At 38.2% G+C, this 120,823-nt stretch overlaps 2 protein-coding genes and 3 long non-coding RNA genes across 22 annotated transcripts; 3 read left to right on the top strand and 2 right to left on the bottom strand.

The window, feature by feature from the left end:
• Positions 1–2,281: 2,281 nt before the first annotated feature.
• LOC118490331 lies at positions 2,282–3,002 on the bottom strand. The gene is made up of 3 exons (XR_004889262.1): positions 2,947–3,002; positions 2,489–2,848; positions 2,282–2,338 (listed from the first exon to the last, which is right to left on the bottom strand). It is a non-coding gene; the product is annotated as an uncharacterized LOC118490331 (long non-coding RNA).
• Positions 3,003–23,641: 20,639 nt separating this feature from the next.
• On the top strand, positions 23,642–24,400 carry LOC118490384 (uncharacterized protein Mb2253c-like). The gene is made up of 2 exons (XM_035987993.1): positions 23,642–24,266; positions 24,312–24,400. Exons 1-2 carry the CDS (start codon positions 23,642–23,644, stop codon positions 24,398–24,400), a joined length of 714 nt encoding a protein of 237 aa, XP_035843886.1.
• Positions 24,401–35,416: 11,016 nt separating this feature from the next.
• Positions 35,417–38,352, top strand: LOC118490329. 5 transcript variants are annotated; one of them, XR_004889258.1, is made up of 9 exons: positions 35,417–35,592; positions 35,703–35,781; positions 36,214–36,281; positions 36,423–36,512; positions 36,596–36,622; positions 37,267–37,328; positions 37,731–37,799; positions 37,906–37,966; positions 38,254–38,352. It is a non-coding gene; the product is annotated as an uncharacterized LOC118490329 (long non-coding RNA). The 5 variants fall into 5 exon arrangements; XR_004889257.1 differs by lacking the exon at positions 36,596–36,622; XR_004889259.1 differs by lacking the exon at positions 36,596–36,622 and having other exon boundaries at positions 37,878–37,966.
• A 342-nt stretch (positions 38,353–38,694) lies between these two features.
• On the top strand, positions 38,695–43,835 carry LOC118490328. 13 transcript variants are annotated; one of them, XR_004889254.1, is made up of 10 exons: positions 38,695–38,775; positions 38,938–39,080; positions 39,199–39,284; positions 40,153–40,224; positions 40,543–40,708; positions 40,841–41,038; positions 42,070–42,095; positions 42,272–42,959; positions 43,042–43,206; positions 43,440–43,835. It is a non-coding gene; the product is annotated as an uncharacterized LOC118490328 (long non-coding RNA). The 13 variants fall into 13 exon arrangements; XR_004889247.1 differs by having other exon boundaries at positions 39,847–40,224; XR_004889256.1 differs by lacking the exon at positions 40,153–40,224.
• A 22,872-nt stretch (positions 43,836–66,707) lies between these two features.
• LOC110929037 lies at positions 66,708–104,323 on the bottom strand. 2 transcript variants are annotated; one of them, XM_022172135.2, is made up of 6 exons: positions 103,249–104,323; positions 86,208–86,261; positions 84,130–84,216; positions 69,164–70,126; positions 68,024–68,914; positions 66,708–67,814 (listed from the first exon to the last, which is right to left on the bottom strand). In XM_022172135.2, the coding sequence occupies exons 1-6, from the start codon at positions 104,179–104,181 to the stop codon at positions 66,906–66,908; spliced, it is 3,837 nt and encodes a 1,278-aa protein (XP_022027827.1). In that variant the 5' UTR covers positions 104,182–104,323; the 3' UTR covers positions 66,708–66,905. The 2 variants fall into 2 exon arrangements, with proteins under 2 accessions (XP_022027827.1, XP_022027828.1); XM_022172136.2 differs by lacking the exon at positions 103,249–104,323 and adding an exon at positions 86,374–91,320.
• Positions 104,324–120,823: the final 16,500 nt, after the last annotated feature.

Here is a 120,823-nt window from a genome sequence, read left to right as displayed (position 1 = left end):
CAAATCTGTGGATCCCTTGCCAGAACATCTCATAAAACCCTTGATCTGCTCATCAAACGGATCTGGTGATAGATTCAAACGGATCTGGTGATAGATCTCATGAAACCCTAGATCGCCGAGAAGAGAGAGAAGAGAGAGAGAAGAGAGAGAGAAGATCTGATGTTGTTTTGTGAGATGTGTGAGCATTGAGAGAGAAAGCATATGGTGATCCGTGTGTAGTCAAATGGACGGTCCCGATCTTGATCCGTGTGAGAAAGTTTAACAATTGGACGGCAGATGTATACCCTTGTAAAGGGTAAAAGGGTTTGTGTTTTCTTGTGCCTTAACAGTTGTACATTGTGCATTAAGTGTTTTTTCAACACCTTGTTCAATTACCATTTTTTTAACTTTATCACACGGATCAGACATGTACTTTTAGATCTGTGAATCTGTGATAATACTTTTACAACTGGAAGACTCAGACATGTAATTGAGAGATGAACACAACTACGGGTAAAGCCATGGCTGCAACACACGGTTGCAAAGTGAGAACTATGCAACCTGGATATTGCCCCGCCAAGATGCTACTCGGATCTTCTATGTACCCTCAAAATACAATCATCATCACAGTCTATTGTGTTATGTAACCCCGCTTTAAAGCATGATGTACAAGAGTATTTTTCCACTAAACTTAAACAACCTTTAAAGCATGATGTACAGCTGTTTTAAGCACAAGAAACACATATGTAACCTCACAGGCTCAGCTTATGCATCATAGCCTTAACAGTTTCAGTTCAGACATATTAAGAACACAAGCTCAACTTATGCATCATAGAGACGACAGGCTCAGCTTATGCATCATAGCCTCACAGGCTCAGCTTATGCATCATAGAACACTTGGGAAACATCCAAGCCATCTAGGTCGTATAACTTAGGACCTTAGTCCGACAACCATCAAACTCTGCCATCTGTCCGGCCCTTAGAAACACCTTTGTCTTACTAATCTGCATTTGACATATAAACAAACAAGTAAACATTAAAAAAATTAAAAAGGTAAATCCTAACTAAAACATCGGATGTAGGAAATAACCGCATCTACTAACAAATCCACATCAAGATTAAAGATAAATCAACATTTAGAACCTAACCTGAGTCGATTCATCACAAAACACATGCGAAAATCCTTCGTAAACCTCAGATTTTCACAAAACCATGACACTTATCAGTCCCAAAAATGAAGGAAAAGATCAAAATATAACAGAACAAAGTAAAATCAAAACTACAAAAACAATTTATCCTTTCACTATCCCAAAAAATGAAAAAATATATCAAAACATCCCACAGAACAAACTAAAATAAAAAGTACATAACAATCTATCTTTTCACTATTCCATATCTAAAATTGACCTAACTATCATAATTTTCATTGAACTACAACACTTATCATCCCCAAAAATGACCTAAATATCATAATTATCACAAAACCATGACACATATCAGTCCCAAAAATGAAGGAAAAGATCAAAATATAACAGAACAAAGTAAAATCAAAACTACAAAAACAATTTATCCTTTCACTATCCCGAAAAATGAAAAAATATATCAAAACATCCCACAGAACAAACTAAAATAAAAAGTACATAACAATCTATCTTTTCACTATTCCATATCTAAAATTGACCTAACTATCATAATTTTCATTGAACTACAACACTTATCATCCCCAAAAAATGACCTAAATATCATAATTATCACACAACCATGACACTTATCAGTCCCAAAAATGAAGGAAAAGATCAAAATATAACAGAACAAAGTAAAATCAAAACTACAAAAACAATTTATCCTTTCACTATGTCATATTTGAAAGAACTTACAACAATGCAAGAGGGAGATGTGAAAAGCCGACAAAAATTTTAAAACCTTGATGTGAGAGCCGAGAAACAACGCAAAATCCGAATGCAAAGAGTTGATATATTCTGAAATCGAAGTAAATAGAAGTTGTTAAGTTGATGTTTTGAAAGTAGGATTATTCAACTGAGATAAACTTACAATTTCAGTTGAGTGTAGTTGAGAGTTTGTAAAGTGTGAGTAGAGTGTAGATATCTCTGGATTATTTATAGAGACTGAAGCAAGCAGTGCTGTCTTTCAAACAGTGTATGGAAGAGTGTTGATATATTATAGAGACTGCAGCAAGCAAGCTGTCTTTCACACAAAAGTAAAGTGTTGCTTTTTCCTGTAGATTGTACTTCCCTGCTTTTGGCATCCCTTTTTGTGAGATGTGTGAGCATTGAGAGAGAAAGCATATGGTTATCCGTGTGAAGTCAAATGGACGGTCCCGATCTTGATCCCTTTTTGTCTGTAGCATAAGTCAAATGGGTTAAGATCAGTTAAAAAACAAAAAGCATAAAAATAACAAAACACATCATAAAACACAAAATATAGTCAAGTTTATATTCTCTCAGTAGCATAGCATGTTAAAAATTAATATTCAAGGCTTAGAAATTACCAAAAAAAGAGCGAAAAACCGACTGAATTCGAATCTCAGCCCATTCTTGACACTAATGCTCCGTTAGTTCTCGCAAAGTCAACCATCATAAAAAGAAATCAAGTATTAGTAAAGATTTGATATTAGTTATAACCAGTACACTATTAACTTAAAAAAAAAGAAAAGAAAATTGATGAATGGTGATAAACTTTACTTTACCTCTGCTTGAGTGAGCATGAGACCACTAAGTGAGGGAACATTCTGCATATGAAGCCCCCATCGATTCGAATGAAGCAGCGTTCAGCGTCGCCAAAGCCAATTCCGAGACTCTCCAAGCAGATACACTTTCTCCGGCAGCCAGAAGATCGGAGTGAGCTTGTTCTGTAATAATAGTGATCGTGACAGTCGTTAACCAAAGGTATAACTAATTAAATTCAGATCCTAAAAAAAGGTTTCCTTACGAGTTGCGAGTGACATACCTGAGTCGATTCATCACAAAACACATGCGAAAATCCTTCGTAAACCTCAGATTTCGTCCTTCGAACATCCGTCAACCGCTTCACCTGAAAAGTAAGAATCACAAAAGAACATGGTAAGATATATAACACTCATTGCAACTTATCAGAACATCAAACGGATCCCTTGTTCAAATCTGTGGATACCTTGCCAGATAAAGCTTGTGATACATCTCATGAAACCCTAGATCTGCTCATCGAGCATCCCACAGAACAAACTAAAATCAAAAATACATTACAATCTATCTTCTCACTATTCCATATCTAAATGACCTAAATATCATAATTATCACAAAACCATGATACTTATCAGTCCCAAAAATGAAGGAAAAGATCAAAATATAACAGAACAAAGTAAAATCAAAACTACAAAAACAATTTATCCTTTCACTATGTCATATCTGAAATTAAGCTAACTATCATCACCAAAAATACAAATTCAAATATAACAAAACTTTCAACCTAATTTGAAATAAGCGCATCTACTAACAAATCTACATCAAGATTAAAGATAAGAATCACAAAAGAACATGGTAAGATATATAACACTCATTGCAACTTATCAGAACATCAAACGGATCCCTTGTTCAAATCTGTGGATCCCTTGCCAGATAAAGCTTGTGATACATCTCATGAAACCCTAGATCTGCTCATCGAGCATCCCACAGAACAAACTAAAATCAAAAATACATTACAATCTATCTTTTCACTATTCCATATCTAAATGACCTAAATATCATAATTATCACACAACCATGACACTTATCAGTCCCAAAAATGAAGGAAAAGATCAAAATATAACAGAACAAAGTAAAATCAAAACTACAAAAACAATTTATCCTTTCACTATGTCATATCTGAAATTAAGCTAACTATCATCACCAAAAATACAAATTCAAATATCACAAAACTTTCAACCTAATTTGAAATAACCGCATCTACTAAAAAAATCTACATCAAGATTAAAGATAAATCAACATTTAGAACCTAACCTGAGTCGATTCATCACAAAACACATGAGAAAATCCTTCGTAAACCTCAGATTTCGTCCTTCGAACATCCGTCAACCGCTTCACCTGAAAAGTAAGAATCACAAAAGAACATGGTAAGATATCTACTAACAAATCTACATCAAGATTAAAGATAAAGCAACTTATCAGAACATCAAACGGATCCCTTGTTCAAATCTGTGGATCCCTTGCCAGATAAAACGGATCCCTTGTTCAAATCTGTGGATCCCTTGCCAGAACATCTCATGAAACCCTTGATCTGCTCATCAAACGGATCTGGTGATAGATTCAAACGGATCTGGTGATAGATCTCATGAAACCCTAGATCGCCGAGAAGAGAGAGAAGAGAGAGAGAAGAGAGAGAGAAGATCTGATGTTGTTTTGTGAGATGTGTGAGCATTGAGAGAGAAAGCATATGGTGATCCGTGTGAAGTCAAATGGACGGTCCCGATCTTGATCCGTGTGAGAAAGTTTAACAATTGGACGGCAGATGTATACCCTTGTAAAGGGTAAAAGGGTTTGTGTTTTCTTGTGCCTTAACAGTTGTACATTGTGCATTAAGTGTTTTTTCAACACCTTGTTCAATTACCATCTTGTCCTTCACATATGTTTATTAAAGTAGTATAGATATATGATATTTTTGGACACATAAGTTAAATATATTTTTTTTCCTAAGTGGGACTTAAAATATATTACTCGGAATCACAATAATACATGTATAAATACCCCATCCTTGGGAAGGAAATACGAAATATTGTTTAACGATTATTCCATAATAAAATATAATTTAAAGTTAAGATAATTATTTTAACTAATAATTCTAACTTGGAATAATACTCGGAAACTTAAGAGTCGTAACTCAAAAGATATTAAACCCTAAGCCAAGGCACGGCCCATTAGTCTAATAAGCATTAGTACATGTAGGTCGTCGCGTAGCAGACAAAGTTTGGGTTGACGATTTGATTCAGAGGACGCAGTACTGTGAGTTCATGTCCCCCTTATCTCTTAACTGTATTCATTTTTATACTTCGGGGGTGAAATGCATGTTACAATTATTACAGACATTTTTATGCATGGTATGGTTAGCTTAAGGAGGGTTTACTACTTAGATCATGTTAGTAGTGGGTAAAACACTTAAGGCCATTAATCCTCGTCGTAGGACCGAGGGACATGAGTGATAGATCTATTTGGGTGTAGCGAGCCCACACCCATGAGGCCGGGGCGGCCCATAGAGGTGACTATGTCTTCCAGCCGGAAGCCCGGTACAACTTTGCTAGGTTTGAGTACTTCCTGCACCATTTCACACAAACCAGGGGCTTTGCAACCCATTGGTGATCTCTTTTTCCTTATTGCTACATACCAGGGACTTTTATACATACTTTAAAGGTTTATACATACTCACATACACATGAACTCGCTCAACTTTTTGTTGATTTTTCAAACTACATGTATTTCAGGAAATTAGTGGATCTGGCGAAGTATGCGTTGTGTCAAGCTGCGTAGTGAATAACGATGTCATCCAGGTTTAGGAGGTGTAACCCTTACCTGGACGGGTTACATGTCTTTAAACCACATTTTATTTAAGTCTTTTGTTGTATCATGTGAACATGCTTTAATCTTGTCATGGTTGTAACTTGTTTTATGTGTTGACATTTTTAACAATAACGTTGTGTTATCTTTAAACTTAATGAATGGATGAACATCATGTGTTTTATTTTCATATAACATTGTTATGATTGTTGCTATGGTATTAAGAAGTCACACCAATTATACCCACGCTTCCGCAAAAGCCAGGGTATGACACCTTGTGTCCAATATAGTCTGGAAATGTGTCAAAAACGAATGATACGTGTTCCAAATTCGTTTCGTGAGTCGCGGAACAATTAGGGGATCCCCCTTGAGTTTTAGGGGGCCCCTGTTACCGGTTTTTTCCGTTTTTCCATTTCGGGTCGCACTCTACTAGTTCATTACCAGCAGCCAAGAAAGATGGCGTGTAACGATTGCATTAACTTGAATCCTAGTCGATTGTGGTCATGGGGGTTTTAATTCAGTAGTGGTGGTATTGTATAAGCTTCTGTTTGGGGTTTTAAAAGTTAGGGGATTGTAATGTTTAGATGGTGGGAGAGGTTCATGGTGTCTGGTGGCGACTGTAATGTTTAATGTTTAGATGAAGGGGTTCTAGTAGTAGTGGTGGCAAGTAGTGGTGGGTGGCGGATGGGAGGGAGAGAGTGGTAACGAAGACAAAGAGAGGGGGTGTTTAATTATGGTTTTTTATTTGTAATATATTTTTTGAATAAATGGATAAAATGACTAAATTCCCCAAGTATAACCGAGAATGTTAACCGTGTTAGTTTTAAAGGCCATGCGATGCAAAGTTTTTAAACGTAAAAGATGATCCTTTTCAATTTAGAAAGTAAAGGATATCTACTGAAATTTGGTAGAAACATACATGACGAAAAGTGCAATTTACCCTATATTTTAAATTGTTATTGCAAACATTATTACTAAATTATTTTCCCTATATTAATTAGCAAGTTTCTTGCAAGACTCAATTTTACTGTTCAATTTTGTTTTCATTCTATTGGTCCACCTATTCAAATTTCTTTCACCCATTTGTCAAACACTGTTATTTCTTATTTTTTATTGCTTTTAATTAATTGGTCAATCTCTTCATCTCCTTCCCCTCCCCTCTCTCTCTCCTGATACAACCACCATTAATAAGTTATAATGAGGTGGTGTTGGAACAAGCCAACGACGATGGCCACGCCAGTAGTGTGACGACGGCAATTCCATTTCTCAGGCCAAGACGTTGGTGTGTTGGTGTGGCGGCGGTAGCGTGATTATGTGGATGGCGAAGTCGGAGAGGAGAGAAGTCCGATTCCAAGTGGCGGTGGTGATGGTTTCAGTGGTTGTAGGGAGATTGTTTTTACAGAGAATGTAGAGAGAGAGAAACAGGGTAATGGCGTTTAGGTCGGAACCGAGGTGGTCATTCACGGTTGTGTGGTGATGGTGTTGTGTGATGATGACAGTCAGGTGGTGGTGGGGTAGTGATGGTGGTGAAGAGATCGCGTCACAGTGGCGAGATGGTGGAGCTGGCAGACGGTGGTATGAGATAATAGAGCTGTGGTGGTGGTGGTGCTAAGGTGGCGTGGCGGTGTTTTGCTGGCATTTGTAGAGAAAGTGTGAATGTTAGAGAGAGGCTGATATGCGCTGACATTTTTCATTTTTTGATGATGGTATTTGTATTTGTAGAATAACATACAACACATGGTTTTAGCCTTGATTTTGTAAGTGTCTTAGTTATTATTATAATTAATTTTGAAAGAACTAGAAATGTTGTACCTATACCATAATATTATTTATTATATATGTGATAAATAAATATGTACCGGTGAAAGATAAGAGAATTGTTACTTTTAAGATATTTAAAAGATTTTTTGCGGGTCACCGGAGCGAAAACGGAACCACCGGGAAGCGACATGGGTCAACCGGAAGCAAGGAATGAGAAAAACAGAAAACCAAACATTCAAGCACCATCGCCGACGCCCATAGGGGCCGTCGCCGACGGTATATGCATATGCCCGTAGCCAAAAGTTCTCCGTAGACAGGAAGTTAGGCCGTCGGCCAAAAGTGAACAAGCAAGCACCGTCGCCGACGGGGCTTCAGGCCGTCGGCGACGGCTCGTCGATTGTGGAAACGCGCAGATTTTGGTTTGGGGGTTATGTTTGATTATGATTGGTTCTTGGAGAATCAATACGGGAGTTACAACTTGTTTTGAGTTTGAAAGACATCTTTGGAGCCATTATTCATTCATCCTTCATCACCACTTCATCTCCAATCCATAATCCATCCTCTCAACAACCAAATCACCATCCGAATCAAAACCCTAGTTCATCACTATCACAACCATTCTTCCACCATCAATCCATCCATCACCACCAACCATTCCTAAACCCTAATCATTCCACCATCCATCCTCAAGCCCCAAGATGATCCAATTGAACTCTTGTGCATCCGTTGATCGTACCGTTTACACCATGAGCGGCTAGTTTCTTGGAGGTTTCACCCCGGTGTAGGTTATTGTAAGTCTAGGGTTTGAACAATGTTTTAGTTTGATTTTGTGACAACTTGAATTGTATTTGAATTGATTGATAATTGTCTTGCATTTGAACTATATTTGCGAATTGTCGAGTGAGTAATGAAATTTGACTTTGCGAAATAAGTTTGTGCAATTATGCCTTGTCATTCAAAAGGTTTTATTTGTCCGAAGTAACGAAGTGCATTGTAGTCCGTGTATGCGTTGATAACAATTGGCACCTAAGCTTTGATGATAGAAATCCGTTAATAACATATTCAAGTGAATTAAATCTAAAACGTGTAGGAACCCTAGGATTGCAATAACCGAACCGGGTGTGAACCTTGTTTTCTCTATTTTGTCAAAACCTTTATTTACATCATTGCAATTGTTTGTTTTTAGTTTTCATAATTCACATTCTCAATTTAATCAAAAATACATAAAAACATATCTTGGCAAGCTTCATAAAAGTGACATTTTCTACAGTTCATTCAAGGTCCATTCGCAAACCACATACTCTTCGTGGTTCGACCCCTTGCTACCACTAGCTATTTGTTAAGGGTAATTAGGGTATATAAATATTATCTTTGACCGGAGCGCGACACTCCGATCAAATTTTGGCGCCGCTGCCGGGGAGTGCGTGCGCTTTGTGTTTGGATATTGTTTGAAGTTGTGTGATTAACTGTTTAATGTGTTTTGCTTTCTTTTTGTATTGTCTTTTTCCTTGTTACGCGGGGTGTGTTACTTGTGCAGGTTACAGGTAGTGCATGCGTACACGAAATTCCGGGAGGACTTCACCTCTAGTTTACGAACCGGAAATTGAAAGACTCGCAAGAAGAAACTTAGCAAGCCGGTTAGAAGCAACTCTTGCTTCTAATCAAACCAACCGTACACCACCACTCACACCGACCATTGAAACCGATTCAATGGCGAACCACAATTCCAACCAAGAATTTAACCCAAACCAAAACCTCCACCCAAATCAATTCCAAACCCGAGGAACCTTTTTCCCCGCTCAAGAGCTACCGGGTGGTAACACCAATGCAAGACCACCCACTCCACCTTTCCGAAACCAAAACACCAACAACACCCAACGAACACCTCAGCAACAACCTATTCACCGACAAGCATCGTTGCCTATTAACCTTGATGATCGGAATGTCAACTCCGATCGAAGAGGTAACCGTGATCACGGCAATCCCGTGAACGAAGACCCATTCTTCAACATTGACGATTTAAGGAATGCAATTCCCGATGACGAACCGTATAGTGTTCCCGGTTATCAATCGCCGGAACACGTGAGCATTCATACGGAAAATTCGGACGACGGGGGTTATTATGATGATCGAGCCAATGATGATGAAGATTGGGGTTACTTGAATAGGGGAAACGTATATAATGCTCGAAGGTATGATGATGAGGAGTTTGGGTCTCAAAACGCCAACTACGTTGGGGAAGAGGAATATGGTTATGGAGGTGGAAGAAATGAGGGTTATGGGAACAACCGTCAACCACAAAACAACAACCGACGAAACCGGAATGAAGGGTTTTACAACAACAACAATAACAACAACAATGTAAACCCTAACCGGATTCCTCGTTTTGTGGGAGGTGGTAACCCGAGAGATAATCGAAGAGAGGAGCGAAGGGATGAAAGACGGGATAATCGGAGACAAGTCGATCAAGAAGTCAACGGGCCACAACGTCATCAACAACCTCCACGGGGAGTCAATGACCGTTTCCGACCGATAGTGACCGAAAACAATTCTCCAATAGTATGTGAAAGGAGGATGTTTGATTGTAAACCTCATTACATCAATATCCTTCCTCATTTCAACGGAAGGTCTAACGATGAGCCGTACAACCATTTGACGGAGTTCTCATCCATTTGTGACACTATTGGAGGACACAATTTCGCATTAGAGGAAGTGAAGCTTCGCCTATTCCAGTTTTCATTGAAAGATAAGGCAAAGCAGTGGTTCTTTACACTTCCGCCCAATAGTATTCGAACTTGGGAACAAATGCAACAAGCATTTTTGGATGAATACTATTCCATGGCCAAGACCGATGATGCTAGGGATGAAATTCGGTCATTTCGTCAACTTTCAAGTGAGCCGTTACATGAAGCATTCACCCGATTCAAAGAGCTAATGAGGAGATGCCCACATCACCAAATAGAAAAATGGGAACTGGTGAAATGTTTCGTACGGGGCTTGGATGATGCGACGTGGAATCGGCTTGAGACGACAAGCAATGGTACCCTTTTGAGCAACCATGAGGATGACGATTGGGAATTTTTGGAGAGGATGAGCAAACGGTCCAAGCAAAAAGAATCGGCCGATAGAGCAAAAAGGCATCCAGTTTCCCGATCACTTCCCGATCTTGATTCCAAGGATCGGATTTCCTCCTTAGAACGGGAGATAGCTCAATTGAAAAAAAAGAAAGAGGTGAACGCGGTTCAATTCGAAGTATGTGAGGATTGTGGTGATATTGGACATAGCACCGAGCAATGTTCAATGGGTTCGAGTGGTTACCCCGAAGAAGTCAATCAAGTGTATGGAGATAGGAAGCAATATGACATGAACTCCAACACTTACCATCCGGGTTTGAGAAATCACCCCAACTTTCGGTATGGTAATGCTTCAAATCAAATGAACCCGAATTTCCAAGCGGGTAATCAAGGGGGAAGCGGGTCATCATACCAAAACCGCCAAGGTGGTAACCAAGGAGGCTACCAACGAAATTACAATCAAGGGTACCAAGGTGGATACCAAAAGAATTACAACAACCAAGGCGGTAACGGAGGTGGGTCAAACAACCAAACCGGTGGCAATGACTTGAATACAAAGATGGATGTGATGCTCTCGATGATGCAAGAATCCAAGAAGGAGAATGAGATTCGAGACAAAGCACATGAGGCATTAGCAAAGCAAGTGGGCCAACTAGCGGAAGAAGTAGCCCAAATCAAGGGAGGCACGGGAAAGCTTCCGAGTGACACCACCGTAAACCCTAAGCATCAAGGGTCGAATTCAAGGAACACACGTGAGGTACCAATTAATAAAGTTACTTTACGTAGTGGTAGAGTTGTTGATAATGGTGTCAAAACACCACCACCCCAATTTGTTGAAGGGGTGGTGGAAGATGCTAGTGATGATGAGCTTGAGGATGGCCAAACGGGTCAAAACAAAAACGATTTGAAAAAGAATAATGTTACTCCCGTTGTGGCCATCCCCGTCCCCAAGGCTAAGGAAAAGGGTGTGGAGGTTAATACCGCCCCTTATCCCGAAGCATTGAAGGGACCGACGAAAAAGGTTGTAAACAAAAGAGGTCCACAACAAGAAGAGTTGTTGGAAATTTTCAAACAAGTAAAAATCAATTTACCTCTTTTGGATGCAATCAAACAAGTACCGTCTTATGCTAAGTACTTGAAAGATTTGTGTACCCAAAAACGCACTCACAAATTTCCAAAGAAATTAGATTTAACCGAAAATGTGAGTTCGATCCTTTCGGGTACACTTCCACCTAAGCCCCAAGATCCGGGTGCGCCTATCATTTCAATTCAAGTGGGCGATTTTAAAATCAACCGGGTACTTCTAGATCTTGGTGCTAGTGTAAGCATCCTACCGGGTAGTTTATATGACCAATATGAGTTTGGTCCACTTCAATCGTCAAACACCACCGTGGTGTTAGCCGATTTGACACCTAAACTACCCCGTGGAGTTGTTTCGGATGTGATAGTGAAAATCGAGGATTTTTACTATCCGGTGGACTTTCTTGTACTTGATTATGTGGCCAAGGACCCAACCAAGCAACCTACGGTGATTTTGGGTCGACCGTTCTTAGCAACTGCAAATGCTCAAATTGATTGCAGAACGGAGACGGTTGACATGACATTTGGAAACCGGAGGTTGAGGTTGCATGTTTTTTCCGGACTTATGAACCCTCCAGTTGATGATGAATGCTTTATGGCAGACATTGTTGACACGTGCATACCTCTTTGCGACACAGTCGTTTATGGGGAAAACACAATGGAGGATTGTTATGTGTTTGACAGGTCACAGGTGGAGGTGGAACGAAGCATGGACGAGGAAGTGAGGAGTTTAGAGGTGCTTGCGGTTAGAGAAGGAAAACCGACATGGACGCACCAAGTCGAGAGCTTACCGGAGAGCATTGATACTAAATTGAAGCCGTCTTTAGTGGAGCCTCCGGAAGTTGAATTGAAAGCATTGCCAAAGCATCTCAAATATGCTTATGTTGGAGAGGGCAATACTCTCCCGGTTATCATTGCATCCAACTTAACCGGAGAGCAAGAGAAAAAGTTTATGGAGGTGTTGGTCACCAATCGGGCGGCGATTGGATGGACCATTGCGGATTTGAAAGGTATTAGTCCCTCGGTGGTGATGCACAAAATCATCACGGAGGAGAATGTGACTCCCGTTAGAGATGCGCAAAGACGGTTAAATCCAAACATGCGGGAGGTCGTGAAGAAAGAGGTGTTGAAGTGGCTTGATGCGGGTATCATTTACCCGATCTCGGATAGCCAATGGGTAAGCCCAACACAAACGGTTCCCAAGAAAGCCGGCATACAAGTCGTCAAAAATGACGCAGGTGAAGAGGTAGCTACCCGGCCGGTAACCGGGTGGCGAATTTGTATTGATTATAGGAAGTTGAATACCGCAACTTCCAAAGATCATTTTCCTTTACCGTTTATTGATCAAATTGTTGAGAAATTATCGGGCAAAAATTTTATTGCTTCCTAGATGGTTATTCTGGTTATAACCAAATTGCCATCCATCCGGAAGATCAAGCAAAGACTACCTTTACATGTCCTTACGGTACCTTCGCATTTAGGCGGATGCCGTTTGGATTATGTAATGCTCCCGCCACCTTTCAAAGGTGCATGATGAGTATCTTCTCCGATATGGTGGGAGAGTCTTTAGAAATCTTCATGGATGATTTCTCAATTTTTGGATCATCGTTTGAGACTTGTTTGGACCAACTAGATAGAGTGTTAAAAAGATGTGTTGAAACTAGTTTGGTCCTAAGTTGGGAAAAGAGCCATTTTATGGTTCAAGAGGGAATTGTGTTGGGGCACGTGGTGTCAAGTCGTGGGATAGAGGTTGATCGTGCTAAGGTACAAGTTATATCTACTCTACCTTATCCCACGACCGTTAAAGGTGTTAGGTCGTTTTTAGGTCATGCGGGATTTTATAGGAGGTTTATAAAAGGGTTTAGTGATATTACAAAACCCCTATGTAATCTCTTGTTAAAAGACCGAGACTTTAATTTTGACAAACAGTGTGAAAATGCCTTTAATGTGTTGAAATAGAAATTGGTTGAAGCCCCAATCTTGCAATCACCAAATTGGTCATTACCATTTGAAATTATGTGTGATGCAAGCGACTATGCGGTTGGGGCCGTGTTGGGTCAACGGGTAGACAAAAAGCCGGTTGCCATTTACTACGCAAGTAAGACTCTCTCGGATGCACAACTTAACTATACGACAACTGAGAAAGAGCTACTTGCGGTAGTTTATGCATTAGATAAATTCCGGGCTTACATATGGGGTAGCAAAGTTATTATCTATTCTGACCACAGTGCTGTCAGGTACCTCATGGAGAAAAAGGATGCTAAGCCGCGGTTGATTCGATGGGTACTCCTATTACAAGAGTTTGATTTGGAGATTCGAGATAAGAAAGGGAGTGAGAATGTGGTCGCGGACCATTTGTCTCGGTTGAGTGTAGAGGATTCTTCCCGTGAAGAAATTAATGAGACTTTTCCAGATGAGCACATTTTAAAAGTTGGCATATTACCATGGTATGCTAATATTGTCAACTATTTGGTTACAGGTGACTTGCCGGCTCATTGGGATAGAAGGAAGAGGTTGCATTTCCTGTCTCAAATCAAGTACTACACGTTGGAAGAACCGGACTTATTCAAGATTTGTCCGGATCAAGTCGTTCGAAGATGCATACCCGACGAGGAGATTCCTAGCGTCTTGATGCACTTGCATTCATTTGCTTGTGGGGGCCATTTTAGTGGTCACAAAACAGGGCACAAAGTGCTAAATAACGGTCTTTATTGGCCGACTATTTTTAAGGATGCTTTTCATTTCGCTAAAAACTGTGTTGAGTGTCAAAAGTTGGGGAGTATCTCAAAAAGGGATGAAATGCCCATGCAACCGATCCTTATTGTAGATATTTTCGATGTATGGGGGATCGATTTCATGGGCCCATTCCCTAATTCACATGGTAATTTATACATTTTGGTGGCGGTCGATTATGTATCCAAATGGGTCGAAGCGATTGCCACCAAAACGAATGACCATACCGTTGTTTGCAATTTTGTTCAAACGAATATAATTTCTCGATTTGGGGTTCCCCGAGTAATCATTAGTGATGGGGGATCTCATTTCAAGAACTTTAATTTTGGCAAACTCTTGAAACGGTATGGTGTTGACCATCGAATTGCTACTCCCTACCACCCACAAACAAGCGGTCAAGTTGAGGTTTCCAATAGGCAAATAAAAGAAATTTTGCAAAAGACCGTTCGACCCGACCGAAAGGATTGGTCAACAAAGTTGAATGATGCTTTATGGGCCTATAGAACGGCTCATAAAACACCTATTGGAACTACTCCTTGTCGCTTAGTTTATGGGCGAAATTGCCATTTACCAGTTGAACTTGTGCATCGTGCTTGGTGGGCTATAAAAGAGGTTAACATGAAATATGACGATGCAGGAAAGGAGCGAAAGTTGAAGCTTTGTGAGTTGGAGGAGCTTAGGGAAGAAGCGTACGAGTGTGCTTCAAAGTACAAGGATGACATGAAGAGAGCACATGACGCGAAGTTGAAGCCAAAAGAGTTTGAAGTGGGTCAAAAGGTTTGGCTCTACAATTCGAGGCTTAAGTACTTTCCCGGAAAGCTCAAGAGCAAGTGGATGGGCCCGTATGTGATTACACGGGTCGGGAAACTTGGCGATGTCACAATCAAGGACCCGAAGGATGGGTCGAAGCAAACGGTTAACGGTCACCGCCTTAAACCATTCCTTGATGGTAATGAAGAGAAAAAGGATGCAAATGTGGAGTTGGTATGTTTCTTGGGAAGCGTACCAACATATGAGGTAAATTAAAAGGACCGGTAACACGTTTTGTAAAGTTTTGTATACTTATTAAATTGTTTGCGTAATTGGATGTGAATCGTTTCCGGGTCATACTAACCTTTCTTGATTGTGTGAAGTTCGGGCACTCCAAACGGGTCATGAAGATACAAGGTATGTTTTAGACTTGATTTGGTGCATTGAGGACAATACACGACTTTTTGGAGGGTGGTAGGGCCGTTAACGGTTATTTGTTTAGGAATTTTAACTCATAAAAACTCACAAAAAGATTTTTATTAATTTTTTGGAATTTTTAGTGTACATAGCCCTTTAATAAAAGTAAATAAAAATTATTTAAAAAAAAAATGTTTGAAAAATTAAAAAATGAAATATATAGAAGCCGTCGCCGACGGCATGTCCTCCCGTCGCCCACGGTTCCTGCATTTTTCCGTCGCCCAAAATTGTCCGTAGACAGGGACTTAGGCCGTCGCCACCAAGTCAACAAACACACACCGTCGCCGACGGTGGGTCTGTCCGTCGCCGACGGTCCCTGGGTGCTCAGCCGACGCTGGTTCGTGGTTTAAGCTCATACTCGCACTAAAACCCTTTAGAGGGTATCCAAACTTGACCCGAGACCTCTTTTTACCACACATAGGACCCATACACCTTATCTAATGCCCCAAAACATTCAGTAACCTCCATCAATTCTGCATTCACGTTTCTTTCTCTCTCTCATACCTCTCTTCTTCCCCAACCAAACTCTAGAAACCCTAAACCTTCTCTTCTTCATAACTCTCTCAATTCTCCACCAAATCGCGTGATTCTTGAGTCCATCTTGAGTGATTTTCAGAGAAGAACAAAACCCCCATAACCAATTCCATCAATTCTTGCTTGATTGTAAGATTTCTGGACGTGTGTGTTAGGGTTCTTGAAGAGTGTTCATCCAAGTTCTTGTCTTTACACTTTTCTTTGGTTATTCTTGTCATTCTTCACTAAAGGTATGAACTTTCCCTCTCTTTATGCATGATTTTCATATTTTGTTGTGATTTCTTCCGAAATTTTAGACTTATTGTTTAAGAGTAGGTTGTTTATCACAATGTAGGATGTGTAAGCATAAATTCAAGGGTGTTTACGTGATTTGGGTGGGATTTGAGCATGCTTCGCTTTAGTGATGTGATTACACTAAGATTTTGGCATGATTGAACATAATAGTGATGTTGAACATTGTTAAACCATGATTCTCTATTGAAAAAAATCTTAGGAATAACCGTGTTAGTCAATATGGATGATAAAATGAGCGACTTTGAAAGTTTAAAAAGGCGATTTTACATCTCAAATTGGATTAAAAGTTCAACATCACATATCATGTTCAAAGTTTGAGATTGTTGAAGGTTAGAATATACTAATTGTTGTTATCTTTGTCTTATGATTGTAGCCATGTTACGTGGGAGCAAGAAGGCAAAAACTTCTGGTCAAGGGTCATCTTCAGGAGCCGGTTCAGGCTCTGGGGTTTACCAAAGGAAATGGGAACAACTTAGTAATGTAGAAGAAGGCGATGGTCAACTTGAAAGACAAGATTGGGCTTGGGAAGAGGCGAAGAATAGTGGGTCGGCTTCGAAATGGAAGGAAGAGAAAACAAAGGCTCTTTCTAGATACAAGAACAAGAAGTTGGAAGCCAAGATGTGGAAGATGAAAATGGTTACGGGCATTTCGAAACCCGTACCTGACAGGGCGGTTTGTGAACGTACGGTGGATATCGAAGAGTTTAGGAAGATTGGGATAGTGCAGAGGTTCGAGAAACTCGGTTGGGAGCGAGTGATTGATTGGTGTGATGACATTACTAATCGGGTATACTTGGCGGCAGTTTGTGAGTGGCTATCCACTCTTCGTTTTGAACATTCCGATAGACCAGCCCATATGTGGAAGTTGATTGGAAACATTGGGAAAAATCAAATGGTGATGTCCTTCGAGCATATGAATGCTATAGCGAGGTTTGACTCGCTTGGGGTCGATGCATACGATTATTATGGGTATGATCAGTTTTTGGATAACAAGAGGAATGATGCTGACCCAGTGACTCTCTTGGAGGATACATTACCCGGTTCTGGGGGTTCAGGTAATGCAAGGGCAGATTTGTCTATGATGGGAAAAATATTGCAAGGTATCTCGTTGGAGAACATCATGGTACGGTTTGGAGACCGTGGGACGGTGAAGGCACCCGACTGTCGGGTGGTGCGTGCATTATTATATGGGACGCCCAAGCTCTCGTGGCGCCAAATTGTTATGATTAACACATGGGATACACGGGAATCATTTAAACGTAAAATGATTCCTTACCCAAGATTGATCAGCGCCATGATTCTCCAACAAAACGCATTACCTCAAGACTCACTATGGGTATCCAAACCCATTGATCAATTCAACTTTGCCTCTATGAGGCGACATTGGAATATAACCGTGAAATCCTTTGGGCATTTGTACACGGTTGAAGACGGCCAAGGGGATAGCTATCGGTTCAACGAGGAGGAGGTTGATGAAGAAGGTGAGGAAGAAGGGGGCGATGAGGAGATGCCCGATGTTGAGGAGGACATTGATCCTTCCGGTCCACGGGGACCGAGGCGTAGGTACCGAAAAAAGCATAGGGAAATCTCTGCTAATGTGGCAGATTTTGTGAATCAAAGACAAACACCGTCATATCGGTTGTGGAACCGTGCGGATCAAGGGATCTACGACAATGTGTCGGCATGTATTGGTGAAGCAAGAGAGTACCATGCTAGTCGGAAAGAATGGAAAGAGGCGCAATGGGCGTACTCTCAACAACAATGGGGTTTTCAATCATCTTTCCGCGAGAGGGTGGAAAAACAGTTGGAGGAACAGCAACTGCAACATGCGTTACAACAATCTCAAATGGAACGCATGATACAGTTGCAAGAAGAGGAAAGGGCCCACAGACAAGCGTGGGAGGAAGAGGATGCTAGACGCCGGAATGCACAGGCAGAGTTGGACCAACGCCGATGGGGGGCGTTGGCTTTCTCCAATCAGATGGCAATCAACAATTTCAAGGTACTCCATGACCAAGAACGCCATCAACGAGATTATCAAGCCGGGCTTCCATACGCTGAACATTCGGGGTGGACTAATTACCCCAACCTTCCTCATCCGCGAGGGCCAGCCGATCCAATCCCTCACTGGCCCGAAGCAGTTGGCTCGAGTTTTGTTCCCATGCCATACCAACCGCCACCCCAACAAGAGTCAAGCCCGTTGGATAACTATAGGGATATGCTTGAGGCCCTTACTGGTTATCCGTACCAGCCGAACCCGCCCGTGAACCCCAATGAGAGATATCAGCGGTAGAGGCAAGGTACGTTTTTTGTTGTTGTTGTTGTATATTATTAGTTTAGTTTCATTTTTTTTCTCATTTTGATTATTTAAATTATTGCCTAGTAAATGAACTTTGTGGGTGTGTTCCCTATATAACCCTCACGAGACCGACTCGTCCTCCCGAGCTATCGGGAGGTTTAAAGGGCTTGTTGCATACGCTAAATGCAACCGTGATTCCTACGAAAGTGAGTTAGGATTGTTATTGTTGTAAATTATTTTTCCACATAAAGTTAAAGGTACAATAATGTATGGCTTGGTGATAATTTCATAAAAGTGGTAGAACTAGGTAACTAACAAGTTTTGATGGTTGTGAGAAGCATGCTTCTACACGAGGGTTAAGATTTGTAGGTACGCTATGTTCGTGAGACGACCGCTTGATTGAAAAGATGAAGAGCACATGAGGAACTAATGAAAAACCAGGTGCATACGTTTCTTTTTACCTTTGATTTTTTTGTTAGCAAATAAGTGGATTGTATTTTGTATTCTATTTTCCGGGGTGTAATTTTGGGGAGGTTAGCCGTGTCACATCCCTTGTGCTTTACAAACTCTAGTTCTTACATATTGAGGACAATATGTACCTCAAGTGTGGGGATGGGGGAGTAGTAAAAATTTTCGATTTTGACCCGTTCATTTAAATACTACACATTGAGGACAATGTTTACCTCAAGTGTGGGGATGGGGGAAAATTTCAAAAATTTTTTTCAAAAATGTCTTGTTTTCAAAGCAACCTCAAAATCACAAGTAATCAAGTCAACGAGGGATGTCACAAACCATTTGGTCTTTTGTCATGGTCAATTTCAAATTAATAAGCATGTCGGGTATTTAGTGGGTGGTTATTTGAGAATAATTCGCCTAAGGAACTAGCAATGTATGCATATCACATATCATACCCTTATACGTGAGGTTTGAGCCTTTCTACATCATAGATTCACATTTACATGTTTCTTTGTTGAGTGGGCCATTAGTTGCGTATTGTAGAACTTGCAACTTTTGATACATTCGAGACTATAGACCGAATACAAGCACGAGAATGATTAAGGCATTAGGTAAACCTTTTTCTTTTACACCATTTGCTTACCTTTACCCAAATGAATCCCCTAGTCGCCCACTTTGAGAGTAAACCTTTCATTTGACAACCCACTTAGCCCATAACCATAAGCCTTTTATTTTTAAACCCGTGTGATGAAAATTCGATTATAGGATCTTAAGTTTGTATAGTTTTGATTCATTTGTATTAAAAAAAATATATTTTTTTTTTCAGAAAATGTTGCGAAAAAAAAAAAAAAAAAAAAAAAAACATTGAGAAAAACACAAAAAGATGTGCTAGTAGTTTATTGAATAAAAGGCGAAAGTTTTTGCCCATGTTGGATGTTTATAGTTTGCTTTTACTTAGGATAGTCTGTTGTAATAAAATTCGAATTTTTCATCACCATAGCCACTTAAAAATATCCTATTCCTACCCTTCGCCTAGCCCTGTTACAACCCATCAAAGACCTTTTGACTTGTGCTTAGTATTTCTGTTCGATAGTGGAGAATGATTGAGTTGCAAGCCTATGCGGGTACGTGTTCTATTTGGTTTTGAGCGATTAATTGTTGAAAAGCTAACACATTACACATGTTAGCAAACTTTAAGCCGAGTGGAGAGCACATTGTGAGGGATATGCATGAGTTGTTAGTTTTACGGGCGGGTTAATCTTGGGTAACCATTTGTGTATCTAAAGCACGTTACCATTAAATACATTGAATATTGTAAAGAGTTTGAACTTTAGCATGACATTAGACCTTAACCTTTGTCTCGGGAATGGGATGTATGTTCGTTGTTCGACCCACGTGAAAGTGAAAAACAGATTTGCTTGAGGACAAGCAAAAGACAAGTGTGGGGATGTGATACGTGGGTGAAAACCGGTGCTTGTAATTGTTTAATTTGATGTTTTTACACAAGTTTTAGTTTCGAATTGCCTACTCTTGATTAGATTTGTGTTTTGCATGTTTAAGGGAGTTTAAGGAGCTTTTCGGGAGCTTTACGGGTCACCGGAGCGAAAACGGAACCACCGGGAAGCGACATGGGTCAACCGGAAGCAAGGAATGAGAAAAACAGAAAACCAAACATTCAAGCACCGTCGCCGACGCCCATAGGGGCCGTCGCCGACGGTATATGCATATGCCCGTAGCCAAAAGTTCTCCGTAGACAGGAAGTTAGGCCGTCGGCCAAAAGTGAACAAGCAAGCACCGTCGCCGACGGGGCTTCAGGCCGTCGGCGACGGCTCGTCGATTGTGGAAACGCGCAGATTTTGGTTTGGGGGTTATGTTTGATTATGATTGGTTCTTGGAGAATCAATACGGGAGTTACAACTTGTTTTGAGTTTGAAAGACATCTTTGGAGCCATTATTCATTCATCCTTCATCACCACTTCATCTCCAATCCATAATCCATCCTCTCAACAACCAAATCACCATCCGAATCAAAACCCTAGTTCATCACTATCACAACCATTCTTCCACCATCAATCCATCCATCACCACCAACCATTCCTAAACCCTAATCATTCCACCATCCATCCTCAAGCCCCAAGATGATCCAATTGAAGTCTTGTGCATCCGTTGATCGTACCGTTTACACCATGAGCGGCTAGTTTCTTGGAGGTTTCACCCCGGTGTAGGTTATTGTAAGTCTAGGGTTTGAACAATGTTTTAGTTTGATTTTGTGACAACTTGAATTGTATTTGAATTGATTGATAATTGTCTTGCATTTGAACTATATTTGTGAATTGTCGAGTGAGTAATGAAATTTGACTTTGCGAAATAAGTTTGTGCAATTATGCCTTGTCATTCAAAAGGTTTTATTTGTCCGAAGTAACGAAGTGCATTGTAGTCCGTGTATGCGTTGATAACAATTGGCACCTAAGCTTTGATGATAGAAATCCGTTAATAACATATTCAAGTGAATTAAATCTAAAACGTGTAGGAACCCTAGGATTGCAATAACCGAACTGGGTGTGAACCTTGTTTTCTCTATTTTGTCAAAACCTTTATTTACATCATTGCAATTGTTTGTTTTTAGTTTTCATAATTCACATTCTCAATTTAATCAAAAATACATAAAAACATATCTTGGCAAGCTTCATAAAAGTGACATTTTCTACAGTTCATTCAAGGTCCATTCGCAAACCACATACTCTTCGTGGTTCGACCCCTTGCTACCACTAGCTATTTGTTAAGGGTAATTAGGGTATATAAATATTATCTTTGACCGGAGCGCGACACTCCGATCAGGTTGCTTAGATGATTCGAGAGACTTCCATTGGCTTCATATGTGGTTACGATGATCTTCTCCTCTTTCTCTTCGCAGAATCCAATAATAGAGACTAGATTTGTATGCTTGAGATCAGAAAGCAATGAAACTTCAGTCAAAAACTCAAAGTCTCCTAGGCCATGTTTGCAGTCTAACCTCCGGGCAACAATATTGATCAAGTTCCCAGACCGCATGAGTTGTCCTTTGTATGATGGTCCAAATCGGCTGTGTCTGATGATGTTACCCCACACCTCCCGATACGACGTACTTCTCGGACGAGAGTCCCAAGGCAATTTTAAAATGAATACATTTGTCCCCCACTCTGCCATCGGTTTCCCAACTGAGACGGGGGTTGCGATAATCTATGCCCGCAGAGAGGTTATGTCCACGGACGAGCTACGTCCGACAAAGACGGCAAGGCTTACCCCCAACACCCAACCGGAGAAATGGGTTCTTAATGCAAGACACCCAGAGCGAACGGTCACGTTGGGACATGCCTTGTCCAACAACATCAGAGCGCACCTAAAGCAACTCCTCTTCCGTGATGAAGATATTTTCGCATGGACACCCGCTGACATGACAGGGGTGCCACGCGAAGTCGTGCAATATTTCTTGAATAACTTTCCAGGTATCAAGTCAGTGATCCAAGGCCAACGCCACCTTGGATCCGCAAAGAACGAGGCGATGTACGAGCAGGTCAAAGAACTGCTCTCCGCAGGCATCCTGTGGGAAGTCAAATACCAGACTTGGTTATCCAACCCAGTCATGGTACAAAAACCAGCCGGGGGCTGGCGCATGTGCGTCGATTATAAAGATCTCAACAAAGCCTGCCCCAAAGATTGTTACGCACTTCCCGAGATCGACGAGAAAGTCGATAACCTCGCCCCGTTTCGATGGAAGTGCTTTCTCGATTGTTACAAAGGCTATCACCAAGTGTAGATGGCAATCGAGAACGAAGATAAAACGGCATTCCGCACACCTACCGTGAATTACTGTTATACAAAAATGTCGTTTGGGTTGCGCAATGCAGGCACAACTTATCAAAAGTTGATGAATGACACTTTTGGGGATCAAATCACCCAAAATGTCGAAATCTACATGGACGACCTAGTCGTCATGAGCATGGAGGGGGATACCATGCTCAATGATATCGAAAGAACATTCCAAACTCTGCGCGGCATCAATATGAAGCTCAACCCAGGGAAATGCTCGTTTGGAATGGAAGAAGGCAAGTTCCTTGGATTCATCGTCACCAAAGATGGATTTAAGGTAAACCCAGAAAAGGTTAAGGCGATCGAGCGTATGCCATCGCCTTCCACAATGAAAGATATGCAACGACTAGCCGGCCGGCTAGCAGCGCTAAACAGATTTTTAGCCAATCATACAGCTAAATCTTATCCTTTCATCAAGACTCTGCGGAACTACTTAAAAAAGGAACAATTCCAGTGGATCGCAGTGGCTGAAAACGCTTTCCGGGAGATGAAAGAGTGTTTGATCCAACTCCCAAGTCTAATCACACCACGCAAGAAAGAACCACTTATCTTATACCTATGCGCCGCAGACAATGCGGTGGGTGCGGTACTCATAGTGGAGCGAGAGGGAGTTCAAACACCCATCTACTATATCAGCAAAATGCTCAATAACCTAGAGACAAGGTACTCGATCATGGAGATGTTGGTACTCGCACTGGTGCACGCATCGAGACGGTTACGACGTTACTTTACAAATCACGTTATCACCGTGTTAACCAACTACATGATCGGGCTGATCCTCACCAAGCCCGAAATCCCTGGGAGATTAGCAAAATGGCCATTGAACTGGGTGTGCACACATTTATCTATAAACCGCGCCCCGCGATCAAAGGCCAAGTTCTAGCTGATTTTGTTGCCGAGGTACCGGCAAATCGCATCCAAGAATGCGAACAAGAACAAAACCCTACACCACCACCATCCTCATCGGATATCTGGGCACTATACACCGATGGTGCATCCAATGAGGACAGTGCAGGTGAAGGTCTGCGACTCGTAAGCCCCGATGGCCAAGAGCTCACCTATGCAATTCGCCGCGATTTCAAAAGCACAAACAACGAGGCAGAGTATGAGGCCCTACTGGCAGGGTTGCGTCTGGCAGTCAAACTCGGGGTCCAACATTTGGAGGCACACGTCGACTCACTACTAGTTGCAGGGCAAGTGCGTGGCGACTATACCATAAAGGGGGATATCATGATCCTCTACCTTGAACAAGCCCTACAACTGAAATCAAAGTTCACTTCCTTCAATATCCTCCATATCAACAGGACTGAAAACAAACCCGCGGATGCATTTTTGAAACTCGCATCCACCAGCTTCCAACAACTGGCAAAGGAGATATGCTTTGAAATTCTGCAAAATCCCTCAGTACCCCTCAGCCAAGTCAATGTCATCCAGTACGGTACAACATCCTGGATGACACCAATCATTGCATACTTGCAATCAGGTCTTACTCCCGAAAGTAAAGCAGAGGCACGCAAGTTGCAATACAAAGCGTGCCATTATCAGATGGGAGACAGTATTTTATACCGCTAATTATACATAGGGCCACTTCTACGATGCGTTGACCCCAAGATGCCACGTATCTAATCAGAGAGATACACGAAGGAATATGTGGCATACAGGCAGGCCCACGCATGGGGGTGGCCAAAATCATGAATGTTGGGTACTACTGGCCCGACATGCACCTAGACGCGGTCAAAGTCTTGCGCAAGTGTTTTAATTGTCAGCGGCACACTCCCAAAACCTTGCGCCCCAAGAACAACCTGATCCCCCTCACCACCGCATGGCCATGGGCAATCGATGTGGTGGGACCTTTCCCAGACGCACCAGGTGCGATCAAATTTATCATAGTGGCTGTTGACTATTTCATAAAATGGGTAGAGGCAAAATCGCTCGCCTCTACCACCGCTATGATAACAAGGAAATTTGTTTAGGAACATATCATATGCCGTTTCGGTCTACCAATGTGCATCGTTACCGACAACCGGACCAACTTCGCTGCCAAAGACTTTCAAAACTGGCTAAAGGAACTAAACATTGAACACATATTCTCCTTAGTGGCGCATCCGCAAGGAAATGGCTAAGTCGAGAGTATCAATAAAAGTTTAGTCAAAGGCATAAAGGCAAGGTTGGGAACGGCCAGACGCGGCTGGGTCGATGAACTCCCTAGTATCCTATGGGCTCATAGGACTAGCCCAAAGACAAGTCACGGTGAGACACCCTTCAGCCTGGTCTATGGCTCTGAGGCGGTGATTCCCGCTGAAATAGGTCTCCTTTCACCCCGATTGTTGGCTATCAACAAGATTGACAACAGCGATGAACGCAGGCTTGACTTGGACCTCCTAGAAGAAAGGCGTGAAAACACAGCAATCAACGAGACCAAGTACAAAACCAAACTTGAGAAGTACTACAATGTACGCGTTTGCGTCTGTACCTTCAACCCAGGAGACTACGTCCTTCGCGACAATGAGGCGTCTAACGCAGAACGCCCAGGGAAACTTGCCCCCAAGTGGGAAGGACCCTACCTCATCCAAGAGGTCCTGGGCAAAGGCACATATAAACTACAACCATTAGAAGGCGAACCTATCGCACACACATCGAATGCACAGCAGCTTCGACACTGTTACATGTAAGCCATGTTTTACATTTTCCATGTAAGTTATCGGGCTGCAGGCCATTTGCAAATAAATAAATGAACGATTCAATGCAATATTGTTTGTTTCTTTCTATTACAAATGTGTGTTCCACTTCGTGGTATCTACAAAAACAGATTGGCAAAATCTTCATTCGCGATACCCACACAAAGGGGTAACCACATACAAATATTGTAATAGGCCAACAATGGCAAAACATCAATGTCTATCCGGCTGGATTCGCACATACGGTTTTTACAAAACCTACACAATTCCTAAACCCTAATGGGAGAAAAAACAGGAATTGACTAATACTCACACGACAAAGGTGTAGAGTATACTCAACTGCGCTTTACAGCCAACAAAGTTATCCATAAACTTGCATGTCACCTAGACATGCAAATGGCAAACAATGACTTAGTATTATTTACATGTGCCTGAAACATTGGCCTTAAATAAACACTATTTCAACTACGCTCACACAAAGAGTAAATGTTCTTTACTTATGAACTTTGAGCCGCACATACTTGCATATCACCTAGATATGCAAAAGGCAAATTCAGACTTAATGTTATTCACAAAAACATTAACTCACACATGTTCAAAAACGCAAGTAGTGAGAAGAGTTGTACAAATCGAACGAAAGGGTTAAACTTTATATATTCCAAAATATTTCTACACCATTGCGGTGCAGAAGAAGTTTACAATCAGTTCTCCTCGAGGAACATTTACATTAAAAAGAAAAGTCAAAAAGGGCACGCAGGCCAACCTAATCTTCTTTTGTACCACTGGTACCCGCATCACCCTTTGCGCCACCAGCGGTCTCCTCCTCCTCTTCAGGATCAGCATACAACAACCGCAAAGGGTCCACATAATCTTCCGCCTCCAAGCATTTATCAATATCATCAATGGCATAAATGGACGAGCTGTTGTATACGTTAATAGCCGCAACGCACCGAGCCTCAGTATCTACACCATGGAACCCAGATCTTTCATCAGAAAACTTGCTCTGTTAGAAATAGTTCACATGATTAAGGCATTCGTTGTACCCAGCCTTGAACCCCGACTCCTGCGCACGCTCCTTAAGCACATTAACAACAGCTGTGTTCTCAGGTGTGTCAAGAATGGTTCCAATAATCTAGAAAACACAAGTAACGAGGTTAAACAAAGGTAAACCTAACTATAACAAAGGCACCGGATACTTACATGCCCGATACCATGGTTACGCATCCAGTCACGGTCTGCCTTAAGCTGATCCAAGGAAGACATCAGGCTATCTCTAGCCTCAGCAGCCTCCCTCGCCCACGCTTCAGCTTCAGCCGCGCGAGCAGTGATATCCTCAAGAATAGTCACTCGGTTCTACACTTCAGCCTTTCAACAGCAAAGAAAATACAAGTACAAGAAGGCAATCAGTTATACTTTTAAAAGAAAAGGAAGCAGACTCAAGTAGAATCGCGGTTCATACCTTAAGATCCGCTTCTTCAAGAGCCTTGGCACTGCGTGCGTCCGCCTCTTTTGCCTCCTTAGCAGCCGCTTTGGTTGCGGCCTTTTCCTTTACCAAGGCAGCATTCGCCGCCTTCAGATTGGTCACTTCCTGATGAACATGGAAAAGTTTTTCATTTTCTCGAGCGCAAGCTTCTCTCCAACCCTTGCGCTCATCAGAAAGCAACTTAGAAAGAGTACGAACCTATTTAAGGCTAGCTGTCGCGGCCCAAGCTTCAGTCTGTTTGTGCTTCTCAAAAGCAACCTTCTCTCTTTCAAGTTGCCCGCACCCTCCCGAACAGCCCTAGCCATCGCCTCAGCCTCAGCCCGCAGGCGAGCGGTTTCCTCCTCCTTGCGGCCTAGAACCTTGCACTCTTCCATAATAGCACTCGCCATTATGGAACTCCCAACAAGCATGGAGGAGAGTTGATTTATCCGGTTCCCACGGGGAAAACCACGGGCCCGAAGAACCTCAAACGGGGTGCACAAACCACTCAAGATATCCCTACAAGCGTAGGGATCATTCGAAATATCATCCCCTTGCATAACGCTCCAAGGGGGACGACGGTAGTTCACACCCCGGTTTTCCGTATAAGTACGGTAATAGAACTCCAATTCAGACTCACCAGGATGAATGGACGGTTCTCCAGAGCCCGTACCCGTAGCACTAGAACCAGATGTTTTTTCAGCAATGGTGGAATTTGGCTTCTCAGCTTCAGGATACTTTGGTTTCCCACCCCCCTCAACATCAAGATCACGCGGCTCAATCAAATTGTCAGATGAATCCACCGTATCAAAGATGGTTTGAACCGCGGTTTTCTTCCCAGCATCCTTCGCTTGCGCAGAGGGTGCGGTAACTACTTCGATAGAAGGGCTTCTCCGGAACTCCTTATTCGCTCCCAAGTCCGCACCTGCGTCCCGCGGAGGAGAAGAACGAGCCTCAAAGAAGGAGAAAGTCTCCTCAAGCGATTCTACAACAAAGCAAAAACAACTATAAATTACAAGTTATAAATGACAAACACTTGTAAACAAATGGTCAAACTTACCGGTCACTTTCGCAGGCTTTGGCTGCGAGACAGCAGCTGTTCGAGTCGTTTTCAACCTCGGACGTTTCCACTCACCGGCACCAGCGGCTTCTACCTTCCGTTTCTTCTTCTCATCAGCTGGTTTGGAACCCGTAGAGGATCCACCTTCAGCCGCACCACCACCTGGAACACCCAAACCCTCAAGGGTGTTAGACACTACCACGTAATCGGTGTATCTGTGTAAACGAGTACGAGAGATACCTGCCGCCTGCGGCACCAAAGGAGGAACAACAGTCGGATCATGCGTTTGCTTCTTGCAAAACCGCACGCCTTTGTCCACCTGCTTTTTGGGAACACCCTTCGCATCAGGGTCTCCCAAAGCCCCAAGATCACATGCGTTTCAATCATCAACAAGCAAATCAGCAAGGCCAACTTCTTTACAAAGCCAGTAAGGAAATTAGCTACTATACCTTTGCCTAGCAGCAGTGGTGCCTCCATCGCCTCGCGATCGGGGATACGGAAGTTGTCGCGAATGGTGAAGTTAAAACCTTCTTCACCATCCGCACACGCAAGCACCTCAACCTTGCCCTTGAAGTCCGGGTCAAATATTCTCCAAAGGGCAGCATCCTCTGATAAGTACATTTACAAAATTCAATAACAAAGACAAGGAAGTAAGAAACCGGACAAGAAGAAAGGTACTTACCACCACTTTTCTCCCGCACAACGGGCCTTGCTTTCATACTCATCCTAGTGAGCATCATCCGCAGCACCCACAACTGCGTGTTGGTCAGTTTCTTAAACCCAATGATCCGCAACCTTGGGAACCAGTCCACCGTATCAGCCTTGGGGACAGCAATGGTCTCCACTATGATCGAATCGGTCACATTCCGAAAAGTCAACTTGGTAGTGACCGCAGCAGCCTTAATGTAGAAGAATTTCGTCTTCCACTTTGTAATACCCTTGGGAAGGACCATCAGCTTCGGGCTACCATGTCGTTGACCGAAAGAGAAGAAACCAGTGTGCACGGTCAACTGATAAAACCACCGGAAGTCTCCGACGGTGGGTTCCATACCAAGAGCACGAAAAGTGTACTCAAAGTTTCGAACCCGAATTATCCCGAACGGGCTCAGTTGAGAAATATGAATTTTGTACCACTCTAAAATCTCAGCAACAAACACAGTCAACGGCAGTCGGAGATTACAATCACCGAAATAATCTGCCCACATAGTGACATATCCCGCCGGAGCATCGGCGCCGGTGTCACCCTCTTGTGGGTAAACAAACCCATACTCTTGAGGAATCTGAACATCGGTCATTAGATTATCGAACTGAGCCTTTGTCCACTTCAGCACCGGTAAACCTCCACAAGGAACATCACCCTCCTCCTCCTCCGCTACTGCCGGTGACGACGGGTCAGGGTTTTCACCCTCAGCAGAATGTGGGTTCGATGGTTCAGCCATCACAAAGAAGAAAACAAGTGTAGAACGAGTTTAAAAACTCAGAAACCTCACCGAAAAAACAAAGGATTGATCGGAGAAGACGAAGGTTTTTTAACTTCTCTCACCGAAAATTTTTTGAATTTTCGAACAAGTGAGGGGAAACCCCAAACGGTTTCCCCTTTTATACTCACCTCAATTAATGCGAAACAGTAACCGAAACGTCGTGTGGAAAAGGAACGAACCATGTGACGACACATGTACAGCGACGGTTCCGCTGACGGTTACCACGCACGAGTAGCCGCCCACGCGCCTGACAATAGAGACTTTTACACTCCTGCTACAGTGCAGTGATTACCTCGGGCAGTGCAAACGTCCTTTTGTTTCAGCACATATCAGGCAAATCTCACCAACTTCCACCAACTCGAACGTGCAATCTACAACGTTTACAAAAGCTACAAATGAAGATAACTCTCATGTATGCGGCATGCGGTTTTTTATGGTTTCTCAAACCATAACCTAGACCGCATGTCGTTTTTTACACTCCCTCAAAAAATAGGAAAAATATATTTACACTATGTAAAGGGGAATAACCTATATCCTCATATACCCACGAGCCCGTACAGGTGTGTCAGATACTCAGAACCAGCGTTGTTCTTTGGACTGCGAAAACCGCTTCTCAGGAACAGCAAAACCGCATTACCTTGATGTTCTTCAAGCTTCAAATCCCTCGTGTCCAGTTCACAACCACAGAGGGGACGCAAAAAGCTTCTCCCAAGGGAAAAGGATAAGTATGATGCGCGCATCAGCAACCCTGTCTCCTGATCCTTCAAGAGCCGCATCAAAGAGAACCCCTCTTTTAAGGCGAGTCTTCTGTTACAAACCGCAGACACTCACGAGTAGCTGTGGCGGAACGCAACTCCGCGAACGGCAGCTACGAAAGAGCCACAACTAAGCCATCACACGGTTGAGCAAAGCTACTTCAAGGAAAACTGCCTTCCAGCTAAGCATGAAGGAAAGTGGCTACAGAACGAATGCAGACGAGTTTCACCCAGATTCCCAATTATCTAAGGTGATCTCCCTGAGCAACAAGCCAAGCAACAGTGGTAACGAGTCTGCTTATGACCTTGTTTGCCCACCTATGAGCCGCATAGAATAAACAATGGTGGGCATAACCATGCCTATGCCCATGTTTATTTGACCATTATCCAGATTCACATTGCTCGACCAAACACGGCCAACAATGACGCAAGTACCCCACATTATTCGACCAAACATGGCCAACAATGCAAAGGAATGAGGTAACCGCAAAGGGACGTGCGGTTACTTGAGAGCTAAACTGGAAGAACATGAACACCCCACAAAATAGGGATCATTATTGCGTGTCCAGTTGATAAACATAAAGCGAGAGCAAGGCACTTACAGCATTGCATCCGCTACCGCAGAGGTTACAACTAGAGTTGCGGCCACTCACTTCTTCAGTCACAGTCTCAAAGGTTGGTTCAACACACCAACAGGTGGCAACCAACCCTGATGGCATCAGAAAAAGGTAGACCATACTACCGGATCAAAATCCTCGGCTGAGAATTCCGCATCAGACGGAACTTGCTCACCAAGAGACGTCACACGACTCTACTGGATCCCCAATTTGATTTACTTGAAGCAGGAGCCATCAGCATGGCCTAGAATCTTCTCCAAAGTCCAAACTACCTTCTTGACACCATAGTCCAGTATTCCTCCCACATGCAACTTGCATAAGGAAGCAACACTAGACTGGGGGGACTTGAAGAGGTATAGTTCCAGATCTCGCACCAGCATGGCTGCGAGTGACCATTACCCTTATCAAAAGACCCCCACCAGCAAGAACTTATCTGTGTCCGTGCGGGCACGCGCGAACACAGCAGTCGAATCCAATCGGTTAAGCGATAGGAAGAAGACTTACCTTGTGAATGAAAATGGATGTACGCATAACGATGCGGCTTAGCACCGCGTCCTATGAACACTTACATCACGACAAGGGATCTGGGCAACAGCAACAGTCGCCACAAGTGGCGATGTGGCCTGGCACCACATCCCGCAGTCTTCGCCAGAGTGAGAACGCGGAAACAACAGCAGTTACCGCATGCAGCGATGCGGCGCCGGCGCGACACCGCATCCTGCCCACGAGGCACGTGGGACTGACACCACAGAGCAAGTGGCACCAATGACAGTCGCCTGTCAGCCCATACGTAAGCAACAGACTGAAACCGCAGTAGGACGTGGCTTCAGCACCACAGCCGACAGGCCTGACACACCTGCATAAGGGCGACGCGTCGTCAGTCTGTCCACTCAACCACTCTCCTTCACTCCTCGGCTATAAATACCCATCCTAAACCAAGTTTGAGGTATTTCTTCACAACTCTCTCACTACTACTACTATCACACACTTTGCTTCACAAGCAAATTACTGATTCTCACGCCGGAGAGTGGTAACAAGGAGCACCCCCCACCCATTCCTCCTTGTTACGAGTCACGGTGTGTTTTCCTTGGGGAGGAGACAGCCCAGCTGACGGTCCAGCCACCGATCCTCGGAAAGTAGGGATTAACCCAATTTGACGAGACTAGTGAATTAACCTCTCTTGGTTAACCACTGTTTCATCAAGGGCCAACGTTCTCGTTGGTCATGGCTGGCTCTTTCCAGGCCACCTCTCCTAGCCTCGTTGGTCACAGCCATGTTGGTCACGCACGTTGGTCACGGCCACGTTGGTCACGACTCGCTCTCTCCAGGCCATCACTCCGAGTTCTGATACCAATGTTACATACCAAATGAGAGAACTCAACCTAAAAGACTAGTTTGGTGGCTGAGAAAACCCATTTGGTATATAAACCACACATTGGTTGCCCATACACCGGATGTCGGTGGGAAAAGTCACATACCTTGCAATGGTATTAGTCCATAACATACATTCTCTATCATTTGTAACCCATTATTTTAGCACTCCTTTATACTTGATAACAAAGAAAACATTGAGCATGTTACGAATCACACTTGAAAACGTAGTAAAGGCCACCAACAACTTTCATGATGATAACATCATCCGGTGCGATGGATTTAGTATTACATATAAAGGAGAACTCTTGCGTTTTGGAAAGAAGATGAAGATTTCTGCATGGAGGTTTGATTGTAAGCACAAGGAGGGTGGCCTCCAGTTCTTTAAGGAATATTCAGTGTTTTCTAATCTTAAGCATACAAATCTAGTTTCTATCATTGGGTTTTGTGACAAGAAATATGAGAAGATCATCATAACTACGCTTGAGGCCAATTGAAGTCTTAGGCGGTATCTAAACAATCTGAACCTCACATTGATGCAAAGATTGAGGAGATGTGTAGGCGTTGTGCGCGCGTTGAGTTACCTCGGATACGAAGAGGGGCGTGATTCTGCTATCATACATTCTAACATCAATTGTGACGCAATTTTATTGGATGATAACTAGGAAGCTAAGTTATCCGATTTTGAAATTTCCACCATACACTTAATAAACTGTAAGGACCAAGTGTGACTTTGTGAACACGCAAAAACAATGAAGTATATGGACCCGTCATTTGAAAGACAAGAGGTTTGACCCACAAGTCTGACATCTATTCATTCGGCGTTGTTTTATTTGAAAGATTGTGCGGGGGAAAGCATTTATTGAGAAGGAGAATAATAGGTCTCTAGTTTCATTGGCCAAATATGATTATGAGAATAATATATGCCCTAAAGGGTATAATCCATCCTAATCTATGGAATCAAATGTCCCCACGGTTACTTAATTAGGAATACATAGAAGTAGCATACTTTTGCTTTAGTGGCGAGCAAACACACCATCGAGATATGCTCTACATTGTGACTAAACTTGAGAAAGCATTGGAACTTCAGTTGGCTCGTGAAAATATCATAAGACCGTTTTTCCTATCTTGTTAGGTTTTTTTTTTTTTTTTCTATAGCATAGAAATTTCCATTTGGTTTCTATTACTTTATTTCCTATTCTACTTAAAAGTAGGTTTAAAATAGGATGGTAGAAATATTCCAAAGCGGATGGAGAAACCCGAACATTGAGGATGCATGGGTAATAGAACTGGCCATCAGATATAGAAATTAATTTTATTTTTGTGGTTTCCCTATGAGTATGGTATTTTAGATGATATAGTTTTAAGTTGGTCTTTGAAAATTGTATACTCAGCGGTAATCCTTTGAATGTTGGTTTCCAGTATTATATATTTTTGTCTATGGCTTTATAGCCTAGTGACATTTTAGGAGTGGGATAAGACTTTGGGATCAATACGTTCTGGGTTTGATCACCACAAATGGGGTTTTCCCATATTTATTGGGTTTCCTTCTAAATTGGTGTATAGGAATTATGCCTAGTGGAGATGGATATAATCGAATGATTCCGCTCATGGCACAAAGATACTACAGTGGTCCGTCAGTGATCCAAATTTGCCGTTAAAAAAAAAGTATTATATATTTTTAATTATCATTTCACCCTTTGTTAGAAAATAAAAAAGAAAATTATTCTGTTGTTCTTCAAAACCAAATATGGACGCTTATGAGAAAACCTAAATTGATTTTTATTTGCATAACCCTAATTCTTAATACATCAACATGTCACTCATTGGTTTTTAAAGAACCCAGATTCTTGAAAATTTATGGATGTGGTCATGCCCCTCATAGTCTCTATGACCCTCTACGTTAGCGCAAGGTCACTCACTTCTAATCCATCATTCAAAACCGTTACCTTAATAGTGTGGTCATGACCCAAACCACTATTCACTTATTTTAATTTATTTTTGTGAAAAAGGAAAAGGAAATGTTGAAAAAGAAAAGGAGGCCCATGGTTGGAATGGTTTAATCCATGCCAACCAAGATAGATGAGGCAAGGAGGTTGTCTAACAATTCATTAATGGTCCTATATGACGATTGATGACCTAACCATAATCCCCACACCATTTAGCCTAAGACTAAAGGGTATGGTTCGGCTCATCCCCACGGGGATGAGCCTCCACATAGGCGGCTCGTGGGGGATGAGCCTCATGAAGGATGGAGGGGGATGGAGGATGGGGCCCCACCTCATTATTTTATAATTTCCTATGTTTTAATTTAATAACCTAAGTTAATAAAAACTTTATAAAATTTAAAAAATACAACATAAAACAACATAAATAATTTCATTTCATAGCATAAAAAAATTACATTTCCTAAAAAAAAAATTACTGAAAAATAAAAATAAAAAATTACGTTTCCTAAAAAAAAAAATACCGAAAATAAAAATTAAAAAAAAACCTCCGACGTCCATTTTTTTTTCACCTCTTCCTTCATCCTCCGATAAACCTCGCGTTCATCCTACGGAACCGAGTCGAGATCCAACCTCATAATCCTAAAATCTTCCGCTCGAGCATAGTCGGACGACACGGTTTTCTTGTGAGTATACTTTTCGGCCGCGAACTCTTTGAACGAACGGAATTTATTTAAAATGAAAATGATTTTTTTTAATTAAAAATGCCGTTATCAAACGGCTAGTTTTCAAAGGGATTGGATCGGCGGACCCGGCTGTGGGTCGCCGGGTGTGACGGGCCGAGCCCCAGGGGGCGGTGTGGGGGTCCGGCGCCGGGCCTAGCCGGGCATCAGCCGGCCCCCATACCTTCTAGTCTAAGAACACCGCTTCTTATGGTTATCTATATATATTAATAAAGGAGATGATTTGGGCTATTTGTCCTTGGATGGTGTAGCCAAATTGATGATGTGGCAACCATTGGTTTAGTGAAGTTTGATTTTGGGAGGGAATTAATGTAATTCTTTATCAACAAACCAAGTTTCACAAAACACAAACCAAATCACAAGTTGGACGCGGGATCCGGAAACAACTGGGTCGGACTTTGAGTCACCTGATGATCCAAACGGATCCTTTATGTATACATCTTTTTCATTCTTTTCCATTCCCCATTCACTGTTCACTCTGGAAACCCTAGCGCCTCCTTTAACATTCTATGAAGATCGAAGAGTTTCACAGTCACGAAACCCTAGCCCTCATTATCTTCCCTGTTTTTGATTTAAATGAAAACCCTATATCGCTCATCCTCCTCTGCTGATTCTCTAATACATCGTCCATATAATCTCTATCCTCTGAAGGTATGGTATGGTTCAGTTTAGGGTTTTTTTCTTTCTTGTGATACTTCACTTCTTATTGTTGTTTTTGGGAAATTAGATGCTAACTGATTCTAATTCAATCTTTCGTTCAGTTCTTATTATTGTGTCCCAGTTATAAAGATCCAGTTTCAAGATATGAAGCTTCATGAATATTCAGTCTCAAATCTTCAGGTAATAACTTTTTTTTTTTTGATTTGGGATATTAGTTATTGTATGATTAAGCTCATTAACAATCTATCTAATTATTACAACATTGACTTCCACCATGTGTCCTACTCTTCCCTAAATATAATTCTTTGATTTTTTTCACCAATGAATTAGGTCGTACAACTCAATTTGAGGTTTTCATATGAAAATCTTTTTTAGTTTCTTCTTCTATATTGTTTTTGTGTTTGTTTTGATTTTTTGCTTAAATATGGATAACGAGATTTGGATATTGTGCAATCACTTTGTTTGTGTTGAACCTGTTTTTGTTCATTTTGTTTGTTGTTAACAAATTGACAACCATTAGAGTAATGGGGATCCAATAATTCGGTTAAAAAAGTTTATAACAATGGTGAAGATTTTCGTCATTGATGCTTCGATTGTGGTTATTGATGTCAGGTAATACTTTTTCTTCGTGATGGAAAGCTGGTGTTTACATTTGACCGACGTTCGTTCAGCAGCTACCGGTATGTTTTGATTATTAATGTTTGTTATCGCCTATCTTTAGTGTATTTGTTTATGTTATTTGACCATGGATGTTTTAGGGATTCATAAGCTATTTTGATATATTATAGCAATAATTATCCATATTGATGTCTTCTATGTAGATTGTAGACTGATTCAACCTTCGTGAAACCCAAAAATTTTTTGTCTCTTGATTCCAGTTTTCACTAACGCACATGTACTATCAATTTCAGGTAAAAAATTAATATTGTATTCATCTTTTTAATCGATACTTTGGATTTATATGATACATCATTGTTATGATTCTTAATAGCAGAAGTGAACGCTAATGATGATGAGTTAGGTCAGTTATTGGTTTCTCAAGCAGATAAGATAGCCCTAATGTATTGATGGATATAGATTTATTTTTGTGTGTGTTTGTGTATTTACTGATCAAAATTTTGCAAATTGGTTGATGTTTTTACAGATTCTTTACAGAGATCTTAGCCAAACTTGAAATTCTAAACATAGAAAACTCGATTTCGCCATTTTTAAAATCTGACCAACTTGATGTCAGAAGATTTTCAAGAAATATAAAGTAGTTTCTTTCAATTGTTAGAAGACTAAAAATTAGGTTCTACTCTGTTCTGGCTCCATGAGGTTTTTGAATTTCATCGTTCAATCCACAACATTTTCACGGGTTCTTTTATCCCTCTGTTCTTATATGTTATTGTCTATATATTCATAAAGTAGTTTCTTTCAGTTGTGGTTTCATAGTTAAAAATTGTATTTGTTATTTGATGGTTTATGCTTTTTATCATATGCATCTTCAATCCAGCAATCCTAAAAGTAGTAAATTTACTCAAAATGTTCAACTTTGTCTTGATTGGGATCTCTTAGTTTGAGATGCTATTTGAATTAAACTTTTTTTTTGTCATGTGATTTATACCATGAATACCAAGTCTCATTTTGATTTATATTTTTTTTTTTTTGGCAAATTTTCTATAGGTTTTCTTTGCGGTTTACTTCCTCCAATTCGTTCAGGCGTTTTGAGAATATGTCCAGTTAATGTATGAATTAGTTTTCATACATGTTTACAGTTTTAGTGCTTTCTACATGTTCTAAAAGTAGTTATATATATATATTTTTAGATATCAAGGAGTATCAACATATTTATTGCTTACTCTGGTTCGGCTCTTTGGTTCACGCTCAATATTGTTTTTAAGTTAAAATGAATTTGTTTTATACAAGTATGTTTAAGTTGATTTTGAGAAGTCATACTATCAAAAATCAACTTTATTCTTTTTCAAACATGAATCTTACCATCTTTGTTTATCCTAAGGCCACAAGTTAGATTTTGGTTTTTTATATTCTCTCATACGATTACATTTTCTCTCATATATCAATTACATTTTTAAATGAATTCGATGCATGCATATATTTTATTACTTTTGGAAAATTTTAACTTTCAGGTGTATACGTTTGGTCCTACATTCAGGGCAGAAAATTCTAACACATTTAGACATTTAGCTGAATTCTGGGTATTCTTTCAGTGTTCTTACATTACAGAACTAAAGAATAAGCTTTTTGGTTTTTAATTTTGGTTTTATATTATGAAGATGATTGAACCTGAGCTTGCATTTGCAGACCTGAATGATGACATGGCATGTGCCACTGCCTATCTTACTTCATTGACCCTTGATTATTGGTAGATTATCTTATAGCCCCTCTGTTCTAATAAAAGGTTCTGTCTTATATGAATTTGTTCAAAAAGATATTATAAAAATCAGGTCTTTGATATCCAAATATATTGACTGATTATCAGATAGAGAAAGTCATAGTTTGAAGCTATTTTTGGCGAGCTTTGAATTTTCGATACTTTTTTTTTACACATTTTAAAGTTGCCAAATACTTTTGACTTTTGAGAGTCAACCAGTTAGTCTTTAAAAATTGTAGGAATGCGCTTTTAATTGTATGCTGAATATATTGTTATAGGTGAAATGGGGATGTGAATTGCGAAGTGAGCATGAACTTTATATAACTGAGGAGGCTTTTAATGGATGTCCTGTCATTATAATAGACTACCCTAAGGCATGATTTCTCATCTCTTTCACCTACTATGTGAATATTAAAACTGTTACCGAGTGATTTGGTCCGCCGTCATTACTTGGCTGAAAGCTTTTAGCTCCAACAAGTTTCGCTAATATAACCTTTCTTCTCATTTTTGTTTAGTACAAGTTCAATCTATAATCTGTATTTCAATATTGTATCATGTATCTACTTCAGATACAGATATTGACGCGCTGAAATCAACACTAAAAAGTTGATGCTGGAAGTTGTACATAAGAACTAATCATTCTGCTTTCCTCTCATAGTTGTTCTATTATCATGGTAAATGATACAAAACATTCTTTTAATCAAAGATTTGTTTATTTGCAGACCGGAAGATCTTCGTGGACCATTTGGAGAGTTTGGACCCCTGAAGGATGTTTACTTACCGCTTGACTATTATACTGGGTGAGTTAATGATCTTTAGCAGTCTAAGAACATTTTACCTCTTATTCCTCTTTCTAAAATCAACGGTCATGTTGTTGAGTTTAGGTACATAAATGCAAGAATATAGCTTTGTTTTTTTAATAAATATATATTTTCTAATTTATTGTTACTTTATTTTATCAGCGCGGACCAGTATGGTAGCCGTTGCATTCAACAGAAACTTGAAACCACTACTAGCGAGGATAAAAAACATGTTTTTTCAAGAGATTTTCCCTCATGCTCTTACTTTGATGACCGATGTCTTTGGAAATTATGTGATTCGGAAGGTGTTGTCAACAACTTATCTTTTATTATGTAACCGTCACATAAAAATTATGCCTTTTTTTGCAACTATAAAAAATTTTAACTGCTCTCTGTTTTAATTTTTCGAGCATTGAATGCCAGCTCAGCGAAGAGAATTGGCTGGAAAGCTGTTGGGCCATGTTTTGTCCCTTAGTCTTCAAATGTACGGCTGCCGAGTTATACAGAAGGTAATAATATGTTGCACATGTGTTATCTAATTTAGTGATTTTACCTACATTATTATGTATATGTGGTTGTAAAATTCACATTATTATGTTAGTTGATTTGCATATGGTATATTAGGGGTGATGATGGTCATGTTAGGTTGGTTTTTACAAAATTTTGGGATAATTATAGTTTCTAAGACGACAAACATGTTTTTGGTGGATCATGTTAGGTTGGTTTGTAAAACTGTTTCTTGTCATATGGAGATGATTTCCGTATTTTTATTGTGAAAAAAAAATCTACAGAGTTGAATAGAGATTTAGAAGACACTGTCGCATAAACCTGGATTTAGCATGTATTTAGGTATATCCACCACATGTTAGAATCTGAATTTCAGTGTGTTATATATCCACCTATAATCGGAGGTCAATGTGTATGCAGTAAAGTGGCTTAATCTGAGTAGTCATGAATGGAGGTATAATCACAATCAGGGGCGGAACTACAAGAGGGTCGGGGGGTCAGTTGACCCTCCGGCGAGCAAAATTTTCAATTTATCAGAGTACTTAACGATTTTTTTTTGTATAGTTGACCCCGTGGACTGTCTCGCGTAAAGCATTAAAATTAAAAGAAAAAATTAGAGATTTTAAAAGATTTTCCGGCTGGTGAACGATGGTCCGGTGGCGGCGAGTGGTGGTCCGACGGTGGCAAGCGGTGTTGGTCCGCTGGATTGTAAGTATTTGAGAAATTGAATGAAGAAGTCTGAGACACGTGATATTTGGTATATTATAAATGGGCTTTAGAGTCAATCTGGGTTTTTTGTAAAATGATGAGTTTAGCCCAAAATAAAACCTAATTTTTTAATGATACATGTATTGTTTTCTACACTGGTAGAAGATGAAATCAAGAGATGGCGCCCAAAGGTCGTGGGTTGAAGCCGATCGATCTACCTTGCCACACCTCAATGTATGTATGATACTGTTTCTTTGAATATGTTCTCTATAAGTCTTTGGTTCTTCATATAGAGTTTGTTGTTCTCCCTCCCATGTTTATATAGATGGTCCAATGCCACTTATTGCGAACCATATAGACATTTTAGATTATAACTGTTGTAATTGTTGCCACTATGTCAGTTGATCACATGTTGGTTGTCTATAGGATGGTGCATGTAACTAACCTTCTGATCAAACTTTTTTATATATTTACAAATATTTATTCCTATATCATAATGATCTATTCCATGGGTTTTTAACTGTTTATACTGTTTATACTGGTATCATGTAGAAGTTCTTTCCTACTATTTGATGATGCTGAAGGAAAATGCATTGGAGTTCAAGATTCGGACGAGAAAGATTGGCTTTCAATGTCAGTACTCGGCCAAATAATACCAACAAGATGTACTTCCTGGAAAGTTTTGAGCCTTATGTTTGATCAATGAAGTTGGCTGAAGGTGATACACGTAACTGAATTTTGTAAGATGTAGTTTCTATTTGACCGTATTTCAAGGTCTACTTATTATTTTTATGTTTAGATTTTATGTTTCTATCCTTATATCATAATCACATATACTATCTTCTTTCAGTAACTTTCTGTAAGTTGGAACCTGATCGAGGGGAGAAATGCTTTGAAGCACCCAAGGCACTAAAAAGACTTTAATGGCTTCTTTCGGGCTCATTTGGGTCATCTTGCTACAATGAGTGTGCCCTCCAAGGACGAAAGGTCGGAGTGGTTAATCTTGGCCAAATGATGCTCATCGATGGGACGAAATAGATTGCAAGAGGTATCTTCTTGATTTTTTTTAATTGCTTTCTAAATTTGTTTGAGGTGGGTTGTAATTTGAACATTTTCTGATGCATGAGAGTTAAAATATTTGGATTTTTCCTTAAGTGGATTGGCTTAGTGTATGCACGCCAACTTTTTGTGTATTTTCTTAAGTGTTTTATATATGTATTTCTTTGATGGATTCGATTACAACTTACACACCAACTGTTTAGTTGTTGAATAAAGCATGATTGTTATGATTTTGGCCTTTCATGTATTGGATTATAACATGTACACCAACTGTTTGTGTTTATGCATCAATGAAAATTTTGTTTTTTATTAAGCATTTAGTGTGTGTTGGATATACCAGTTCTTTAGTATTTCTTTCTGGGTTTTTTTTGATACCTATTAGTTTAAGTTCAGACTCATTAAGGCCCAAAAAAAGAGCTGAGGGAGGCTGTGTACATAAGACTTCTCATAAGACAAACGTTGATGTTAAGTGCATTTATGGTGATTACACGTTGTGTACAACCTATGCATTTATCAAGTCATATTACACCTTGATTGGTTCTGGTCCTCTTACATAATCTAAACCATTAAAGTAATCTTATTTAACCCAATTGGTATATAATAAGGGTATCGAACACCCATGTTTTATAAGATGTCAATTCAATTAAATGGTCATTTGACTTATTCTTTTATTTTAAATGTTGGTAGCAAAGGGTTAACAAGTGGAGGGGTACATCAGAACTGGGAATACTTTAGTATAAAGGGAATGATTTTTGTGGGATCAACAATTTATTAATAAAATGTGATTTGTTGTTGTCATAAATAGCATGTCGTCGGTTGAAAATTTTATAACACTGACATGTTGTCATTAGTTGTTGTTGGTTGAAAGTTCAAAATGACAACGGTTGATTTGACTAACTATTGTAATAATAACAAACGGCCAGAGAATGCATGTTATAACATCCAGCTATCTTTTTTTGTGTCTTCTTTTCCGTATGCGCTGGATGCTCTATGCTAATGGTTTTTGAATCTATGTTTCAGGGATTTAGATGGCATCATCTGCTCAGGTATGTATGAAATATGTTATGTGTTTGTTTTGTTGTTTATTTTAGTTGTATCGTTGCTGCTGTGTCAGTTTATTTGGTAAGTTTTCAGTTAGTTAGAACCTTAATAGGATTAGCATTTGTGTTATGTCGACCTCACAAAAAAGACTTTAATGAACCTAACGATGCGTTTGCTTCAGGTGTTGAACGCCAGTCCTCTGCATTGCATCATACTTCTCATCATTTTTCCACTCTTCTCATTTTCAAGCAATGCTTTACCCAACACCCCCACCTGTGACTGACTGGAATACGTTATAGGGATTCCCTGGCAGCCACTCCGGTCAAGAAGTTGCTGGCATCTCTAAGCTGAAATCCTACCTTAATAAGTTCAGATACATCACTAACAATAACAATAACAGTAACAATCAGCCCACCAGCTACAACAAATTCAACGATTACTTTGATGACGCGCTTGAACATGGCATAAAAATTTACCAAAATACTTCAACTTAAACACCACAGGCATACTCAACAGCTCAACGGTTAACTAGATGGTTAAACCGAGATGCGGAGTGCCTGACATTGTTAATGGAACGGCGCTCATGTACGAGCATTCTTACGCAACGATTGATCCTGAAATTCCGGAAGCGAGAAATTTCACTTACGCTTTCGATCCGAAAAATAAACTTTCCAATGAGAGCAAGCGAGTTTTCGCTAACGCATTCAAGCAGCGGTCGAATTGGTCTCAATTAAAGTTTATAGAATCCAATACCTACTCCACTGTTGATACTAACCAACCCAGAAAAGAGCTGTGTGAATTGCAAGCCTAATCCAACTATAGAACAATATTGAACGACAAAGTTATTCAAAAGAGTCATTTTGTCAAAGGTTAGCTGACTTCCTTTTCATTTTCTTTTATTATATAGATATAGATTAATGAAGTTCGTTGAATATTGTGTTACATATGTAGGTATGGGGCGGCGTATGGGACGACGGAGAGTGGCGTTGGATGGCATCGATGGGAGTGATGAGGCCTGAGTTGGTAACGAAGTTGATTGTTCAAGTTGTTATAGTTGTTATAGCTGGAGCGTTGGGTATTTACCGTCTGATTATTGTTATGATTCTTCATCGCTTGGTATTTATTTCTTTAAATCCATATTCACACTTCATTCATTTCATCCTTTGATTGTATATGTTATTCTTTGATTAATCTATATTTTACAGAGATTTCACATATTTGCATGTTAGTTTCAACCGATTTTTCTTACTTTTGGGCATTATTGTTAATATTAGAAACCCTAATGTATATGTTTGTAGGTATATGTTAAAATGAATTCAACAGTCGATGCTGTTTGTTTCGTTGTGCAGAAGTTGGTGTACAGAATGACTATGTGCGTGACGAAAATGTTCATGATGCCTATGTCGAGCTGATGTTTGTCTCTGGTTTGTGTAAAACGCTTATCATTAATTTAAATTTATTTGAGGCTGATTCATTTAATTGCAAATTCCAGGATTAAGTTATACCTTTGATGCTTAAATCCAATGATTTGTATGTTTTTTATTAGGGCTTATATTGACCATATAAGTAGAGGCCTATTAATATGAAGGAACTTGAGATCATTGAACACGTTGGGCTTGATTCCGTTGTATTCTTCAGGATTTATATCCATTCAATGTGTACCTTAATTCTTCTCTTTTTCATATGGGTTTGTATTTATTTGCTCGAATAAATCACGGTTGATCTTATTGTTAATATTTTTTATTCTTTGGTAAAATATTCATGATTGGCTGTTAATTTGTTGAGCAAGATTGTTAATACAAAGATTTTATTGTTTTTTTACTTGCTACAATTGGGAACTACCATTGAGCAAAGGTTTTGAAAGGTGGATTTTTAATTTTTATTTTCTTTGATTTGACATGGGATTTTGATAATTTGACTGAATATATCATAACTTGAGCTTTACTAATGTACAGTTAAAATTGGGGATTTTACCAATATACAACTTGATTGCAAAGTTAATTAACAAATAAAGTTGAATAATTAAGTTAAGATATAAGAGTTGGATCCAGATCAAGTGCAAAATTAGATACAGATATATGAAGGTAGTTATAGGATTAACGGATTAAAGAGATATAGATATATGAAGGTAGTTATAGGATTAACGGATTCAAGAGATATAGATATATGAAGGTAGTTATAGGATTAACGGATTGGTTCTATTTGAAGTTGTGTGGATTAATACTTTAAAATTTAAGTGGTAGTTGATTTTTGCCCCCCACCCCCATATATATATATATATATATATATATATATATATATATATATATTGCATTTTATATTTAATCTTTGAAGTATTATATGTTGCATACAACTAAAATGTGGACTAAATGTTGATGTGTATTCTCAATTTAAAAAAATCATATTTTTTTGAAAGATTTTTAAAGAAATGTGTGATTTTGGTTGATAGGTCGAAACAGGAGTATGCTCCATGAATGGTATTATTAGTAGTATGATTGATGATAGGTTAGGCTGGTTGGTTAATGGGTCAAAACGAGAGTGATGAATGGTCTTACTAATTAATATACCTTATTCGTCACACATTTTGCATTTTTTATACTATATATATATAGACACACACACAATGGTGTTTAATAAAATTTAAATGTCCGACCCGTGAGTATTCACGGGTTATAACCTAGTTCTTATATATATCAATTCACATAGTCCATTTGCGTCAGGAGTGTTTTTTACTTTTGCTTTTTCCCACTGAAGTTTGTTCATTAACAATTGACGTAGAGGCTTATATCATGTAGACAGTTGTATCTTTTTTACTCTTTTACTCTGCAAACAGCCCAACACCACATCGATTACTGCACCACAACCGAGATTCTTTGCAGAAAAACCACCACCACCGCCAACCAAAGTTCTTTGCCAAAATATGGGTTTTTGTTTTTCCGATCGCCGATCAAAGTTCTAATCATGTCTCTAGCTTCGCCGTCACCGGTAACGGTCTTTCTTTGACTAGATTGTCGGACAACTAGCTTACCTAGGATTGTTTCATGAAGTTTCAAAGAGAGAGAAGGTGGTTTGATGATGTTTCCATCGTGTGGTTGGTGTAAGTAATGAAGCACAACATACTGACGATGATGCACAATTTTTGTTTAATGTCACCGGAAAATAAGCGATGAAGCACGATTCTAACATCAGAAGACGGTGGCAATGGTGGGTTGAGGATAGCATAAGGTTCCGTTTAACGCCGGCGGCATCTTGCGATGATCCAGGAATTCTGATCACTTGGTTGCATATGTGTGTCAGAACGGATCTGTGGTGGTGTTGAAGACGGGTAGAGAGAGAGAGTGGAGACAATGGCCGTTGCCCACTGTCGGAAAACCGTTGACAAAACGTACCCTGATGGCCGGAAACACCTTGAGAAGTCGCCGCTGTGGTGGTGGTGGTGGTATTGTAGTCGTTATGAGAAAGAGATGGCACACAGAGAGTGAGAAAAAGTTTTAGAGAGATACTCTGTACCCATGGTTTTCTATATCTTCACTATCATAATAATTTAAATTTACCTATTTAAAAATTTATCAATAAAAGATAACGTAAGAGGAGTCTGAGCTAGACTTACTCCAAGTTGGTTGAAAATACATGGATGACATTCACTTGTGAACTATTTCGTTTTAAACCAACACTATTAAATATAAAATCCAGGCAACCTTGTAAATATGATTGTAGCATTTTTAAATAATGTAAGAAACATGTATAATCTTTTAGTGTTACAGAGTAGGGATGAGCTCGGTATCAACAGGTACCAGAGGTACCGGAACCGAAATTACCGGTACCGAAAATACCTAAAAGTAAATACTGGTACCGAATATACCAGGTACGGCAAGGTTCGGTACCGTTACCGTACCAGACGTTATCGAAAATCTCAAAAGTCGGTACCGATTTGATATCGAAAATATACCTGGTTCGGTAAATTCGATACCGATACTGGCACTGGATATCATTTGCTCATCTCTATTATAGAGTTCACTATATAAAGCAAAACACAATGTGTCGTGTGTGATGTGTCTACATTGCTGGTATGAGAGAGTGTAAGCTTAAATTTTGCAATTATCATAACAAACTAATTAAGAGTAAATTACTTTTTCTATATTTTAGTGATTTTAACCAATTAAGTCTAAAATCAAAAACTTTTTTTAGGTGTATGGTTGTTTCTGGTTTTTTTTTTTTTTCTTTCTTTTTTTTTTTTTTTTTTTTGTGTGTGTGTTAACGTATACCGCAGATTTGTTTAAAAACATAGTTGTATTCAAAATCAAGTATTTTTTTTTTGCATCATAGGCTATAACGGCAATGTTAGCGTGACGACACACAACCGCTTATGAGTAAACATCCTTGCCGGTATTTTGCCATAATGAAAACGATATTGGTGTTCGCCTTTATGTTTTTCGACAAAGCAAACCGATAATGACCAAACTCCACCCACTTGCGTGGAAAAACGATCACACACACTCTCGCCTCGAAGCGCGGGGGTAAACATCTAGTTCAAGATATGACAGAAACATCAAGCCCCGGCCCGATGGACACCTGTTGCCGGGAAGGGGTGAGTGGAATCAGGGGGTCCTACCATCTATGACGACATGAGGTGGCGCACATTTATTTATTTTTATGGCTATTATATGCAATAACAAAATTTTACTAAAATATAGGATTTGGATTCCTTTTATATGCTTGGGCCTTATCTATTACTGGGTAACTATATAAGGTTTATGGGCTTGGAAAAACAAGTTGGGATGGCCCATTTGTGTAGGCTCAACTGTAATACGTTGATGGTTAACAAGGGCACACGAAACACACCGGAACATAGAAGCAGTGTCGGTGTAATACTCGCTTTAATTTGGTTCAGGTTTGGTCTCTGAGTTTAGTTCACTTTTACCTGTAACACCCTGAATTTTTTTGAAACCATGTAGTATTAAGTACCAAATTATTTTTGTATTAGATTTTGAAACAGGTTTAATAAACTATAATCTTAATCAATGTTATGGAATTTTTATTGTATAGATATTATCTTCTGTTACGTCTTCCTCGCGATAATACCGATAATATCATTAAAAGATTTACTAGCCATCTATGCCATTTAGTGGTGCATACCGTTTAAATGTAAACCAAAATATGGGAGATTTTGCAAACTTAGAATACATGTATCGAAACCCTATATTTATATATGATGCCTACTCGTTTTGAAAACACAACTCACCTGATTGTTATCCCACTCTAAATCGCCTCCTATTCTGTTCATTACCACCTCGGCTACAAGTTTTCCGGCAAAGATCGACGGCATCGATCAGAGGTAATTTTTATACCAACCTACTCGTCCCTTCTACCAGATTAAAAGCACTATGTTTTTTTTCATTGTTCATAACCCTTTTTATGGTAACACGAATTTTGGTTTTGAATATGAAGGGGTGTTTTGTATTTTTTTACGAAAAAGACGACTAATATTAAGTTCATTTTTCTTAGCTTCTCTTTGGCCTTCACTCTAAATCCACCATTCATTTGTTTGTTTAATAATTATTAAAATCATTTTCTTTTACTATATAAATCATTATTTATTTAAACACTGAAGTTTATGAATTTATTTCCAAGTCAGTTTACATAATGTATTTTATTTTATCGTTCTCGTTTGTATGTGCCTGTTAACTTAACTAAATGAGTTATAAAATGTTTTTATTTTTTTGTTTTTGAAGGCCAAAAACATCACGCACCTTATTTATTAGAAATTAAGTTGTCACAGTAATTGTAGGATTTGCAAACATTTATTCAACTTGCGTGGGTTATTTACAGTCTTGCCATCGCAACCAAGGTATGGACTCTAAACAACTTATGTGTACGGATTTGGATTTCCGCAACCTTGCTGTCCGAAATTTAAAATCGTTTTTATATGTTTTTTTTATCTCCAAGATTATGTGATAATATATATGTATGACATCGTAAATGCTATTGTATATAATATAATTGTTTATAGATATATGTTGTATTATTAATATCGCCGAAAGGTAACAACCGATATACCGCACCGAAACGTGACCACTGATTTACCGAATTACCGAATGTGTTACCGAAGGTGTTACCGAACGTGCTAACGAACGTTTTACTGAACGTGCTACCGAATGTGAATTACCGTATGTGTTACTAAATGTATATACGAAAGTGCTATATTAATATAGATATATTGTTAAGTTTTTTTTTATTCTATAGTTGTTGTCCCACTGAGTAAAAATACTCAGGCGTGCATATGTCTTTTATGTACGTTAGGTTACAGGTTTTTTTTTTTTTTTTTTTTTTTTGGAAGATCTAGAAGTGGCTCAAGCGATATAAGACTCACAGGATTTTTATAGAAATTAACGTTGATTTGTAATGTTTTATATTTTATTGTAAAATGTAATGTTTATTTTTATTAGTGGAATTTTGTTTGTGATCTGATTACCGTTATTGTGACACGTCAGCCCTAGTCGGGCGGGGTGTTACATACCACTTCAGTTCGTAAATAAATCTTAAAATAAATTACCACTTCAGTTCATAAATAAATCTTAAAATAAATCTTTTGTATCTGTGTCTATAGGGTTTTTTTGTTGCTATTTTCATCAAAATGGCAAAATGTGTTAGAAATTTTTGTTAACCACTCCCTTTTTTGTCTTTTTCCTCATTTAATTTTGAAGGGTATAATTGTCATTTCAACTCTGTTTTATTTTGATTAATATAATATATAATACAAACCTAGCCTACCCCACCCCACCACAACCCCTCTCAATCTTTCCCCCTCCTTCTCTCTCTCTCTCTCTCTCTCTCTCTCTCTCTCTCTCTCTCTCTCTCTCTCTCTCTCTCTCTCTCTCGGTGAATGAGAACTCAAGCCTTCGCCGACGCCACGTCTTTCATTTCTTTTTGAACAGATTTCCGGTGGCCAACTATCTCTTTACACTTCAACCCCATCTCGCTGGCTTAACCAAACCAATCCCCTTGTCGAATGACCAAATTCACCGCCACCTATCTCATTTTTGACCGACAACCATGACCACCATCTCCGTAAATCGAGTGGTAGTGGGTGGCCATGGTGGTGGTACCAAACCATTAAACCTGCAAGTCGATCTTCTATTGAACTCCACACCTTTTAATCTGCAATTTGATAGGAAACCCTAAACTTTTAAATCTGCTTGAGAGTGAGACTTTGAGGGTTTAAAAAACGGCTAGACGGGTTTTAGGTCTAAACGGGTTGCACGTGGTCGACGTGTTTTGTGTGGAGTCAATGGTGGCAGACGGATTTCCAATATAAACTGGGGTAGTGGTGGTCAACGGAGGACAGTGGTGTCGACGGGTAGAGAGAGGTTATGGTGGAAGGTTTCGGTTTAGATGTGGTTGTTGGCTCATGTGATCCTTCCTTGAAGAACAGATGATACAAAGCCAAACTGGTTCTGCAACAACTGATCCTAATAATAGTGCTTTGAGCTCCTTTTACCTCCAATGGTAGTGGCACTGAAAAATTGATGATTCTCTAAAGTCTTTTGATTTGCAAAGATTGTTATATGCAATGCTCTGTTGGATGTAAAGGCTATTGAAGACCAATCATCTGCTGAAGTCAAAGAACTGGTAAAGTCAAAGGCCTGATCAACCTTAAATGGAAAGTACTGCCCAGTCTTCATCAGTGGTTGAGCATCATCAGCGGATAGCATTCATCAGTGTTTAGTTAATGTCACGGCCCCCGACCCGTACCCCGGTTCGGGAGCCGCGAGGCAGATAACAGTGGTACCTGTGTTTATTAATTGGCAGCGAAAATCTCATCAGGACTGGGTGTCAGGAAAATAACATTAGAGTTTTAAAACACCGAATTATTTTATTTCATAACCGTGGGGTAAACCCCGTATTTACAGGAAAAGAATTTCCCTGGGGAAAATCCTTTATTTACAGAAAACACGTTTTATTTCTAATTTACTGAGCCACTTATTTAAGCTTAAGTGCTTCACGGCACTTTTCCTTTCTTCACAGTAAATCACCTGAAACGTATTTTAAAAAGATTTGGTCAGCGAAATATACTAGCGAGTGCATCAATTTGTACAAAAGACACATTGTTATAATATACAGTATCAAGAGCGATTACAATGTTTATATCAACCAATTACCCTATATCTGCATTTGTCACTCGACCGGATCTGTGACTATGGTCATATCATTACATTGGCTAACCGGTTCTCCAATGGTGAAGCTTATCAAGTAGTGTATACAAACCCCACATACCGACAGTAATTGTAGATTACAAAGACTTAATCACTGTATTTACAACTTTGAAAACAAGTAGGGTTTTGAAAGCATTTTGATAAAAAGAGAATGACTCACATTGCAGATTTAGGTTGGTAGAGCTCGCCTACTGGTTTATAGCTAGTGAACCTAATTAAATATACAATGCAAACGAATTAGTGTATTAACTTACTACAACTTTTACGATAATCACGAGATCGAAACCCACAACGAATGAGAAAGTATAGCCGAATACAGGCAGCACTTAAACATCCGTCGGATCAGTTTTAATCAATCAGATATAGTACCGTAGTACTGATCGAGTTAATACCCTGATATCGTAGCAGAGTTTCGAGACTTGATTTGTAATTTCGAAAGAAATAGAGATTTGATCAATGTAACGGACGAGATTTTACGTTGTAACATGCAATCTGATCATGTGCCAGGCCGTAGGATTTATAGCCAAAATTAAACACTCTCGCATGTCGCGCCAGCCCCCTTTATCCTGGCGCGTGGCGCGGGGGAGGTCCTTTTTGGCTAGGGTAGCCTTGTGTGACAACCCAAAACAATTTCAGGTATCCGTACAATTAATTAATTTTTAATTTGTGCTTAATGACTGTGCTTGATGAAAACTGACGGATTAAACTTATGATTTTTGCATCATACATACACATGCATCACATTTATACTGTCACTCCATTTATTACACACAAACCTTAGTGACAAACTTGATGCACAAAGCACAGTTAGCACAGTGAGCGGATAACTCAGAAACATGATGACAATGCCAGCACATAGACAGACAATATATTGAGGCCCAGTATGAGCCAGGGACACCTTACATAATACCCGGTACACGCTAAACACTAGACATTAACATTGAACTCCCACTAATTAAATTATTTACCCACAAAGTTACATCTAACCCCCCCCCCCTATGAAAATGGCGGCACAACATGTTCCCCCTCTCTAACATACAAATTCCCATGTGGCCACCAAGAATCTTACATATCCCATGTAACTACCTAGGAATTGTGAAATCATGATTGTGCTTACTCACCCTAACACTAGCTTCTTACACTTAGCACCCTAAACACTAACTCTTACCATTTAATTTTCAATTTGCCCCCTCCCATAAGTTGACTCACGATTCAAGAGCATGGCCCCCCTTCCACTCACCAATAATGGTTAAGTCTCCGACTAAATATCTTGTAACTATCTTCACTAACTAAATGTTTGGAAGTACACCATCATATAACTACATGTGTGATTTTCGTTTAACCCCTCTCAACCTACAGCTCATCCATGTGGCCACCCCAAAGGCTTCTTCCAATCTTTTCCTATTTCCCCATGCATCTACCTTTGGAATTAGTAAGATGTTGATTAGACATGTTGGTACTTATGGGAACATAATACCTAGTGGACATTAAAACTATATTATAAATAAACAAATAACCACCATCACTTCACTAATCACCAAAACAGATTCTTTTCCCCTCTAAGTAAGCTCGGCCGAACCCCCTTGCCACCACCTTCAAATTTTGGATTCTTGTTCAAATATTCTAAGCTCACTACGAGGTGCACCAAGGTGAATCACGAAGTGTGGAGCTCACGGATCGCCAAGGACCTCTCTCGTTTGTCTTAAACCACTCATTTTTTGCCTTGTTTCTTCCCTAGCTTCAAAGCTAGTAGTAAGCCTCTTTGATTCTCATTTACTTCTCATTTATGGTGGTTAATAATTATGTTGTGATGTGAATACAAGAACACTAAAAAGATCATAATCAAACTTAAACAAAAAGCTAATATGAAGATGAAATAAGATGAACTCTTGACAAAATAAAGTTGTTTTGATTTTGTTATTGTTCATTTGATGATTTCTAGTAATAGGGTGTTTAACATCATGGATGAACTTGTTAAAGTAAGATAAAAAACTTAAGTTAACAAGTTCGGGGGTGATTAGTGGACTACATAAAAAGATCACCTCCATGTTTCAACATAAACTTGGTAACAAAGTAATGTCTTGAAAAATAAGTGAACTAAGTGGGTAGATGGTCGTATGGACCCAAGGGTTACAAATAACTCTTCTAGAAAAACCAAGTTAAAAGACGGATTTTTGAAAAGTCATGATTCTTACATTATGTTTGGAAGGAAATAAATTATGAATACTAGAGAAACATGAAAAAGTTGTAAATGGATATTTTTGTAAAATAAGTTCACAAGTTGTGAACCTCTAAAAATCCCGAGAGCGAAATTTTTACAAAAATAAACACACCTTGGTGGGTGACTAAACCCACTAAACACACCACTAAATTACTACGCGTTTTTATGAAACACCAAGTTTATGTTGTCATGAAAAATGCATTGTCTTTGGCACTTGACTAGTGTAATATTGTTTAGTAATTTGTTGGTTGATTTGAACGATTTTCCGAAAAGAAAATGATATGCTAGTAAGCATGGACACCTCCGTTTACAAAGGAAACTCTGGAGAAATTTTCTAAAAATCCAACACTTAGAAAATATTTTTCTAGACAAGCATTACAAGTATAATTTATATCTTGTGTTTCAAATATAAACTTCACCATATTTTTGTTACAAAAATATAAAGTAACGGAGGTCGATTTTATAAACAAAAACGGATAAAAATATATTTAGAGTATATATTTTACACTAATACACTTGTGTGAGTATTTGCATACTTTGTGAACTAGTTATATTATTTTTAGGGTAAAATAATATAACTTGACAAATACCATGAAAAATACATATATTTTGGGAATAGGATATTTTTGGACACATAAGTTAAATATATTTTTTTTTCCTAAGTGGGACTTAAAATATATTACTCGGAATCACAATAATACATGTATAAATACCCCAATCCTTGGGAAGGAAATACGAAATATTGTTTAACGATTATTCCATAATAAAATATAATATAAAGTTAAGATAATTATTTTAACTAATAATTATAACTTGGAATAATACTCGGAAACTTAAGAGTCGTAACTCAAAAGATATTAAACCCTAAGCTAAGGCACGACCCATTCGTCTAATAGGCATTAGTACGTGCAGGTCGTCGCGTAGCAGACAAAGTTTGGGTTGACGATTCGATTCAGAGGACGCAGTACTGTGAGTTCATGTCCACCTTTTCTCTTAACTGTATTCAGTTTTATACTTCGGGGGTGAAATACATGTTACAATTATTACAGACATTTTTATACATGGTATGGTTAGCTTAAGGAAGGTTTACTACTTAGACATGAGTGATAGATCTAATTGGGTGTAGCGAGCCCACACCCATGAGGCCGGGGCGGCCCATAGAGGTGACTATGTCTTCCAGCCGGAAGCCCGGTACAACTTTGCTAGGTTTGAGTACTTCCTACACCATTTCACACAAACCAGTGGCTTTGCAACCCATTGGTGATCTCTTTTTCCTTATTGCTACATACCAGGGACTTTTATACATACTTTAAAGGTTTATACATACTCACATACACATGAACTCGCTCAACTTTTTGTTGATTTTTCAAACTACATGTGTTTCAGGAAATTAGTGGATCTGGTGGAGTATGCGTTGTGTCAAGCTGCGTAGGGAATAACGATGTCATCCAGGTTTAGGAGGTGTAACCCTTACCTGGACGGGTTACATGTCTTTAAACCACGTTTTATTTAAGTCTTTTGTTGTGTCATGTGAACACGCTTTAATCTTGTCATGGTTGTAACTTGTTTTATGTGTCGACATTTTTAAACAATGACGTTGTGTTATCTTTAAACTTAATGAATGGATGAACATCATGTGTTTAATTTTCATATAGCATTGTTATGATTGTTGCTATGGTATTAAGAAGTCACACCAATTAAACCCACGCTTCCGCAAAAGCCAGGGTGTGACAGCTTGGTATCAGAGCCTCGATCATAGCGAACTAGGATTCTTTCTCGAGTCTAGACTATGATCATCAGGGCTCTCACGAAAATGTTTTCAAACATTTTTACATTGCATACACTAAACGTCTAGATCCAGGGAACAAACATTTTTACAAACAAAAGGCACAAATACACTTTTCAAAATTTATATTTCAGTCTTAGAGACTGAGGGAGTTCAGTCTTAGAGACTGAGGGAGTTAAGTCTTAGAGACTGAGGGAGGTTCAGTCTTAGAGACTGAGGGAGGTTCAGTCTTAGAGACTGAGGGGTTCAATCTTAGAGATTGGGGAGGTTTAGTCTTAGAGACTGGGAGGTTGGTCTTAGAGACCAGGGAGTTAGTCTGAGAGGCTAGGAAGTTCAGTCTGAGAGGCTAGGAAGGGTAGTCTGGGGAGACTAGGAGGATTACTTGCTTGCATTAATGTGACTTACATGTTTATTTGATTTTATGTTGATATATATGCATATGTGTGGTTGTGTTACAGAAACCATGCCATCATCTTCAGATACTGGAGTATCGGACACCTTGGATCCCATAGCGATCATGTCGGACGACGAGATCCCATCAGAGAGTGAGGTCTACACATCAGACACTACTAGCACGGATGAGGATGATTTCTAGCCGTTTGCTCTTCCCGATTTTGGAGATGATATTCCTATCGCTGATGGCCCTTTCGGTGGGTACCTACCTCCTCTTCAGGTCCCTGCTCCTCTACCGCTTGCCGCAGTTCCTCTCGAGGATCTGCCTCTTGATGAGTTCGTCGATGATGACAACTTGTTCCTAGAGGGTCCCCTAGAGGGTGACCAAGATGGAGTGGCCCTCATGGATGCCGATGTCCCTTTTGCTGATGAACCTGTTGTCGATCCTGTCGTTCCCTTGGCTGAGATTCCTGCTGATGTGCCCATTGCTGATCCTGTCATTCCAGTCGAGGCTCCCATCGAGGAGGCTCCTTTTGATCTGTTTGTTGCTCACTCATTCGAGTCTGTAGCGTCTGCTTCACCGCACGCCCAGGGCGTACAGCTCTATTCCTCTGATTCCGACTCGGACATGGCGATGTCTGTCGCGCCTCTCGTTTTCCTCAACGTTGTCCCAGAGCTAGAGGTCAAGTTTTTGCCTGATGAGCCTGCTCCTGTTGGTCCGGAGCTAGTCGTTGCTCATGACCCCATTGAAGCCCCAGTTGTTGCACATTTACCAGACCCTTTGCCTGAGCCTGGTCATGTCGATATGCCAGACACAGCACCACCTGTCATTGTTGCGCCCGTCGAGTTACCACCGATTCCTGATGCTCCTGTTATTGATGCACCCATTGTTGCACCAGTAGTACCTGTTACAGCCCCTGTGCATGTTGACCATGCACCGTTTGCTCCTCACATTGATCCTCGTTATGCTGACACCCGTAACGGGTGGATCGAGGATGATGACTACGACCGTTTGTGCTACCCGTCACTCCTCCCGTAGCACCTGTTTCCGTACCTACTGAGATTCCATTGTTCCACCCACACACCACTGACGTCCATCGCACTGATCTTCCCATCACATTCCTCCAGGACATACCGCCACCTCGTCCTGGAGAGGGTTCATCGAGGCAGCCACCTGCTTTCATTCCTCCTGTGTCATCATCTTTTCCGTTCCTGTCACAGTTTCCTCATGTTGCACCACCTACTACACCGTCGGGTGAGCCGTTTTTGTGGACTGCACCCCATGTTATGCCATTATCTGACCCGTACCACCCATTTCATGTGGGGTACACTACAGAGGATATACTCGCATCGCTGCAGCTACAGTAGGATGCACTGAGTTGTCGTATTCAGGAGTTAGAGAGAGCTCCACGTCTACCTTGCCACTGTCAGACCCCCTTTGCAGCACCACACACTCCCCGTCCGCTTTCCCCTGATTCGGATGTTCGTTTCCTTACATCTGAGCAGCAGATTGCCTATTTGCTGCGTGTCTGTCGTGCACTTGAGGAGGACTGGATGCACATGCGCCGCTTTCTTTTCTCTCGTTTTCCTCCTCCTCCTCCACCGCCATCAGCATAGATAATTTTTGGTTTGATGCAGGTAGATCATTTTGGTGAGAACATCGCAATTGAGCCAACACACGAAGACTTTTGAGAGACCACACTTTTTGTATATGATAGGTGTAGTTTGACTTGTATTTTGAGGGTGATGTAACCCTGTGATCTTATTGTTGATGTATGATGTACTGTAAAACATGTAAAACTATATTGGTGAGAAGGTCGCAATTGAGCCAACACACGAAGACTTTTGAGAGACCACACTTTTTGTATATGATAGGTGTAGTTTGACTTGTATTTTGAGGATGATGTAACCCTGTGATCTTATTGTTGATGTATGATGTACTGTAAAACATGTAAAACTATATTGTGGTCGTGATTAATGAAAGCTCAATTGCAACGTTCTCACTACATGCTTTGTTGAATTATTTGTTTTATTTTATAACATGGGATGTTATGTGGTTGGTAAATGTTATTACACACGCATATTATTTAGTTACTTGACCTGACCAATATGATCACCTTATAGAAGATGCCTCCACGCCGGAACGTACACATGCCTACTACTAAGGCGGAACTCCATGGGATAATTGCCGCAGCGATCGCACAGTGCGCGACCTCCCAAGCAGAAACAAGTACCTCAAACAAACACAACAACCCTCCAAATGGTAATGATAAGTCAGTGGAGACACATTACACTGTATTTGGACATTTCGTGTGCGATTGCTAATACCTGTAAATGACATTGCTTGCACAGGGTGTACTTTCAAGCAATTTTTAGATTGCAAGCCGCTTAACTTTGATGGCACGGGAGGTGCCGTGGCTTTTACCCGATCGACGGAAAAGACTGAAACGGCAATAAGGATGAGCAAATGTGCGCCTAGACAGCAAGTTATATTCATTTCCGGGTTGTTTATTGATGGAGCGCTCTCATGCTGGAATCTCCAAGTTCAAACCTTAGGAGAGGTTGCAGCATACGCCATGACTTGGACCGAACTGAAAGAGCTGATGCGCAAGAAGTATTGCTCCAGAGCTGAGATATAAAAGCTAGAAACGGAATTCTGGAACTTAAAGATGGAAGGCCCAAAAATCGCTTAGTATGTTCAAAGATTTCATGATCTATCCCATGTGGTGCCGTACATGGTCACACCCGAATTCAAATGCGTGGAGCGTTTCATCTGGGGATTAGCACCCCAGATTATGAGCATGGTAACTACCTCAAAGCCCCCAACAATCACCGAAGCCATTGTTCTCAGTGTGGCACTTACCGAGGAAGCTATTAGACTGATCAAATTCTTAATTTCCGATCAGAAGAAGAAAGAGACCCATTTGGAGTCTTTGGGGGAGAACAAACGGAAGTTCTCCAACTTCAAACAAGTCACCAGCAGTTCAAACAAAAAGGGTGAGACAAGCGCACCGGCCAGGGCTAAAACTGGTTTTGAGAACAAAGGAAAGGGGTACATGGGCACTTTGCCCAAATGTGATGTCTGCCAATATCATCGCCCCAGCCAATACAGAGTGAAGAGATGTGAGTCTTGCGGGAAGGATGGCCATTCGAAGAATACTTGCTGGGTTGGTACTGGTCGTGGTGGCCAAAGGGGTTTTGGTAACAACAATCGTGGAGGTAATGGGGTTGGAAACCGCCCACAGGGAGGAAATGGCGGAAATGGAAACCGTGGAAATTTTGCGAACCAAGCTGGGAGTGGGAATCGCAACCAAAACAACGCTCAAGGTGGAAGTGGAAATAGTAACGGTCGGGGACCGGGATGTTTTAACTATGGAGACATCGGGCACTTTAAAAGGGAATGCCCAAAACTGAACCAAGCGCAAGGAAGAGTCTTCAACATTGGTGCAAGGGAAGCGCGCCAGGATCCAAACGTTGTCACTGGTACGCTCCCTATAAATCAACGCTTTGCATCTGTACTGTTTGATACTGGTGCCGATTATAGTTTCGTATCGTTAGAATTTAAGAAAATGCTTGGGTTAATTGCTAGTAAATTAGACATTCCGTATTCAATTGAACTGGCTAATGGAAAACTAGTTGAGACGAACGAAGTCATCAGAGGATGTGTAATAGAGCTGGGAGAACATGAGTTCACTTTGGATCTACTACCAGTTGAGTTGGGAAGTTTCGACGTGGTAGTAGGGATGGATTGGTTGTCAAGCATCAAAGCCGAAATTGTATGTCACGAGAAGACCATTCGCATCCCAATGGCGGTTGGAGAAACGATTGTGGTTCACGGAGAGAAGCGCGATACGCCTCTAAGGATCATCAGTTGCTTGAAAGCTCGAAAATGTTTAAAGAAAGGATGTGTTGCTTTCCTGGCACACATCGTAGATAAAGACGCCGCGGAGCCAAAGTTAGAAGATATTCCAGTCGTAAAGGAGTATCCTGAAGTCTTTCCAGAAGACTTGCCAGGATTGCCGCCTCAAAGGCAAGTCGAGTTTCACATTGACTTAGTTCTAGGCGCCGCACCTGTAGCTAAGGTGCCCTATCGACTTGCACCTTCCGAGATGCAAGAGCTGTCAACGCAACTCCAGGAGCTGTTAGACAAAGGATTTATCAGACCAAGCTTCTCACCTTGGGGAGCTCCAGTTTTGTTTGTTAAGAAGAAAGATGGTAGTTTTCGCATGTGTATCGACTACCGGGAGCTAAACAAGTTAACCATCAAGAATAGATATCCTTTGCCTAGAATTGATGACTTATTCGATCAGTTGCAAGGTTCGAGTTTTTACTCAAAGATCGATCTACGATCGGGTTATCACCAGTTGAGAATACAAGAGGAAAGTATTCCCAAAACTGCTTTTAGGACTCGTTATGGACATTACGAGTTCCTGGTTATGCCGTTTGGTATGACAAACGCGCCAGCTGTTTTTATGGATTTGATGAACAGAGTTTGTAAGCCGTACCTCGACAAGTTCGTGATTGTGTTTATTGATGATATTCTGATTTATTCAAAATTGAAAGAAGAACACGAGCAACACTTAAGAGCTATCTTAGAGCTACTTAAAAAGGAGAAACTACACACAAAGTTCTCAAAGTGTGAGTTCTGGTTACGCGAAGTCCAGTTTCTTGGACATGTGGTTAACGGAAATGGAATTCATGTGGATCCCGCAAAGATAGAGGCGATCAAGAACTGGGAAACTCCAAAGACGCCAACCGAGATTCGACAATTCTTAGGGTTGGCTGGATATTATCGAAGGTTCATTGAGGATTTCTCAAAAATCGCTCAACCTTTGACTTCCCTTACCCAAAAGGACAAGAAGTTTGATTGGGGAGACAAACAGGAAGAAGCATTTCAGTTATTGAAAAACAAACTTTGTGACGCGCCAATTTTAACTCTACCCGAAGGCACTGACGACTTCGTGGTTTATTGCGATGCTTCGCGTCAGGGATTAGGCTGTGTATTGATGCAGCGACAGAAAGTTATAGTATGTGCTTCTCTCCAGCTGAAGGTTCACGAGAAAAATTACACTACGCATGACTTGGAATTGGGCGCCGTGGTATTTGCTTTGAAGATCTGGCGACATTACTTATACGGTACGCGATACACAATCTTTACAGATCACAAGAGCCTACAGCACATTTTTGATCAAAAAGAGCTTAACATGAGACAAAGACGCTGGGTTAAACTACTGAATGATTATGATTGTGAAATCAAGTATCATCCCGGGAAGGCGAATGTGGTCGCCGATGCTTTAAGTCGAAAGGAAAGGATTAAGCCCATAAGGATTAGGGCTTTGGAAATAATTGTCCAGACAGACCTCTCATTGCGCATTCGTGCCGCGCAGAGAGAAGCTCTCAAAGAGAGAAATATTGAGGATGAGTATCTCCATGGGATGGAAAAGCAATTGGTACCAAACGGGGAAGGAACTTTATGCTTCATGAAACAAATTTGGGTTCCTTCGTTTGGTGGTTTTAGAAATGTTATTTTCGACGAGGCTCCCAAGTCACAGTACTCGATTCATCCTGGAGCGGATAAGATGTACCAAGATCTTAAGGATTTCTATTGGTGGCCAAGGATGAAAGGTAATGTTGCAATATATGTTGGCAAATGTTTAATTTGCGCCAAAGTAAAGGTTGAATACCAGAAGCCTTCAGGTCTCTTATAGCAACCTGAAATACCCCAATGGAAATGGGAACAAATTTCCATGGATTTCATAACGAAATTGCCAAAGACGCCTGAGGGCCATGATACGATTTGGGTGATAGTAGACCGTCTAACGAAATCTGCGCACTTTTTGCCAATCCAGGAGAAAGACAACACGAGTAAACTTGCTGAGATATACATGAGAGAGATTGTTGCACGGCATGGAGTGCCTCTCTCAATCATCTCTGATAGAGATGGAAGATTCGTGTCAAGGATTTGGCAATCCTTTCAAGAAGCGTTCGGTTCTCAGTTAAATCTGAGTACTGCATTTCATCCACAAACTGATGGACAGAGCGAACGAACAATTCAAATGTTGGAAGACATGCTGCGAGCTTGCGTAATGGATTTAGGTGGAAGTTGGGACACTCACCTACCATTGGTTGAATTTTCATACAATAACAGTTATCATGCCAGCATTCAAGCCGCACCGTTCTAAGCTCTCTATGGACGCAAATGTCGATCACCGATTTGTTGGGCTGACGCAGGTGATAGACAGCTAGTTGGTCCGGAATTGGTCCAGGAAACGACAGACAAGATTGCACAGATCCGAGAACGCATCAAAGCGACTCGTAATCGACAAAAGAGTTATGCGGACCTAAGAAGGAAACCTCTGGAATTTGAGGTGGGAGATATGGTGTTATTGAAGGTTTCACCCTGGAAGGGTGTGGCACGCTTTGGGAAGCGTGGAAAGTTGAATCCGCGATACATCGGTCCATTCAGAATCCTGCAAAGGATTGGGCTCGTAGCTTACAAATTGGACTTACCTGCTGAACTTAATGGCGTTCATGATACATTTCATGTATCCAATTTAAAGAAGAGTCCAACTCAAGAGACAGTCGTCATTCCTGCCGACGAAATTCAAATTGACGACACACTCCATTTTACTGAAGAACCCGTCGAGGTGACTGATTGGAAGATTAATAAGACACGTGTCAAACTCGTCAAGGTTCGATGGAATGCACGGCATGGGCCAGAATTCACGTGGGAGCGTGAGGATCGCATGAAGGAAAAGTACCCGCATTTATTCCCCAAGACCCCTGCATCTAGTAGCAGAACTAAAATTTCGGACGAAATTTCTCTAACAGGGGGAGAATGTGACAACCCTAAAATTTCAGGTATCCGTACAATTAATTAATTTTTAATTTGTGCTTAATGACTGTGCTTGATGACAGCTGACGGATTAAACTGCTTTATGATTTTTGCATCATACATACACATGCATCACATTTATACTGTCACTCCATTTATTACACACAAACCTTAGTGACAAACTTGATGCACAAAGCACAATCAGCACAGTTAGCGGATAACTCAGAAACATGCTGACAATGCCAGCACATAGACAGACAATATATTGAGGCCTAGTATGAGCCAGGGACAAGGTACTACACTAGTATGGAGTGTAGGGAAGTGAGGACCATAAAACTATGTCACTAGGTGATAGTTTAGGTGCCGGGAAGTGCCTAAAACCCACTTTAACTGCAAAATTCTGCACTTTTAAACAAAAATTCAGCTTTTAAATATACCACTCACCAATAATGGTTAAGTCTCCAACTAAATATCTTGTAACTATCTTCACTAACTAAATGTTTGGAAGTACACCATCGTATAACTACATGTGTGATTTTCGTTTAACCCCTCTCAACCTACAGCTCACCCATGTGGCCACCCCAAAGGCTTCTTCCAATCTTTTCCTATTTCCCCATGCATCTACCTTTGGAATTAGTAAGATGTTGATTAGACATGTTGGTACTTATGGGAACATAATACCTAGTGGACATTAAAACTAGATTATAAATAAACAAATAACCACCATCACTCCACTAATCACTAAAACAGATTCTTTTCCCCTCTAAGTAAGCTCGGCCGAACCCCCTTGCCACCACCTTCAAATTTTGGATTCTTGTTTAAATATTCTAAGCTCACTACAAGGTGCACCAAGGTGAATCACGAAGTGTGGATCACGGATCGCCAAGGACCTCTCTCATTTGTCTTTAACCACTCATTTTTCGCCTTGTTTCTTCCCTAGCTTCAAAGGTAGTAGTAAGCCTCTTTGATTCTCATTTACTTCTCAGTTATGGTGGTTAATAATTATCTTGTGATGTGAATACAAGAACACTAAAAAGATCATAATCAAACTTAAACATAAAGCTAATATGAAGATGAAATAAGATGAACTCTTGACAAAATAAAGTTGTTTTGATTTTGTTATTGTTCATTTGATGATTTCTAGTAATAGGGTGTTTAACATCATGGACGAACTTGTTAAAGTAAGATTAAAAACTTAAGTTAACAAGTTCGGAGGTGATTAGTGGACTACATAAAAAGATCACCTCCATGTTTCAACATAAACTTGGTAATAAAGTAATGTCTTGAAAGTAAGTGAACTAAGTGGGTAGATGGTCGTATGGACCCGAGGGTTACAAATAATTCTTCTAGACAAACCAAGTTAAAAGACGGATTTTTGAAAAGTCATAATTCTTACATTATTTTTGGAAGGAAATAAATTATGAATACTAGAGAAACATGAAAAAGTTGTAAATGGATATTTTTGTAAAATAAGTTCACAAGTTGTAAACCTCTAAAAATCCTGAGAGCGAAATTTTTACAAAAATAAACACACCTTGGAGGGTGACTAAACCCACTAAACACACCACTAAATTACTACGCGTTTTTATGAAACACCAAGTTTATGTTGTCATGAAAAATGCATTGTCTTTGGCACTTGACTAGTGTAATATTGTTTAGTAATTTGTTGGTTGATTTGAACGATTTTCCGAAAAGAAAATGATATGCTAGTAAGCATGGACACCTCCGTTTACAAAGGAATCTCTGGCCAAATTTTCTAAAAATCCAACACTTAGAAAATATTTTTCTAGACAAGCATTACAAGTATAATTTATATCTTGTGTTTCAAATATAAACTTGGCCATATTTTTGTTACAAAAATATAAAGTAACGGAGGTTGATTTTATATACAAAAACGGATAAAAATATATTCAGAGAATATATTTTACACTAATACACTTGTGTGAGTATTTGCATACTTTGTGAACTAGTTATATTATTTTTAGGGCAAAATAATATAACTTGACAAATACCATGAAAAATACATATATATTGGATATATGATATTTTTGGACACATAAGTTAAATATATTTTTTTTTCCTAAGTGGGACTTAAAATATATTACTCGGAATCACAATAATACGTGTATAAATACCCCATCCTTGGGAAGGAAATACAAAATATTGTTTAACGATTATTCCATAATAAAATATAATTTAAAGTTAAGATAATTATTTTAACTAATAATTATAACTTGGAATAATACTCGGAAACTTAAGAGTCGTAACTCAAAAGATATTAAACCCTAAGCCAAGGCACGGCCCATTCGTCTAATAAGCATTAGTACATGTAGGTCGTCGCGTAGCAGACAAAGTTTGGGTTGACGATTCGATTCAGAGGACGCAGTACTGTGAGTTCATGTCCCCCTTATCTCTTAACTGTATTCATTTTTATACTTCGGGGGTGAAATGCATGTTACAATTATTACAGACATTTTTATACATGGTATGGTTAGCTTATGGAGGGTTTACTACTTAGATCATGTTAGTAGTGGGTAAAACACTTAAGGCCATTAATCCTCGTCGTAGGACCGAGGGACATGAGTGATAGATCTATTTGGGTGTAGCGAGCCCACACCCATGAGGCCGGAGCGGCCCATAGAGGTGACTATGTCTTCCAGCCGGAAGCCCGGTACAACTTTGCTAGGTTTGAGTACTTCCTGCACCATTTCACACAAACCAGTGGCTTTGCAACCCATTGGTGATCTCTTTTTCCTTATTTCTACATACCAGGGACTTTTATACATACTTTAAAGGTTTATACATACTCACATACACATGAACTCGCTCAACTTTTTGTTGATTTTTCAAACTACATGTATTTCAGGAAATTAGTGGATCTGGCGAAGTATGCGTTGTGTCAAGCTGCGTAGTGAATAACGATGTCATCCAGGTTTAGGAGGTGTAACCCTTACCTGGACGGGTTACATGTCTTTAAACCACGTTTTATTTAAGTCTTTTGTTGTATCATGTGAACAGGCTTTAATCTTGTCATGGTTGTAACTTGTTTTATGTATCGACATTTTTAACAATGACGTTGTGTTATCTTTAAACTTAATGAATGGATGAACATCATGTGTTTTATTTTCATATAGCATTGTTATGATTGTTGCTATGGTATTAAGAAGTCATACCAATTATACCCACGCTTCCGCAAAAGCCAGGGTATGACACCTTGTGTCCAATATAGCCTGGAAATGTGTCAAAAACGAATGATACTTGTTCCAAATTCGTTTCGTGAGTCGCGGAACAATTAGGGGATCCCCCGTGAGTTTTAGGGGGCCCCTGTTACCGGTTTTTTCCGTTTTTCCATTTCGGGTCGCACTCTACTAGTTCATTACCAGCAGCCAAGAAAGATGGCGTGTAACGATTTCATTAACTTGAATCCTAGTCGATTGTGGTCATGGGGGTTTTAATTCAGTAGTGGTGGTATTGTATAAGCTTCTGTTTGGGGTTTTAAAAGTTAGGGGATTGTAATGTTTAGATGGTGGGAGAGGTTCATGGTGTCTGGTGGCGACTGTAATGTTTAATGTTTAGATGAAGGGGTTCTACTAGTAGTGGTGGCAAGTAGTGGTGGGTGGCGGATGGGAGGGAGAGTGTGGTGACGAAGACAAAGAGAGGGGGTGTTTAATTATGGTTTTTTATTTGTAATATATTTTTTGAATAAATGGATAAAATGACTAAATTCCCCAAGTATAACCGAGAATGTTAACCGTGTTAGTTTTAAAGGCCATGCGATGCAAAGTTTTTAAACGTAAAAGATGATCCTTTTCAATTTAGAAAGTAAAGGATATCTACTGAAATTTGGTAGAAACATACATGACGAAAAGTGCAATTTACCCTACATTTTAAATTGTTATTGCAAACATTATTACTAAATTATTTTTCCTATATTAATTAGCAAGTTTCTTGCAAGACTCAATTTTACTGTTCAATTTTGTTTTCATTCTATTGGTCCACCTATTCAAATTTCTTTCACCCATTTGTCAAACACTGTTATTTCTTATTTTTTATTGCTTTTAATTAATTGGTCAATCTCTTCATCTCCTTCCCCTCCCCTCCCCTCTCTCTCTCTCTCCTGATACAACCACCATTAATAAGTTATAATGAGGTGGTGTTGGAACAAGCCAACGGCGATGGCCACGCCTGTAGTGTGACGACGACAATTCCATTTCTCAGGCCAAGACGTTGGTGTGTTGGTGTGGCGGAGGTAGCGTGATTATGTGGATGGCGAAGTCGGAGAGGAGAGAAGTCCGATTCCAAGTGGCGGTGGTGATGGTTTCAGTGGTTGTAGGGAGATTGTTTTTACAGAGAATGTAGAGAGAGAGAAACAGGGTAATGGCGTTTAGGTCGGAACCGAGGTGGTCATTCACGGTTGTGTGGTGATGGTGTTGTGTGATGATGAGAGTCAGGTGGTGGTGGGGTAGTGATGGTGGTGAAGAGATCGCGTCACAGTGGCGAGATGGTGGAGCTGGCAGACGGTGGTATGAGATGATAGAGCTGTGGTGGTGGTGGTGCTAAGGTGGCGTGGCGGTGTTTTGCTGGCATTTGTAGAGAAAGTGTGAATGTTAGAGAGAGGCTGATATGCGCTGACATTTTTCATTTTTTGATGATGGTATTTGTATTTGTAGAATAACATACAACACATGGTTTTAGCGTTGATTTTGTAAGTGTCTTAGTTATTATTATAATTAATTTTGAAAGAACTAGAAATGTTGTACCTATACGGTAATATTATTTATTATATATGTGATAAATAAATATGTACCGGTGAAAGATAAGAGAATTGTTACTTTTAAGATATTTAAAAGATTTTTTGCTATTTATGAATACTTATACATTACAAATAGTTAATGTTTTTTAAGATGATAATTTTTTACCTATTGCATACGTGTGTATTTCAACGTTTTCAACTTGGCTTAGTTATTCTTTTCAATATTTTACGTTTTGTTTAATTTTTTACAAGTTAACAAGAGGTAATGTGCATGCAAGATTCAATGTTTTTATGTATATTTTATGTTTGGTTTAACGAACCTGCCGCAAAGCGCAGGTTCTAAATTGTAGTTATATATAGTTATCAAAAGTTCACACACGCCGCATACGGCTTAAGTGCATAACACACTCATCTGATACACAAGCACAAATTTACCACCACGGTGGCACGGTCCCCTTATGATACACTAAAAATAATAACAAACAAAAAAGTGTGTGATCCACCTTTTTACCTACTTTTAACAACAACCGTAACAAATGGTTATAAAGGAATGACATAAAGTAAAACTGCTATGCCAGAAAAGATAAAACCAAATAAAATGTCTTACAAGATTTTTACGAAATTTCCAATGCTCCCTCAAGTGTTGCGATGACATAGTCAATATCTGGGTGGAATGTTGTTTCCTCGTTTAAGCAATGACATACTACTCTTGAGTATCTCATAAGTGATGAGTGCGACATTTGATCCTGCAGACCAGGAAGGATTATATCCTCCGTATTATACATTTCAAAATGATATTTGGCCCACGGAGCTAGAAATCTATTAGCCTCGTTCTCAATATATGCTTTCCTCCCGGAGAATATTTCGGATAAAACCACTCCGAAAGAGTAGATGTCCGACCTGTGGGTCAAACCTCCTGTCTTTTCAATTGCCGACTCCATATACCCTGTTACGCCTATAGGTTCACAAATGCAGACCTGGTCCTTGTGGAATTGTTTGATGGAATATTCAAAACAGGATAATTTGGCTTCCCAATTCTCATCTAATAAAATTGTGTCGCTACTGATGATACGATTTATAACGCCATAACCACGTCCCTCATCATAATGGAGGTAACTTAACGCACGAGCCACACCTAGGCATATCCTCAATCTTTGCTTCCATGTGAGGTTCGGGTTGCTTAGATGATTCGAGAGACTTCCATTGGCTTCATATGTGGTTACGATGATCTTCTCCTCTTTCTCTTCGCAGAATCCAACAATAGTGACTAGATTTGTATGCTTGAGATCAGAAAGCAATGAAACTTCAGTCAAAAACTCAAAGTCTCCTAGGCCATGTTTGCAGTCTAACCTCCGGGCAACAATATTGATCAATTTCCCAGACCGCATGAGTTGTCCTTTGTATGATGGTCCAAATCGGCTGTGTCTGATGATGTTATCATCATGAAAGTTGTTGGTCGCCTCTATCAAGTGTTCAAGTGGGATTTGTAAGTGAGCCAACATGGTGATTATTGATGCCATATTCTGTTTATCAAGCAGAAAAGAATGCAAATACATTGGGTTAAGAAGATAAGATCTAATTTATACATAGTTTATACATAGATATATAAATATTTGTTCTTGTTTAATTAAAAGATTAATGGGTTAATAAGTTACCATGAAAAACGTTTTTGACGAATACAAATTAAAGTTACCATGAAAAATTCTACTTTCCGAAAACTATAATAACTTACCTGAAATTCCAATGCTTTCTTAAGTTGTATTAAAACTTCTTTTGCTGTCGGTCGTTGTGCTCTTTCATGACGTAAGCATTGGTAGGCAATCTTTTGAAATGTATTCAATGATCTTGGCTCTATCTGTTTCTTTATTGGCTCAAACACCACCTCATCATGCTTTCTTTCTTCAAATTTGTTTTTAATGAAATCCGGTAGATAGTGACCCTCATGTTTGTGGATTACGAACGTTGATCTTCCACACAAAATCTCAAATAAAACCACACCAAATGAATAAATATCAGACTCTATGCTTAGAAATTGTAATTTTTTGTAAACTGGGTCCAAGTATCCCAGTGTGCCACACACCGAATCTATGATATAATCTGATTTTGGACTTATTAAGGAAAGCCCAAAATCACCAAGTTTTGCTTTCCAATCATGATTTAGTAGAATGTTTTCGGTTTTGATGTCCCTATGTACCACCTTTGATTGTTTTCCAACTCCTCTATGAAGAAAATCCAGCGCGCTTGCAACCTCGATGCATATGTTAAGTCGTTGCATCCATGTAAGATAAGGAGCGTTCAAATACCTGTCAAGACTTCTTCTTGATGCATACTCATAAACAATGACCTTTTCACCCTGTTCATCACAATAGCCTACAAGGCCAATGACATTCTCGTGCTTATACTCCATAAGAATTTGGAGCTCACTCAAGAATTGTTGTTCCCCTTGATCAGACTGCTTATCCAATTGCTTTGCAACAACGGGTTCAACCCTATCACCGTATTGACAGTTTCCTTTATATACTTTCCCAAATCCTCCCCTGCCAATGTAATTGTCTACATGGAAGTTTTGTGTGGCGAGTCTTATGTCTTCAAGTGAAATTCTGGGGTTGTCCTTGTTGTTTTTCTGTCAATCATGAGACACATAAAATACACTGTTAAGATACAGATTGATAATTAATGTGGTCTTATATAATAAGGCATGCTAAAGGAAAACACTAATCTGTTAAATACCGTATTGAATGACTATGGACTAGTGAACAAAAATTAAAAAAAAAAAAACAATGATGTTTTACTTGGTTGAGGTTAAAAATGGTGATGGAAATCAATAAAGAATTTAAAACTTGAAGCTTATATTTTAAAACATCGGACTTACTTGAAGAAGTAAAGCTTTCTCAAGCTCCTCAACAACTTCTTTCATCGTTGGACGGTAGTGTTCAACTTCATCCACGCAGTAATATGCAATTTCCATAAATGTGTGCAAAGAATCTTTGTTGGGTCCTTTATTTAGAACAAAATTGTTTTCACTGGTTTCTTCCTTTATTGTAGGATCTATCATGTTTTCCAGTGTTCCCATCCTGAAGCATTGTCTAGCCACATAGGCCAGCCCTTTGTGACCATCCATAAAGTAAATTATGTCATGGGCTGGCCTCCCACATAACATTTCTAACAAAACTACTCCAAAACTATAAACATCTGATTTTCTTGTTAAATAACCGGTCCTAAGATATTCTGGATCAGCGAAGTACTCTGCTCCACAAGGCTTTCCGTGATAGAGACCTTTGTCATCATGATTTGGAGGCAGGAATATGGAGAACCCAAACTCAATAATTTTTGCCCCCCAGTTCTCGTCCAACCCAATGCTACTGCTACTTATATAACGGTTTATTATCCTCTTTTGGTCTTCTATCTCAGAATGTAGGTAATTCAATGCGTGTGCAACATCAATGCAGATTTTCAAGCGTTTTTCCCACGTCAAAGAACAATGTGCATTTTCGTTTCCTAGATAAGAACTAAGCAGTCCATTATCAACATTGTTAATGAGAAGAACCATCTCAGAACCTTCAGCAAAATATCCAAGTAGAGTGGCTATGGCATGATGCTTAATAGTGGTAAGCATTTCAATTTCTCTGTGAAACTCTTCTTTTCCATATATGTCCTGTCCAGAAGAGATGCGTTTTATAGCTCCAATGTTGGGATTTTCTTCATCAAAATGGCTGAGGGCAGCTCTGTACAAAGTATAATGACCGCTAGATGAAATCATGCATTCCATTGCAAAATCATGGGTTGCTAATTTAACATCATTGAGACCAATCTTTAAGTGTTCCAGCTTCTCCCACTATGATAAGGTTGAAAAGAAAATTATAGACAGAAAATATTAGAACTTGGATGAAAAGAATTTGTGTCATTAATATCTAAAGAAACAAAGTTACTCAATATAAACTTGTGACCATGAATATTATTTTGTACCTAATTCAACGCTAACTATCCATTTCCCCTATGGATTTCATAGGGCTTTGGCAAATGAGCCAGCCTAATGCGTTTACCCATGCCAACAAAACTTTTATAGTCAGCAAGTAAGTAAATGATAATCTAAACGGAATCAAAATCCTCTTTTTTTTTTAGTAAAGTTCACTTATATTAAGTTGTCCATTGCATATAATAGATCTTCTAAAATTAGTTCTTTAACTAAATAGTAAATTACGATTTTGGCCTCCATAGTTAATTCATTTTAACCTTATAAACCTAAAAAAGAATCTTTTGAAATCAGAGCTCCAAAAATCTTTTTTTTTCCAACGATTCATCCAAAGCATTGGTATGTGAATATCATAATATCAAGCAAGTAAAAGAAACAGATAAGTGCTCCGAAGAACTAAAGCTAGACAAAGGGGTAATTCGGTATTTAGGTGGACTGATTGTTCACAATACGTTCAAAGAAATCAAGGATATGGAGTCTGTCATGAAAGACAAGGAACAACTGTGGAAAAAATGGTTCGAGAAGACGGAGGTATGGGAAGGACAATTAATTCCATACCAACGTAGAACATGGCTGATGATTAGGGGGGTCCCAATACAACTCTGGATGAGTGAAGTAATGAATGTCATTGCAGAAAGGTTCGGAAGCATAGTACAAGGATCGGAGGCAGATAAATACGACCTGAACCTACAGTTCGATATCGTCGGAATTAAGGTGAACCATGGTTTCAGCATCAAAGAAGCGATACCAATGAAGTGGAAGGAGCAAACGTTCACTGCATGGGTCTCAGAAGTCGATAATCCATGGATACCAGAAAGTATAGCAAGGAGGAGAGCCCCCGTTATGAATAAAACGGTGAACTCAGATCCAGGCAACCAACAGAGAAGTGATGAAAAAGATAAGAATAATACCCAAGAAAAGTCACCGGAGAAAATGGCAGTAGACAACACAACACCGGTATTGGAAGAACAGGAGGAAGCAAGGATCCAATGAACTATGGAACCATAAACATTAAAGGAGCAGGAGGGGCTGGCAAAGCAATTGCAGTCCGAGGTATGTTATCAAAATTTGGCATAACTTTTATAGAAATCCAGGAAACACAGTTTGTTGATCTACCTGAAAGAATTATAAAATGATTTTCGGATAACTCAACTTTTGAGTACTAAAAAGTGAATTCGGAGGGTAGATCTCGGGGTCTATTATCAATTTGGAATCCTAATATGTTCAACAAGGAACAAGAAGTCAAAAAACAGCACTTTATCTTACTAAAAGGGAAAATCAAAGGTGAACAAGACGATTTGGTAATTGTAAATATATACGCATTGACGAACCAAAACAGAAGAAGGCAATTGTGGGATGAACTGTTAGAGCTGAAACAAACGATTCATGGTAGGTGGATAATGCTAGGAGATTTCAATGAAGTATGGATCCCCGAAGAAAGATTCAATTCACAGTTCGATGCCGTAGGAGCCATGTGTTTTAATAATTTCATAAGGAACGACGGGTTTCAAGAATATAACATGGGAGGTAAATGATACACGTTCATGTCAAGCGACGGGAGAAACCTAAGTAAAATTGACCGAGTATTGGTCTGCGGAGAGTTTGTGTTAAAATGGTCTGGAGCGTCCCTGTTGGCCCTAAATAGGAGGTCTCAGACCACAGTCCATTGATATTGACGACTACGGCAAACAGGTTCGGACCAATACTGTTTCGAGTTTTCCATTTTTGGTCGGAAATCCCCAGTTACGACAAAGCGGTCAAAAAGGGTTTGGAAAAGTCTGTTGAATCAAGATTCAAAGACGAGATAGTAGCAATAAAACTAAAAGGGATTAAGGAGGAACTAAAGCTATCGAGGAAGGGTGAAAAAGACAAAGAGGAGGAAGTTTAAGCCGAAGCCACTGAAAATAAAGAAAAAATGGAACTTGAAGCTGAAAGGAGAAGTCTCGACAAACAAGAAATACAGTCATGGCAAGAATACAAAAGGAAGATCAGCGAGTGGCACAAAACAAGAGCAAAGGATCTACATAAAAAATCACAGCTAAAATGGATCGAAGTTGGTGACGAAAACACATCATTTTTTCATGCAGTTGTCAACAGTCACATGATTAGGAACCAAGTAAATGGGTTGTGGCTGAACGGCAACTGGAAAGTAGACGCTAACGCTATCAAGGAAGGATTTAGGATGGCTTTCCAGGAAAAATTCAAAGAACTGATTGCTTCTAGGCCGAGAATGGAAGCTGAAGGTTTCAAAAGGGTGAATGCGGTAGAGGCAGCTGATCTCGTAAGGCAATTTAGCGAAGAGGAAGTACGTAATGCTATATGGGAATGTGGTAGTAACAAAGCACCTGGTCCAGACGGAATGACCTTCTCGCTAGTTAAAGAGTATTGGCCTGAACTAAAACAGTGGATATTGGATATGATGCAGCAATTCTTCAGGCATGGGTCCATTCATCAGTCATGTAGCTCCTCATTCATATCACTCATACCTAAGGTACAAGATCCTATGACTTTTTCAGATTTTCGGCCAATTTCCATAATTGGGGTAGTAAATAAAATAATTTCAAAAGTACTAGCAAACCGAATGAAAAAAGTGCTAAGTGGTGTGATCTCAAAGTCCCAGTCAGCGTTCGTGTCAGGAAGAAATAATAGATGGGCCATTGATCATAAATGAGGTAGTCGGGTGGGCAAAAAAGAAGAATAAGAAAATTTTTGTGTTTAAGGAAGATATAGAAAAGGCATACGACACGGTGAATTGGAAATTTATAATTTTCGTTTTAACCCACATGGGGTTTCCTCCAAAGTGGAGGAATTGGGTAATTGGGATATTATTCTCGGGGAGAGGATCGGTACTTGTAAATGGGGCACCTAACGGGGAATTCCAATATAAAAGATGATTACGGCAAGGAGTCCCACTTTCTCCGTTTCTTTTCATTGTAGTAGCTATGGAAGCGTTGCACGTCATGATGACAACCAACATCAACAGGCCAATTTTTGGGGGTGAAACTACCGGAAGAAAGTTTGATATCGACACATATGCTCTTCACGGACGACTCAATATTCGTTGGGGAATGGGAAGAAAACAACCTAAAAATCTAAAAAGAATCCTAAGAATTTTTTATCTGGTTTCGGGGCTAAAAGTAAACCCTTGGAAAAGTCAACTCTTTGGTATTGGGGTTAATGAAGATGAGGTGTCCAGTTTGGCAATGATATTTAATTTTAAAGTAGGGAGGTTTCCATCCACATATTTAGGATTAAAGGTAGGAGCGAACATGAACCGATTCTGGAAGGAGGTAATTGACACGTTTAATAAAAGATTGTCAAATTGGAAAGCTAGACTCCTATCCTTCGCGGGTTGGGTTGTACTTGTGAAATCAGTTTTAGGTAGTCTACCAAACTACTTATTTTTGTATAAGTGCCTGATAGCAGTCATAAAAGTATTCGAAGGTGTTAGGAGAAAATTCCTATAGGGGGCTGCAACTCAAATAAGAAACTAAGGTGGATTAAATGGGAGAAAATAGTAGCATCAAACAAATTTGGTGGACTTGGGGTGGGAAGTATAAGAGATCTAAACCTGGCTTTAATAGTTAAATGGTGGTGGCGAATCAAAACAGAGCCACACCAACTATGGGTAAAAGTTATAGAAGTTATCCACAAGAATAGGAGGAAAATACATATGGTTCCGAAAAACAATAACCATAGCAGAATCTGGAAAACGATCGTTGAAGTGGACAAAGATATGGGTAAACGAGGTATAAATTTGGCTAAAAACTTGACAAGTAAAGTTGGTAAAGGTGACAAAACAAGGTTTTGGATAGATGTATGGCTAGGCGAAGCACCACTACGGGAAGAATTTCCCTTGGTATATCAGTTAGCAAAAGATAAAAAAGCGAAAATTCAAAGTTATTACAAATTGAGTAGTAACGGCACATTATGGGATTGGGCCTGGACGAGAACACCCTGCTCAGACGAAGAAAAGCAACAAATGGCGGAGTTAAAGGACAGATTGATGCGGTTCCGGTTGTCGGGCGAATCAGATGTATAGGTATGGAGGAATGAAGATGAAGAAGTTTTTACGGTGAAAAGTGTAAGAAACACACCGGCAAAAAAGTTAAATCTGAACGAAATGGCGGACGATTTCCTGTGGAACAAATGGGCAGCGAGCAAGTGCAAGATGTTTGTGTGGTGGGCACTGCAGGGACGGATTCCAACTGCAACACAGTTAAGACAAAGAGGCATACAAATCCAATCAACTATGTGTAAGGTATGCGGCCGAGCAGACGAGACACCAGACCATTTACCATTTACTGGTAACATGTAATTATGCAGACTTGCTTTGGGATCAAGTTCGGAGTTAGGTGAAGATTACCGGAACACTAAAGCCAGAAACGCTAAAAGAAGTGATCGATGCTATAAACGACTATCAATGGCCAAAGGTAAAGAAGAAAGCTGTACACACAATATTTATGTTAACAGCATGGTGCATTTGGAAAAATCGGAATGCAAGGATATTTAAAGATAGAGGCGATGCCATCTACAAACTAATCGAAGATATAAAATAGGAGTCGCACCAATGGATGAGGCAGAGAACGAAGGTGCAAATATCATCGTGGGAGGAGTGGAGATTCTTTTCATGGTGTAAATAAATTTGTTTTCTTAAATGTAACTGATTTGGAACATTTTGGCTTCTGTAGTTTTTTGCTATAGGGCCGATGTAAACTTCCTGATGAGTAATGAAATTTCCTTTGCTATTCAAAAGAAAAAAACTAATTGGTTAAATAGTGATCATGTACACCTTACATGAGGGACATTTATGTCAATTCACATGCAACAAAATATCTACCCATTTTAACAATTTTGGCTCTCGTCACTATCTCTATCCAACTAATTGGTTGGGTGATCATGTGCCCCTCACATGAGGAATATTTATGTCAATTCACCTGTAACAAAATATCTACCCTATTAAAAACCCGTTAATTATCCCATTTAACCTAAACTCTTCATTCTGATTGTCTTATTTAATCGTCTTCTTTAATCCAATCCCTATGCTAACCAGTGATTGCTAATACCAATCCCTAAAACATTGACGATCTCATGTTTAAAAACAATGGTGTTAACTTAATCATCTTCTTTAATCCAATCCCTATGCTAACCAGTGATTGCTAATACCAATCCCATAAATCGCACAGTCGGTAGGTGTCTCAGATGGATTGCTATCATCATCGACTGGGGTGGGAAAAAATTAAAAAAAAAACCAATAACATCAAAACAATGTGTATCTCGAAAAAAAGGGGTTTAGCTCAGATTTTCCGATAATCAGAGGCTGCAAAGTGGGGTTGCACGTTCAAAAACCTACCCTCCACCATCCTTGTCGTGCCATCGTCATCAAAAAAATGCGTTTTTTTTTTTTTGCATCATCACTGCCAAGAACGATCGTCAATATCAATTGTCGGCGAAAAAAAGTTTCAGTCGGCACAACGGGGCACCCCCCGGCACCAGCGGGCACCACGGGGCACCACCGGGCACTATTGGCAACTGTTGTACAGACCCATCAAGTGAACATAATCAAACAAACAAGTTGTACAGGTACCACCGACATCGATCCAACAGAAACAAATCAAAGAAAAACCCAACAAACATAATCAAAACAAACAAGCTATACAAACCATAGCTCCAACAGAAACAACACAAGACCGACATCGATCGCAGCATCGGCACCACCGACATCCTCGGCACCCCCTGTCTTCCAACCACCGACCAACCACCATCACCTCCATTTACCTCCGCTCCCACCATCACCCACCACCCCCTGTCTTCCGACCAACCAAACAACCACCTCTGCTCTCCTCTCGCCTCTCTTCTCCGGCTCCGGCGACTGGAGTGGCGCCGGTTAACTGACCGTTCCTTTGTCGAGATGAAGATCAGTTGAAAGGATTTTTAAGAGAGAGAGAGAGATTTGGGGGTAAATGACCAAAATGAAGATCAGTTGAAAGGATTTTTAAGAGAGAGAGAGGATTTTTAACTGACCGTTCCTTTGTCGAGATAAAGATCAGTCGCCGACACCCCCTGTCTTCCGGCCGGTGGGTTTAGTTAGAGAGAGAGAAAGATTTGGGGGTGAAAGGATAGTGGGGTGGTGTGAGTGTCACATCGGAGCAAAGACCAGCAGTCATATCTGTTGGAGACCAACTCCGGCCGCCAGAAAGGAGGTAACCACCTCCCACCACCAAAAACAGGGGAAAGCTCCACAAGAAATTAAAAAAAAACCATCACCATTATCGACAAAGAGAACCCTAGAAAAATGGGATTCTTATACAGTGACATTAATAAAATGGAGAGAGACATTAATAAATGGGATTCTTTTTAAAATATGAGCTCTGACATTAATAAATGAGGAGAGAGGTAGGGGGAAATGACATATGGGGTAAATGACTAAATTACCCTTTTGTTGGAAGAATATGATTGGTGGAGAGTGGTACTCATGGTTCTTACAACTGGGGGTGGTTTTAATTTTAGCGGCTCCCTCTTGAGTTGTGTAAACTCAAGAAACCATTGTAAAAATCACATGTAACATTTTTATTTTTTTTTATTTTTTATTTTTTTTCTAATAAAAAGAAAATATAATATACATGTATTTGAACATTTTTATAAAAGAGAAACAAAAAAAAAAAAAAAAAAACCGAGTAGGTTCTTTTCAAAAACTGTTAAAAATTTAATGTTACATAATATATATGTCCAAGAAAAATGTAACTTACAAATTTTGAACATTTAAAAAAAAAAACTAGTAGGCGTTCTTTTCATTTTTTTTCATAAAAATGTTCAGGTACATTTATATTAGATTCTCTGTTTTTTTAGAAAAAAATAAAATGTTATATAGAGTTTATTTGGATTTTCTCAACTCACATTGGTTTTTGATTTATCTTTCAGCTATATATATATATATAATGTAAGTATCTATAGAAAACCCACTTTAATTTAGAAAACCCGGGAAACTCAAAGCTCCCGATGTTTTTTTTTTGAAAAAATTTACACATGTTATATACATGTTTTTAAGGGTTTTGGGCAAAAAAAAAAATAATAAAAAAAACGTCGAGTAGATATTTTTAAAAAAATAAACAAGTTTTGGTGTAACACATAGCATGTGTTACACCAAAACTTGTTTATTTTTTTTAAAAAAATATCTACTCGGCGCTTTTTTGATTTTTTTTGCCCAAAACCCTTAAAAACATGTATATAACATGTATAAATTTTTTTCAAAAAAAAAAAAAAAACATCGGTAGCTTTGAGTTTCCCGGGTTTTCTAAAAGTGGGTTTTCTATACATCCTTACCCTATATATATATATATATATATATATATATATATATATTAATGTATATATATATATATATATTTATGTATGTATAGGGATATTTCAAATGAAAACCACTTTTATTATGAAAACTCGAAAACTAACTAAAAAAAGCCTAAAAAACACACAAACAAATTATTTTTTTTCCAATTATTTTATAAAAAACGCCGGTTTTTTATATAAAAAAAACTTTTTTTAAAAAAAAAAATTTGTAGTACACGTACACGTGTGTAGTATTACACATGTGCACTACAAAAAAAACTTTTGAAATTTTTTTTATATATAAAAAGTGGCGAAAATTGGTATGCAAAAAAAAAAAAATTGGTATGTTTTTTCGGCTTTTTAATTTAGTTTTCAAGTTTTCACAATAAGTAGTTGTTTTTATTTGGACATTCCCCTATATATATATATATATATATATATATATATATATATATCGGGATTTCAGAACTCTAAATAACTACAGAACTTTCAGAACTCCTAAAAACGATCATTTTATATATAAGTTTTTGTATTTATGATCTTTTTATCATCTATTATATGTATTTATTTGATTACATACATGTTAAAAGTAGTTTACATATGTTTAATTGTCAGAATTATATGTATATGTTATAACTAATTACATATATGTAAAAAAACTAGTTTACATATGTGTAAAGTTACATATAAAAAATGATAAAATTACTCTTAACATGTATGTAATCGTAAAAATACACATAATAAATGATAGAATTACCATAAACATAAAAATATATAAATAAAAAGATTGTTTATTAGGAATTCTGCAAGTTCTGTAAATATTTATGGTTCTGAAATGATCCTGTATATATATATATATATATATATATATATATATATATATATATATATATATATATATATATATATATATATATATGGTAGGGATCCTAAGAGAAATCCATCCTATTTGAGAAACTTGAGAAGCAATCTAGACCACACATTTTCCCTAAGCAAAAAATGCAAAAAAAAAAAAAGGTGAAAAAAATGCAATTTTTTTTTTTTTTTTGGAAAATCGCAGCTTTTTCTTTAAGGATTAATTTTTGTATTTATTTTTTAAAAAAAAAAAATTGGGATTTATACAGATGTGTATATTGTTAATCTTTTAACTATACATATATGTATATTGACAATTATACATATATGTATATACATGTTTAAAATTGAAAAAATATGTGTTATAAATCCTAAACCTTATACCATAAACACTAAAGCTAAACCTTAATGCTAAACCCTAAACCCTAAAGCTAAACCCTAATTCTAAACCCTAATACTAAACCCTAAAGCTAAACCCTAATTCTAAACCCTAAAGCTAAACTCTAAAGCTAAACCCTAATGCTTAACCCTAAAGCTAAAACTAAACTCTAAAGCTAAACCCTTAATGCTAGACCCTAAGGATAAAGCTAAACCCAAAAGTTAAAGCTAAATCCTAATGCTAAACCCAAAAGCTAAACCCTAACGCTAAACCCTAAACCCTAATGCTAAACCCTAATGCTAAACCCTAATGCTAAACCCTAAACCCTAATGCTAAACCCTAAATAACACTTATTTTTCAATTTTAGACATGTATATACATATATGTATAATTGACAATATACATATATGTATAGTTAAAAAGATTAACAATATACACATGTGTATAAATCCCAAAAGAAATTTAAAAAAAAAATAAAAAAATAAATTCTTAAAGAAAAACCTGCGATTTTTCAAAAAAAAAAAATTTGCATTTTTTTACATTTTTTTGCTTAAGGAAAATGTGTGTTCAGAATGCTTTTCAAATTTCTCAAATAGCCTACTACTTCTCACATGATCCTTATCCTATATATATATATATATATATATATATATATATATATATATATATATATATATATATATATTCCAAGCATTTCTATATTCTTCAATTTTCATTATTATTTAAAAAAGATTGCATCATAAGATCACAAATTTTCTTATCTTTCGTTCGAGTATATTCAAGCATAGTTTTTCGATATAAAAAAAAGATTTAATGTGTTATACCTTCTTCAATACTACTATTATAGTATTGCACATATGCAATACTACTTAGGCTTAGGGTTTAGATTTTGGTTATGTTTTTACGAGTGGGTGTTTAGGTTTTTTTTTTTTTTTTTTTTTTTTTTTTTTTTTTTTTTTTTGGGAGCGGAGTGGGGGGTTAAGTTTAAGGTTTAGTTTTTAGGTTTTTTGGGGTGGAGGTTAGGTTTTTTAGGGTGTGGTGGTTATGTTTTTAGGGATGGGTGTGGGGGTTTAGGGTTTTTTTTTTTTGGGGTGGGGGGGGGGTTAGCGGTTTTAGGTTTTTCGCAGTGTTGTATATGTGTAATACTAATTTATTTATTTTTAAAAAAGTTTTTTTTATCTTAAAAATGCTAATGTTACAAGTAGAAATTGTTTAAAAAGACTCTTGTTTTTTTTCTAGTTTTTTTTTGGGAGTTTCGGAGTTTTCATAATAAAATAAGTTTTCGCTTCTTATAATATCAAGAAACACCAAACCGTAACAATTTAAAACACAATCTTCTCATGGTATCTTAGATTTCATGCTTAGAATATATTTCTATGTTTTAAATTGTTACGGTCGTCGTTGTTCTGTATTATACATTGCCAGAGAGATGTAACCATCATGTCTAAAATTTAAAACACAATAATACCTACATAGACATCTCACACTGTTTAAAAAAAATTATAATTATCATGATTATTTCATAACACTAAAAATTTGAAAACTTTGAGACTACTAATCATTTTATCTATTTATTCTAATATATATATTTAGTAATAACTAATATTTAAGGGTAGTTTTATCATTATTTTATTACATACATGTAATCACAAATTTATATGTGGAATAACGAAATTACCCTACAAATATATAAACTTGTGATTGCATATATGTAATCACAAAATTACATACAATAAAGACAAAAATACTTTGTAATAATATTATATATCAACACATTATATTATAACCTTATTAAAAAGCAACTAATTTATGCATATGAGAGTTGCACAATTGGCTTTGGAAGCTTTTCAAAAAAAAAAAAAATTGGAATTTTCCTTTTTAACCCTAAAGTTTTAAACTTTGACAATTTAAGTTTAAAGTTTTAATATTTGTTTCATTTTTAACCTTAAAGTTTTAATCTTTGACAATTTAAGTTTATAGTTTTAATCTTTGTTAATTTAACCCCTTTCATTAATTTGATTTTTCACTTCTAATTCAAAAGTTTTCATCATATACAATTTAACCCCTTTGATTAATTTGATTTTTCACTTCTAATTCAAAAGTTTCCATCTTTTGTAATTTAACCACTTTGATTTTTTTACTTATGTGTTGTAATCTTGGCTTTGGGAGTTTTTCAAAGAAAAAATGGTTATGCATATGGTTGTTGTAATCTTGGCTTTGAGGGTTTTTAAAAAAATTGATTTTTTTTACTTTTCACTCAAATGTATTTCATAAATTACCTTTAACGCAAAACTATTTGTTTTTTTTTTTACTTTTAACATAAAACTTTTTATCTTTTGCAATCTATGCTCACAACTTTTTTTACTTTCAACTTTGGCCCTTTATAATTTTCATTTTCTGCAAATTTTTCGCTTTATGCTTCATTCTAAATTTTGTGACTAAACATATCGAAACGTGCGTCTTTGGTTTAACGTTTTTACGTTTCGTTCTAAATTTTCCGAGTTAACACGACGCAACGTACGTGTGTGGGTGAACGTTTTTACATCGTCTATTTTTTTCCCGTTCGAAAGGTTCAACATAACGTGCGCGTCATAAATCGACTTAGTTATAACTAAAGAATCCCCACCGCATTGCGACGGGTTGTAATTCTAGTTTGTTTTAAATTGATAAATCACCCAAACGGATATCAAAGAGAACCCCAAAAAAATAAAGTCGTCAAATAGATGTCGGCGTGTGTTTTAAATCAACCAAAAAGTATAAAATGAATATCAACAACTGATAGTATCCATACATGTACCAATGTCGTATGGTCAGAAGAATCATCGTGGTATTGATATTGTTAGGACCTTCTCGGTTCGTACTGTATCGGCACTCGTTATAGCATATCATAAAATAATATATATACATTTTATTGTGAATACAACTCCGTTCGCAAATACAAGTTCGTTTAAAAGAAATTTATAGGTAAATAAAATAAACACGTTGCAACGGTGTATTCTGAATTTTATAAAGCATTATATTTTATAATTAGAATAACGAAAATGTTAAAGGACATATGTAAAAACAAAAACTCAATATTAGGTAGCTTTGATAACATGTATGTTTGTGGTTCGATTACATATACATTAATACTCACAACTTAGTTACAGATAACATTTATATTGAGACGCAGGTTAAATTAAACATGTCGCAATGGTATACTCGAAATTTTATGGAAGATTATATTATAAAAGTTACATAAGAATATGTTTAAAATTAATTATAATAAAAATATTTAAAAAAATAATATAAAACCTAAAGGTTTTCATGAGTTGTACAATGATGCTTTGAAGAATTCTAAATTCCTAATAAAAATGAGTAAAAAAGCTTAAGATTGTCATACGATCGTGCTCATACCAACGTGAATTTTGTTATAGATATATGGTATATAATATATTCATGCATATCCACACATCAATATATTAGCTAAACCACATTTTGGTTTGTTTTTGTTAGAAGGTTGACTATGGATGTGTGAAGAGAGCTGCCAAGAGTTAAATTGTGAATTAGTGACTTCATTTCTTTTATTTCATTAAGCTTAATTTTTACCTTTTGAATTTATATTTATTTTTATTTTGTGCATGAGTTAACTTGGCTTGTTTTTCTATTTTGGGTATCAAAGTATTTATTTTGGTCGTATTAAGGCCTATGAGTGCCCCTCGGGTTCCGTTTTAGGGCTCAAACCTACCACGGCTACACCGCCGCCATCCTCTTAGGTAGGCTTGGCGGGTAGGGAATGAGGGTAGATGAAGCCGCGTCTTTCTTGATAAATATGACCGTTAGTTTGACCATTAGGTGTTAGAAAACAAAAAAAAGATACTTTTAAAACAATATAAATAACTAACCATTACACCATAATCATTCATCAATAAAAATCATCATTCACAAAGCTCTAATCCTCTCAATTTTATCAGTTATCCAATCACATGGCTAATTTCTCATATGATGACATCGGGTTATTCTTTCTACCCAGTGATTTTGATAGTGATATTTTCTCAAATGATAGTAGCATACAAATTTTCAAGGATCTTATGGAGAAAGCAGTATGACAGCTTCAACATCTACTAAAAGAATTGTGGCACATGATTGTGAAAAAGGTCACCAAGCTTTTATGGAAGATTATTTTGTGCATGACCTAAAATACAACGAGGTTATTTTCGGTCAAGGGTTCCGTATGTCGAAAATTGTTGATGACGTAGACGCACGGTTTGAATGGTTTCATGAGGGTGTAGATAGTAGGCTGAAAAAGAGTTTTACTCTGTTCCAAAATAATCACATCTGTTGCGAGGTCAATATACTAGAGGTGCAAAAACTTGCTCGATGCAGTTGGGTCACATGATTTATTGTTTTCGCATGCGTATTATGGGTCGCTTGATCAAACAATTACATTAATGTTTTCTAGCAATATCCAATATTTCTTACTCAATGGAACGAAACCATGCCTAAGTGTTCATTTAATATGAATGGAGACTCATAGAAACATGGATACTATCTCACCAACGAGATCTACCCTACTTGATCAACGTTGTGAAAACCTTTCCATATCCGACTGACCTAAATGAAAAGAAGTTCAACAAATTGCATTATATTGCACAACATGATCCTAAAGGATGAGGAAGAGGTTTTCTCACCGGTTCATATACATGATCCTCCGGTTCAACCCATTTTAGACGATGATGTCGTTGATGAGTTGATAGATGCAGATACGCATTTCCAACTAAGATATGATAATGTGGCACATCTTACATCTCAAGATCTACCCTACCTCCTCGAGTCAGGCTAGGAATAGTTTTTTATTTTTATTGTTTTAGTTTGATTTATATATTATTTTATTTGTAATGAAATTTGTTGTATTTTTTTTTTTTAAATTGTAAGTTTTAAGGTAGTTGAAATAAGTGTTGCTAGTATTTTGGTCGTTTGAGGGTAATTTAAGGTTCAAATGATGTGTCATGCAGGATTGTAGGGGCAATGATACATGAAATGGGCATTTTGATGTTGGAATACGATATGTCATTTGACCCCATTACATTATTAGCATAGGATTAAACAATTTTTCCAACTAATTATTCTTAGCATCATTTTTATGGGCGGTTCATATTATCATATAATACTTCCAACATTTCAGGGATTATTATCATTCAAAACTTATAATTTATGTATAATTACTTTTCTTCTAAACCTATTTATAACCAAGTTGTCTCATAATCCAGTTAAGTTAAAATAATATGAGACAACGTGCAAAATGATATCTAGTTGAGGATCTTACCGAAATTTCGGGCTTTGGCAGATCTTGGCATATGTCCTTAAATTGATCTATAATGTGCTGCAGAGATGAGTGTTCTACTTGCTCCTCCTTTAAGAAATAATTTAAAGAAAAAATCAGTCCTTTAAACTATGAATTAATGATAAAACTATAAATTACTTATAGATGAAACTTTTCATATCCCCTGGTGTTATTTGTCTTTGGTACCTTAATTTTAGAAAAATGAGAAAAAGAAAATAAATGATCAATTACTAATAGAGTTAAAAAGGCCCGCAAGGCTAGAAGTTTAAAAGGAAATTTGTTGTTGCACATGTTTAATTCATGTTTTCTTGATTATTACGTATGCATGCATCAGTAGAAAGCAGTGGGTACAGACAATGCATTAATAGGATATTGGCATGAGTGTTTCTTTAAAATAGACCGTTGTGGCAAACGGCCTTTCGCTTTGCATTGCCAATTAATAACTTTGTAATTTGCATTAATAGATATGAAGAAAATTGCTCCAAGCTCCCCTCTACCTCCCTAAATTATTCTTTAGATCTTGGCCTAGTCTACAGGCCTCATCATAATATCCATTAAACTTTTTACTTAAGATAAGACGAAAACATTTGGTCATCAATGATGTGTTCAGTGTTGTTAGCACCCGCTTACGAAGTCAAGTACTAATCATATAATTCTAAGACCATGTGTAGTGGTGAGTGAAAGAATGCCTCTCCCTTGGCCGTCTAGTCAGCAAAGTGGCATTATAGGCTTGAAGTAAAAATAAGTGTAGTGATATAATGTCTCATTGTTTGATTAACCAATTGTTATTTTTTTTTGTTTCTAAATTATATCAAATAATATTTCATTTAAACCACATCTCTCTATTTTGATTGGCCAATTTATCTGTATCCGGCGTTTTTCAAAACACGCCAAAACGAAAAATAGCAAAAACCACGCCCGGTTTTTGGGTGCTCCACGCCTAAACCACCCTCACTACGGGTGGTCTAAGCATTTAAACCGTGGAACTCGAAGTTTCGTCTGATAAGGAGAAAAAGAACCTATGTAATGCTAGGCTTGCTTTATTATATCCCAACTATGCATACAAAATCAAAGAATTTAATCGTTGATCTATGCTTCTAACTTAGATTAAAACTCAAGCATAAGATTAAAACTAATTTAAAGAAAAATAAGCAAAATATTTATTTAGCGTACTAGTACTTTATTTTTCTTTACTACTATGACAATCGTAAACCATTTATTAATTTGCTTTTTCAATACAGTTTTACAAAAACAGATCATATTCGCAGGTTGACAGGTTCAACCCTACTTGAATCTAACTTAAAACCGAAAATCGTGTCATACATATGAACCCAATCCCGACCCGAAAATTCGCAGGTTGACCCGAACCCGACCTGTTCAACCCAAATATTTTTTTATTTTTGTAATTTTTCAACAAATTAATGTATGAAAATTGTCATCTACTACAAAAAAAACACAAATTTATATAATAAAATTACATTAATTTCATAAAATCTTATGTCAGTTTCCTTTTTAAGTTATAATTATAGCATAAAATACACTCAATTTAATTTAATTTATGACATATAACATATTGTAAAAAAATATAATATAATAGAAATGGGTTAAATGAGTCATCCCGCCAACCCAACCGGGTTGACCCGAACCTGACCCGTTTTGTAAACGGATTCCCCGGTTCAACCTGAAACTGACCTGAACCCACGAATTTGGTATTAGGCTCGTGTTGTGTTTTCCGGTGTGAATTCAGAAATTCACACCCCTACAGTTTTAATCTAAACATATATTCTTATTTATTTATTTATTTATTATTTTGTGCATTCCATATCAACGAAAAACAAAGGTGTGACCACTCTAATTTTTCTGAGATTCACATTTCATCAAATATATATTGTTTCATTTCTAATTCATCTTATAGGTGGCATTTCTTCTAAAAACATTTTGAGATGTACATTTCAACTGCATTTCGTAATTGTTCCTTTTGACACCAATTACGACAATTAAGTAAATAATAATAAAATTTTAAATTGAGAGACTGATGAAAGAAAAACAAAGGGTCTTACTGGAATATTTTCGTTGGCAGCTTGATCAATATCTGGGCGTTGTACTCCGTCCTCCTATATATAAGCAATAATATGAGAGGTAAAATTATTGATGAAAACTTTAAATTGGTGATGGAAAAACTAAAACTACTTAGAAAACCAATACACACACACATGCGCGACTTACTTGAAAACTTAATGCTTTCTTAAGTTGCTTGACAACGTCTTTCGTCGTTGGACGTTCCAATAGAGTTTTAGCCAAACACCGATTTGCAATTTTAATAAATGTTTTTATAGAATACTCATTGGGTCCTCTATATAATACACAATTGTTTTCATGTGTTTCTTCTTTTAGTATAGGATCCATCATGTCATATAGTGTTCCCCTGCTGAAGCATCGTCTTGCCACAACGGCCAGCCCGTGGTCACTCTCCTTAAGGTATATTGGGTCGTTGGCCTTCCGGCCACACAAAATTTCGAACAAGACAACTCCAAAACTATAAACATCAGATTTTATTCTTAATGTACGAGTGTTCTGATATTCTGGAGCTATTGGAGATAATTCAATCTAGAAGTTTCTATTGGAGGTTGTTACATTCGGATGATAATAATAATCTGCATGGGTCAACTGTCGTTCCTGATCTCATGCAAGTTCCTTGTTTCCAGTTCTAGTTTGTTATTTTTCATTTATTTCCGTTATGTATTTTTCCTATTTAAGGCCTTGCCTTGCATTGAATAAAATCATCCGAAAGCATTTGAAGTATTGTGATTATATGCTTGTGTTTGCTCTAACAGTGGTATCAGAGCAAATCCAGGTTATAATCATTCTCAATTCTTAATCTCTCACTCCCTCTTCTGTCGATCTTTGTTGTTCTCATGGCTAATAATCAAAATACTGGTGCACCTAATCCTCCTCTTCCAATCTTTAAGGGAGAAGGATACGAATTCTGGAAGATTAGAATGAAGACTATCATTATGTCACAAGATCTCTGGGATTTTGTGGAAAATGGTTACAATGATGCTGATGCTGACCGTACCAGATTGAGAGATCATAAGAGAAAAGATGCACGTGCACTCTCTCTGATCCAGTCTGGTGTACATGATGAGCTATTCTCTAGAATAGCTGGTGCTACCACATCTAAGCAGGCCTGGACCTTGTTGCAAAATGAGTATGAGGGCGATACAAAGGTTCAAATGGTGAAATTGCAAGGTCTGCGAAGGGAATTTGAAACAATTCATATGAAAGATGGAGAGCATGTGGGTGACTTCCTGTCAAAGGTCATGAAGATTGTCAATCAACAAAGAGCGTATGGTGAAACAGTGACAGATCAGAAGGTGGTGGAGAAAGTATTGAGAAGCTTACCTATTAAATGGGATCACATTGTTGCTGCTATTGAAGAATCAAAGGATCTTAGTGTAATGACCTTTGATCAATTGATGGGATCCCTGCAGTCCCATGAAGCTAGAGTGAATAGAAGTTGTGAGAATGTTGCAGAAGAACAAGCTCTTCAAGCTAAGGAAGAAGAGACAAGTCTATTCACACGAGGAAGAGGAAGAGGATACTCAAGAGGACGTGGACGTGGAGGAAGAGGCAGAGGTAATGGTAGAGGTAAAGCTAATGTCCAATGTTACAATTGCAACAAATATGGTCATCTCAGCAGGGACTGTTGGAATGAACCCCAAGCATCACCAGCTGTTGGTGATGAAAATGATGAAGAAGAAGGTCAATTGTTCATGGTCATACAGGAGAATGAAGAAAACCAAGCCTTGATGATAACTAAAGGTGATGCTAGTCCTCCTAATATTTGGTTTCTTGATAGTGGTTGTTCAAACCACATGACTGGGCAAAAATCTTTATTTAAGAATATTGATAGAACAAACACTGTTGCTGTTCGAATGGGTAATGGGAAGAGAATCAATGTAGAAGGAAAAGGGTCTGTTAGCCTTGAAGTTGCAGGTGGAAAATACAAGACTCTGACCGATGTCCAATATGCTCCAGACTTGGGGTATAACCTTTTAAGTGTTGGACAGTTGATGAAGGGAGGACACAGATTGGTGTTTGATGATGGAGCATGCACCGTATTGAAGAAGAGCACTGGTGAAACAGTGTGTACGATTCCTGTGGCAAATAACAACACATTTCCACTTGATGTGTCAAACTCAAATCATGTGGCATTTGCTACCATTGTTGATGATTCATACTTGTGGCATTTGAGGTTTGGGCATCTGAATGAAAGGAGCTTACAAAGTTTGTGTTTAAATCAACTAGTTTATGGACTACCTAAATTGAAGCACTGGAATGTTTGTGAAAGTTGTGTTCATGGCAAGTTAAGCAGGGCCTCGTTTCCTGCTGAATCATTCAGGACAATGGAAGTGTTGGATCTTATTCATGCGGATGTCTGTGGACCTATGTCTACAAAATCTTTGGGAGGCAACAGGTATTTTCTTCTTTTCACTGATGATGCAAGTAGAATGACCTGGGTTTATTTTCTACAAAACAAGTTTGAGGTGTTTGAAAAATTTAAAATATTTAAAGCCAAAGTTGAAACAGAAATGAGTAAGAAAATCAAGGCATTTAGAACAGATAGAGGAGGAGAGTTTTGTTCAAAAGAATTCATGGCTTTTTGTGAGAAGGAAGGTATAAGGAGGGAATTAACACCTCCTTACACTCCTGAACATAATGGCGTTTCAGAAAGAAAGAACCGAACTGTTGTTGAAATGGCTTTGAGCATGTTGCATGAGAAAAATCTGAGTAACATATTCTGGGGAGAAGCAGTGGCCACTGCGGTGTATCTCCGGAATATGTCTCCTACCAAGGCCCTTGATGAAGCCACACCATTCCAAGTATGGTATAACCGTATTCCCTCAGTTCACCACTTAAAGGTATTTGGTTGTGTGGCTTACTGCTTGGTTCCAAAACAACAAAGAAAGAAGTTAGATGATAAGGCACGAAAGTGTATCTTTGTTGGTTATTCTCAGAGTTCCAAAGCCTATCGTTTATATGATCCAGTTAAAAGGTGTGTTATCACAAGCAGGAATGTTGTTTTTGATGAACATACTAAATGGAATGACAAACAAGATGATAAGTATGGGATACCATCAGAGTTTGTTAACATTTGGGAACCAAATGAAAGCGAAGTTTCTGGTGAGCTGAATAATGAAGAAACAGGCAATGGAATCAACACTCAGAATGTGACAAGTAATGCTGACCAAAGTACAAATCAGAATGGAAGTAGCAGCAGTGAAGTCACTGGAAGCAGCAGTATTGCAGATACAAGGGTCAGACCATTAAGCCAAATATATGATGACACAGTTCCATTTGAGCCAGAACAAGTTCAACAATTATATGAATGTGGGTTAGCTCTTTCATCTATGGAACCCACATCGCATGAAGAAGCTATGTTGTCAAAGTCTTGGAAAGAAGCTATGAAGGTTGAGTTGCAGGCTTTAGAGAAACACAAGACATGGACCTTGGTTGATCTACCAGAAGACAAACAAGTTATTGGTTTGAAGTGGATCTTTAAGGTCAAGCTGAATGCAGATGGTACGGTTCAGAAGTATAAAGCTAGAATAGTTGCAAAGGGGTTTGCCCAGGAATATGGGATCAATTATGAAGAAACTTTTGCCCAGTGGCAAGATTTGAAACAATACGGGTCATCTTGTCTCTAGCTGCTCAACAAGGTTGGAGTATCCACCAGCTTGATGTGAAGTCTGCGTTTTTAAATGGATCTCTTCAAGAGGAAGTGTATGTCACTCAGCCACCTGGTTTTGAAGTGAAAGGACAGGAAGAGAAGGTGTATCGGCTTCATAAGGCCCTCTATGGTCTTAAACAGTCACCTAAGGCTTGGTATGATCGGATTAATTCGTATTTACATCTTAACTCTTATTTGAGAATCACTAGTGAACCTACTGTGTATGTCAAGAAGACTGATGAGGATGGTATAATTATTATATGCATCTACGTTGATGATATAATTTATACTAGCTCATCGCAATTGTTAGCAGAAGAGTTCAAAGCAAAGATGATCAAGGAGTTTGATATGACTGATCTAGGAAAACTAAGATATTTTCTTGGATTAGAAATTAATCAAACTGAAAGTGGTGTTTCTGTCTCTCAAAAGAAGTATGCAACTGATCTTCTTAAAAGGTTTGGTATGTGGGGCTGCAAAGGTGTGGTAACACCAATGAACAAAGGGGAAAAATTGCAAGGTGATTGTTCTGGAAGAGTTGATGAAGGAAGGTTTAGAAGTTTGGTTGGAGGTCTGTTGTACTTAACACATTCAAGGCCTGAACTGGCCTTTGCTGTAGGGTTCATTGCTAGGTACATGCAGGCTCCTACTTCAATACACTTTGGAGCAGCAAGAAGGATACTAAGATATGTTGCAGCAACGATTGATTATGGTTTGTGGTATGACAAAGGAGCTGAAGTTAAGCTGATAGGTTTCTCTGACAGTGACTGGGCACGTTCGACTGAGGATCGCAAAAGCATTTCAGCATATGTGTATTTTGTGGGAAGTAGTGCAGTGGCTTGGAGTTCGAAGAAACAATCCGTGGTTGCTCTTTCATCGACTGAAGCTGAGTACATCTCAGCCAATGGTGCAGCTTGTCAAGCCGTTTGGATGAGGCACTTGTTAAGTGAGCTTGGTTACAAACAAGAGAAGGCAACTGAAATTTTCTGTGATAATGTTTCAGCTATATTTTTATCAAAAAATCCAGCAATGCATAGCCGGAGCAAACATATAGACATCAAGTTTCACTACATCAAGAGTCTGGTTGATTCCAATCAAATTGTGTTGAAGGCTTGTAGAACTGAAGAACAGGTTGCTGATTTGTTAACAAAGCCCCTTGGGACTGAACAGTTTTGCTATTTAAGGGAGGCTCTGGGAGTTAGAAAGATTGAATTAAAGGGGGGTATTGGAGATAATTCAATCTAGAAGTTTCTATTGGAGGTTGTTACATTCGGATGATAATAATAATCTGCATGGGTCAACTGTCGTTCCTGATCTCATGCAAGTTCCTTGTTTCCAGTTCTAGTTTGTTATTTTTCATTTATTTCCGTTATGTATTTTTCCTATTTAAGGCCTTGCCTTGCATTGAATAAAATCATCCGAAAGCATTTGAAGTATTGTGATTATATGCTTGTGTTTGCTCTAACAGGAGCTCTATACCATTTTTTTCGAGAAACTATTCTCTGTGGGAGAGCATCGTTCAAGTGATATGGCCTCTCGAATGCAGAGAACCCAAAATCAACAATCTTTGCCCCCCAATTTTCATCCAACCCAATGCTGTTCGCGTTTATATCACGATGCATCATAGGTTTTTTGTCTTTCATGTTAGAGTGAATGTAGTCTAATGCGTTTGCGACATCAATGCAGATTTTTAAACGTTTTTCCCATGTCAAAGTACGACGGACGTCAGAGCAGTTATCTCCAAGATAAAGACCAAGGAAACCATTAGAAACATCATCAATGACAAGGATCATCTCATAACTTTCAACACAAAATCCAAGTAAAGTGACTATGTTGGGATGCTTCACATTAACAAGCCTTTCAATTTCTGTTAAAAAACGTTCTTCTCCAATATCATTTCGAGTATTCACGCGTTTGATAACTACGTTATTTTCTCTCTTGGATCGTTCGTCATTATTTTTCCCTTCTACAGATGATGATTTTTCATCATCAAAATGGTTGAGCCTTGCTTTGTAGAAAGTATAAAATCCAAATTCGTCATCCCCAATTATGTATTTCTCTGAAAAATTTTCTGTGGCTAATTCTATATCAGTGAGACAAATCTTCAAATGACCCACATTCTTTTCCTGCATATATGTGACAAGGGAAAAAGACATTTAGAACTTATACTTGTTAAAAAATTGAGAAGAAGATTGAAAGACGACATTTACAACTATCGCCTCGTTAGCTAGTACTACCATTGTCTTTGCTTCTTATTTTAGACAGTTTCTCATTTTAATGCGCAAAGAGGATTTTGTTGACCTATGCTGAAACTCAAAACTGGGAAAATTTGGTTTTAATGTTGGAAGGGTTATTTCGGTATTTCCTGTTAATTTTGTTAATAACCATTTCTTTGGTTAGTATTTTAACACTGACTAGTATATAGAGCTTGTAATCATGTTCTAATGATTCTTTCTGTAATTTGATTTTAGTTTCATTCAATTTCTTTGTAACCATTTGATAATGAAATAAAAGATTCTGTTATTTGGATGTTCATCATCTTCTTTTATAATTCTTTTAATCTCAAATTCTTTGGGATTTTGATTGTTCCAATTCCGCATTATCAATCAACAATTTGTTGGCTCAATTTCAAAGAAAGCTGTCGTGAATTGAAGGGATTGAAGAATAGTTTTAAGAATGTTCGATGGCAGAAATGATTTTAGTCTCGTGAGGTTTAAGATCATGTAGGCATTGTTGGTACAACGGGGATTGGATGAACCTCTCAACGGTGAAGCAAACTTACCAGTGAACTTAAAAGACAGAAAAGAAAGACATGTGGAAAACCTCCATGGTGCAATAATTCTGAGTCTGGGAAATAGAGTTCTTCGAAAAGTGTCGAAAGTGGAAATATAAAAGGTGTTAGTGCGAAATGTAGAGTATGTGTATCACTAAATCTTTGGCCAATAGACTTCATCTCAAAAAGAGGTTATACACGTTTTAGAGGTTATCGGGTAAGTCTCTTATTGATCATACTGATAAGTTGAATAAGTTAGTGTTGGATCTTAAAAACGTTGAGGTACTGTTATATGAAGAAGATAGAGCAATCATCTTCTTTACTTCACTACCTCAATCATCTGAGCACTTTGTAGATACATTGATGTATGGTAGGGAGAGTTTGTCTATGGAGGACATTCCAATAGTAATGAATTCAAGGGAATTAACCAAAAGGGGTGGCTAAGGATGAAGGTACATATGGATTGTTGGTAAGGCGAAATCTGAACAAAGATTCGCAAAGACAACATGTGTTGTCATATCTAAGTCAACGTTTAAAGGAAGGTGCTTTGTTTGTAATTCAATAAAGCATTTCAAGAAAGATTGCCTTGAATTGAAGAAGAAAATGTTGGGTAATCTTGATTGGTCAAATGGATATGGATCAACCCATGGAGTATGTTACGGGTCAGTAGCCTAGTGGGTTTGAGGTTTGACCGAGTTTGCGGGATAGGAACGTTGGATAGTAGTTAAATTTAGGAGCATGTGGGTCTAGTCTGTTTGTTTTGAGTTGAATAATTCTTTGAGTCCGTTGCATGTATGTATGCCTATTTAAGGCTTCATAGAGTTGATTAATAAAGTATCTATTGAAAGCATGTTTTTATTATTTACTTCACTTTCTGCATTCCTCATCTTTACGTGAATTGTATTGTGTGTGAGTTGAGAGGAGCCTGAACCAACATTTGGTATCAGAGCGAAGGTCGATAAACGAGAGAAAGGGTGAAGACAGTGTCTGCTGGTTTGAGAGTTGCCTTCCGAAGAGCGACGACAGCCCCTTGGCTGTAGGGGTAAGAACGAGAAGAAGAAGTGGTGTAGAACTTGATCGGTTGAAGATACATAGAAATCTGATCATCGATCGTAAGATTGAACGGAAGTCTGATCAAGATCTGAATCGGCATCGTGAGGTAGTGCGCAGGAGTTAATTGCACGTGATCAGGATGAGAACGAGAACGGTGTTGTGCGGACAAAGGTGTTTGTTGGGTTCTAGTGTGTGTTTGTGTGTGTTAACCAGGGCCTGAACCCACAATTGGTATCAGAGCGAAGGTTAAACGAGGGCCGTTTTGAGAGTCGACCGTCCGGTAGGGAGGAGAAGCCTTCGGGTGCGGGCTGCCATTGCAGCGGAATCGCAGGTGGGTCGACAATCACAGGTTTGGGCTACTGATTTGGGTTGCAATCAGGAGGTTTTACAACACACATAATACAGGAGAGCAGCCTATTGCAGAAGACGGAGACCGGGAGGTGGTTCGTGTCAGTCGTTGTCATGCGGAGAGTACCGGTTAGGATGACGGGGGTGACAGGTGAACATCGGTGTGTTCTGAGGCTGTTAGAGGTGATCAAAGAAACCAGTTGGTTTGTTCTTTTGGCAAAAGCTTTCAGATCAGATTTGCAGCACAAGTAGACAGAACAGATTCATCAACAGGTGGTTGTGAATCTGATCTTGCTTAGCAAGGGAGAAGAAAAGATAGTAGAGGCACTAGTGTAGAGAGCCTTGTTTTTTTCTTTTGGTCGGTGGTCAAGAACAAGTTGGTTTCGAGGAAGAAAAGGCGTAGGCGTGACGTCTTGGCATTGTAAGTTTAACCAAAAGTAAAGAAATCCGGCAGTAAGTTGTGGGTAGGTCACCGGAAAATGGAGAGATCAACCGGGTCGCGGGATAAACGAGCAGATAGATTTCAAGGCAGGTGGCGTTGAATTGGTTCGTTTGGCGGGTGAAAGAAAACGGTAGAAGCGGGTGGCTTTGTTTTCTTGATCGGTAGAAAAAGTCTCTCGAGCCACAGAAGTGTTACCCTGATTTTGAATCTTGAGGACAAGATTTTAAAAAGGGGGAATGTATTGTTACGAATGTAAAGTCAAAGGGTTAAAATATAATTTTGTTTGTAAGCCTAAAGTGCTAAACAGGGGAATTAATGAGGGACTAGAATGGTAAATGTTTGGTTAGTTAGTTGTTAGGAAGTAGTTGGTAGTTAGTGAGTATAATAACAAGATGTAACAGCTTAGTAACTAGCTTGGTGATAATGAAATCTTTCCTTTCTCTCTAAGATTCTCTCTTCATTCTTATCATAAGGTACAAATAGATTAATACATGGACAAACAATTGAAAACTACGGATGTGTTCAAGGGTCAATTGTCTCAGTTTCTAGTGAATCAAGACCTCACCATCCTAGATCGCTTGAATATGGAGCCAATAGTATGCCAAATCTACGAAAGAGTTTGTGCGGATATTATAAAAAAGGTCATGGATTAAAATATCTATTATTTACATTTCCGTAGGCTTTAATTTTATTCTAGTGTGGTTTTTAATTTAGTGTTGTATTTTTTTAGGTTTAAGTGGTTTTTTTTTTTAATTTGTTGTACGTTTTTTAAAATTCATATAATGTGTTTTTTATTTAATTGTTGAAGTTTTTTTTTTAATTTTATTTTTGTTTTTCTTAATATCCGGATTTTTAATTTTTTTAAAGTTTTAATAATATATAAAAATATTTTTATATAAAGAAATTAATTTATTACAAATAAATTAATTTGATAAGAAAAACAGATTATGTGATGGATGATAAGTTGGAGGTTTTGAATGTTTAGCGTTGTGATGAAACACTGGTTAACACAACATTATCCCAGCTGAACTGTCTCATGTATGATGGTTCAATCTCTTCCTCCACTCGCCGTTTTAGCTGATATCCTGCAAAACAGAACACCAGTGACTCACCACAAGGAGGGGAATAGGGGGCTCCTTGTGGCCACCCTCCAGCGTGAGAATAAGTACTATTCTGAGGAGAATAGTGTGTGTTGAGAGTAAATAGTCAGAGAGCAGAATCCTTAAACCTGAAGGTGGAGTCCTCAATTTATAGCCGAAGGATGAAGGAGGAGGAGGAGGTTTGCCAGCTAGCCAGCAGTCGCCAGCTGTCCGACCAAAGGGAATATCCTTTCTGCCCCCTCTTTCGCTGCCAGTCTAGTGTGTGACGTGGCGCGCGTCTATTTGATCCAACTGGGCTCTCATTTGTACTAGCTGTCGGATTGTCCTCCAAATATCTTGCAGGTCCAGTTGGCGTCCAACAATAGGTGACACGTCAAACATCTGATAGTGCAAAGCTTTGTGCTGTATCTTCCTAGCTTCTGCTTTATTCTCTGGTATGATCCCTGACTGAAGATACATGATGATTTGGGACATCGAGGATGATGATCCCATCTGGATGACACTTACTTGGCGTATGGGACTGATGAGTTCTTCAATACCTCAATTCGTACATCTTTTACCAGATGTTGGAAACTTGTAGATGCAAGCTTGCTCAAGGCATCTGTTGGCTTGTTCTTGCTTCGATTAATGTGAGTGATCTTGAAAGAGTTGAAACTTTGTAGCAGAGTCTTTGCTTGCTCGAGGTATAGTGCCATTACATCACCTTTGGCATCATATTGGTCGTTGATTTGGCCTGCTACAAGCAATGAGTCTACATCCGCTTCCAGATTTTTGACCCCCATCTTGATTGCCAAGCATAAACCAGCGAGAAAAGCTTCGTATTCAGCTTCATTGTTCGTGCTTTTGAATTCTAAGCGGATGGCATATGTGAATTCATGTTTATCTGGGCTCACCAATCTCAAGCCTGCCCCTGCACCGTCCTCGTTGGATGCTCCGTCCGTGTACAACAACCACGGTTCTTCTAAAGACTGTTTTTCGGCCTTCTCCATCGCCTTGCACTCACGCTCCTTGTCATCCGGTACCTCTGTGAGAAAATCTACCAATACTTGTCCTTTAATCGCCGGTCGTGGCCTGAAAACTACGTTGTGTCCATCTAGCTCGATGGCCCATTTTTCTAATCTGCCAGAGATTTCGGGTCGAGCCAAGATGTTTCCGATGTTGTGGTTTGTCAGGACATGGATAACATGACCTCCAAAATATCTACATAGCCTTCTTGAGGCATGGATAAGAGCTAAGGCTAGCTTTTCCATCATGGAATACCTCGTTTCAGGGTCGTTCAAGGTACGACTGACGTAGTATACCGGTGTTTGTACACCCTGCCGGTCGACTAGTAGGACCGCTCCTACCGCTTTCTTTGAGGCCGATAAATACATAACCAATGATTCATCTTTCATTGGAGCCGTGAGGGTTGGCAGGCGCATTAAACAATCCTTTATTTCCTTGAACGCGACTTCAGCTTCTGAAGTCCACAAAAATTTGTTTTTCTAAACACACTTCCGAAGGGTCTTGATGAACCAAAAAGATTTTGCTGCATGATTAGCGAGGAAATGGTTGAGCGTGGCTAAACGTCCTGCTAGGACTTGCATCTCCTTCACTGTTGATGTGGAAGGCATTCGCTCAATTGCTTGCACTTTTTCAGGGTTGACCTTGAACCTATCTTTTTAACTATGAAGCCCAGAAATTTTCCTTCTTCCATCCCGAAGGAGCATTTGGCTGGGTTCAACTTGATGTTCACGCCTCAAAGTGTATCGAAAGTCTTCTGAATGTTTTGTAACATTAGATCTTTTTCCTTGCTCATGATGACTAGGTCATCCATGTATAATTCGATGTGTTTGCCAATTCCATCCCCAAACGTCTCATTCATCAGCCTTTGGTATGTCGCACCTGCATTTCTCAAACCAAACGACATTTTGGTGTAGCAGTATAAACCCATTGGTTTGTGGAATGCCGTCTTGTCTTCGTCTTTAATTTCCATCTGGACTTGGTGATACCCCTTGTAAAGGAATCAATCTTCTCATCGATCTCTGGTAGGGAATAACAATCCCTTGGACACGCCTTGTTGAGGTCCTTGTAATCCACGCACATTCTCTATCTATCGTTCCCTTTGGGCGCCATCACTGGACTGGAAACCTAGGTTTGGTAGCGCACTTCTCTGATGATCCCTCCATTCAGCAGTTCTGTGACTTGTTGTTTCATGGCCTCGTGCTTTTCTGGCCCCAGGATGCGCCTCGTCTACACAACTGGTTTGGCGTTTTCAGAGATATTAAGCCTGTGTTCTACAACGTGTCGTGGAACACCTACCATGTCGGTTGGTGTCCAGGCGAAGATGTCCATGTTCTTGAATAACATTTGTTTAAGGGACTTGTGGGTGGCTTCAGAAATTGCTACACCTATGGTAACCGTTTGTTCTGGGTATTTCGTGTTCAGGATCCACATTGCTACACCTAAGGTAACCGTCTGTTCTGGGTATTTCCTGTTCAGGATCCACTTCTCTGCTTCCGCGCGTGGGGTTGGTTTGCTTGTCTTTGAAGGTCGTGCCTCATCAGTCACGAGCACCTCCTTGCTTGCATAAATGATATCAACCTTGGTCTTAGTTGGGAATCCTATTGTCGAATGTGGTCCTGAGCAGATCATACTGAAATCACACTAGGATTCTCTTTCCAAAAGAATGTCGTGTCTTCATTTTGTTGGTAGGACCATGAACGTAACTTCCTCTGTTCTTGAATTTCTCCCATCTGAAGCAGCACCGGAAAGGATATCTGGCCCAAAGGAAAGACGGCCTCGTTACAAAAACCGGTAAGGGGATAATCAACCGGCTCTAGGCGCGCCTTGTCTTCTAGGTCCAGTTGCTTGAAGCACTGTTCATAAATGATATCCGATGTGCTCCCTGGGTCAATGAAGATGTAATCCGTTTGGTAGTGGCCAAACACGCCCAAGATTACGATGGGTCTTCTTTCTCTTGGTCCTCCTCAAACCACTGGGAAAACGACTTGCCTTTCGCGCCAGGAGTCATCCTGCACGCGCTTGTTGTAATTCTTTTTTGGCCTTCTTGGCCCTCCTTGTACCATGTGGGTTTCTAGCTTCCGGGGTTTCTTGTTATCAGGCCCTTCCTCTCGTCTTTGGATTCAACGTGTGTCTCTTTTGCCACCATTGACCAGATGTGTAAGTTTTCCGGTTTTCAGGGCTCGCTCTATTTCTTGTCTAAGACTGATGCAATCGTCTATCAGGTGTCCGGTGTCTTTGTGGTACTAGCAAAAGAGGTTTGGGTCTTGCCCTCTCTTGTTGCGCATCTGTAGAGGAGCCTTGAATTGGTAATTTTCCATGGACAAAACTTCGGAAGGCGTTTTTATGAGAGGCGTCCACTGTTTCTCTCTGTTCTCTTTCTTGATTTCATTTCGATAACCTATCTGGTTGATGGTTGCGCGTGCATCTTCTACCAGTGGGCTTCTTTCTCTATAACCAGATACCTTCCAAGGTGGACCTCGTCCTTTCTTGTTGCGCTTGTCACTGGCATGTTGGCTATAATTGTGTTGACGGCCTTCGTCGCTGGTCAACAGTTTTTCAGTCTACGCAATGATTTTTGCTGCTTCTATTAAGGTTTCTCAGTCTTTGGGACCTCCATCTTTGCCTTTTACTCTTCGAATTAGATCATCACATTTGACGGTGCACATGGAGTGCGCCCGTTTGATCTCATCTCCCACATTTCCTATCTCCAGACATTCCTTGTTGTATCTTGTAATGAAGTCCTCGATACCTTCATGTTCCTTGCGCCAGATGTTTAGGACATCTGCTGAGTCTCTGGTGTACCTACGTTGTGGACTGAAATGTGACAAGAACTTTTCTTGGAAGTCCATCCAAGACTTGATTCTTCCAGCTGGTAGACTATCAAACCATGTACGCGCGGTGCCTACGAAAGTTTGTATGAATGGGCGGGTGACACCAGACTGGTAATGACCAACCTCCCACAACACTCGCGCTAGTAAAAATTTGGAGGTGATCATCAGGGTCCGTGAGACCATTGTATTTTCCCACATTGTGTGTCAGCTTTGTTTTTTCTAGCGGAACCATGGCAATCTCCTTGATGAATTTTGATTTTTCAGCTACGCCCTCTAGACGGTAGCTTAAAGTGAAATCATGTTCTACAGCTGGATTGTACCCTGCGCGCGCGGGGCCTATACGCCTCATGATTTGGTGGTAATCTACTGAAGACGAAGGTTTCTTCTTGTTTGTAAGTGGAATCTTCTTCTTCATTGTTGTACTCCCATTCTTTGTTGATGTTTTGCGGACCTAACCGACTGCTCAATGGGGGTTTCTTCTGCTGATGAGTGTATTGTTCATAATTGCTCTATGTTTCGCCATATGTATCGCGCGTGTCATGCACGCTTTGCCTCCTTATTGTGGATGATATTTCATGTTGTTAGGTCCGCGCGTGTGCCTGCGCGTGCTGTGGAGTCTGGGTACTCATCTGTCGTTGGGCTGGAGTTACAAAGGGAGATAGTTGGGCTTGCGCTTGGAGCAATGCTTGTTGCGCGTTTAGTTACGCGTAAATCAAATTCAGTGTTGCTTGTTGTTTGTTGTTTGGTATACCAGGAAGTGAGAGTTTCTCCTTCGGATAATCCTAGTAATGCCGAGATATTTGGTAGTGCTGCAGCCGATGGTGCTAAGGGCCAAGCACCATGGCTTGGCTTTTGAGTGCCAGGAGTTGCCTGGTTGATCACCCGGGAAGCACTTCCAAAGAAGTCACCAATTTCGTCATTTGCTAACTCCTCTCTGAAGGCCTCGTCCCCTTGGTGGCCTTAGACGTGAACGTTGTCCGTAGCCGGTCCAAACGGAGAGCTTTCTCCGTCGATGTGGAAAGAGGGATTTGGTTCAGCCATTAAAGAGTGTTTTCAAAGAGAAAAGAGATGAAAATGGTTGTTAAAAATGTGGTGGGCGCCAATGATGAAACTATGGTTAACACAAGGTTATCCTAGCTGAACTATCTCGTGTATGATGGTTTAATCTCTTCCTCCACTCGCCATTAGCTGATATCCTGCAAAACAGAACACCGATGACTTGCCACAAGGAGGGGAATAGGGGGGGGGGGGTGGTTCCCCTTGTGACCACCCTCCGGCATGAAAATATGTACTGTTCTGAGGAGAATATTGTGTGTTGAGAGTAAATAGTGCAGAATCCATAAACCTGAAGGTGGAGTCCTCTATTTATAGCCGAAGGATGAAGGAGGAGGAGAAGGTTTGCCAGCTAGCCAACAATCGGCAGCTGTCCGAGCAAGGGGAATATCCTTTCTTCCCCCTCTGTCGCTGCTAGTCTAGAGTGTGACGTTGTGCGCGCCTATTTGATCCAGCTGGGCTCTCATTCGTACTAGCTGTCGGATTGTCCTCCAAATATCTTGCAGGTACAGTTGGCGTCCAACTATAGGTGACACATGTCGTCCTTTATCTCTGGAGGAGCATCTTCTTTGTCACCTGCGATTTCTTGCCGAAGCTTCTGGATGCACTCGGTTGATGTAGGCACCAAGCTGGAAAAAGTGGTGTGGTCTCTGTGCCATGTGTGCACTGATTTGAGACCATACCTCTTCACGTTGAGATTAAAAAGATGACTTTTTAAGGGCTGAGATGATCTTATAAGAAATTTTACAATGTGGTGTGCTTATAGGAAATTCTATAAGGTGGTGTGCAAATGAAGAGTAGGTGGGTCCCACAATTTTTAAGGGTACATTGTTTTATAATCTAATTGTTTGTCTTTTAGTATTTTAAGGGTATTTTGTTCCTTTCATATGCATTCTTTTTAATAGCCAAAGAACAAAAGACCGGCTATCCAGGGTACCCAATGATAAAAGGCGATCTCATAACCTTGGGTGTCTATGCCTACCATCTCCTGTTCAGGGGAAAACACGCCACCCAAAAGTCGGATTCAAACTTAAGACTTGTGGCCTTCGGCTTGTATCTTCATTTCCTCTCTGTTGTCAGTTGAGCTAAAGCTCATTGACCCTTTCATACACATTTAAGATAAAAGTTTAACCTCCATTGATGCTTGGACTAAATGTGTTATCCACATGAAAAAAGGTTTGGACCATATATATGCTTTCTCAAAGTTAGGGACCAAAGTCAAAAGATTTTCAAAACACAAGACCATCTGTATAATTTACTCTAAAAGATATGAATACAATATCGAACCAATATAACATACTACTGCTCATTCAGTTTTTCTATTAACATATAACAAATAACAAATGCTTTCTAAAAGTTACGACCAAATAGCAAATGCTTTCTCAAAGTTAGGACCAAAGTCCAAAGATTTTCAAAGCACAAGACTATCTATATACTTCACTCTAAAAGATATGAATACAATGTCTAACCAATATACCATACTACTGTTCATTCAGTTTTTCTATTATGTTGGATCATTTCCAGTTGTTGCCAGAATTGGTAATCTTCAAATTTCAGTCTTGAAACACCGCCACTTGCGACCGCCTAAACTGTGTTCTTTGTCTACACTTGGTAATCAAAATGACATAGACTATTATTATGTTCTCCTATTTTCATTATTGGTTTATAGGCCAGTCAGCCTGCGATAAACATCTTCTTAACTATATTTACAATATTTGACCACTAATTATTCATCAAACACTAATAATAACATTGTATAAAATGTGTTTTGAGCGAATAGATCCGATAATTACACAGTTAAATCTAAATCTGTTACCAAATCTGCCCAACCAACCTATAATGTAACAGTGTTTCATCTAAATCTGTTACTAAACCCTCAAGAAGTTAAAAGATCTGCCGCCATGAGCCCTTGACCAGCCCAACCATAAAGATCTTTAGAGAGTTCAAACCTTGGCCCCGCAGGCCCGGCCTGGCCTCTAGAACTTAATTGGGTTGGTTCGTGTTTCAGGCTTCGATCTAATCTTCCACCATGTTTAAAGGTCTTAACATATACTCATACTTGATTTATGTTACGTACACTTAGGTTGGGTGATCCATGCACTAACTTAAATTCTAGTAGTAATTAATTATGTTTTTATTTCTAATTTGTTGTTTTATGTTCTGCAACTAGTGGGTCAATGGAGGGATTAGTGGGTGTTGTCCATGATCCCATGTTTAGGTTAGTGTTTAGTTGTGTTTTCTTTCCTAATTTCTATCAAGTTCCTTTCTTAGTTTCTTTGGCCTTGGAACCTAAATACCAACCCAACTGCCCGACATATACTCATACTTGATTTAATATAGATAGCTTAAAACTGGAAAACCCAAATACCAGCCCAACTGCCCAAATTTCTATATATGGCCTTTACTAAAAGTATAGACTAATAGTGTTTAAACGGTGTTAAGCTAAAGGGACGCAAAGTGTTAACGATTTGGACCACAGGGACTCATCCAGCAAGATTAAAAAGGTAAGGACTCAGGTTTGCTCGTTTAAACCACAAGGATGTAAATTGCAGTTAACTCTAAAAGCAATTTTTATATCGTAATTAACAACTAACATCTGGTATATTTGAATTTAAAACAAAATTTTAGAATTTTAATTATCTTTTTTTATTGATTAAGTGTTATAGTTTTAAAAGTAAGCTAACTAAAACAAGGGGAAATATAGTAATGGACATAAAAACAAAAACAAATTCAATACGACAATAATAAATATAAAAGAAAGGTCTTACAAGATTATCACGCTGCATCTGAGCTTCCAGTGCTTTCTTCAGTTCAACAACAATATAGTCCATATCTGGACGATGTGCTGCCTCCTCCTCTAAGCAAGATAATGCTACTCTTAAGTATATATTCAATGATTTCAAAGACATTTGATCATTCGCCAGATAAGGATGGACTATAGCACCCAATGTGTTGTTTTCATGATGACATTTGACCAATGAAGCCAGAAACCTATAAGCCTCATTCTCAATATATGCTTTCCTCCCGCACAATATTTCGAATAGAACCACCCCGAATGAGTAGACATCCGATTTGTGGGTTACGCCTCTAGTCTTTCCGATTGTTGGGTCCATATACCCCATTGCGCCTATAGGTTCAGAAAGGAGGGCCTGGTCCATTCGGTTAACTGATTGTTTCATAGAAATTTCAAAACCGGATAACTTGGCTTCCCAATTTTCATCTAGTAAGATTGTCGAGCTGTTGATGAAACGATGTATAACAATATAATCGCGTCCCTCAGCAGAATGGAGGTAACTCAATGATTGAGCCACGCCAACACATATCCTCAATCTTTGCGTCCAGGTGAGGTTCGGGCTGTCAAGAAATTGCCCCAGACTTCCGTTGGCCTCATACGTGGTTACGACGATCTTCTCGTTTCGTTCATCACAAAATCCAATAATGGAGACTAGATTCGGATGCTTGAGATCAGAAAGCACCGAAACTTCTTTCCAAAACTCCACGTCTCCTAGGCCACGCTTACGATCTAATCTTCGTGCAGCAATCTTCATCAACTTATCAGACCGCAACAGTACTCCTTCGTATGCCCTCCCAAAATCACCATGTCCGATGATGTTATCATCATGAAAGTTGTTGGTGGCCTTTTGTACGTCTTCAAGTGGGATTTGTAAGTGAGCAAACTTGGTGATTGTTGTTGATTCCATTATCAAGTAGAAATGAGTTCAAAAAAAAAAAAAAAAGCAATGGGTTACAAATAATTGCGAAGGTAAGATGTAAGATGTATGAGCAACCACACACATGCATAAATATATTCAAGCAGCCTCCTTCATATCCATGACTTTCTTCTTGAAATTTCTATTCGTTTTAATTAAATAATCTTAGCTAATTGAATAAAAATGGTACCTACCTACTCCTTGTGTAGTTGGTTATTAATTATCTAATGAATACCCGCACATGCACATGAGCATCTTCATACTATATATAGTTGGTTATTAATTATCTAATGAATACCTGCACATGCACATGAGCATCTTCAATCAGATAAATCGAAGCGTGCAAGACATTTTAGGGGATATTAAATCAAGGGGGTTGGGTGGGTCAAAAATAGATCTTCTTGTAAATACATTAGATGGGAGGAATGGTGTAGATATCCGTTGTATATGTTGTAATTTGTTGCCCTTTGTCCGCTTGGGTTGGGGGTTTGTTTTTGTTTGGCCTTTTGCCTGTTTGGGTCGAAGTTGGTTTTTAATGAAGTTTTCTTTTAAAAAAAAAAAATTATCTAATGAATATGTAAATATGATATAAAAATTAATGATGAAGTTGTTAGTGTGATTAATTATATAACTTTTCATATAAACCAAGAAGTGTTTAATTGAAACATGTCATAAAATATGATCGATTTGTCCAAGGGTTTATCCTGTTGTGACGTTTTCGTCCACTACTAAGTTATGTCCATTAGGGCTTTTTTTCTAGCCCACTTTGCCTTGAATCGAATAAGCATGTCAACTCTTGGATAAATTAACTCCATAACATTTGTGCTCCTCCACAACGCTAGAGTAGGCTTTCACCCTTACATAATTAAGTGATGTTGCTCCAACTTTAAACATGTCCCTATTCAAGAAGCTGCCTCTAAAAAGAAGTCTGAAAACTGAAGTGTTACGATCTTACGATCCGGTGTAATTAAGTTATAATTATAATTTATAATGGGTCACCACGGATTCGGGGATATGGTCAAGAACAAGCAAGTCAGACCAAGGCAAACCCCTTCAAGTGTTCTTACAATGTTTTAACTTGGGGCGAATTGACTAAAACAGTAAAACAAATGGGTAAACCACATCCGTAACTGTTGTTCCATACTAACTAATTACTTGGTGGATCCTAATTCATTTACGTTATGTCTAACCAAATATATGCATTTTTATATCGAAGCTGAACCATGATATATAGTCTAGTCTAATAGATTTGAATATATATATATAGGGTAGGGATCTTAAGAGAAGTCCACCCTATTTGAGAAATTTGAGAAGCAATCTGGACCACACATTTTCCCTAAGCAAAAAATGCAATTTTTTTTTTTTTGGAAAAATCGAAGCTTTTTCTTTAAGGATTAAATTTTTTATTTTTTATTTTTTTAAAATTTTTTTTTTTGGGATTTATACACATGTGTATATTGTTAATCTTTTAACTATACATATATGTATATACATGTTTAAAATTGAAAAAATATGTGTTATAAATCCTAAACCTTATACCATAAACACTAAAGATAAACCTTAATGCTAAACGCTAAACCCTAAAGCTAAACCCTAATTCTAAACCCTAATGCTAAACCCTAAAGCTAAACCCTAATTCAAAACCCTAAAGCTAAACCCTAATGTTAAACCCTAAAGCTAAAAATAAACCCTAAATCTAAACCCTTAATGCTAAACCCTGATGCAAACCCTAAAGATAAAGCTAAACCCAAAAGTTAAAGCTAAACCCTAATGCTAAACCCAAAAGCTAAACCCTAATGCTAAACCCTACATACTATTATTAAACCCTAATGCTAAACCCTAAAGCTAAACCCTAAACCATAAAGCTAAACCCTAAACCCTAATGCTAAACCCTAAATACTAATGCTAAACCCTAAATAACACTTATTTTTCAATTTTAGACACGTATATACATATATGTATAATTGACAATATACATATATGTATAGTTAAAAAGATTAACAATATACACATGTCTATAAATCCCAAAAAAAAATAAAAAAATAAAAAATTAAATTCTTAAAGAAAAACCTGCGATTTTTCAAAAAAAAAATTTACATTTTTTTTTACATTTTTTTTAATTTTTTTGCTTAAGGAAAATGTGTGGTTTAGAATAATTCTAAAGTTTCTCAAATAGCCTACTACTTCTCACATAATCCTTATCCTATATATATATATATATATATATATATATATATATATATATATATATATATATATATATATATATATATATATATATATATATATATAGGGGAGGGTTATCTTGAGAACGCTAAATATTGCGAGAACCGTGAGAACGAATGAAAAAACCAATCAAAACCAATTTTTTTTAATACAAAACTCATTGTAATTAAGATACAACATCAAAAAAAGAATTTACAACATCAAATAATTCATTTCTCATTTCAAAATCACTGTTTTTAGATTTTTTACACATGTGTAAATATAACAGATTTACACATGTGTAAATGGCAAACTTACACATGTGTAAATTTTCTTTATTTACGAATTCACGTAAATTTAAACGTGTAAATTAAATTTCTAACACGGTATTCGAGTAATAATGATAAGTGTAGAAAAAAATTTTGAATTCGAATTGTTTTTGACCAAGTTCTTGCGGTTTTTTCATTTGTTCTCACGGTTCTCACAATATTTAGCGTTCTCATTTAAACCCTCCCCTATATATATATATATATATATATATATGATAAAGCTAGGTAGAAACCTTCCATTTTTAGAAAACCCGGGAAACTCAAAGCTCCCGACATTTTTTTTCTGAAAAAAATAACACATGTAATATACATGTTTTTAAGAGTTTTGGGCAAAAAAAAAAAAACAAAAAAGCGCCGAAGGAATGTTTTTTAAAAAAAAAAATTCAGCAAGTTTCAGCTTTTGTTGCCTAACACATGTTAGTTACCCGGACATTGCTGAAATTTGTTTATTTTTTTTAAAAATATCCCTTCGGCGCTTTTTTGGTTTTTTTTGGCACAAAACTCTTAAAAACATGTATATTACGTGTGTTATTTTTTTTCAAAAAAAAAGAAAAAAAACGTCGGGAGCTTGGGTAAAAATGGGAGTTTTCAGAGTTTTCTGAAATTTTTAGGGTTTTCTACATAGCCCTCCCCTATATATATATATATATATATATATATATATATATATATATATATATATATATATATATATATATATATAGGGTTAGGTTAACGTAGAAATGCCCTTATCTTACGTTACGTGCGCTACAATCTCAGCCGTTCGATCATCTTCCCGCATTGAATTCGCATGTTGTTTTTTTGTAACAATTTCGCATGTTGGTTTTTTAACATGCGATTTCATCAAAACTACCACTTGCGAAATTGTTACAAAAAAACAACATGCTATTTCATCAAAATTATCACATGCGAAATTGGTATAAAAAACAACATGCGAATTTATAAAAAATTATCACATACGAAATTGTTATAAAAAAACATGCTATTTTATCAAAATTATCACATGCGAAATTGGGAAAAAAAAACAACATGGGAATTCATAAAAAAATATCACATGCGAAATTGTTATAAAAAAATAACATGTGATTTTAAAATGCGGGAAGATGATCTGACGGCTGAGAATGAAGCGTACGTAATGTACGATAAGCAATATTGTACAGTACTCTTTACCTATATATATATAAATCGTTAACCTGCAGTTAATATGTTTTGTGGTGGAGATAACTAATAACACCCCAACTAAGTTATTAGACATATAATTAAACTTAATTATCGTGTTATGTGTGCATTAGTATTATAACTTATATGATTCCGATAGGTATGATAACTTATGGTGATGATGATAAGCGGGTATAATTTAAACTGCTATAGGCAGTTATTCCCGCCAAATGGAACTGCCAAACATCACTCATATATATATATATATATATATATATATATATATATATATATATATATATATATATATATATATATATATATATATATATATATACATATATGTAAGGTCCGGCAAACTGTTCCGGCACCAAGACAATTTCCTGTTTATTCAAATTGTCCATTTCTATTTGTTATCTTGTTCATTCACCATTCCTGTATATCTGTTTCTTGCTCTTCACGAATACCGATCATTCATGTCAAATAACTCCGCTGCAAACATGGCTGAGTCCCAACAAAGTGGTATCAGAGCCACGTTCTCAAGGAAGGCAGAAATCCAACCAACATCGACGACACTGCCCTGTCAACACTGTCTAGATGAGAAATATGAAAACGAAAGGAAACTTCCCCATGTAAATGCTATTATTGCCATCAACCCGGTCATCAGATATATACGTGCAAATCGAAGGAAAATGATGAAGCCACTCAATTGATCAATCAAGCAATTACCGCCGGATTTCAAAGACAAGAGAATGAAGTTATCTGCCGCGATGAGATGATTGTCACTGGAGTAGAGGGTGGCTAGTGGGGCGATATATGGTACGTAAGCTCTACATTTCTTCATCACTATGCCGGAAATTTGAACGTATTTAAACGAATCAAACATTTAGTTGGGGTGGAAACTGAATCAGGGGAAAGTAATTTCTTGTTTATTCGGGGAATAGGGGCAGTGGAAATCAAATCAAGTAATGAAATATTAAGAATACAAAGTGTATTCTATGCGCTAGAATTAGACCGGAATGTGTTGAGTATGAATCAATTAACTTTGCAAGGGTACACCGTCAATAAATCCGGTGGCACTTGTAAGATTTTTCCGATGTTTTCTGCACCGGTTATGAACATAATGAATAATGTGAATGGTCTGACCAAAGAAGAGGAACTCGGATTAAAAGAGAAACAGAGGGTGGTGGAATTAAATGCCGTGAATGAAAAACACAAAGAGAATTATCTTAATTCTTATTTTGAGGATCTGAATATATCCTCTCAAGAACCTGATTGGAGCATAATGATCATTCGTGCAATGGAGTTCCATGATTTCTCCGATTGCAAGTTACTGCTGGAGATGATGGAAGATAGTAAATTTGTATTTAAGTGGAAACACGAATTGGAGGGAAAATTCGAAGATATGTTGATGTGGTTCATTACTGTTAAACTAGGAATTTCCACAACACCCATTCCTCCCTACGCGGCTGACAACAAGAAAGTAGATCTGCTGGGTTTGTATATGGTGGTTGAACGTGATGGTGGCTACCGGAATGTCACCGATAATAACATGTGGCCGGTGATTGCAAAAGACATGGGGTATGAGTATCATGACGGCGAGTTCATGAGAATCATTTATGCAATGTATCTCGATGTACTGGTGTATTATTACAGGTTCGAGAAGGTGCAAGGGAAAGTGATCGACAAAGAAATGGACAGGGAAGGTGAGAGCTCGTCGGTCGGTTGCCATGAAAGAAGGATGAGTGCCGATGCTGTACAAGACGAAAGGCCATGCAACATTATGCCTTATATGCTGGGAATGATTGGGAAGGAGCCATAAAGATGCAAAAGAAACGTCGGAAGTTTGATTTCAAGCAGGCGATGAAGGCCGTCGATGAAGCAAATCAAAGTGTGCTCATGTATGCAGCCAAGCACAATCAAGTTTAGGGGAAAGTATTAGACATATAATTAAACTTGATTATGCTGTTATGTGTGTATTAGTATTATAACTTATATGTTTCCGATAGGTATGATAGCTTATGGTGATGATGATAAGCGGGTATAATTTAAACTGCTATAGGCAGTTATTCCCGCCAAATGGAACCGCCAAATATCACTCATATATATATGTAAAGTCCGACAAATTGTTCCGGCACCATGACAATTTCATGTTTATTCGAATTGTCCATTTCTATTCGTTATCTTGTTCATTCACCATTCCTGTATATCTGTTTCTTGCTCTTCATGAATACCAAATCATTCATGTCAAATAGCTCCGCTGCAAACATGGCTGAGTCCCAACATAAGTACTACAAGTTAACTTCTTCAAATTGATTAACTAAGATAAAGATAAAATGGATACAAATGCCAATGGCCCAATAAAGATATAAAAAAAATGTAGATCAATTGGTTTAGAGGAGGTACCCTATCACCTTCCAATGTGGAGGTCATGAGTTGAAGTCTCACTTGGTGTAATTTGCTTGTAATTTGTTTCAGGTGAGCCAACGGTTATACCACAGTGGGCCTTCGGCGGTGGGTTTCCCCTGGAATGTTGAGCGGGTCTGGTCACCAACGTTGTCTGTGTACGTACGTAGGGCGTGGGTGGTCTTTCGCCAACCAAGCTTGTATAATGTTCGTTGAGGGTTCAAAATAATTTAAGGATACGTACGCAAATTAATGAAAACAATTAATTCAATTAATTAACGATAGAAAACATAAAAAGATAAAAGCGATAAAGAAACAAATAAGTATAACATAAAATGTAAAACAATACACAAATATATCTTGGATAAGGACTGCCGGGGCGGTCCCGTGATATTATCACGGAAATTTGATAACTCGTTATTTCCCACCCCTGGTACAAACTATAACGCGTTGATGTTCCACGAAAACTAATTTCTGTTATTTTCTTCACGGACGTTATACTTTTTTTGTGAGGGTAATTGTTGGTTGGGGGGAAATTGTTGGGTGTGGTGGTGAGTGATGAGGTTATGAGTGATGAAAAAATGGTTGATGACATGGCGGAACTTGATTGGTGCTTGTGAGTTGACTTTTCTATTACTAGTGAACCACCACCTCCCCTAAATACAACATTTTTTTCCACCCATTTACTGGATTAAAAAATGTCAAATATGATCGTTTGAGAACTAAGGGTGAAGGGGGTGCACACCTAATAGGTGAGTGCCCTCTCTTACGCCAAACCAATCCCCGTGTGCCACGTCAACTCCCCTCTTAAACTCCCCTAACACCCCAATTTGATGGCGCCACTCCCCTCTTAACTACCCTTGTTTTTTTATTAAAAAAAAAAAAAAAAAAAAAAAAAACAAAATTGTTTGATTGGTTGTAAAAATGGGCCCCACCATATGTCAGGCTCCCCGCTCACGGTAAACCTTCACCCAATTTGTTCCCCGAAATGCTTCCCCGAAACAATGGCAGCCCCCCCCTAATCGGTGAATTCCCTCCCCGATCCCCTTTACCGATTGTGCCCCGAACCCCCTAAAGGAGATTAAGTTCAAGTTTAAGACGATGCTTCCATTTTTTTTACAACTTCTATAAAAATATAGAAAAAAAAAGCAAAATAAGCCGACAAGAAACTCGAACCGATTACAAAATTATGTCATGCACAAACGATGTTTCCGGGTCACTGGATCCTAATCCATTGAGGCCATATCTAATTATAGGGATTTTAATTTAGATTGAAGTTGCGCACATGATAGCCAACCGAGGAAATATATAGAAATGGCAATCTGCAATTATCATTCCAAAAACTAAGAGTTGACTTGTTCATATCATAATGTAAGTCTACTTTCAACAACTATTACTATAAATGCACATGATCCATAGCCTAGCTAACTCTATTAATATTTACTAAATGGAAACTTGCAATTAACAATATGTTTTGAGCTGGAGATGATGACACTACAATTTAGTTGAGTTGTTCATTTTTCAAGTAAGTCTACGCCGAACAATTAATATTATATATGTATGTACGTAACATCTGACAACGCTGCTGAGCACATATTATCGATAGCCTAATAGAATTGTAACTTGCGATTATTAAAAAGACTTGAGCTGGCAGAAGATAATGATATTCCAACAATACAAGTTGACTTGTGCATATCTTAATTCGAAGTCTACTTAGGGGAGTAGGGGTGGTCCGTGATGGCACCCCCATCACTCCTTGTTTTTTATAGCACACCGCCGCCACTTCAGCCATCACGCGTGGAACAAACAACGCGTTGAAACAATCACGCGTTGAAAATCAAAAAGTGAACGTTGGTTGTGACCGTTTGGGGGGGGGGGGATATTTGAACGTCGGGGGTATTTTTTTTTTTGAATGTTTTTTATATAAAATCCATCAAACTCAATCCGTTTCATATAAAAAATTCTCCAACTCACTTCAAAAAATCAAACAATTCTCCATTTGATTTCAAAAATAATTTTACAATAAACATGGAAGGTTCAAGCAAGAGAGGTGCGGGTTCCAATGAGAACATTTACATTATTAGGTCCTCAAAATTTTAGTGAGGATATTATCAATAATACATTATGTAAGCGCGCCCTGGGAAATGTCATAACCGGTCAAAATATGGCAGAAGGGAAATCACGTTATAAGTGTAGAGTTAAGTTCACGTACAAACAGTACTAACATACAAAAACGTACGAAAGACATGAAAAAGAAAAAAAATGTGGTGACATTTTCGTAATTATTCGCTCGTACGGTAATTATCAAAATTACTCTACATATGAACTTTTAGGGTAATTTTGATCTTGTAGCGTAATTTTGTAAAATGTTCTTGCAGGGTAATTTTGCAAAATGTTTTTATAGGGTAATTTTGAAACTTGCATAGTAATTTTGATATACCTGTGGAGTAATTATTATACTCTATAAATTACCCTGCAAAATCAAAATTATCTTACAAGATCAAAATTACCCTGCAGTGAGTAATTATAAAATGGCAACGTGCAATTATTAATATTTTTGAGCCGCAGATAATGATGCTCTAACTATGACTGCAAACAAACAGACGTTTAGCGAACAGTGCCTGAACCGTTTGACGGGAAGTTTGTTTGTGTTCGTTCGTTTATTAAACAAACGAACAAGAACAAGAAATTCCATTCGTTAGTTAAAGTTAAATGAACGAACATGAACAGAGGTCACTTTCAACGTTCGGTCATGTTATAGTTTATTAGTGTTTTAAGTTTTTATATTTTACTTTAATACTTCAAAATTCCACAAATAAAATACTTAATAAGTGTCGGTGTATTATATATTCATGAACACTTGTTTGTGTTCGTTTGTTTCCATTTGTGTTCACCAACATAAGCTCTCTTTCGGTAAGTGTTCATATGGGCGGTCCTGGGGTCGGTGGCGAGGACCACCGGCCCTGTCACAACCCGACCCGCAGTAGAATAGGCGATCGGGGCATGATTTGATTGATCCAAAGCTTATGACTTTTTATTACGTGTTTCAAATAATCATTGATCAAAGTTGAATGTTTCACATAGCAAGATAATCCAAAGAAATAATTACATATATAAGACAATGTTCAAAACAAATAAACTACATTAATCTGATTCTTGTTAACTAAAGCCCATCCTATATCAAATCTTCTCTTCAGGCCTATTCACTATATCATGTGTAAAACTAGTTTTTTGGTCAAGAAATGTTGGTGAGTGAACCATATTATTATTAGAAAAATAATACGTTTAAATTTGGTTTATTGAGAAAACGTGCGTTAACCAATGTAAGTAAAGATGTTGTATGTCATATATCAAACCTCATAAAACAATCTCATACAATAAACCAATCAACTGTAATGATTCAAATGAATGTATGCATGTTGCACGATATTATGGTGTGCTGCAAGATGCAAGCTCAATCAAATGGAGCTAACCTCGTGTGTTGGCAACGTCACGTACCACTCATAGGTAACGGGGAAGAGACGATCCTACGATAATGTGATTTCCAAAATAAATGAAATGCAGCAAGTGATAAACAACCAAACAACACATAACACGGATACCTCACATAATGGTAATTGCACGTAATTGAATTTGTAAAATGTGATAAAGATATGCGACACATGATACACCCCAAAAACGAGTAAATAATATAAAAAGAGGAGTTGTAAGATTCACTCACAGTGGTTACGTATAAGAATTCCTTTGAAGATAACGCACATGGAAAAATTGGGAAAACCAAAAGAACGGGAGAGATTATCCTTGATATGGAATACCACACGAGAGACGATTTAATTATTATAAGTTAAATAGATTTCCTAATACTTATGGTTTACAATGTAACTATTTCGTTATTATAATTTATCTCATTATTAACCTCTAATATTAAAAAAAGAATATAATAAATTTAATAATTATTTATGTTAATAAGTTAGAGGTTTTATTATAAAAGAAAAAAGAAATAAATAAAAAAGGAAAACTGATATTTATTTATGGTATTATTTGTTTTAAGGGTTTTATTATAAAAGAAAAAAATCAAAAATAAAATCTGTTTATTATAATTAGATTTACGGGTTTTATTAAAAATTAAAAATGAATTTAAAAAATAAATCCCCAAAAACCAGTCCAGCCGGAATTCGAACCAGAATTAAAATAAAACTGGATAAAGCGTGAACTCGCCAACTTTATGTTGACACCCTACTTCATGCTTTGCACGTACTCAATGATAGCTCGGGAGCTTGCAGCGGGGAGTGTAGTGGTCGCGTTGACCCTTGTTGGGTTTCTTAATAACATTCATGGACTTTAAACTATTGCTTAAATTGTTGAACTTATGCTTCCGTTGTTACCTTTAAATTTGGTTTTGAATTTGAACTTTGGACTTTAGTCACTAATCGTACTGATGGTGATGTGTTTACTTTACTATATTTATTGTTCAATATGATTGGTGGCATGATCATGGTCAATAACATGCCTCGCAGTACCACTCCGCATCTGGAAATTGAGGGTGTGATAGATTGCTATCAAAGCCATTGGTTATAGTAAACTCGGTTTTAAAAATAAAAGTCTATTTGGGAAAAACGAGACTATAACCTATTTTGTACTAAGCGACTCTCGACGACACTACACTCAAAGTGCAAGGCTCAATGTTTTATTCTATATAGCTTGTGCATGTGTTTACTTGTTACTTACTTGGTGCGTATTTAACGATATACGTAATGATATGCTTAGTGTATAAAACGTTAGCTATGTAATACGTACTTGTATGCAATGGTCAAACTCCCTTCTATTTTCTCACAACAATATGACATCATTCTCATTATGTGTTTTCTGGATGTGAAGACAATGAGCGGACAGGGAAGAGGTAATGTTAACATAACTCAGGACTAGCTGACGGCCCTGATAAACGCCCGGGTTGAGGAGGCTTTGGCAGCCCATCCCGGAGGTAAACCTACCATTCTAGGATGGTTAGATCCTGTACTCGTGACATCTTATTACACTTAATCTTGTTCGCTTCGTTTTACACGACAGGTCAACCTGCACCTACTCAACCTCGCGTTTGTACTTTCAAAACTTTTATGGATTGCAAACCTCACTCCTTCAACGGCACCGAAGGAGCAGCAGGCCTTCTACACTGGGTTGAGATGGTCGAGTCTGTGTTCGAGATGTGTTAAAGCACTGCTAACAATTAGGTGAAGTTTGCTACTGGTACTCTCGAAGGAAGTGCACTTTCTTGGTGGGATGCGCAAGTTCAAATGCTTAGATTGGCGGATGCCAATGCCACTCCCTGGAACGACTTTAAGGAACTGATCAAGGAGGAGTACTGTCACAGGGATGACATTCATAAGCTTGAGATGGAGTACTACCACCTGAAGATGGTTGGATCTGAAATCGAGATGTACACTAAGAGGTCCAACTGTCACACCCCGAAATTATCAGAGCTGGCGTGATTGGACTGGTATCTTTATTGCACATCGGAACCAAATATAATCTAAGACTTCTAGAAATTGAACGCCACTAAGTACTCGTATCTCCAATGGTTCTCCTATTCAAACCGTACCTTGTCTTAGAAATGCAACCTGAGAAAGAAACATGCGAAAAAATCAACATAAAGTTGAGCGAGTTCATAGTTTGTTTGTAAAAGATTTGAAATAAATCTTTTTGATTACCGGTTTGTGAAATATTATTGAGAAAGCGAATTTAAAAATCATTTTCTTGTCAAGTTATATGGAAACTTTGTAATTGTAAAGTTTGTATAACCGTCAATGCCCACCTTGACTTTGACTTCATACCCGCATAATCCTATGCTTTGAATTTGTATAAAACATGGTATGTAATTTGTATAAATCAAGTATTTCTGTAAGTATCAAGATTGTTAATGGGTTGCAAGGCCATTAACATGTGACACGACATAGGAAGCATCCAAACCATAGGCATTTTTCTAGTTGTCGATTCACGACTGAGACACAAAAGCACTTCTTGGTACTTGTTTTCACCAAGAGTGTGACTACCCGAAAACCCATTAGATCTAACCTTTTGTTCTGCGGTCTAGGTATATTGTTGATTAATGGTGCTTCTGGTACCCTATCCGTGACACGATTTAAAGTATCATTCCTTAGTCTTTGTATCCAGCAAACCATAACACATGTATTTTCCCCAAGTTTAAAAGTATGTAAAAGTTTAAAAGTGGGGACATGAACTCACTGGGTTGTCTCGTTTTACGTACGCAGACCGACCCAATCCCATTATTATAACTAGGACAATCTCGTCCCTAATCATTAAGATCATTCACGTTTCGAAAATACGCATTTGTTTTGTAAAACCGGTATCTTTAGTACAAATAATTCGTAAACCATTTGAGTTCTTTATAATCCATTAGTATCATGGTTTAGAAATATGAGTTTTTGTTTATCGATAAATTGTTTATTTTTGCAAAACTTGCATGTCTTTCCACCCCGAAAACATTTATAAAATGTAAAACAGTGAAAAGGTGGGGTTATGAACTCACCTGAATATTACTGTGCAAAGCTAGCTAATTACGACTTCGTGATGTCGTTTTGAAGACTTGACTTGCTAGCGTGAATTCTACAATATTCCTAACATGGAACATCTAATAAGTTTCTAAATAAACACGGTAACTAAACTACATGTCACAGAGCTCTTACCAAATCGTTGACCGAACGATTCGACGGTTAAGTTGTTGAGTTAACGGAAACGATTAGGTCATAATTGATAAGTATCGTTTATCGTCGAATATAACTAGTAAGTTTTGAAAACACTTGATTCTCGAGATATTTAAAAATAAATAAATATTTATATCAAAAATATATAAATATGTCGTTAAGATCGCTTGTTGTCCCGAGAAGTCATTTGTGTATATAGGAATATTCGTGTGATACGATATTTGAAATAAATATAAAATCTATATTTATTTTTATAAAACGAATTAGAGTCATGTGATATTTGAAATAAATATATAAACTATACTAGGTTATAACCCGGGAATACTCCCGGGTTGTGAATCTTTATATCTAAAAAATAAATATACATCTATATATATATTAATTAACAAAAATATACCATGTAGTTGTAAATCTTTATAACCCGGGAACTTCCCGGGCAGAAAAAATCAATTTATAATCTAATTATGCCGTTAAATAAATTAAAAGACATGTTTTGAAACGTTATTAAGTGTTTAAATAAATAACTTAAAATTTGGTGTCAATACTATGCAGTACCAATGTTGAAATTAAAAGACATGTTTTCAAACATTATTTGTTGTATAATAACACTTTTTTCCATGGGGCGCCTCCTTCCTTTTCTTTACATGTGCACCCCTATGCTATGCGATACGGTACCTGTTTAGGCAAAGCACTTATGAAGAAATGAGTTGAGCCGAACCACTTTTTTTACAATAATCCCAAAGAAATAAAGGCACTTATGTTTTTACCTTTTTTAACCGAAACCCGATTACCAAACCTGACCCAATGCTACCTAAACCGAGTATTTAACACAATTGTACATGAAGCCACACATGACCTAAGTAAAAACATAACAAAAACTTTCCACATCAAAGTTTCCACAACAAAACTTTTAAACACATTAAAAGAAGAGAATTGAGATATATTTCCTTTTTTAAACAACCAACAAATCAAATTATATTAAAAAACATATTAGCATTGTGCTAATCCACATCCAAAAACAACCCGACAACAAACTACATCATAGACCCAAAAAAAGTAACACGAAATTTCGCTAGTTTACCCATGATAAACCAACAGATTTTGATTGATGTTTAACCCATAGGTACGCCAAAACTCTAATTTCCTACTTTAAACTCAAACCCATCTTCACCCATTACCCAAACCCACCCAACTTGCCCACCTTGCCACCCATATTAAGAAGTAGATAGATCTACACGACAACATAAGCTTCTCTAAACAATTAACTATTAAATAAAAGACCCCAATCCCAAAAAAATGTAAAATGTAACAAACATATATAAAAATAACCAAACCTATAAAGGTCCGGGATCACACCCGTGGTTTCAGCAATATGCTTGACAAATTTCAGTTCCTCATCAATACTCATGGCATATCCAAACCATTTGGCCTATAAAAAATAGATATTGTTGATAAAAAATTAAACCTTTTCAAGGTCAACCCGACTGTCACCAAAATTACTCATTTTGACCAATTATCCAACCTATCTAACCAAACAATTATACCGCAGTTCAATACATTATGGTACTCGGTATAGCAACCAAAAGGCTATACCATACTCAAACAGCAATTAAACGCCAAACTTAAGTTAAAAAAAAAAACTTAATTGAAGCCTATACCTCAGCTAATATAGTTTATTCAAAATTTTGTAAAGTCATTGCCTGTGTGGTGTCTATAAGAATGTGTATACATAATTGTTGTTCTACACATTTAAAAAAAAACTAAGACAAATTGCATAGAAAACTCACATTGGTAATCTGCTTTCCGTGTTTCAAATTGCAAAATAGATATCGTTGATAAAAAAATTAAACCTTTTCAAGGTCAACCCGACTGTCACCAAAATTACTCATTTTGACCAATTATCCAACCTGTCTAACCAAAGAATTATACCTCAGTTCAATACATTATGGTACTCGGTATAGCAACCAAAAGGCTATACCATACTCAAACAGCAATTAAACGCCAAACTTAAGTTTAAATAAAACTTAATTGAAGGCAGCCAAGAAGCCTGTACCTCAGCTAATATAGTTTATTCAAAATTTTGTAAAGTCATTGCCTATGTGGTGTCTATAAGAATGTGTATACATAATTGTTGTTCTACACATTTAAAAAAAATAAAGACAAATTGCATAGAAAACTCACATTGGTAATCTGCTTTCCGTGTTTCAAATTGCATCTGAATAAACCATATGCATGCATTGAAATACTAAAAGATCATAGAAGCAAACAAAATACCTTAACCAACTACCCCTAGTTGCAAACGTATACCTACAAAAACATGAAACCATGATGTGTCATGTGTATATAGTGGTATATTTTGCAGCCATGGACTTGTGAACCCAAATAATCTTTATAATAAATAAAAGGATCTTTATAATGAAAATAAAATTAACTTATAAATAAAAGTAATTTTTAGTAACGCGTTTTGGCATAATTTAAGATACGGCCCAATAAAGTTACATGAACTTGAACTGGTTATTGTTTGGTTAATGAGTTCGGATTATAAATGGATTCGCTAATGTCATGAATAAAAATGTGTCAAAATGGGTCAGCATGCTTAAGTAGTTGATGACACGGCTGTTGTGCCTGTGACAATAATAAAATACATCACACAGTTTACAAAGTGCTCTTAATATTGAATTGGTTTTAAAATGCGCGAGATGCACAAAGGTGATAGGGTCCCAAGCCGAGACGCTTGATGCAAAAACGAACTGCTTTTTGTTTGCAAAGCGCAATTTAACTATATTTATTTTACATTTCTCATAGAGACCACATGCAATAGAGCTTTGGGGAAACTAAACACAATTATCATCTACTATAATCACATAAGCAAAACGCATAAGTCACATAATTTTTACAAACTCTGTTAAAATTGGTTTTAAAACGCGCGAGACGCACGAATGCGGAGTTTGTAATAGTTATGTTTTTAAGGCTTTAAAGTCATGCACTTCATAACTTTTATGTTAAGTGTGCAACTAAAAAAGAAACGCCACTAAAGTTGAATGAGCACTGCACATAATTTACCTAAATTTCTATCAGCCGACTTTCACTGACCCCTAGTTTCTTGCCATTACTCAGCATGACCTCAACCCTCCACTTTTTTTTTGAACAGTAACAGACTATATATAAATATAGCAAACCAGCAAGAAGCTGGGAATACAAACGACGGAAAGCGAAATCATACAATCAAAGAAATATCGAAATCAATCCATCTATTCCAGTCCAAAGACACACCCTTCACCCTGTTTTTAACCCACCCGAACGTCTCTTCTTTAATAAGCTCCACGATCCTTCTAACCGGTACCATGTTCCCATTAAATTCTTTGTCGTTTCTCGCTAACCAAAGGCGCCAAAAACATCCCAGAACCACAGAACCACCAGGTGTACCACCTTTTTCCATTTTTTTCGAGCCCACTTGAGACTGAATGTGGCTGAGGATCTGGTTGACTGTCAACAATAGCAACAATAGCTCCCTCTACATCAAATAATTAAAGACTCGTGTATAAAAAAAAAAATAATGGAGAAAAAAGACACCATCATTTACTTGAGGAAAATCAAAGGAAAGAGACACCATCATTTACTTGAGGAAAATCAAAAGATAAAAAGGTACGTACATACATTATAAGTGACCAGGGCATCACACTTGCTTCGACAACATCAATTAGGTCATGTTTCCTCATCAAGTCAATTCCATCAGTAGTACCTCTTAAGAACAAAAAAAATTAAGTTAATAAAAAAAATTCATAAAAAAAGAAGAAAAAACAGTCAGCTCTTGTT

Source organism: Helianthus annuus, chromosome 3, assembly GCF_002127325.2.
Source record: "Helianthus annuus cultivar XRQ/B chromosome 3, HanXRQr2.0-SUNRISE, whole genome shotgun sequence".
In the NCBI taxonomy this organism is placed as follows: Eukaryota; Viridiplantae; Streptophyta; class Magnoliopsida; order Asterales; family Asteraceae; genus Helianthus; species Helianthus annuus.
Note: the sequence above shows the minus strand (reverse complement) of the source record. Positions and strands in the feature narration are given on the sequence as shown.

What these genes read in the sequence shown, in the direction of transcription:
- LOC118490384 (XM_035987993.1), top strand. Translation starts at nt 23,642, where the DNA reads ATGGCCATTGAACTGGGTGTGCACACATTTATCTATAAACCGCGCCCC. An exon ending in AGTCAATGTCATCCAGTACG is followed by an intron (nt 24,267 to 24,311) that starts GTACAACATCCT and finishes ACTTGCAATCAG; the next exon opens with GTCTTACTCCCGAAAGTAAA.
- LOC110929037 (XM_022172135.2), bottom strand. Translation starts at nt 104,181, where the DNA reads ATGGAATCAACAACAATCACCAAGTTTGCTCACTTACAAATCCCACTT. An exon ending in AGATGCAGCGTGATAATCTT is followed by an intron (nt 86,262 to 103,248) that starts GTAAGACCTTTC and finishes GCTTATATATAG; the next exon opens with GAGGACGGAGTACAACGCCC. An exon ending in AGAAAGCATTGGAATTTCAG is followed by an intron (nt 67,815 to 68,023) that starts GTAAGTTATTAT and finishes CTTGATAAACAG; the next exon opens with AATATGGCATCAATAATCAC.